This window comes from Nyctereutes procyonoides, unplaced genomic scaffold (assembly GCF_905146905.1).
Source record: "Nyctereutes procyonoides isolate TBG_1078 unplaced genomic scaffold, NYPRO_anot_genome, whole genome shotgun sequence".
Lineage (NCBI taxonomy): Eukaryota > Metazoa > Chordata > Mammalia > Carnivora > Canidae > Nyctereutes > Nyctereutes procyonoides.
The window spans coordinates 28,587,309-28,693,063 of record NW_026575046.1 but is presented as its reverse complement, the minus strand read 5'-3'; the positions used below and the strand labels follow the sequence as shown (position 1 = coordinate 28,693,063).

Below are 105,755 nucleotides of genomic sequence, written 5' to 3'. Positions count from 1 at the left end.
CCTCTACTACTCTAACTGTAGATGGCAATGATTTACCTACATAGGTGAAGAAGGACACATTCTCATTTAATAAAGTACACTGAAGTGCCTAACTTAAGCATTTAAATTAAGATTACTGTAGTAAACTCTAGGTTAATCTAAGTTTTAGAACACTGTTGAGCTGAATTCTTCTCCATCTCTAAGACCTTGTACACTTATTTTCATGGGAATACTTGAGCTCATGTGAAATATAGGAGATGTGAAAACATATGAGATTATTCTGTTTTTCCATTTGGTTAACTGCAGTCTTGATTTTGAGAGGTCTTTGATTTCATTTTCTCTTACAGGAAACTAGTCTTCCCCTCTCTTCAACTAAATCTAAATATCTGTAGAATACAATTGTTTCACTAAAGGCCAACAAATGTGTCTTGTTAGCTGTGTCCATAATAGGGTCATTTTCAATTGTATGAGCACATCCTTGTAAACCACAGACTTGCAAAATTCTTGAGATTTTGAAATGGGTGGGGAAAGGAATAGTAGAGCGGCAAAGAAAAGCTACCTTCTAACTAAATTTATTAGGTTTTACAACAGGTGGTCAGAAAAGAAAACCTAACAACCTCTTTTAAGGATAGAGTGAGAAAATTAAGATTTAAATTCATAAAGATAAATTTAAGAAATGAGAGGATAGTTCATGAATATGAGTTTGATCATCACAAACTGTACCAAAATGGAAGATTTTATGATACAAGGAGTTTTAAGAACTCACAGCATTTCTAGAAATATATCCTAATCAGTTAATTTTGGATGTGAGCATAGATTTAGCTACACAAATATTCATTGAGACATTGTTTATGCTATCAAAAGTTTGGAAATAACCAGAATACTCAATTGGGATTGGTTAAATGTTGTTCCATGAATATATACTTATAGGTGGACATTAAAAATGATTCTTTGGGGGAATCTGGGTGGCTCATTTGCTTAAGTGTTCAGATTCTATTTCAGCTCAGGTCATGATCCCAGGGTTGTGAGTTCAAGCCCTGCGTTGGGACTCCACCCTGGGTGTGGAGCCTACTTAAAAAATAATAATAATAGTAAATAAAAATAAAAATGATTTTTTAAGTTACATGTGTTAAAAAACAAAATTCAACCCAGTAAATTTGAACATCTAATTGGCTTTATTAAATGATTCATGATTCTGTACATTGCATCTCACCTGGCAAGTAGAGGGCAGCTCCAAGCAGTTGTACAAAATGGAAGGCTTGTATAGGAATGAGGGTGGGGCAAGAAAATTATACACAAAAGAAAAGAAAGGATTGTTTCCACCAGGATCACCTCCCCTGAGGGGGAAGGGCAAGGGGTCTCATTATACAGATTACCTCACCTTCCTTTGGGGAGATGGAGGAGGCCTAAGAGACAGTTTATCTCATTGGTGGTTATCACAAATTCTTGACTGACCGGTTAAGGCTTACATTTCTGAGGGAGGTTGAAACTACAATTAGATTAGGCCGGGTCTACTGTCTTGGGGCCTTTACTCAGGAGAGGCTATCTTGGGCCTGTGGTTTTCCTTTTAACCTATGGAAACATGTGTCCAACAAATTATTAACCGAGGAAAAAAACAGATCTCAAAACTGAATGTGCATTATGAGAACTTGTAAATTTTAATAAATAAATATATGTATACACATATTTGATAGATATACTCACACCTAACATACACACACACACACAACATGCATATAAAAAGACTGGGTATTTATACACAGAAAAATGTTAACACTTGGTGATTATCTCTTAAGAGATTTTTATTTTCTTTTTTTTTCTGATTTATCTAAATTTTTCAAACGAATATTTGTCACTTATTAAAGTATTTATCTATTTGTTCATTCATTCATTTAGAGAGTGCATGTAAAAGGAGGGGCATAGGGTGAGGGAGAAAATGAGAATTCAAAGCAGGCTCCAAGCTCAGCACAGAGCCTGATGTGGCCAGATCTCATGAACCTGAGATCATGACTGGAGCGAAATCAAGAGCCAGAGGCTTAATCAACTGAGCCATCCAGGCACCTCAAATATTTGTTATTTATAAGAAAAAGAACAGTACATGTTTTATATCTATATATGATTATTAAAAAGTCATTGGGTAGCATACAATGGAACTTATCAATCTTCAGAATCTTGAAGCCATATGAGTCAAAAGCATAAATAAGTTCAGAGAATGAAATTAAATACATTAATGGATAATGATTCCATTGAAAGTTAAGAAATGTTCACAGAATGTCTCATGTATTTGAAGTAGCTATCATAGATGCAGCAATCCACTTTTACAAAACCTCATGAACAATGATGAGGAGGAAAAGAGGAACTGAGACAAGAGAGGGATGCAGAAATTGCAGTCACCGTAAAAGACTGTTAAACAGACTAAATGGATCATCACTTTGATCCAACAGGACATTTCTGATGGACTTGTTTTCAGTGACTTCACTAACTTACTTATCCAATGCTGTTTGTGCACAAAGCAGTCTAACAGTTGAACTGCACTAAGACAATGTTTGACATCTTCTAAGACATTCCATTTTTTCAGAGATCCCTGGGTGGCTCAGCGGTTTATCGCTGCCTTTGGCCCAGGGCCTGATCCTGAAGACCAGGAATCGAGTCCCACATCAGGCTCCCTACATGGAGCCTGTTTCTCCCTCTGCCTGTCTCTGCCTCTCTGTGTGTGTGTGTGTCTCTCATGAATAAATAAATAAAATCTTAAAAAAAAAGACATTCCATTTTTTCTATTTATTTGTACAAAACAACTCTGAGATTGGCAGACCACTCTTGTTTTCATTTTCTTCCTTACAGCATCCATCTATAATTATTGTGCTTGTTTTTATCATTTTACTCAAAAATGCACTCTGGTTACTGTGAGCTTTCCTTGGGTAAGTACTGTGGCTTTACAAAGTTTTCAATTCATTTTGACCTCTTTATGAACATAGAAGTAATCACTAGGGGATGATTGTCCTAAATTTCATTCTACTCCTTTTTCTAATTCCTTTGGTTAGAGGTTGGGGTTCTAGACCTTTCTTTGTCACTAAGATCTATGTGATCTTGGAAAAGCCTCTTGTGTCCTAGCAGACACAATGTGTGTGAAGCCACTGTGTACATTGCAAAGCTTTTAAAAATGTGATTATTGAAGTAGATGATCTCTAAATTTCCCTCAAGGTCTAAAATCTTTAGTCTATATTTTTGGTTGTATTTTTAGTGAATTCATGTGATCCAAGAATTGCATTTTGGCACATTTTAGAAGACTCCTTCCATTACACCAAAGCTGCTGCTGATTCGATATGTAAAGAATGATTTGTAACTTTAATAGTAGCACCAAAAACAGGTAATTCTTCAATTGCTGAGGTTGAAAATTACCAGAAATGATACATGATTTTAAGGAAAAGGCTGAGTCATAGTCAATGCCTAAAAACTTTATTTTCTACATTTCCCCCTCCAACATTTGCCCTTAAACCTGACAAATTTCTTTCTTTCTTTCTTTCTTTTTTTTTTTTTTTTTTTGGACAAATCTAAATCTTAAGATGGGAGTAATTGAAATCAGCATTTTGGAGCATTTTGCTGGATATTGTCAATGCTGGAATAGTGACTACAATAGGCAGGAAACAAATGAGGCAGCTCACCAAATATACACATTAAAGCAAATCTCAAAGTTGGAAGGGCTTCTATAGGTCATTTAGATGGGTGGGTTCCAGTGTGTTTGTTTTCAAAAGTTTATAAAAGTTCAAAATAAACAGCAACAACCAAAAAGGAAGGCAAACATACAGGATCCCTGGGTGGCTCAGGGTTTAGCACATGCCTTTGGCTCAGGTCATGGTCCTGGAGTCCAGGGATCAAATCCCATATCGCCCTCCCTGCATGGAGCCTGCTTCTGTGTCTGCCTCTCTGTGTTTCTCATGAATAAATAAAGAAAACCTTAAAAAAAAAAAAAAAGAGGGCAAACATAAAAATGTCAGTTTTTAACTTTGACAAATACGGATACAAACAAAAGAACAAAACAATCATCTACCATTGGCACCCTTTTACAAAAAAAAAGGGCACTGTAGGGGCACCTGGGTGGTTCAGCCGGTTAAGCGTCTGCCTTTAGCTCAGGTCATGCTTACAGGACGCTGGGATCACGCTGGGATCTAGCTCCATGTCCGACTCTCTGCTCATTGGGGAGCCTGCTTCTCCCTCTCCCTATGATGCTCCCCCTGCTTATGCTTCCTCTCTGTCAAATAAATAAATAAGATCTTTTTTTAAGAGGGAGGACACTTTAATGACGTGTGTAGGAAGATAAAACTCAGATAAAATCTCAGAATAAAGTACAAATTGAAATTAAATAAAGGAAGAAAATATGCACTATACTGCTCTTATTTTTCTAATATCTTTATGGAAAACTGCTAGACTTGCCCCTGTCCCTACACAAAGCTTTGGGAATCCTTAATCTACTCCCTTCCATGCACACCCCAACCCCCTTCCCCCATTCCATCTCCTACACTGGAGCAATTCTATCCTCACCACATCAAAAAGTCGCCTTAAATGTATATCCCACCCAGTGTGGGGAACTCCTCAAGCTGTGGAATCCGTTAAATTTTGGAGTCTGTGGTAGAAAATCAGCAGAATAGTAGATATCTCTGGGAACTTCAAGATGCTTATGCTTGGCTTTTTTTTTTTTTTTTTAAGACTAGAATCCAACAGCAGAGAATTTTAAGTACGCCAACCGTGCTTTAGAGTCGCTAAATGAAAACTGAGTCACTAAATAGTGCTGGTTTGGGAGTCAGGCAACCTTGAGTTTTGGTAGACCACAACTTCATTCTAGGACACCTGGGTGGCTCAGCGGTTGAGCATCGGCCTTCAGCTCAGGTGGTGATCCTGGGGTCCTGGGGTCGCGTCCCACATCCGGCTCCCTGTCGGGGGCACCTGCTTCTCCCTCTGCCTGTGTCTCTCTCTGCGTTTCTCCGTGTCTCTCATGAATAAATAAATAAAATCTTAAAAAAAAAAAAAACCCGCTTCATTCTAAAGCTTAGGGGATCTGTTTTCACATTCAACACATTTGGATTAGAGCTTTATGAATACAAGGATTTAAATCGGAATTAGAGTAAAATGCAAGAATTTTAGCGAAGGTAACTTTCAGGATGAAAGTCGTCCCTAATTATTATTGGATCAGCTTTCCAGGCTGCGGTTGTCTCTATTTTTCTCCCATTTCCGTTTGAATGAACTCATTTTGAGAGACTCCGGTTGCATTTTTACAGCTGAGGTTTGATTCATTCATCAGGGGTCCATTCCTATTACAGATGAACGCTTCTACCAGGCCGTTTTCTCAGGTCAAATTTCGTAAACCAAAATGTGGTCAAGATTTGATTTTTTAATCAATCTTCTGTTAAAAAGGAAAATTAATGTATGAAGGTTAACAATAACATGAACATTTACTGTCTTAACCGTTATCAATCATATTTTGCAATACTTATTTCCACCTTACTCCACTTTTTTTTTGGGATCGGTACCGCAGTTTTCGGTATGACCAAGGTGTGACTACGGAGCTTTCGAGGTGAGGGGGGAGGGAATAACTTCTTTGTGCGGTTTCTTTTTCTTTTTTTTTTTTTTTTTTCCAGAGTTGTAAATTTTATCCTCTGTTGACTCATCTGCCTCTAAAATCGTGAACCAGGTGTTAGTTCTTTCCCCACCGGGGACCAAGTGTATCAGTGGAACGACAACACAAAGAGGCAAGGGAATTCCTGCTTTCCCGCTTCCCCTCCCGGTGCAACGAAATTCCCCGGCACTCCATACAGCGCGTAGTCCTAATTCCTAAGGAGGCTAACCCGCTAGAGACTCTGCTAAATGCGGGAGCCCTGCCCAAAGCCAGGCCGGGAAGGGGAAGGAAGGGCTGCTGCTCTCTCCCTGGCCACCAGAGGCGAGAGCCTCTCGCAAAACAGAGAAGTGGGCTGGACCAGGCCGGCCTGAGGGCGTGGCCCGAGGAAAGATCAAAGGTTAAAAGAAAGGATCAAACCCAACTCCCAAGGAAGGCAGGAGTTCCCGTCTTCCACGAAAAATGAAGGCGACTCCTCCCTAACACGTTCTCGAGGCCCAGGGCCGCGCGCGGACTCTCGGAGACCGGGAGGGCCCCGGCGCGACTAACAGGTAGCAGGACCGGAAGTGGAAGGGAGCCCCGGGCGGGGGGCGGGGGGCGGGGGGCGGGGGGCGGTGCGGCGAAGCCACCGCACGCCTGCGCAATCAGCAGGGATGCAGGACGCACGCGTGGCTGGGCGGTGACGGGGTGACGCTCGGAGCGTGGGCCGCGACTCTCACGGATCCGGTTCCGCCCTCCCTCTCGCTGTCGACCCTCCGGGGCTAGCGCCCGAGATCCCTTTCCCAGCGTGCTCTGCGCCGTGAAGAAGCGGCTCCCGGGGACTGGGGGCATTTTGTGTTGGCTGGAGCCGGAGCAACAAGATGGCGGCGTCGGCGGAGTGACAGGGGTCCCTCCGGGCGGGAGCCGGCGGCGCTGGTGGCAGCGGTATCGCCGCCCTACACCACCGCGCCCCTTTTCCAGCCCGCGACGTCGCCGTGAGAGCGAGCCAGCGGCGGCCGCCCAGAAACAAGTGGCCCAGTCTGGTAACCGCGAGGACCCCCTTAACCAGCCGCGGGCCCTGACTGAGCGGCGGCGATCAGGTTCCCCTCGGCCGATTCCGGGCCCCGTAACGCCTTGAGAGAGCCCACGTTGTCCGCTTCCTGCCGCCCTCCGCCGCAGCCTTGTTCCGCGGACGAGCCCCAGAGGCCTCCGTGCTCCCCTCAGAGGTGTCGGGGCTCGGCCCCAGGCTCCATCTTCGTCTCTCAGGATGGCGAGCAGCAGCGGCTCCAAGGCCGAATTCATTGTCGGAGGGAAATACAAACTGGTACGGAAGATCGGGTCTGGCTCCTTCGGGGACATTTACCTGGCGATCAACATTACCAACGGCGAGGTAATCACCCGGGGTGGGGTTCACGGCCACGCCGCGCCAGGCCTCCGCCGCGCCAGGCCTCCGCCGCGCCAGGCCTCCGCCGCGCCAGGCCTCCCCCGCGCCAGGCCTCCCCCGCGCCGGCCCCCGTAGCGCCCGGGCCTTTGCCCACCACACGCGCACCTCCTGGGGAGGGGAGCCCGGGAGAGGGAGCAGCCTTCCTGGCTTGGGAGCCTCCCCCGCTCCCTCTCCCTAAAAGGCAAGGAACCCGGTAGGAAGCGCGGGGAGAACCTATGAAGTTTCCCGGCTTGTTAAAAACGTTCTTTAATCGAACTTTTTAAAGCCGTCGTGTAAAGCGAAAACGGCGACATGGTATTTCTCTGATGCCCATGTCCCGTCCCCCCCCCCTCCCCCCAATGGATTCATTATATCGGGGGTTCTTGCTTTCCGTCGTCGGTTTCCTTCCAAACCTCTCCTTACGTTTTCTGGATGAATCATTTTCTGCACCTTCGAGGACGTGCCGATTTCGTCACGACCCCCTGAAGAGGCCTTTGAGGCCGGCCGGTTGCCTCGTTTTATAATCACAAAGGGAGCTTTCTCTTGTGAGGCTCTCGCTTCACCTTCTAGTCTCGAGTGGGAGCTTGGCTCGAGGTCTCCCCCTCCTCTCCCAAGTGACATTGAATCCTCAGGGATGTTGATGCCATCCTCCCCTCTCTCCCCTGCAGGAAGTGGCAGTGAAGCTAGAATCTCAGAAGGCCAGGCATCCCCAGTTGCTGTACGAGAGCAAACTCTATAAGATTCTTCAAGGTGGGGTGGGCATCCCCCACATACGGTAAGAACCCGTCAGCAAACGGGCGGTCGCACCGAGGGAAGGACGGCCAGGGGGAAACGGGCAGAGGCGAGCAGTAGCACCAGCGGCATCCGGGCCTTCCTCTCCGAGTTACCTGGGTTTACTGCCGAGAACCGTAAGACGCCACAGTCACCGAGATTCTTTAGTTTGCCGACTTCCTTTAGAATTTGTTTGTTACACTCTGCTCCATTTAGCTGCCGTCATTCCTCTCGAGGCTTTCACTTGCAGTTAAGTATGCGGGTCATCTTTGATCCCTACGCTGCAGGGTTGTCTGCTGCTTTCGGTACGTCGGCACCTCTGATGTTATTGGGTTTATCCAGTGGCGTGGATTTGAAGGTGCCAAGTGACCGGGTTCGGCCAGTTCGGGTTGCTATTGGAGCTGGCTTGGGAAATGGCTGCTCTTTTGTTGTGTTTTTGTTCCAACATGTCTTCCTCCTCCGCTTAGAAAATGGCGGAACGACGTGACTCAACCGCATATTCCTGCCCTTTGCTATGCTTGAGTTCATAAGTTATTCTTCCCTGGTTCCCCGGTTAGCAGCCCCGAGTGGATTAAACCTTTGAAAAGCCAAGAATAAAGGTGCGGGCGGCCATGGGGTTCAAGGAAGGAGATGGCATAATGACAGTCTGTGATCTCTGCACGAGATGGGATGTGAAATGGTTAAATTGTACTATGCAAAATTCCTCATAGCCCCTTTAAAGGTGTTGATTATTCTTTCATGAAGGGTAGCGTTTGCTACATTTCAGCTTGTGTACTAAATTTTCATGAGTAATGGCAAAGGCAGTTAGAGCATTGCTGTGTTGAAATTGACTCAAATCAGTTGCATTAAAAATAAAGATTAATCACGGAACCACAGTGTGGTGAGTAACTTTAACCTGTTGAGTTACTTGGCCAGTAACTCCTCACTACAGGGAAATTGTGGCCTTTTGGAGGGATGGGATATTGGTGAAGGCAAACAGTAATAGGATAAAAGATGACCAGATACAGACATTGGGGTTTTTTGAATGGTTCACTTTAAAGGTTATTTTGACTTTGAGATTAAGGAGCATCTTCCTCGAATACAGGCTAAAGCGTAGTTTAAAGCCAAGCCATTTTTCAACAGTCAAAAATAACATTTGTAAAAAAAGAACCAGAGACAGTTAAGTGGAGTGATAGTTACTCTAATCTCTTTGTATTCCAGTTTATATTTCTTAAAACCTTGAATTTAAGAACTGGATTGCATACATTAATTCAGATGTGGAAACAGCCAATGTAGTACTATCCTTAAATCTCCAGGGGTGATAGGCATTTTTATTTTTAATGGAGAAATTGAATGACAAGATGTTGTATTGGTTGTTAGTGATAAATTTTTTAGAAAAAAGATTCAGGTTTATTTTGTAATGTAGATGAATGTGAAATCCAGGATAATGGGAGATTTTAAATGATTCCGGTTCTTCACCTCCCCCTCCCTCCCAAAACCTGTTGTATGGGAAAATAAATGTTATTCTGGAAGAATGGAAGAAAACTTTTTAAAGAATGAAAATATTTATTAAAATATCTAGCTTTTTAGTCCCTCAAAATAAAGTCAGTTGCGTTAGCCAAAAAATTAAAACTCCCTTCCTTTTGCCTTTAAACATATCTCTCCACCCCTGACCCCTACTGATTTGCTTTCCATCACTTTGGTTTTCCCTAGAATTACACATAAATGCAATCATAGAGTATGAGGTCATTTGTGTCTGACTTCTCTCAGCATAATGCTCTTGAGATTCATCCATGTTGAGAGAGTTTAGACATTTCACAAATCGGGTTGAATTTAATGTACAAAATAATTTTCAGAAAGCAGTAAGCATCTGGCATTTTCAGTGCTAAACCCTTTTATCTGATAGCTTTTATTTAAAGGCAGTGCTGATACAGACCAATAAGAACCATAGTTAATATACTAAATAAGCACATGAATAAATGAAATTAACTTGTGAGCAAAAAATAGTAGGCATCTGTTAACAAGATGCTGAGTACAGAGAGTTGTAGTTATAAACTGTGGGTGGAGCTAGAGAGATTAACCTGGCTTTCACATTAGCGCTTCCTGGGAGAGGAGATGGGATTTCAGGCTTTGGCTCTAAGGAAGAAAGCTTGGTTGAACTGGTGGGGGAGGGCATCCAAGAATACAATGTGGCTTCTGGGAGTAGTCTCTAATGCAGAAGGTAGTATAATTGGATGAGGGTGGGGAAAGAGTAAATTTGTTTTCGAAGTGGTAGTCTGGTACATTAGAAACAATAGTGGTTCATTGGTTGTAAAGTGTGAGAGAACTTTTTCTGCTGCATTGAAAAGGATAAGAAAGATTTACATCAAGTGTTCTTTATTTGATGGGAGTGTCTGTCATCCCATCCCTTCTGTTCCCCACTATTTCCACATCTATATATAGCATGTACATATTTATTTGGTAAGTACTGAATTAAATTGACTTTATCAAGATTAAATGAAGCAGTCTATGTATTAACCATTGTTTTAGCTGGATATAAATATAAAATTTTAGATTTGTGGTCCCTGGCAGGCTCTATCAATAGAGCATATATGACTCTTGATCTCAGGGTTGTGAGTTCAAGCCCCATGTGGGGTATAGAGCTTACTTTTAAAAAGCAATTTGGATTTTGCTACAGTTCCACTTAACTCATCTTCCCTGCACCCCATAACTGCTTGAATTTATAGTAAGATACTTTGGGATATCCTAAAACAAGAGCTGAAAATGATCTAGCCCACATAGCCAACCTGACTAATCTTTACTTGGTAAGATTATGCAAAAACATATAGTATTCAGTGTAAAGAGCGGAATGAGGGTGGTGTTCAGTCTCCGTTTAAGAAACTAAGGTCATTCTTCAGTTAAGGAACTGAAATCATTAACTCCTGGAAGTTCATTAAAACGTACTGTATTTCTGTTCTGTTACAACCTTCTTTTTCTTTGAAGGTACTCAATTTGAATTGAATTAACATGATCTCTAAAGAAGCATTTATGATACCAAGCTTTAGATCTGTCCTTACCAATGTGATCTTGGGTCAGTCAGTCATTTGATCTCTTTGGGCCTATCAGTTTTCTCATCTAGGAAATAAAGAGGATTTTACCAAGTTAGTAATTTTCTAATTCTTTTGGAATAGCAAAGAATACAGAAGAGAAAAGTTTAGGGTTTCCTACTCTTCTGGAACAAGTTTCGTTATACTGAGCTTTTGGGTAGAGTTTCATTTGCATAGAGTTCCCTACTTGAATAAGTCACTGGCCTAGTTGATCTCAATCTAGCTCTGAAGTTTTAAGACTTTTTGGATGATGGTAGCTAGAAAGCATTTCATCACAGCTTCATGTTAGGTCTGAATCCTACCTTTGGGTCTTATTTTAGTACAGAGACCCCGCTAAGGACTCTTAAAAATGCCATCTGCATCAGATGACCTGTCAATTATCATTTAGAAGGAAGTAAGTTAGTGAAATATATATTATTCATGAGAGATACACAGAGAGGCAGAGACATAAGGCAGAGGGAGGAGAAGCAGGCTCCATGCAGGGAGCCTGATGGGGGACTCGATCCCTGGACTCTGGGATCATGCCCTGAGCCACCCAGACATCCCTGGAATACATTTTAATAGGAATAAAATAAAGGTGATGGCGGGGGCATGGGAGAATTGGTTCCTTGTCTTCAACCACTTTTTTTTGCCCTCTCTGAATGTCAAGTATTAAAGAAGATGTTATAAGGTACAAGTTAATCCTTACTCTTCAATGTTAAAAACAGCTTAAATTGTAATCTTAGCTTTTTGGCACTGAGCATATACCTTGCAAATAAGTTCTAATGCTGTTATCAGAGAACAAAGATGACATCTACACCAGATATGTCTTTATTTGTTATAGATCACTGGGTGCATGAGCAGTGTGATTTTTTTTTTTTTTGACTCACTAACTGAATCCACAATATACTAAAGGTGTTTTGTATTGGCTTATAATGGATTTCTAGTTATGAAATAATGTAATGATGCTTAAATAGCATTTGTGAACTAAATGAAACCTGAGAGGTACAGCCTAATATCTCATAAATTAGACTGCAGTCTCTGAAGGGTTACCAGACTTATACTATGCCTCCTTCACTTAATGGAATTTGACCTCATTCAGAGAAAGGGAAAAAGTCTTCTATAAATGTAAGCAACTTATTGTTTGTATTATTTAACTAGATTCATGTGGTTTTTTAATTATTGTTTTTTAAGATTTATCCATTAATTGTAGAGAGAGCGCGAGCATATAAGCATGCAGGCACATGAGCCGGGGAGGGGCAGAGAGAGAGGGAGAGAATCCCAAACTGACTCCCCACTGAGCCAGAAGCCCAATGCCAATGTGAGGCTCAATCTTACAACCCCAAAACCTTGACGCAAGCTGAAAGTAAGACTCACACACCTAATCCACTGAGCCACCCAGGCACACACACTCCCCTTAATAGTTGTCAGAATTTAGGTGAATACCTAGTTAAAATGATAGGTTTTGTTACTGTTTTTGTTTCCAAAACCATTTCAATTGGCTCTTGAAATTTAAATGACCAGTAGTCACAGAACAGGACTAATGAAATTTTTTTTTTTTTTAAAGCTTTTATTTATTGGGCAGCCTGGGTGGCTCAGTGGTTTAGTGCTGCCTTCAGCCCAGGGTGTGATCCTGGAGATTGAGTCCCACATGGGGCTCCTTGCAGGGAGCCTGCTTCTCCCTCTGCCTGTGTCTCTACGCCTCTCTCTCTCTCTCTCTCTGTCTCTCTCTCTCTCTCTGTGTGTGTGTGTGTCTTCCATGAGTAAATAAATAAAATCTTTTAAAAATTTATTTATTTATTCATGAGAAGCAGAGACATTGAGGGAGAAGCAGGCTCCACAGGAAGCCTGATACAGGACTAGAACCCAGGATCTGGGATCACAACCTGAGGCAAAGGCAGACGCTCAACCACTGAGGCACCTAGGTGTCCCAACTAATACATATTATAGTGTTTTTTTAATTTTTATTTATTTAAAGAGTTTATTTATTTATTAACAATAGACACGGGGTGGGGGGGTGGCGCAGAGGCAGAAGGAGAAGCAGGCTCCATGCAGGGAACCTGACACAGGACTTGCTCCCAGGACTCCAGGATCATGCCCTGGACCAAGGCAGGCGCTAAACCACTGGGCCATCCAGGGATTCACCCTTATTTTTATTTTTTAAAAGATTTTATTTATTTCTTTGACATGGAGAAAGAATACAAGCAGAGGGAGCAGCAGGCAGTGGGAGAGGGAGAAACATGGGCTCCATCCCAGGACCCTAGAATCATGACTTGAACTGAAAGCAGATGCTCAACACACTGAGCCACCCAGGCACCTCTATGATTTTGGATTGTTTTTTGTGTTTTGTTTTTTGAATGAGATGAATATATGTAGTGAAATGTATAGCATTTCATGTGCCATCAAATGAGTTTTGACAAATGCATACATTGGTATAGCCCACACTCCCTGCTGAGATAAAGAATATTTTATTTTTGGAATACTGTTAATCCTTGCTAAGCTGCATTTTGTGGCAAGATAGCTTTTTTTTTTAATGTTGGTCTTCTGGATCATATTTACATATTTTTTTCTGGATATGATGATTTGTCCATGCACAAAACTATAGGTTAATAATGTTTTTATCACCATGCAATAGACTATACAAGTTGCCTAATAATCAAGGTAGGGTGCTGAATTCTGAATGGCAATTGAGACCTTTGCCTTATTCTCCTTTGAAGAACTAGAATACTGCTTTTTCCTTTTCTGAAAGTCCTCAGTGGGATAGGTTTTAATGGGGACTTTGGAAGTATTGTACAAAAAGATTTAGCTGGAGAGTGCATTCTGATCCTCCATATAAAAGGAAATGGAAAGAGCATTATATGAGAGCCAGGAGTTAGAGATCCATGTGCGATGTCATGTAGATTTCAACCTAGAATGAATTCTGCAATTTGTAATACCAGCTTTCATTTATAAAAGGGAATTTGTATAAATGAGGTCCTAGGAGGTTTTTTTTTTTTTTTATAATGCATTATATAAATTGATGAGATCAAGGGTGCTTGGGTGGTTCAGTCTGTTAAGCATCTGCCTTAAGCTCACATCATGATCTCAGGGTCCTGGGATTCAGCCATGCACGGGGCTCTGCTTAGTGAGTCAGCTTCTCTTTCTCGCTTTGTGCTCTCTCTCGCCCTCTCCCTCTCTTAAATAAGGTCTTTAAAAAATAATAATAAATTGATGAGATTGAGCACATGCCTTTGCCTTGGGTCATGGCCCTGGGGTCATGGGATTGGTTGACTATAGTGTGGCCAAACAGTCCTTTTTCCATCTATGTGCAAGAAGAAAAAGTAGACTCGACCATTATTCAGACATTGCACAAGGTCTTATTTAACCGTCAATCCTGTAAGTTGGGGTTTTATATAATGTGTGAGAGTCAGAGTGGTTAATTTGCCTAAACTCACATAGCTAATGTGTTGTTTATTTACATGAGAGAGAGCTTGGAGTGGTAGGTGAGGGAGAGAGGGAAGAGCAGCAGAGGGAGAAGCAAGCTCCCTGCTGAGCAGAGAGCCTGACCTGGTGTTCTATCTGAGGACCCTTGGCATCATGGACCTGTGCGGAAGGCAGATGCTTAACTGACTGAGCCACCACCCCAGGCACCCCTAATGTGTTGTTTAAATAGATCTTACTGCTTTTTCATACTATTCCAGTGGTTCCTAAACTTTGCTGCACATTGGAATAACACGGAGAAGTTTTAAAAACTTGACACTTGAGAGACACCTGGGTGGCTCAGAGGTAGGGCACCTACCTTTGGCCCAGGGTGTGATCCTGGAGTCCCAGGATCAAGTCCCGCATCGTGGAGCCTGCTTCTCTTTCTTTTTTTTTTTTTTTTTTTTTTTTTAAATTTATTTATTTATTTATGATAGTCACACACAGAGAGAGAGAGAGAGAGAGGCAGAGACACAGGCAGAGGGAGAAGCAGGCTCCATGCACCGGGAGCCCGACGTGGGATTCGATCCCGGGTCTCCAGGATCGCGCCCTGGGCCAAAGGCAGGCGCCAAACCGCTGCGCCACCCAGGGATCCCCCTGCTTCTCTTTCTGCCTGTGTCTCTGCCCCCACCCCCTGTGTCTCTCATGAATAAATAAATAAAATCTTAAAAAAAAAACAAACCTTGACACTTGGCTCCTAACCTTATGTATTTTGATTTACTTGGTTTGGAGGATGCCTTAGGCACCAAGGGTTAATAAAAGCTCCCTACGTGATTCTGTTGTGCAGCAGAGTTTAGGAATCATTTTACTGTGCCATATTTCAAGGTTATTATTATTCTTTGCTGCCCACACCCACCAACTCCCATCTTTTCCTACTATAATTTGATAAGCCTGGTTTCTTAACTTACTTCTTCCTGTGAATTGGGAGGTTAATTCAGGAAATCCTATACCAGGAAACATGGCCCTGGAAAGTACACTGTAATCCCATACAATCAAATGCTTTGATTTCTGAAAAGTATCTGACACCAATATTTGAAACCATTTTCATACTCACATATCCCAGATGCATTCCTATAAGAAAGCATTCTAGAAATTCCTTGGGGGAAAGAACCATGTCTTACTGATGTATTTCTCAGCATAGTGTCAGCTAAAAAGCCACTAATGTTTCATAATAGGGAAATTCTACTTTAATTTATGTGCATTTATTTATTTATTTATTTAAATATTTCTTTTTCTGATTTTAGAGAGCCAGCAACCAGGGGAGGGGCAGAGAGGAGAGAGGATCTCAGGCCGACTCTGCTTAGCTCTGACTCTGTGCTTAGCTCGGAGAGCAGCATGGGGCTCCAGCTTATGACCTGAGGGGAAGCAAAGAGTTGGGTGCTTAACTGACTGTGCCATCCAGGTGCCCCATCTGTGTGCATTTACTTCTTTAATGGAACCCTGTAGAGAGTTTGGCTTCTGCACGTTTATAGAACTTTGGGAGTACCTGATGCATGCATGGTTCCTAATGAGAATATTTATCATCTCTGTAGTACTTAGTATTTATTCAGCTGAACTCACTAGCTAGCAACCAATTTACAAATGACAATGTGATTGTGCTAGTTCCTTTAGCTTTAAATGCTGGTGTAAAAATACTACCTTATCATTAAATGCTAATGTCCATTTCACAGTGAAGGCTTGCTATTGTGGACTTTTACCAGCTTAATTATCTATTAGCATCTGTTAGTATCTATTGGTGTTGGCCTTTGGAATTTCGTTTGATTCTAGTTCAGCAACATCAGGAAGTTGAGACTTTTGTACTGGCGGGTTTTTTTTTTTTTTTTTTTTTTTAAGGGAGACAAGATGATGACAGCAGCTATGCATATACCATATTCATCATCCATATGTTTCATTTGTGCCATCATTAAGTGTATAATGGAGAAGTATACACATTAACCTGAAATTGAAGTTATCCTGTGTTTCAGCTCATCTGGAAGCTGCTCTAAGTAGTTACCTGTTAAATTTGCCTACACTGTCAAACTGTTCTGTCCTTGAGATGACTTTTACGGAAAGGGAAGTATGAGATCCACTAATGAACTGCATTGTTAGGAAATAATAGAATGAAATATTTGTGAGTTTTAAGTTTCAAATTTTCCAAGTCTTAGTTACATTAGAAGTGTGCAGGGATCCCTGGGTGGAGCAGCGGTTTGGCGCCTGCCTTTGGCCCTGGGCGCGATCCTGGAGACCCCGGATCGAATCCCACGTCGGGCTCCCGGTGCATGGAGCCTGCTTCTCCCTCTGCCTGTGTCTCTGTCTCTCTCTCCCTGTGTGACTATCATAAATTTAAAAAAAAAAAAAAAGTGTGCAATATAATACATTATTCTTGGTAACAGCTAAAATAATGAAATTCTTCTAAGGAGACTAGAATTTATATTTTTACATAAATACCATTCTTTTCCATTCCTTTACTGTGCTATTCATTATGTATTTGGGTTAGATTTTCTTTTTGGCTGTTGTCACTTGGTTAAATTTTTTTTTTTTTTTAATTTATTTGAGGGGGTCCTTTTGGGGAGAGGCAGAAAGAGAATCTCAAGCAGGACTATGCAGAGCCTGATGCAGGGCTCAAGCCCATGACCCTGAGATCACTACGTGAGCCAAAAGCAAGAGTCAGCCACCCAAGCACCCCTTGATTAAAATTATTCTTATCACCTACTGAAATCCTTGTGTTCCCACTTTTGAACCTCCATAATATTAATACTTTGTATCCCTCTTAACAGAGTAAAAAAACAAAACAAAGAGAACAATAATGTTAGCTTCTGCTCTCAAATGAAAGCTCAAGACTTTCAAAAGTGTCTTAGGAACTAATATACTTCACAGCACCTCCTACAGTACTTTCTTGAGAATAAGCAACTTTTTTTTTCATTCAGTCAACAAACCTATATGAGCCCCTATTATGTGCCAGGCATAGTTAAAGTACTGGGCACATTTCAGTGAACAGGAAAAAAATTCCTGAGACTTCCAATTCTTTTTGAGCATATGCCATGCACCTGGCATATAGTGTGAATTTATCTCTCTTGCTAAAAATTAGGAAACATGTATAGATCTCAGACAGTGTGAGGACATGTTTCCTTATCAAAGGGATGGGGTGATATCTTGAGTATGAGCCCCAAACAGTACCCTGAATCATGTAGAAACTACCTTGATTGATCAGGTGAGCAGGACCCCATTATGGTTCCCTGTGAATCATACTTAGCATTTCTCAGACATAAAAACCATGCATGATTATTACTTACAGAGCTTGTTAAAGGTTCCCATAGCGCTTAATCTGCAGTTTCAGGCACACAGTAGGTTCAATAAGTATTGAATCAGATTGGAGAAACAGATTTCAGGAAAGTATTTTTTTTAATATTTAATTTTAGTAATCTTTGTGCCAACATGGGGTTTGAACTCAAAACCTTGAGATTAAGAGTCTGACACTCTCCTGACTGAGCCAGCCAGATAACATCTAGAAAAAGCTTTTTTTTACAGCTTTAAGGAGATAATGACATACATAAATCATCACCTAATTAAAATGTACAATTTAGGATACCTGGTGGCTCAGTTGGCTAAGCATCTGCCTTGGACTCAGTCATAATCCCAGGGTCCTGGGATTGAGTCCTACATCGGGCCCCCTGCTCAGAGGCACCTGGGAGTCTGCTTCTCCCTCTTCCTCTCTGCCTCTCCCCCCCTAATGAGTGTGCTCACTCTCTCAAATAAATAAATACAGTCTTTTTTTTTTAAGATTTTCATTTATATATTTATTTATTTGAGACAAAGAGATGAAGAGAGAGAGGCAGAGACACAGGCAGAGGGAGAAGCAGGCTCCATGCAGGAGCCTGATGTGGGACTCGATCCGGGGTCTCCAGGATCAGGCCCTGGGCTGAAGGCGGCGCTAAACCGTTGAGCCACCCAGGCTGCCCATAAATACAGTCTTTAAAAAAAAAAGATAAAATGTACCATTCATTGGTTTTTAACGTAGGTGCAGAGTTCTGTGCCTGTCACCATAATCTGATAATAGAATATTTTTATCATCCCAGAAACTGGAACATTAACAACCACTATCCATAACCTGCCAACTCTAAAACAGCCACTAATCAACTTTGTTGGTATTTAGAAAAGATTGAAGCCTTTATAATTGGTATTATGAAAGCTATAGATTATATTGTCTGTTTCTCTACCTGCTGCCTTCAGTAACACCACTACCAAATGTTAGAGCAGTGACAAAAATTGACAAAAATCAGATTATTTGTGATCTTTGAAATATAATTATGGGTAGTATGACAAGAATGATAACCATTTTACTGGGAATCAAGAAAAAAATTAGAGTAAGATATTAGAAGCTAGGTTTTCAACAAGTTAACTGGTAAACAAGTAAATAAGGAGATGTTGTTTCACTGTGTCCCAACCATGCTGCTTCATCAGAAAAGCTTTCCTTCGTGACTCTCTAAAAGATAAATTAGGTTGCCATAATTTGGACCCCCTCAGCACTGGTCTCTCCTTTATCACTTGTACTTGTTTTTAAGTAGGCTTCATGCCCATTGTTGGAGCCCAGTGCAGCACTTGAATTTGGGACCCTGGGATCTGGAGCTGAGATCAGGAGTTGGCCGCTTAACCAGCTGAGCCACCTTAGGCGCCCCAATCACGTATTATTTGCAGGCACATGCACTGCTCTAAGCTATGAAAGCAGGAATTATTTAGTTTTTTGTTAGGTACCATAAATATTGAATAGGTCAATCAATGATAGGTTTAGTACTGGATAGTGATATGCCCATATATAAAGTACATTTTTTTTTGGTTTTGTGGTTTTATAATTTTTTATAAATGTTAGGGAACATTTATGCATCTTTGCATAAATGCAAAGGCAAAGGGCAAGGAACAGGGCAAGTTATAGTGTTCAGTATTTCATGTAATTAATTCCAAACTTAAACATTACAGCCTTAATTCAAGGGTATATTGTGACCAAAGGATTAGTAGTAGCAGTTTTGGAGGATTAGGATGAAGAAGGAAAACAAATTATCTTAGTTGATAGTGATATTGCTAAATAAAACATGTTTGATGTTCAGTTGGGCTGTGGTCTCTTTACCTTAAAAATTAGTTTTTGAGGAAAAAAACTAGTTTTTGGGGGTGGGTGGGTAAAATAAGTGAGGGGAAGTAAAGAGTACACTTAGTATGATGAGCATTGAGCAATATATAAAATAGTTTTGAATCACTATATTGTACACCTGAACCTAATACAACAGTGTATGTTAACTAACTGGAATTAAAATGAAAAACTTAATAAATTTTTAAAAATGGCTTCAAAGCCGGGATTCTTAACCTGGTAGGCCCGTGTCCCACTTTACCCTCCCAAGAGGGAGGGGATAAGGAAAAATTTAATTTTTTTAAGGGTTTATTTATTTATTTGACAGCATAAGCAGGGTTGCTGCAGGAGCTACAGGCAGAGGTAGAGGGAGAAGCAGGCTGCCCACCGAGTAGAGAGCCTGAGGGTGGGACTAGATCCCAAGGTCCTGGGATCATGACCTGATGGAAGGTGTAAGGTTAACAAACCAAGCCACCCAGGCGCCCCTACATCTTTTACTTTCATGAACTTCTAACTGAATATCTAGTAAGATGGTCCGGATTTAGAATGGTTCGACTTAACGGTTTTTAGGCTTACGATGCTGTGAAAGTGGCATGCATTCAGTAGAAACCATACTTTGAATTTTGATCTTTTCCCAGGCTAGCAATATGTGGTATTACACTTGTGATGTTGCTGGGCAGCAGCAGGGAGGCAGCTTCCAGTCAGGTCATCACGAGGTTTCACAACTGGTACATTTACAGCCATTTTACACCATATAACTGTTCTCTTTTTCCCTTTCAGTACTGTACTTAATAAATTACATGAAATATTGAACACTATATTATAAAATAGGCTTTGTGTTAGATGATTTTGCCCATCTGTAGTCTAATTTAATTGTTTTAAGTACATTTAAAGTAGGCTGGGCTAAGTAATCGTGTTCAGTACATTGCGTATATTTAAATGGATTTTTGACTTAGGATATTTTCAACTTAGGGTGGGTTTAGCAGCATATAACCCCCATGGTAAATTGAGGAAAATTTGTATTTCTATTACAAATGTAGGCACAAAATCTCCCACTAGTTTTAGCAGTACCTATGGCTTTGTCACCAATAGAAGTCACAGATACTTCCATAACACTATTGTTGCAGGTATCTCAGAATATTGTTTACACTCATCATTACTTCATAATTATAGTACTAATTAGATCTACTGTTACGCCTCATTAATAAAGATCACGTACTTTACTGTATCAAAATTAAGTAGTCTTAGTGTGGCTGAATTTCCTTGTAATTGTTTTCCTAATAATGGTATGTATTTTATTTTCTGCATTTAAAATATTCTGAGAAGGAATCTATAGGCTTTATCAGACTACCAAAGATGGGAGATCTGTGGCACCAAAACGATTTAGAAATGTCGGTGTAGGAGTTATTCCACCGCCAATCCCCAGCTTGTTGAGACAAGTTGTTGCCTTTGTGGCTAAATACATTTGATGCAAAGTTGGTCACTCATTTAGTAGGTATCCAATATTTATTTTCTTTTCCCTTCCTATCATTATTTAAGTCTCAGTTACTTCCATAATTGCTAATGCCCTCTTCAGGCATATGACATTGTAAAGGTGGGAAAATCAGCCAGTTAAAAAAGGTTGAACAGTTCAAAGAAAGAATTAAAAGTGAATTAAAAGTTTGAATTAATATATTTAAAAGTTTTTAGTATCATCACATTATCAGAATTATTACTTTGATTGCTATCCCTACAGGTAAAACTGTGGTTCTTTTCTTAGTTACTTCATGTCTAAAGCAGTTGTCAGTGTGAAGAAATCAGTCTAATAAGTGTTTATGGTTATAGTTCTAGGTATTCCATAGTGTGTCTGTTTATTAAACCTGATCCTCCACTTCCTTACAGTAGCCAGATAGCATTGAAGGTCTTTTCTTTAGTGAAAATGCCCTGAACCTCAAACCATTTTGGAAGTACTTCTGTAAGTTAAAAATCCAAAGGATTGTGGATAAAAAATTGTGTGTTACCTTTTAAAATCTGAATATTTTATTTTGCTTAAAAAAATTTTTTTTTTAAGTAGACTCCATGCCCAGCACAGATCCCAGTGAGGGCTTGAACTCATGACCCTGAGATCAAGACCTGAGCTGAGATCAAGAGTTGAATGCGTAACCGATTGAGCCACCCTTGTGGCCCTGAATTGTATTTTAAATGTGAAGTTGTAAGAGAAGGAAATAGATTGATGTTCTTAAATTTTCATGGCAGGAGAAACCAAACTTGGGTCGTTAAATTCTCGGTGTCCTGTAAAACAGAGGGCACAAATCTAAGGAGCAATTATGAGCAAGGAAGCTTACGGAGCTTGAGAATTAACACAGCAATCTTATTTATCAAGAATTAATAGAAAATTAAGAAGTAACCCACACTTAGTCCTGTGTGTAGTTCTCTTTCAAAAGGGCTGTAATGAGTGCCATTAATAAGATGGAGCTTAGCAAGTACTGACAGTTTTAGGTTAGAAGTTACAGTGTCAAAGACTAAGTTCTTAAGATGGCTGTAGATTCTAGAAGTAATCAAATGAATGCAGGTACCAGAAGGACTTGAGACTCAAGCATTTAAATTGAGAATAGAGGGGTTCTGTTGTGGTTAAGAGTGTCCTGTTAGGATGGCTCAGCGGTTGAGCGTCTGCCTTTGGTTCAGGGCCGGGATTGAGTCTCACATTGGGCTTCCTACATGGAGCCTGCTTCTCCCTCTGCCTATTTCTCTCTCTCTCTCTCTCTCTCTCTCTCTCTCTCTCTCTCTCTCTCTCGTCTCTCATGAATAATTTTTTTTTTAAGAGTGTCCTGTTAAAGTCTGGTAATTTAGGAGTTGGGTGGGAGAGTGTTGATCAGCTAGATTATACTAGATCAGAACTAGATCAGATCTTATTTTCTACCCTTATAAAAAGGAACATCAAGATTGGATGATGATCGGTTAGAAAAAAACCAAGTTTGACAGACTGTGTCTTAAGAATGGAGATGCTATTATAGCACTGATTCAGCGCTCCTGCTTTTTAGTTATTCAGTGAAGGCTTTGACATTAATGACTTAAAGATGGGAAGATAAGTGGCATAGGAAGAGACATGTACCTGTTAAGAAAATCACTTGTAAACTTTTATAATTACTTGGCTAATTTGAATCAAAGATGAGTAAATGCTTCCTGATATTTTTATACTTGCAGTACAGAGTGTTTTTGTATTCCTTGTTTTGTTTTCCTCATGTGCCTAATCAAGCACTCACTAGCCTGTTAGAGCCTCTACTCTGGCTTTTCATTCTTTAATTTAGCAAATGTTACTGAGCATTTCCCATGGGTAAGGCATTGTGCCCGAGGCTGGGAATATAGAGTTGTAAACAAGACAAATACTGTGGCCACCTATGCTGTGTTAGTCAGGATTCTTCAGAGAAACAGAACCAATGGATTATATATAGATAAACAGAAGGAGATTTATTATGAGGCATTGGCTTAACACCTATGGAAGCAAAGAAGTACCACAATTTGAGGTGTGTAAGCTGGAGGCTTAGACAAACCAGTGGTGTAGCTTTGGTCCCAAGCCTGAAGGCCTGAGAACCATAAGCATGGATGACTGAAGAAAGAAGATGGATGTCCCAGCTCTAGCAGAGTCAATTTTCCCTTCCTCTGCTTTTTAGTTTTCTATTCAAGCCCTCCACTTTGGGGAAACTGCTCTCCTTCACCTAGTCTATCATTCACATGCTAATCTTGATTCAAATGCTAATCTCTGGAGACCTCTTCACGGGCACCTCAAAATAGCTTTACCAGCTATCCCAGTATACCTTAACCCAGTCAGTGTGATGCATAAGATTAACCATCACACCTATCAAACTGACAGTCTGAAGGGAAGGCCTACTTTAAACAAGTCTTCTCTTATTGTCCTAGTCATAGAGATGGAACATATTAGAGTGCTTTAATCTGAATTGCATACTTATTATTTGAGAGAGAGTGAGTAACAGCACAAGCTGAGGGAGATCCCCAGGACCCTGAGATCTTGATCTGAGCCCAAGGCAGATGCTTAACTGACTGAGCCACCCAGGTGCCCTAAACTGCATACTTAGGATAATTACACTAGTTTAGTTTTGGGGAGTCCTTAGGTCTCATAAGCAGTATTTAAGATACTTCAGTCATTTTACTTGTTTTCTAAAATTTTTTTTATTTTCATAAACAGATTTCTGAAAGAAACCTCTAGCTTTAAATCTCCAACTATAACACTTTTTAAATAAGATTTATTTATTTATTTACAGATTTTATTTATTCATGAGAGACCCAGAGAGGCAAAGACACACACAGGCAGAGGGAGAAGCAGGCTCCATGCAGGGAGCCTCACGGTGGGACTCGACCCCAGGTTTCCAGGATCAGGCCCTGGACTGAAGGCGGCACTAAACCACTGAGCCACCCGGGCTGCCCAAGATTTATTTATTTATTTATTGGGGGGGGGGTAATCTCAAGTGGACTGCACTGAGCATGGAGCCCTAAGTAGGGCTCTGAGATCACGACCTGAGCCAAAACCAAGAGTCGGCCACTCAAGTGACTGTGCCATTTAGGCACCCCTCCAGCTCTAACCTTCTAATTGATCACCGTGTCATTGTCTTTCCTCCCACTTCCAGATTTCTACATTGCATATTGATGTCAAGGCTAATCTTAAAATGTTGATTTAATTATGTGATTTTGTGGTCCAATTATTTATAGAATTTAAAGCTCTTTAGCATAGCTTTCAAGAGTCTATAATAGAGCCCTGAATTATAAGTCACCTTAAATTTACTCTTAGAGGAGCCTGGGGTTTATTTTTGTCCCTGCCTAGTATGCCTTTACTATCTCCCTATCAAAATAGGGAGGTTTGTTTGTCCCTTTGTCAACATCTGACTGGTAACAGACCATTTTCACAAGACTTCTTTGACAAATGTAAATACCGTTGATCTTTTGGTTTCTTGAATTCTTTTAGCACTTTTTGTCGGCCTAATGACTCGTGCATGTGTTGTCTAACATTTCTGTTTTTTATGTGTCTTAATTTTTTAACAAGGTTTAGTTTGGAATATGGGTTTAGAGGAAGGGAAATGAGAACAAAGAGGTGAACCTTGCCTTCTCTTAGCATCTTCTTCAGACCTTAAGATAGCTTTCTTATGCTTTAGATAATGATGGTTACATAAATTCAAACTCATTCTTCAATCTACTACTTCCTTGATAGGTCAGGCAACACTAGGTCTGAAAGCATTGATTTAAAACAAGTAAATGAAAAATGAGATGCACTTTTTTTTAAAGTTTCATCTGTTAAGTTACTTGATTTTTCTGCATGGTTTGAAACTTAGTAAGAATAAGGTCCAGGATGCCTGGGTGGCTCAGCGGTTGGGCTCCTGCTTTCGGCTCAGATCGTGATATCAGGATCTGGGATGGAGGCCCGCATCGGGCTCCCTGCAAGGAGCCTGCTTCTCCCTCTGCCTGTGCCTCTGCCTCTCTCTGTCTGTGTCTCTCATGAGTAAATAAATACATCTTAAAAAAAAAATTACGATCCAAACCAGAGTTCTTTCTTTAATCTCATAGATATTTGAGTAACTACATTGTGCAGTCACTTTATCATGGTATACTTACTAGCAACGAATACCATACTCAACATAAAAAAAGGTCTAAAGATAATATTGGAGTTTTTGTTGGTTGGTTTCAGATTGTCTACAAACTTAAATGATCGCAGAGAATCAGATTAGTGCTTGCTCATTAGCCAGATTCTGTGAAGACAATTTCAGACAAACAGTAAGGTCTATCCTACTAGGTATAAAGACAGGAACACCACAGAGTGACAGAGCCCTGGATATTGTCAAGGGATTTGATAGTGGATTCAAGCAGTAGTCAGTGGCTATGGGAATTCTGTGAAGTGGGGGACCAGTGTGGAACAGGCTACTTAAGATTTATTTGGTGTCTGGGTATTAAGACTTTGAGGTTGAAAGCAGAGTTAGAAGCTCGTTTAGAATAGAAGTGGAGGGATCCCTGGGTGGTGCAGCCATTTAGCGCCTGCCTTTGGCCCAGGGCGCCATCCTGGAGACCCGGGATCGAATTCCACGTCGGGCTCCTGGTGCATGGAGCCTGCTTCTCCCTCTGCCTATGTCTCTGCCCCCCCCCCCCCATGTGTGACTATCATAAATAAATAAAAATTTTAAAAAAACTTAAAAAAAAAGAATAGAAGTGGAAAACATGGAGGTGAGGGTAGAAACTGGATAAGTAGTAGACTGTTCCTGGCTCCTAATCTGTGTGTACTAATGTCTGGATGAGTTAGAGAGGTAGAAAGCACAGATGGGGAGAGTGAAGTGTTAACTTTAGAGAAATAAGCTATATATTCCTTGAGACCAAAAGGAAGTAGGAAAGATAGAAACACCTGTCGCTTAGATTTAAGGAGTTTTGGTGTCAGTCTCTATACAGCAGGAAGACCTAATTTAGAAATGCATGGTTTTTCTGTGGAGAAAAGTGCTTTTGCAACATTTCCATTCTATCTATCTATCTATCTATCTATTTACTTATTTTTAAAGAAGATTTTATTTATTTATTCATGAGAGACAGAGAGAGAGAGGCCAAAACACAGGCAGGGGGAGAAGAAGCAGGCTCTATGCAGGGAGCCTGACCTGGGAATCGGATCCTGGGTCTCCAGGATCAGGCCCTGGGCTGAAGCGGTGCTAAATCGCTGAGCCATCCGGGCTGCCCAACATTTCTTTTTCTTTTTTTTTTTTTGAAAGAAATTCTTTATTTTATTTTTATTTTATTTTTATTTTTTTATGATAGTCAGAGAGAGAGAGAGAGAGAGAGAGAGGCAGAGACACAGGCAGAGGGAGAAGCGGGCTCCATGCACCGGGAGCCCAACATGGGATTCGATCCCGGGTCTCCAGGATCGCGCCCTGGGCCAAAGGCAGGCGCCAAACCGCTGCGCCACCCAGGGATCCCCAACATTTCTATCTTAGCTGCCTTTTATGGACTATTTAATCTTTTTGACATTGAGAATAGCAGATATGTCTTAACACACTTACACAAAGTGTATTGGGAGGAGGATGTCCAATAACTTGATTGTTTTATTTAGCGTGTTTCTGAAATTAATTTAATTCCTTCCAGTTTCTAATTATTATGGGAGTATTGTGTTAAAGGCCTACTTTGCAGGTGACTTCTCAGAAAATGCTTCATGAAATCCTGTTTAATTGCATGAAGATAGGAAATACAAATTTGTGCCTTGTACATTTCAGGTTTGTATTTGGGTTAGATAGATGGTTGTAAAATTGGCTCAAATGTTGTAGTTTTCTTAGTGAGACATCCAATGGAAATTTGTCCATGTAGAGATGACGTATGGCCTGAGGAGAATTGGTTTTTGCTTTCCCTTTTCACCTTTGACTTTGTGCCGCCTTCTCACTTCTTTAGCTCTTTCTGGATTTGGTGTTCTTGTATAGAACATTTCTTTTTCCTTAAAACCTAGATAAATAAGATGTATGTTAAAAATCTATAACTTTTAGTATTGATATAAACTTTTAGTATTGGTATTTATAATGGCAAAGACTGATTTTGAAGTTTTGACAGCTGGTAGCACAGATTTGCCTCTGCAGTTAAGAGGAAAAATAAACAGGAAAAAGGAAAGAATTTCTATTACCTATTCACTTGGTTCATCATTTGCCTTTTAATATTATTATTTATTGATGTATTTATCCATCCCTTCTGTGCCTCCAGCCCCAGAAACCCACCACTGTGAGTCTTTCTTTCAAGTAAATGTTTGAATGAATGTGAAGGGTGTTGAATTCCTATATGGAAAACAAAGGCTGGAAGAGGGAAAATAACAGCTTTGTATACAGTTTAGGTACAGTAAGTTCTAGACTAACTCTGCCATTGGCATTTCTGTTGCTTAGGGTAGTGGGCAAGATCTCTGAAAGATTAAGTAGAAACTTAAAAAAAAACTTTTCCCATCAGGCTACTTTTTTCTGCAAAATTTGGGTGTGAAAATTGATTCCTTTTTGTGTGTTTGGTAGCAATTATTTATCATGTTTGCAAAGTAATTCTCAAGAACAGTTGGAACCAGAAGTATAGGAAGGAGTGTGAATTTTTTTAGATTTATTTATTAACTTTAGAGAGACAGAATGATCACCAGTGAGAGGGCGCAAAGGGAGAAGGAGGGAGAATCTGAAGCACACTCCACACTGAATGTGGAGCCTGAAGCAGGGTTTCTAACACTGAGACCAGGACCTGAGCTGAAACCAAGAGTCTGATGCTTAACTGTGCCACCCAGATATGCTGTATGTGAACTTTTTATACTAGTTCCTTTTTGATCTTTTATCTCATAACATGATTCTAGGGAGCGTATTCCTTGTGTCTGAATATGGAACCCACCTATGTGGTAGTTAAGTTTGCATTTCCTGGAAAAATGCCAGTTTTTAACTCCACATACTCTAATTTTTTTAAAGATTTTATTTATTTGAGGGAAAAGGAAAGTAGACTCCTGCTGTGTAGGGAGCCAAATGCAGGACTCTGTCCCAGGACCCCAAGATCATGATCTGAGCCAAAGTCTCAGCCGCTTAACCAACTGCTCACCCAGGCACCCCACATACATTTAATTTTAATCTTGATTTTTTTTTAAGTAACTGGCTTATCAGCGATACAACATATTAAAGCAAATTTTTAAAAATAGCAATAAACAGTTTCCCATTAGACTAATGATTTGTTAATGATATTGCCACAGATTTTTGTATAGCCATTTTCCCTCTTGTGAACATTTTTAAAACAAACTTGTCAAACAGTGGTAAATCTTGGTATCAGTTTTTATTGAAGTTAACAAAGAAATTACTCCAGTCTGGTTTTTAAAGTAACTTTTTCTTTATAAAAGTTTTTTTGTTGTTGGCCAATTTTCTTTTCAAGTAGAATCTAGATAAGCTTGAAATTCATTTTATTCATTTTATTTATTTATTTGTTTGTTTGTTTGTTTATTATTTATTTACTTATTTATTTAGATTTTTTTTTTTTTATTCATGAGAGATAGAGGCAGAGACCTTGGCAGGCTCCATGCAGGGAGCCTGATGTGGGACTCAATTCAGGACTCCAGGATCACCATCTGAGCCAAAGGCACATGCTCAACCTCTGAGCCACCCAAGTTTGAAATTTAAACGTAGTGCTGGGCAGCCCCGGTGGCGCAGCGGTTTAGCGCTGCCTGCCGCCCAGGGTGTGATCCTGGAGACCTGGGATCGAGTCCCACGTCAGGCTTCTTGCATGGAGCCTGCTTCTGCTCTGCCTGTGTCTCTGCCTCTCTTTCTCTCTCTCTCTCTCTCTCTCTCTCTCTCTCTCTCTCTCTCTCTCTCTCTATGTCTCTCATGAATAAATAAATAAAATCTTTAAAATAAATAAACAAACAAACAGTAGTGCTTATATTTAGTAGGAAAATGCCCTTACCAGAGTTACAGGTATATAGAAACTTAAAATCATTATAGTAATTCCCAGTCCTTGGAATCTCTAAAATGTAGCTATTTCTTGAGTTTGGGGAGGACAGTCTATTTACCCATAGTAATAAAGCATTGGATAATTAAAACAGGGCTCCAGTTAAAAGCACATGTATGGGCAGCCTTCGGTGGCGCAGCAGTTTAGCGCCGCCTGCAGCCCAGGGTGTGATCCTGGAGACCCTGGATGTGAGTCCCACGTCGGGCTCTCTGCATGGAGCCTGCTTCTCTCTCTGTCTCTCTCTTCATCTCTATGAATAAATAAATAAAAATCTTAAAAAAAATAAGCATGTTATCTTTGTGGTAATACTTGTTGTTTTCTGTAATCAATCTAAGCAAAAATGTGACTCCTTTTTTAAAAAAAAGAGTAATTATTGATTAATACAACTTGTGATGGGACAGGAGTTAAAATAAAAGGGATCTTCGTTTTGTAAGGCTGGTATAGTGTCCATTTCTTCAGTTAGGAAGTAGCATCAGGTAACATTAAGGAACTTGCCAAAGATCATGGGAATCAGTGACAGATGGATATAGAATTCACATGCTCTGGTAAGAGGAGCATTAAGGTTACTGTGCAAGTTCTGTCTTAATACAGTGGGGCCACTTGACAGAAGAAACTCTACTTACCCTTATTTTGGGTTGAGCAGTATAGTCAGTGGACTCACCATCTGAATAGAGGAAAACTTAACCTTAAATGAAACCTAACTGGGGACTCTGGCTGGTCATTCAGTGGAGCATGCCCCTTTTGATCTCGGGATTGTGAGTTCCATTCCCACATTGGGTGTAGAGATTACTTAAAATGTAGGTTAAAAAATATATATATATGGTACCTTTATTTATTTACTTATTTTTAAAGATTTTATTTTCTCAGTAATCTGTATACCCAGTGTGGGGCTAGAACTCAAAACCTTGAGATCAAGAGTGGCATGCTCCACTGAATTACGTCAGCCAGGGGCCCCTGGGGTAACTTTGAGAAAAACTAGATAAGGAAAACTATCTTATTATTAAATCTTAAGAATTTAAAAATTTTAGTGATATTAAGTGATAATCACCTTTTCATAAAGCTCTCCTTTTCCCCCTTTATTTTGCTAGGTGGTATGGTCAGGAAAAAGACTACAATGTACTAGTCATGGATCTTCTTGGACCCAGTCTCGAAGACCTCTTCAATTTCTGTTCAAGAAGGTTCACAATGAAAACTGTACTTATGTTAGCTGACCAGGTATGTGAAATTTTGATGAAAATAAAATTTGAGAATACTAATATTAACTGTAATGTAAATTTTTATAAACCAGAGTATGTGTCATCTTGTAATATGTAACCTTATGTTCAGCCAAAAAAAAAATCGTAGATCTCATCAAGTGTTATACTACTCTAATACAACTTAATAGAGGTTTTCCTGTGGCAAAGGACAGAAAGGGATTATATTGATTTGTTACTCACCTGTAGACTAGTAGTTTTCAAGTTGTTCATCAGATGGAGTCTGTTTTAGTGAAGAACACAGGTTTCTTTATAAGATTTTTTGAAGAAAGGGCTCAAAATATAGAAATGCTGTAGCGAGTAACTTTTATTCAAAAAAAAATTTTTTTTAAAGATTTTATATATTTACTCATGAGAGACACACACACAGAGAGAGGCAGAGACAGACACACAGGCAGAGGGAGAAGCAGGCTCCATGCAGGTATCCCGACGACGTGGGACTTGATCCCGGGTCTCCAGGATCACGCCCTGGACCAAAGGCGGCGCTAAACCACTGAGCCACCCAGGCTGCCCTAGAGTGACTTTTAAAATTTAGATTGGATGTCAAATTAAATGAGATGATAAACTGGCATTTGAGGTAGAATTCCTTTTTTTTTTTTTTTGAGGTAGAATTCTTAAAAGTACAAATTCAAAGAATTAGAAAATAGTGTTCATTCTCTGTAATCAGCACCCGATTTTCCAGTATGATTAACATAAAAAACTTCAAGTGGCTCAAGCAAGTATTAGCAAATTACATTGTATTTGTGGTACATTAAGAACTCAAATGTTGAAAGGTTAAGAACTCCAATGTTGAAAGGTTAAGATCCTCCTAATATGTGTTAACTAACAAGTGAGTGAATCCAGTCAAAAGAGTATATTCTGTAGGTTCTGTAACACGTAGGTATTCATAAGTGAACGTTTATTGAGGGCCTTTCTGCATTACTTAGCACTGGAAGGTGCAAAGAAGAATAAACACTCTGGTCCCCTTTTCATCTATGAGTGTACAGAAAGATGTAGAGAAAAATGAAAAAAATATGTACATGGTTTTGTGATAGAAGGCTGTATATTGGGTACCCTGGTAACGGGAAAAATGTACTTCAAGGAAGGAGGGGGGTTGCAATAAAGCAGTGACTTGAGGTAGCTGCTGAGTCTGGGCTCTGTAGATGCTAGATAACTACTTGAGGGTAAGTAGTTTGTGCCATTTATTATCTTCTGGCACACCTTTTCCCAATGAATCCATGATCCAGTATCACTTAGCCTTGGACAAAAAGCACATCAGGTGAGACAAATGTTTTGGTTTTCTTCCTTTAATGAAGTACAAGTTGCTGCTTATAACTAAAGGTGTTATTTGGACATTCTATACATCTACTTTCTTGAAAACATAAATAGTTTAAGCTAGAGATTACAGATTTGGCTTCAAGAGATACTTGTCAAAGTTCAAAATCTGTATGGTAGTAAAGGCTCTAGGGAAAATGGGGACAAATGAAAAATAGAATCCTGACACATCCTACTGAGAAGAGCAAGAACATATGGGTAGAAAGGTAATGCCTGTCTTTGGATATTGAAAACATTTTCAAATACTTAACTTACAGAAAAGATAGATATATTTGATAATTTGACAAAACTATTTTAGAAATGATAAAAAGTGATGCCATAGTTAAAAAGACAGCTTTAAAATTTAAAGTTATTTACGTAACAAGGATAAACATTTTGTGTGTTTTTTTAAGATTTAATTTATTTATTCATGAGAGGCACACAGAGAGGCAGAGACATAGGCAGAGGGAGAAGCAGGCTCCATGCAGGGAGCCTGATGTGGGCCTTGATCCCATGACCACAGGACCACACCCTGAGCCGAAGGCAGATGCTCAACCACTGAGCCACCCAGGTGCCCCAATAAAAATACTGTTATATGCAAAGAATTCTTAAAGTTAACAAGAAAAGGACAAGCCAAAAGAATAATGGGCAGAGTATGGATTGATAGTTACAAAACAGTAAATGACCAGACTTCTAAACTACGTGTTAGCAAAGAAGTGAGGTCAATACCTATCATATTGGCAAAATTTAGAAAGAACTAAAATAGGTTGGTTAGTGGGAAAAAGAATACTCTCAAGTGCTGCTGGAAAATGAAAGAGCCTATTTTAAAGATAGTCTGGTGCTACCTATCAAAATGATAGCTGCTTCAACCCAGCCACTCTCTACAATTGTATGGGGTTTATAGCCCATAGAAATAAAGCACTACTAAGGTAAGGAAGCATTTGATTTACACGTTAATAGCTGGCTGCCTGGGTGGCTCAGTGCTTGAGTGTCTGCCTTAGGCTCAGGGTGTGATCCTGGAGACCCGAGATGGAGTCCCCGAGTCCTGTGTGGGGCTCCCTACCTGCATGGAGCCTGCTTCTCCCTCTGCCTGGGTCTCTCATAAATAAATAAATTAATTAATTAATTAATTAATTAATTAATTTTTAAAATATGTTAATAGCATTATTGTTTACAGTGGTAAGACAGTGGGAATAATAATGGTTGGGGAAAACTTATTTATACCATAGAATATTTGTGGCCATTAAAAAGAATGCTAAGACCTGTACCATTTGACTTGGTAGAATTTCAAGAAATTAAGAAAAGGTTGTTAGAATGATAGGCCTACTATTCAGTTTTTGAATATGATTGCTTTGTGTGGAGAAAAAACATGGGAGAGTGCAAAAAGCATCTAAGGAATGAAACCCAGCATTTGTATGTCCCATGTTTTATGTTTATGTTATATGCTACTAACTTCCAGGAATGTTTAGTTAAAAACAAGCAAACAAGAAGAAAATGAGTAGGATGCTTCTATTCTAGTTTAAAACAATAACACCTTATATCTTTCAATTGGTCAACATCCTCATTCTCAAAACGACATGTGTGTCTTGACTTCATGAATGTGTGTGAATAAGAGCATGGAAATGGATAATGCCAGGCTGTTCTAACATGGGTAACCCGGGGGTGGGGGTGGGGGGCAGAGAGCTGGTTGTGGAAAGTTAATGATTTAGCTCTTACTAACTGAAAATTCTAAATTGATTACTTTGTAACTTAAAAATTGCAAACACCGATTCATCCTACCAGGTTAGATGTTGTGTTTATTATAATCATTAATACTAGAACATGCCAAAGAATAAGGCAGGTTTATGTTTAAGTATCCATCAATCTAGAGATAAATGGAGAGCCTGGTTGCCGTTTACATTTAATTTTGTCTGGCACTATCTTTGTGAACTCTAAATGAAGTTGTTAAAATATACCTGTGATCTTGAAGAACTGAGATACTGAAATAATTGAGACATAATGTGTTGCTTTCTTGTATTACAATTCAAATCACATTATCTTTCACCCCTCTTTTTTTCCAGATGATCAGTAGAATTGAATATGTGCATACAAAGAATTTTATACACAGAGACATTAAACCAGATAACTTCCTAATGGGTATTGGGCGTCACTGTAATAAGGTTAGTCAAATGTTCTTTGCATGAAAGAACAAAAGAGTAAAAACTCCAAGCATTGCTTTGGTAAACTTTCAGTCTTTAAAAGTCATAGAAAATTGTATTTGCTGTTGATGATTGTTTTAAAAGCTTGTGCTAGAAGGATGATCAGCTAACTCTATTAACTTAGTAACTTGAAATAAATTTTCTCCCAACTTAACCCAACCAAGGTTAATTATTTATATGGGAAAAAAAATTCCCAAGGGCTTTATAATGAAATGTAATCATATGTTACTTAATTATTCAACAGTTGTATCTATTTTTCACTCATTCAAAAAATAAAAAACCCCATATACTTTTTTTCCTGAATGCTAAAATCAGATTTTAACCTTTGTCTCTGAAGTGTGGGTTTTTGTAATATATGTGCTTGTGCCAGCGTGGGAACCACTGACCCATCTGTCACCATGGCGTTAACATTTGCTGACTGAGCATGATCATAATGAGAATTCTTCAGTCCTTGGATTTGTGTATTCAAAAGGATAACTTTTGGGCCTGCTTCAAAAGTAGTTGACAGTTTCTTACTTGGGTGCATCATTGGGTGGATTCTCTACCCTTCCTCCCCCTTTCAAAGGAAAATTATAGTCAAGTGAAATGAATGTTCATACAACAAAATTAGTATGCTTTGGGGTCTCAGAATGGTTGAACATACGGGGTGATTGGGTTTTAGCTAGTGGCGCATGATTGTAGTTAGAAACTAATTGTGTTGAAATTTTTTCTGCAATGATTAGTTTTATTGAGTGAATTGCTTTATTTATCGATTCAATGTTGAGCTCGGGCAGACAGGCAGCATTGGCAATGCACTAAGCATGTTACGATCTGATGATCTGATAGAAATTCTCAACTTCAGGACAACTTGGGGCTTTTTGGTTTTTGTTTTTTTGTTTTGTTTTTGGAAGGAAGATTCCCATTTGTTTTATTAAATCTTTAGGAAATGTTTGGTGTTTTTAGGTCTGGCTATACATGTTTACCTTTGTTTGCCTGTATGAATGCCAACTTGTAGCCATTACCATTAGAACTGGTGTTATTTGTTAATGCGTGAGACATAACTGTTGGTCTGACCAAGTTTTAGGGAATTAAATTTTTTGTTGAAAGTTAAACGTTAAATAACAAAAGGTGTGTATATCTATATATAACTTATCTTGCCATTCCCAAATTGCATCCTTTTTTTTTTTTTAAATATTATAAAGCTTCCCTCTCTGAAGCATCCAGGTTCTTAATTGTTACTGCAAAACCTGGTAATTTAATTAAGATAAAAGAAATTACTGGTCTTAATTTTTTGGGCAGTTTTGTCAGTTTGACCCTGATCTTTTGCCATTTCTCAGCCCTCCTTCCCTATTTTCTTCCTGCTAAATACCCATTATCCTCCTGTGATCTGTGTTCTGCATGTCAACATTGCAGTACATGGTTTTTGGCTTAAAATCAAATGATGACCTAGATAATACCTCTTTGCTTCCCCCCCTTTAAAAATAGCTTGTTAATTACATAGTTGTATTAAGGTGTCCATTTTGCCCCGTGATGATAACCTTTTTAGGATATGTTGTATCCTCTTTAGAGATATTAAAAAATATATATCATGGAGCAGATTGCTGTTAATACAGATTCAGAGAGACCCTAGGGTAGAAGTGCAGTGTTTCACTTAACTTTTAAGATTCCAATTCTAAATGTTGTTCTTGAACATTTTAGATTAGTGTTTTGTTTATGTAGTTGGTTTTTAGTGTTTTCTTTCTGTATTGTAGTTTGGAAAAATGCCAGTTTTATGAGACTGGATTCTTTGGTTAGCTTGTTCTAGCAGTTTTCTATTCATGGGGAGAAAAGAGTGGGGGGCTTTTGAGGGTTTTTTTTTTTTTCCAAGTCAAATTTCTTATTTGGAAAATTGTTCTGAATTTGATATTTAGGAGTGACCACTCCAATCTTAGCGAATTTGTTCATCTCTTCCAGTAATTAGCCCTGCATGCTTATGAAATACAATTTTGAGGTGACTAAATGCCTTCTACCTCTTCCTTACTGAAGATTTTTTTCCCCTGTACAATCTTTTTTGGGGGAAGGGCAGATTGTGATACCAAATATTACAGAGCCAAATTCCCCATTCTTTTTATTTAAAAATTAAAGAGCCAAATGTCACCATTGCTATCCCTGATTCAGGCAGTGACACAATATAGTGGCATTAAAAACTTGAGTATTTTCCAGAATTCAAATGTTCTTGAGCATGTGATTCTTATTTGGAAAACTGAGAAGCTACAGTGCTTGGTGGAAGAAGGATGGCATTTGGCTACCCTGTTCTTTCTCTAATGCCTCGGTGTTGCCTGTCTGCGCCGGCCATTGTTGCAATGTAAGCAATACTGTTTGATGCACTGCCACCCTCTATTGTCTGTTTAGTGTTTAGAATCTCCAGTGGGGAAGAGGAAAAGAAGCATGACTGTTAGTACTTCTCAGGACCCATCTTTCTCAGGATTAAACCAGGTCTGAAACTGTCTCCTATTCCAACCTCAATCCCAAATTCATGTGCTTTTCTTTTTTATTGTTTTATTTTGATTATTTTTGTTTTGTTTTAATTCTGGAGAATGTAGATCTTGCTCAAGCATCTCTTACGTTGGCATTATTCAGACATACTTGGCAAACATATAACATTACTAAGATTTTTTTTTTTTTGTGGCTTTTGCTTAAAGCTTGTAAAGTTTAGAGAAAACCTAAATGAAAACAGGATTATGTTTAGATCTCTAACATCCACATGAGGAAATGATATGTTGGTCTAGTATTGAAATTCTTTGTCTAATGGTAAACTTGAGATAAGACTTTAGTTTTTAAAGATGTATTTGGAGTTGCAGAACTTTAATGCATGAAACATATCTAAATTCTGTTGCATTAGTGCTGTATGATGAATATATTCTGCCTCAACTCTCTTCCCCTTTCCTAGTGAACTTCAGGTAAGTGTAGTTTAGATATGAGATCTAGTGTTTCTAGAATTGATTTTCTAGAGTTATGAATTCTCCAACTTCAACCAAATTGCTTTTAATATGCTGAAAGCATTATATACTCTTGAACTAGGAAACGTTGCAGTCTAACAATATAACAATAACATCATTGAAGCACTTACAATTACCATTAATAATATGTGAGTTCAATTAAAGGAATGATAATCTGATGATTTAGGGTTTGGCAGGCTAAGTAAACACCCCAATAATTTTTTTTTTAAGATTTATTTATTCAGAGAGAGAGAGAGAGAGAGAGAGGCAGAGACACAGGCAGAGGAAGAAGCAGGCTCCGTGCAGGAAGCCCGACATGGGACTCGATCCCAGGTCTCCAGGACCGTAACACAGGCTGCAGGCAGCGCTAAACCGCTGCACTACTGGGGCTGCCCCACACCCCAATAATTTTCTTAAAAAATCTTTTTATGTAGGTGGAACTCCACATTTTCTTTTAACTTTCATAGAAGCTAGTGAGCTTTGTTACGCTCTTGAGAAAATAAATGAATCTTGATCAGTCAATTTAGTACATACTGAGAAGCAAGTATTGACATGACTAATCAAAAAGAGAAAAGTTGTATTTGGTGTATGAGCATACTTTGTAGTTTAAAAGTATGTTCCGTACCTTATACCACATGCATCATCTGGGTGATTGTTTAATCCTTTTCCATACTGTCCACCGTTCTTCTAGGGACTATCTTCTTTTGCTATTAAATAGATTTCTGAAATTCAAACTTCTATTTATTCACAAAGAAATAACAGTTGTGACTAATTCTTAATTGGAAGGAGTGAGGTGGAGCGTTTGGGGGGGTAATTAGGCACATTACAAAGCACCTAGTGCCCCATTTTTGCTTATCCATTCATTCACACATTTATATTTTATAGCATAATCATTTAGTAATTTCCATAAAATTATATTGAATTGTTTATTTTCTCTACATACAGGTTAGTTCAATTGCGAGGAAAAGTGATTTTGTGAATTTTTTGGAAGGGCAGGGAAATGTGACCCTGTTTAAGAGAAAAATTGCTAGATATACTAAAAGCTAAAATTAGTGGTAGTGTTTCTGAGGAAAGGGCACCTCTGCTGGATGGAATTACCCTGGTATGTCCAACATTAACTCATTCCCACATGTGTTTGAAGAATAGGCTGCATTCTATAACACAGGCATAAATTTTACTTGGAACACAAAATACAAATCCACAGAAAAGCAGCTTGACCCACCAAAGACATTAGACTTTTTGCATATGCAAATCTATAAAAAATACATTATCTTAGGGCTTACTGAATATTGACTTTTCCTGGTTTGGTTCTTCCTTTACATATATGCGGCTCTTTGGTTGTATCCTTGGTATTCTGTGGTGTCATATAAACACTTCCATTATGTTTATATTCATTTTTAAATTCCAAGCAGAGAGGGCTACTATAAAGCAGCTTGATATGTACCGGAAGATGATGAAATCACCAAGAGATTGAGATTTTTTTAAATTTTGCGTAGTTTTCCTTTTCAGTTGGTTGCTCTTAAAAGAAGACACTTCATTTAGCAGTGAAATTATTTTTCCTGACTCATTCTCAGTTTTTATAGGAAAAGAAAATTTAGTTGATTTGCTTTGTAATTTTTTTGTTTTGAGATTAAAGTTTGAGATCGTGTTTGAGAAGATAGTGTTTGTATATATATTTTTTTGTTTTCTTAATAAACTACATTTCATCCATTAGAGTTGTGGAAGGAAAGAATCTAGTAAACACTGAAGTTTTATAAAGTAATCTTTTAAAAAGTTGTGAGAAAATGTCTGGTTATAGTTGCAAATGCAGCTCTACTGAATGTAGACCTAAAATAGGAATGAAACTTGTCAGGTATATTCTTGTCAGTTCCTGTCTTCTCCATTTGGAAGTATTAAAAGAAGCAATCCCAGAAAATATCCTTTAGAGGAGAGTCATGTCCTAATCACCTTTTATTTAAAACCCACAGAATTCTTAATGGTATTTTTAAAAATATTTAAAATTAAAGTTGGATATCCTTTTGTGATTGTTTTTGCCTTGTTTTAAGTGTGAATCTGCAGAACTTAAGTCATAATTTTTGGTTTGCTTAACAGAAATGTAGTTTGCTCATTTTAATATTTGTATACTGAGTCCATTTTCATAGCAAGAGAAACTTGAGTGTGAGCTTTATTTCTCTTTGTGTTTTATAAGACTGACTTTCTCATAGTCGTTTAATAATGTGATTGCTGAGGAAGTGAATTTAATTTTACTAGAGAGCTGTCATCCAGTTAAATTTTACTAAAAATTTAATATTCATTCTTTAGTGGTAGACTAGGTCAAAATAAGTATCTCATTGTTACCTTGGTGACACAGATTCAAATCTTAGTGTCTGATCCCAGAGTCCAGTTAAGGCTAGGGTACAGTCTGCCTGATATGTGTTTTTCTTTTTCTTTCTCTTTTTTTAGATTTATTTATTTATTTAGGTAATCTCTGTCCCCAACATGACACTTGTACTCACAATCCTGACATCAAGAGCCTCATGCTCTACCAACTGAGCCAGCCAGATGCCCCTCTATGAAAGTTTTTTATCCTCCTAAGAGAGGAGCTTGATCAGATTTTTTTCACCTAAATCAGTCACTTTATTTATTCTTAAACAGACCCTAATAAGCTAGGTAATGTGTTTCCCAGGATGTCACAGATTATAAAGAGAGCAGAAGGGATCCAAAATCTGCTTTTTGAAAAGAACTACAAAATTTAGGCATAACTAGGGAAAAAAAAAAAAAAGATCTAGGGCACATAGTATGTACTGTGGGGGCACAAAGACCTGCCTTGTTGGATAATCTTTGTAAACATAAATAAATGAGTTTATGATCAAGACTAAAATTTGAAGTAAAGATTATTTTGCTTTAGTAGGTAGGTAAATATGAATATATTTTGGATTTTTTTTTTTTTTTTTTTGGCTAGAAATAGGTATGTTCCTTCTTTTAAAGTGTTAATCATGGAGAATAAACCCCAATTACTTATTAAAATTAGCTACATTATAAAAGGATTTTTATTCTCTGTACCATATAAATAAGACCACACTAAACATTATTTTGTTCTAAAATACTAGTCTGGTTTTTAACTCCTTTAAACTGCTAGTTGTGTTATCATGATGTAAATAAACACTAAGTTTTTTTTTTAAGATTTTTGATCAACTTGTATTTCCCAGTAGTTTAACCTGATATGTGGATAAATGTCAGTGGGAAGTAATAGACTGTAATGCATGCTTTTTTTAAAAAATCCTTATTTTTTCATAAAAATCTTGGTTTTGTTGTCAATATCAAACTTTCAGAGTTGTCTTATTTTAGATAATGAACATTCTGTTGGCATACTGATGAAGAATGGCCTTTGTAAAATGGAAGAATTCCAGATAGTTTAGTTTTTGAAACCTCATGCTTGTTTACCAACAATAACAGGATGTCAGATTTCATCATGGCACACAGCACACTTCACTTGTCAACTCTACTATCAAGCATGTATATATTTCTTCACTGCTTTACTAAAGACAGGCTCCTTAGTATATAGTAAACTGGGCCTGTGAAATTGGTTCAGCTAACAAGGATCAACCACTTAACTGTATTTTTTTTAACTTGATTTATTGATGAGGACTAGTAGCTTATTGGAATGTTAAGTTTGTTCATTATCTTTTCTGCTTATGATACTTTTATTTTAATATAATTGAACAAGATGGTATAGATGCTGTGTAATGAATAGGAAGCAATTCAAATGAGCGAGGTTGGAAACCTAATATCTTCTTTATTTTCTTTTAAAGTTATTCCTTATTGATTTTGGTTTGGCCAAAAAGTACAGAGACAACAGGACAAGGCAACACATACCATACAGAGAAGATAAAAATCTCACCGGCACTGCCCGATATGCTAGCATCAATGCACATCTTGGTATTGAACAGAGGTAAGTTTGAAAAATGAATGTATTTATCAGAGCCATAGCAAAAGTCACTAAAGGGTTTTTGAAATGTTTTAGCTAATTTCTTATGATACCTAACTATGTCTCTTGGCTGAGGATGTGAAGGACGCTTGTTAATCCTTTTACCTGTTGGCTTTAGTCAGAGCTCAGAAGCCAATTAAATGAGAGACCTTTTGTTTTCTTTGTTTTAAGGTTGCCTCTCAGGGAGAAAATACTGCATGGTGGAAAGGTTAGCATAAATGCAGTTTTATCTTGATGTTTATATTTTTTTGCAGCTGAATACAGTACTTTATTTCTTAAAGCTAATCTTGGACATTTTATATTTTAGCAATAGAAGTTAAGTTTTGGAGGAGAATGTATTACTTATAAGGAAAATGTTGTCTGAGTCCTGATGGACCAAAAGGGGGGTTGGTAGGCCATCTCATGTTCTCTTTTACTCCTACACAAATTAATAGGATCTGGTTTAAAGTAAACATTGTCCTGATCTCTGCTTTTTCTAGGTCTTCCCCCCCCCCCCCCGGCTTTTTGTCTTCCCTTCATCTTTTGTCAATCAGTTTTTGCTCCTTAAAAGAAGCATAGAAATAAATGATGTTTCCAGGTTAGGGAACTTCAAGAGAAGAATTTTGAGCTTTAGAAATGTTCAGTGTATGTATGTGAATATATTCATATAGAAGTTTAATTAGCTTTAAAATAATTGATTTATTTCATCATCCCTCAAGTTATTTTTTATAACCTCCTATTTTGTTCTTTCATTTTCATTAACCTCATTTGGAAAGTTGTTTAGCTAAATCCTTTTTGCTTTTTAAAATTTAAATTGCACGACTGTGTTGTAGATTTTTTTATAATTTTATATTCTGTGAATAAATTTTATTTACATGCAACTCATTATGAACTTTTATTTTAAGCACCTTTCTCACAAACCACCAAATTGGCTCTTTCTCCTCACTTAGGAAAACTTGTGTGCTTACCTTTTCTTCACGTTTTCCATAATTCCAGCTCATAAATAACATTTTCTTTTCTAGTCGCCGAGATGACATGGAATCATTAGGATATGTTTTGATGTATTTTAATAGAACCAGCCTGCCATGGCAAGGACTAAAGGTAAATGAGACTTCTGTTAACAGTTTTCTTTTTCATTTTAAGAATAAAAATACATAGGGACGCCTGGGTGGCTCAGCGGTTGAGCATATGCTTTCAGCCCAGGGCGTGGTCCTGGAGTCCTAGCATCAAGTCCCACAACGGGATCCTCTTCTCTGCTTCTCTCTCTGCCTATGTCTCTGCCTCTCTGTCTTGTGAATAAATAAACAAAATCTTTTATAATAAAAAAAGAATAAAAATACATGTTGGAGATAAGATTCCCTTTCAAAAATGAGGCTTATTTTTACCTTTTATTGGAAAAATAAAATCTGATCATTTTAGCAAGAATTAAGTTAATGGAATCCCATAGTTAGGCCTGAAGAACAATTTCCTCTGGGACAGTAAGCAGGTACCCACCGGTAACCAGTAACTTTAATCTGAATGGAAATTGACATGGGCCAATTAAAGCTGGAGACTTTCTAATTTTGATGTGTTGCCAGTATGTTGAAAATGTATACTTTTTTTGTGTAGTAAAACTGGCTGATCTAGTATAATTATCCTAACATTTGTTTCTATTAATTAGGAGTATCACCTTGACTTTTCTTTGAGTGTCTTAATTATAACTCACTGTGTCCTGGAATTCTAATGGTTTATTTTGCCACTTTATTGGTACTTTTAAGGAAAATGATCCTTGTATTTATTGAGCATTTATGAACTAGACCATTTGGTCAGTGCTTATGTGGATAGCTCTATCCAATATGACTTTTACATTGGAAAAACATTTTGACTTCACTTACTAACGTTATTAAATGATGGACCCTTATTTTGGTATTGCTCTGTTTATATTTTTGCCCTTGTGTTAAATATGAAAACTTTTCAGATTTGACTTCACTCATTTTTCTTAAATCATATTCCTGTTAAGACTTACCTTTTCCTAACAGCTAAAAACTCCTCTAAAAAGCTAATTGTTTAGGGGAGAGAATTTTTGGCGTATTATACTTTGGTGTCTTTTTTATTCTAGGATTATTTCTCTTGAATTGCAAGTTTACATTTCTGTCTGGTGGGTTAAACTAGTAAGGTTCTTCTCAGTAGTACTGATTATGTCATCTGGTTTGATTCTTATTTTTCCCAGGCTGCAACAAAAAAACAAAAATATGAAAAGATTAGTGAAAAGAAGATGTCCACTCCTGTTGAAGTTTTATGTAAGGTAAGTGTGCATGATGGCTTTTCTTTTTTTTTTTTTTAATACAATAATAATCCAAGAACTCTGAAACTTAAACATCTCATTAGGTAGTTAGCTATTTATCATTTTAAATGTTCATTTTGATATTTCTAAGTATTTTTGAGAGTGGCTTGAACATCTGGGTCATTTTATTTTAAGATTTTATTTATCTAAGAAAGAGTACACGCATATGAGGGGATGGGCAGAGGGAAAAGAAGAAGCAGACTCCTTTCTGAGCAAGGAACCAGATGCAGGACTCATCTGGGAGGATGACCTTGTGCAGAAGGCAGATGCTTAACTGAGCTAGATAGGTGCCCCCATACGAGTCATTTTAAATAAACGTTTTATGTTTCTGGTTTGTTTGGGCCCTATAATTAATCAGTTAAAAATTTAAGAAAGAAGAAGAGGGCAGGTAAAGTTTTCTAGAGGAACCTCATCAATTTGTGACAAAATTAGGAAATAATTCTCTTTATCCCTAAACTGGTGCCAGTAAAGAAAGGATATCAACCGTTGGCAGGGACATCAAGGAGTAGAAAAACAAAGGCAGATCATAGCAATCCAAAATAGCCAGTGTTTAACAATATAGATGACAATTTGAGTCAGGCTTATTCCCCTAAAATCTCAAACTTTGTTGAGAAGCCTAAAAGTTGAGAATGGAAAAATAGGTCTGTCATGATGGATAACCATGATCTCTTTATAGGAAGAACATGGTCATCTTGAGGCAATCTGATAACTTAGATTATTAGTAGACAGTATATAATTTATATAGTTGGGTGTTAGAAGGAGAAAGTCAACGTGGAGTTGAAATAGTACTTTGTGGAAGGGGGAGAGGTAATGTTTTTATGTCTCCCTGTCCACAGTTTTGCTTTTCCTTTCTCTAGATCTATAGTAAAGGAAGGGTTGGGGTCAGTGGTGAGATACTATATTCTTTTCTGAGACTCTTTGGGATTTATTCTAAATTATAAAATACATTTTAGGTCAGTGAATAAAATGTTAATGTATTATAGTACACCCAAATAACTCCAAAATCTGTATACTTCAGGAAGCAAAACATTTTCTATACACTACTTTATCTGTGCAACATGATGATGCATTTGGCTTACTGGAAAAGTCAGCCATTTTTACAAGAAAAGAAAGGGTTACATTGTCTGCTCCTGGGCTGTCTCTAATTTTGATCTAGAAATAACTAGGTTGTTCTGGATTGGCCACACATAATTGACCAAGGGTACAGTGAACACAGAATGTTAGTATTGCTGTAAAGTAGTGAGATTGTTTTCAGTCTTGTGGTCCACTGGTAACTACTTAATTCATATCTAACACGATATTGGTAGTTTTCTTTTAAGATTTTACCTGTTTTCATAAAGTAGCAATGCATGAAGAAAACTGTTGGACTTGTAGTTGTGGTGGTTTAGCATCATTTGTAAATACATGTAAAAAGCAAGTTTATTTGGTATATGGTGCTTACCATTAACACAGACATGAATGTATATTAAAAATTTTAAAGTCATGTTGAGTTTCAATAAACAATGTACAATATATCTATTACTTAAAAGGTTTCAGCTGTCCACTCCTAAACAGTGAAGTAACATAAGAATGAAATCTGTTCATATCAATACAGTCAGTAAAATTAAATGTTGCAAGTATGTCCATTCTATCTCACCTTAACCTCCTGCTGGGGAGAATTTTCTCAAAATTGGAAGGTTGTGGAAAGAGATGGTCTCTTTTAACTTAGAAACCTTTCACATTCACATATACTCAAGGCAGGGGTGTAGGGATTTTTGTTTTAATTTGCATTTCTACATTCCTGGTGGCAAAATCTTTTTGGTGATAAATATCTATAGGCTTAAAGATTTTTTTTTTTAAAGATACTATTTATTCATGAGAGAGATACGAAGAGAGAGGCAGAGACACACAGGCAGAGGGAGAAGCAGGCTTCATGCAGGAAGCCCAATGTGGGACTCAATCTTGGGACTCTGGGATCACGCCCTGAGCCAAAGGCAGATGTTCAACTGCTGAACCACCCAGGCGTCCCTTAAAGATGTTTTCTATACATTTTTGAGAATCTTTCCTAAGAAACTGAGCATGGAAAAAGTTTATGGCCACAGGTGTACTTATTAGTATTATTTATGAAAATTTTAATACCTAAATGTCTAGTTATAGGGAACAAGTTAATTGTGTATTCACTGGTGTGGATATTACGCAGCCATTCAGAAGCTTATGAACAGGTTGGAAATAACAGAATGATAATTGCAATAAAATGTTAGTGGAAAAACAGTATGTTATGTATGTTATATCATCACAGTTATGGAAAAAAGAAAAGGTAAACCCAGTCTGTTCCTAGGATAAAGCATTGGATTGATTTGTATCACAACAGTGGTTGCTTTGTATGTTTGTACTCTTAGTGATTTTACTTTTCTGTTTATATAGGTATACAGTTATCCAAAAAGAGGTAATTTGAGAGTCAGGGAGAAAGTGCCAGTTCACTGTCCTATTGTGGCAGAGGAGGGTATTGGCCTCCATTCTTCCATTTGTTCAGTGTTGCCATTGATTATTAGACACTGAAAAATAATAAGTGGGATATCCAAATTATTTAAGAACATTATACTGTAGGGAAAGGATCCATGTTTACTTTGCCAGTATTACAAGATGTACATGATGAGGTGGTCAGAATGATGAAATTGTGTTAAATTTATGGGGATACCAAGTCATATTGTAGTAAGTTTAGTTCTTGATCTTATGGCCAAGTAGTGAAACACTCCTCAAAAACAAATTTTACTTGTATTTAGATACGTTTTTTTTGTCTTAAATTTTGTTCTTTGTGTTTTAACTCTTGAACTTGTAGGGGTTTCCTGCAGAATTTGCCATGTACTTAAACTATTGTCGTGGGCTACGCTTTGAGGAAGCCCCGGATTACATGTATCTGAGGCAGCTATTCCGCATTCTTTTCAGGTTAGTTTTTAAGGTGTTTTTAAGACTATAGATTCCAGCGAGGGAAATGAGTTAAATGCATCCAACACATCTGTTCTGACAAGTGGAAAATTAACATGAGTTTAACAACCCTATGAATAAAATTTTAAGAAACTGAGGTGCTTTTTTTTTTTTTTTTTACATCTTTCCATTTGTGGTGCAGATGTACCTGAAATTATTTTAGTTTCGAATAAGAAACAGTTGACTCAAACTCAAAGTAGAATCTAACTTTTCCGTGATAATTGCAATTCATATTAGATACAGAAGTGATTATTGGGGGCCCTTGAAATTTTCCAACTTTGCTACAGAACCCTACTTAATATCAAAACTAACAGCAATTAAAATAGAGTTACGGGGTCTATGATTGTGTGGAGGCAGGCCTCAGACTCTAGGGTTCACTAGGTGCAACCTAGAATTGGTCTTGAGTGGAGGGGGGAAATAAAGTACATGTGGCTGGAAATTTTAGTTGGAAAAGAATAAGAGTTGAGGGTAATCCTCTAACCCCAGAAAAATCTTCTTTCCAAGCTACCAACATACACATATCTCCCACAAGCTTACATTCTTATACTTATTCTGATTTGTTCTTAGAAGGTACCTCTTACTCAGATGGTTCTCTAGATAATTGACAGCTTGACTCCATGTTTTTGTTGTTCAATCTGCCTTTTATTCCCACCCCGCTGCCTCTTTGAAGAAAGTAATAAAGGCGGCTTCTTTTTGTTAAAAAATGCCTTTACTGACTTGAAAGCTCTTTAGAGTGTTTAGCGAGACTCTGTTATTAAAGGATTAACATATATCATTTTATATTTTCCAGGACCCTGAACCACCAATATGACTACACATTTGATTGGACAATGTTAAAGCAGAAAGCAGCACAGCAGGCAGCCTCTTCAAGTGGGCAGGGTCAGCAGGCCCAAACCCCCACAGGCAAGCAAACTGACAAAACCAAGAGTAACATGAAAGGTTAGTAGCCAAGAACCAAGTGACGTTACAGGGAACAAATTGAGCACAAATTTGGGTAATTCATTCATTGCTAACAGTGTTAGATCAAGGAGGTGGTTTTAAAATACATAAAAATTTGGCTCTGTGTTTTTAAAAAAAGACGTCCTTGGAAAATTTGACTACTAACTTTAAACCCAAATGTCCTTGTTCATATATATATGTATATGTATTTGTATATACATATATGTGTGTATATATATATATTATATCATTTCTCTTGGGATTTTGGGTCATTTTTAACAACTGCATCTTTTTTACTCATTCATTAACCCTTTCCAAAACACATTTGGTGTTGGGAATATACTATAATCAATCAATCCAAAATCCTAGACCTAACACTTGTTGATTTTTAATAATGAATCTGGTTGGCCATGGTATTTTGACTTTCTTCCAGACTAACAGTGTTAAGAATTTTTTTCTGCATGTTAATGCTTTAGCATTTAAAATGGAAAATTGTGAACATGATCTGATTTTCAGAGGTGAGTCTGGCATTGCCCCAAAGTGTCTATCTTCTCAGTTGCAGAGCATCTCATTTGCGCTCTTAAAAGCTCAAATAACTGAAAAGCTCGACACGTCTTTCCTAGTCAAAAAACCAGGTCTTTCTTAGTTGCTGTTTACATAAGGTTCTTAATTTCAAAACAATTTTTTTTGTTTTGGGCTTTATTTTATAACATCTTGCAAATATTCAGGGTCTGGGAGTTCATTGTGGAATTGAATTCTGCAGTTAGGCTTCGCGAATTGAAAAAACTGGGGCAAATGCCATTGAACTGGTAGTCTTTCTTTTCTGTCTCTGGCACTCCTAGTGCTACTAAGGAGTAGAACTGTTAGGGCACAGTTCCATTCTTGTCACTGTTGCCATACAGTTCGACTCCTGTGTTTCATGGTTTTGTTTGTTTTTCTTTCCCCCCTTTCTGGGGCTTATTACCTCCTGATACTTGCCTAGTTTCTGGAAGTGGTGGGCAGGTAAGGTTTGGTCTTTGGCTTCTAATTATTTAATTTCTGAACAACTGCTTTAGTCTTAACTTAGTCTTCTTTGGTCTATTTTTTTGGAATTGTATTTAAACAATTTTGTGATTTAAAAATAGACTCTAATCTGAGGATACTTTTCAAGAAATAGAATTCACTGATGTCATCCTCATCCCAGCAGCTCATCTATTAGGAATGAAGTTGAGATTGTTCTCTTCCATGTTTCTGTATTTGGGAAGGATTCACAGTTGAAGACTTAATGTAATGGGGGTTCTTAGATGATGAAATTTCAGCTCAGGATAGCAAACACTAATGGTTGCCTTTGCATCTCAGTTGGGACTTAATTGTCCCTTTGAGTGTTTTAATCATTGTATGACTAATCGCAGTGTCAACCTCTTAATGAAGTAGGTTTACTAGCTAGTGTCGCTGAGAAATGATCCTACCAGTGTAATGTTTTAGACTTAGGACTTGTTATACCTGGTATCTATAGGGTATTTACTTTTTTTCATAAAATGAAACCAATTTTTGCCTAAAGCTAGCTGGGATAATAGGATCATCACGAGTTGCATTTTCTAGAACTAAAATTAGATTGAAATCTCATCTGACCTAGAACATTTCACTTCAGGCATTCAGCAGCTTTCAGAAAGAATTCCCTTATTTTGAATTAGTTCCATTGTTAGTTTACTGTTTGTCTCTTTCTCAATAAACAAGCAGAATTTTTGTCCTGCCTTATTTAGGTCTTAAAGATGAGAAGTTGGATCCACGGAGTTAGTGTGTTTCCTTGGAAAGAAATTGTAAATTAAGTTTAATCCTTAATTTTGTATTGTAACTATTTTTCATAAAAGCAACTTTAAAATCTTATAAAATTTTTATGGTGCTTGGCTGGCTCAATTAGTATAGCATATGACTCTTGATCTCAAGGTCATGAGTTGGAGCTCTACATTGGAGGTAGAATATATTTTAGAACAAGAAAGTCTCATAGAATTTTCATAGCAGTGTTAGACAAGGCTTATACAAATTATCACATAAACACCAACTTGTAAAATTTTGAAAAATTGGACTTTCCATAAAATGTTATCACTTACCTTTGTGATAACCTTCAGAGAAACATTTTAAGGTGGTATATTTTGATTCCAAGTGAAATGTTGCTTGCTACTAAAATGTTCCATATTGTAGAATACGAACAACAAAATTGTATTTGATCTTTGACTTCTTGAAAACATTAATTTTGGGTATAGAGCCCCAAACAGATCTCACATGATATCCCTTATGTATAAAGCTATGGAAGTATATCAAGTTTGAGGGTGGCATGAAAATAAATAGTTTGAGCCTATTTTCCTGACCCAAACCCCATTATCCAGACTATCAAGAAATTTTGAAGTCTGGAGTTGAAGTCTGGAATGAAGATAGTCACTTTAGGTTACTTATTTCCTGATTTCAATCTCTGAGTATTAAGAGTGTTTTAAAAAGCATACCATCTTAGGGTCCATTACAATAGTTTTTTATTCAAGGAAGAGTCCATGCAACTCAACTGTTTGCTGATTCCAAGAAATCCTTTCAGTGATGATAACATCATAGTAATAAAATTTTAGAAGATGCTTTTTAAATACAGCATCTCAGTTTTCATTCACAGAGTTACACTCTTCAGAGGTTTTCCACAGCAGAGAATACAGTTTCTTAAATGAGTCTTCAGCAAGTAAAGCTGTATATTGCAGGAATATGTTCCTGGAAAAATCCCTCAAATGGTGCTCTTGACTAATAACACATTTTGCATTATTATTTTTATTTTTGAAAAATCTATATCAAATGTTTCTGTGGAAAAGTATAAATTGTTTCAGCAGTTGGTTAAGAATTTTCGTTAAGAGATTCTAAAGTCTGCCTTACTCTTATTTCAAAACAGTGAGCTGACTTAGTTAAGATGGGCTTCTTCTATGTATTAGACTTCTAATTAATTTTCTAAAGAAAAGATCTTTTGAAATACTTCATTCCAAAACCCATCAAAAGAGTATGAAACAAGGCATTTCTCATAAAGCCCACCACAGTGGCTAATTTTCAGTGTTCATGTGCCACAAGATTATAATTACTGTTTTGTACATGTTAAGGAGAAAAATAAAAGATTCATATCTGAGGCACTTTCAAATTCATTTCACTTCCTTTTCTTCAACTATATGTGATTATCATAAAAATACTCAAGACATTTAAGAAGGACTAAAGGAAAAGGAAATATTTTTAGGACATTCAGAATCCAGTTAAGTTCACCATTTCTTTAGTTGAGGTCAGAGAAGGGGAGAATTCCGGAAGGTAGTGAAGCCAAAGTTGGATCCTTACATAATTCTTTTCTCATTATCTTTATCCATCTGTTCACTACTCCTGCCAGTGATACTAAACATAGTTTTATCATCGTGTATGTGGATGTCAAATTGTTGACAAAAGATAGATTTTTCCATCACATTCTCCTACAATGTCCATGGTCTTCCTTGAGTTACCTTCCAGTATTTACTGGGATTCATCTACCATTTATGTTTAGCTTAACTTTTTCTGACTTCACCAACTGCTGCTAGGAACGTGGCTGGTCACTCAGCAACGTAACCCAAATCACAGGGGAAGACCTTGAAAAATCTGGAGACTGATCTTCTGAATACACTCAATCTAAAGAAGTGCCAGGGAGCTACATCTGCTTGCTGAAATTTTTGTCAGCTTTTTTCACTATGGACAGTACAGCTGGAGAGAAGAGCTCAGTAACCCAACAAGAAATGAAGAGGAGTGTGCAAGAGTTGATTTGTGGTGATCTGAAGCCTACATCTCCAAGGCTTGCTGGACCGATCAAACTTCAACTTGTCAGATTGGATGGATAGGATACCACAGCAGTTAGAAGACAGAAGAGTAGAGTGTTGCTGTGACTCAGTATATGCAGACCATCTACCAATTGGGGAAGGAATCCATTGTAACAGGTATTTTAAAGTTCAACAATCTCAGAATTCTCTATTAGGGAAGACAAAAGAAATCAGATCATTAGTCTTTTTTTTTTTTTTTAAACAGTTTAGGGGTAATGTGTACTTTGTATACTTAAGATGTCATTTATTTGTAGTGATAAAAGTAAAATTATTTTCTTTCCCAATTTCTAATACTTTTTTTAGTTTTTTAGTTAGGAAAAGTTATTATAGTTGTTTTTGTTTTTCTTCTTTAACTTTTATAGTGTCGGTCTGATTCAAAATTGTCCAAGCTTGATCTGATTTTTTGTGCAACCAAAAATTCCACACAAGCATGTTATAGAAAAGTTGACTAATATAAATGACATTGCATTGTGAAGATGAATATTGTCTTCAAACTATTTTTTAAAAGTTCTGTCTTCTGTGAAAGGATCCAAAAATTTCAAAAGCCCATCAAGCCATACTATTATATAAATAGCCCTTTCAACTAATTTGTGGTTCTGTTTAAAAAAGAAAGTCAAGGACATATGAAGTGAATTCAGAAGTAAGAGCTGATATATACTATTCAGATTTTGGAGTAAGGGGTAGAACCTCATTAGTTAAATACACATAAACATTTTTTTCCTTTTGCAGATTTGAAAAGAAACTTAAATGTAGCTATTATAATTCAGTGGTCCCAATGATTGTCCAACCCTGTTTTAACTTTGTTTTTTCCTTTTTTTTTTTTTTTTAGGAACAAAGGGATCCATTCCTTATTTTAACTGTTGTTGCAGTGAAGATGGGTTTGGGGACTTTTAGAAGACAGAAGCCAGGAGAAGACTACCCAAACTACAAGATAAAAACCAAGGACTCATGGACGCTGGGGAAAAAGAATGCTTAGCATTCGAAGATTGAATGCTGAATTACCTGCTAAATGCTCCCATTGAGATTTTTCTTTTAACTTCAGTAACATCTTAGAACAATCCACTGGAGAAGCATGGATCCCTGGATGCACACATATCCTACCACTGGCCAACCTGAAGAGTTATATCTGGATGTGACTGCTCTATTCTACCAGGAATAATTTTAGGCTAGCCTTTGTCTGATCCCTAAGCAATTGTAATCATTAATTGACCCAGTAATTTCTCAAATACCAGATTAAAAGATGAACAGATAAATTCTTATTTAGATATAATTTTTATCCCTATTAAAGGCCCCAAATTTTCTAATATTTTGGTTGACATAACTTACGTTTTCTTTTTAGTTAGTGACAGTGGTTTCTATTTTAAGGCTGTTTTGTATATTCAACATAGTGATTAAATTACTCCATATATTGTAACTGCATAGCAAGCTATGATAAACCGTTTTAGTAGTTGTGTAAATGTTTTTCTTTATCATATTTAAGTATAATTGCAGGACTTCAAATGCTCATCAGGGTAAGGGTCATTGCTGTTTAGCTAATTCATAGTGTTAATCTGCTTTATGATACTCTGTATTTTAACATTGGAATTAGGTTACAGAATATGGTCTTATTTTAAAATTTAATTCATTGCTTTGAAGGCCGTTTCTTTTTATACTTACCTTGGTATTTCTGTTTAGTAATACACACCAAATACTCCTGTGGTGAAGTACATTTTCAGAAAGTTTCGTTGTTTTTCATTTTTGGCATTTGCTTTATGAATTTTAATACTTGGGCAGGCAACAAAGGTCTATTGTGTGCCTACTCTGTTAGTAATGTAGAGAGAGAAAGAAGTATATGACACTTACTTGTTTGTCCTCAGGTCTCAAGCACAATATATTTTTAAATGGATGAAGATGACTTTCTGTTCTCAAATGGAAAAGCTCCTAGTTAACAGGTTGAGACAGTATTAACCAACAAATGATCTATAAATATTTGGCATTATTCTGGGGGAAGAAAGGGCATATACGTGTGCTAAGTAAATTATAGAAGCATATTATTTGTCCCACAAAGCCCATTGGAGATGACCCAACAAATGTTTGAGAAGCACAAAAAAGGGAGAAGTTTATGACTAACAAAAATGTGATTTCAGTGCTAAAGAAGTGAGAGATCAGAGTGGTCTAGAAAGAGTTATAATGAGTCTGCAGGGGGTGGTGAACCAAGGGACATGGGCACCTCAAAGAATGGCTGTTGGTGAGAAGAGGGTACTAATGGGATTCTCATGTTATTGTTGAAAAGTAGGCATATTTCCTTTCTGCCTCTAGCCATATATAAAGCTTGTAGGTAATAGAGATCAGCATTTCCTTTAGTGGTCTTTAACCACAGATGGAACATGCAGCTATTACTACCTAAAGCTGTTTTCTATTCAAACCTGCCTGGATGTGGAAGTCTTAAAAGTCTAATTGTGGGGGAGGAGGGTAGTGTGTGTAGGGTGGGAAGGCTTATTTAAGTAAATAAAGCCAAAGTAAAGGTTTCAGTTGTTTATATTTTCAAATCTGGAGCAAAACCTTTTTAATGTAATTGATGAAAGTAAAAAATTTTGAAAGGTATATGGTTTCTGTATAAAAATCATATACATAGCAGTTTTGTGTTCTATGGAATAATTTAATTATCTTTTGAATACATTCATTGTTAAAGCTTACTGTTACTTATATGCATCAGAACTAATGTGCAGAGAGGTTCCTGCACACAGTATGGTTAAAATGTATATACTTTGTAGTTTTTAAGGCAAAGCAATCTGTTTTTCATTCAATAAATATTAGAGCACATAGTATGCTGTAGGTATTAGAGAAATAGAAGTAAACAAAACAGGCTCATTGGAACCACCAGTAATTCTCTAGCTTGAGAATTGTGTGCTGACTGGGAAGAATGATACAACTCCTACCTAAAAGCATCCAGAAAAAGGTTTTTTGTTCTAAAAATCGAGCTAGCCATTTTCAAATAGATGAAAATAACACGAATCACCATTCTCAAGTAATTATTAGCTCAATTTCATCCAATTTCCCAAATTTGAGTATAGGGTTTGTTTTTTTTTAATCTTTTTTAACTTGGAATTTTAATTATTTTTTCTGTTCTGATTTTTTTTTAACAGGTTTCTAAGCATGAATCGAGGAACAGAAGAAGCAGAGCAGATGATCGGAGCAGCATTTGTTTCTCCCCAATTCTAGGAATTTTAGTTCATATGTACACTAGCCAGTGGTTGTGAACAACCATTTACTTGGTGTAAAGAACTTAATTTCAGTATAAACTGGCTCTGGGCAGCATTGGTGATGCCGTGTCCTGAGTTGTAGCCGCTGTAATTGTGAATATTAACTGAGATAGTGAAACATGGTGTCCAGTTTTCTATTGCATTTTTTCAAGTGGAAAAGTTAACTAAATGGTTGACACACACAAATTGGTGGAGAAATTGTGCATATGCCAATTTTTTGTTAAAATCTTTTATTTTGAACTATACTGCTTTGAGATCTCATTTCAGAAGAACGGCATGAACAGTCTTCAGCCACAGTTGTGATGGTGTAAATGCTCACAATTGTGCATTCTTAGGGTTTATCCATCCCTGGGGTTTGCAAGTTGTTCACTTAAAACATTCTTAAAATGGTTGGCTTCTTGTTTGCAAGCCAGCTGATATGGTAGCAACCAAAGATTCCAGTGTTTGAGCATACGAAAGACTCTGCCTGCTTACCTGTGCTAGAAATAACAGCATCTAAAGTGAAGACTTAAGAAAAACTTAGTGACTACTAGATTATCCTTAGGACTCTGCATTAACTCTATAATGTTCTTGGTATTAAAAAAAAAGCATATTTGTCACAGAAGTTTAGTTAACATCTTACAACTGAACATGTATGTATGTTGCTTAGATAAATGTAATCACTGTAAACATCTATATGATCTGGGATTTTGTTTTTATTTTGAAATGGGAGCTTTTTGTTTACAAGTTCATTAAAAACTAAAAACTGTTTCTGTAAGGAAATGAGATTTTTTTTAACAACAACAAAAATGCCTTGCTGACTCACTATGAAATCAAAATCTCCCCAATTTTTTAATAGACTACTTCAAGCCATTTGTTACATACTATTCCTTTGCAAATCATTTTAGATTTAGTGTTATAACTTTTCCTCAGATTTTTTTATTTAAAAAAATTATTCTTTCGTCTGAAGGGGAAAGGCATTCTTTTATTTTTCCTTTTTTAATGACTTGCAGGCACAATACCTAGTAGCTGCAGCTGCCAGGACTTGGTGTTGTAATTCCTGCAGCCTCAGACTACACAGCTGGACTGATTTTGAATAAGAATGAAAGCGTTAAAGGGTTTAACTACCATTTGTAGTTTTTCTTTAAATTCCTTGTTAATTGGAGTTGAGCAGATTGATTCTTAACCTTGGAGAGCATCCCACCAGGTGAGGTTCATATGATTGCTGACCCTCCCTTTGCCCCTATTTTCCCTCAGTTATCTGTGCTTCCTCTCAATCTTAAATGCACTCATTTCTTGCCTCTTTCTGACCCAAGAGAAAGAAAAGCTTGACAGTAATTCTTTAAATAGTGTAATTTATTCATTTGTAGATTAAAAGAACCTTTGTCTGAAAATGCTGACAGGACCTGTTGTGTAAATGTAGGTATTTTGTAAAAATAACCTTGAAACTGTACATTGACACATATTTGGTCGGATTGTGTCAGGCTTAATTTGTTTTATTTCTTTTTTCTTTCTTAAAACTACTTTAGCAATAACCCCATGAGTACCACATTCTGCTATTAAAGATCTGTTAGCACCATCACATGCAGAAATCTTAATGAGTGCAAACTTTTGAGGTAGGCAGCTTACTTGTTTCTTTTCTGTCCACCATGTCAGTTAAGGTATTTGTTTCTTGACTAATAAACCCTTTGATACTTTTAGCCAGAAATCAGTCTCATAAAGCTATTTTTGAGTATAGTTTGTGTAAAATAAAAATGTTTAGCTTTGGTAATAACTTTTCCAAGCTGAACTCCCTCTAGCAAGATATTTTTCAGTGCTTTTATTTACTATGCACTTAGACTATGCACTTTTTCTGAAATATTTTTGTAACACTTAACTTTTTTGTATTTTTGCCATTTGAAAAGGTTGTGGTGTAGTTGGTCTGTAATTAAGTTGCAGATTTAAAACTGCTGTTAGCTTTGTAAATCAAAATATAGGTGTTTTTGTCCTGGTATATCTTCATTCCATCTGCAGCTGGAGCTGGAATCCCATTGATCTTCTAGCTACCATTCATTTTCTTCACAGTTCACAAAAGAAGAATGTGAAATTCAGTGAATGCTGTTACTAATCCTGTCGGGAGATGAATCTCATTTCACCAAAATTAAATTATGTTTTTCCACTAAAATGATGATACAAGTTGAAGACACATCACTCTGAAATTGGAAGACCTCACCACTTAAGGCTCCGCAGTGGCTTACCCAGCTGAACTCTAGGTTACTACTCTACTTTGTTCACCCATTGGGGGTGCAGTTTTTTTTAAATGTTGGGAGATGGCCATTCTAACTACTGTTGAATGTCTCTGTTTTGGGAAGGTATAACAAGAAAATAAAAAAGAATATATATGAAGGGAGAGACTGGTTATCTCCTCCCATATGGTTGTGCTCCTGCTCCTATGGCCTACAAGTGACATTTTGGAGGTTTGCGTTTACTACTATTTTCCATCAACAACTAGCAAGAGATTTTCCTATTTCCTCTAGTCCTTGCAACACTATTAAAATGTTTCAAGCAGAGAATACTGTAATGATTATAAACTTAATTCCATTGTAATAAAAATACCAAACAAGATTTTAGAACCCAAGTCAATAAGTTAGTGTTCCCTAACATTTGCTGAAATACAGAGAATGGGTTCTTTTAACTTGAGTAGAATGAACTGTGGGACTTCTAAGAAGGGTGCCCCAGACTCCCAGCTCCAGAAAATTCAGTCCCTTTAGAGACTCTTCCTGAGAGAAATGGATATGTATCAATATTTTAGGTTTTTTCTGTTTTTAATATGAATAACCATGTAATAAAAATGTAAGTAAGTCTTTATGAGGTGTAGCAGTCTCAAAAACAATTCATCTCAGATATGCTGTCCCCTTTAAATGGCCAAAGATGGTGATGAATCAAGAGTAAGTCGATCTAACCAGGTTGTGCATTTCATTGTTGCAATGAAATGACTTATTTTCTGAAATGACTTGTTAGATCAGTTTTGAGAACATAGGCAAAAGGCAAAAGTAATGAAAATGTTGAGCAATAGGGGAACTATTAGACTAGCTGTCCAAGGCATGTTTTAGGTTGTGGTCAAATGACATTGTGGACCCACCATAACTAGAAAACTCTGCAAGTTGGAGAGACCTGGGAATTCACACTTCATTCTGTTGTTTGGTCCCTGTTCTTTTTCAGCCTGGCAGGGTGAATTGGTTCATTTGACCTTTTGCCTTTACCATACCAGATCCCTCAAAGACGTTGTTTTTGTTTTTGAGGAATGGCTCCTATTGGCTACTCTGAAGACATGTTTGTGATGGTGATGGTTTAAGTACTGGGAACTGCTCTCTGGTGTCAGTACTACCCTAGACCTGAGCCAGAACACCTGACTCCCTAAATGACTTCTGAATGGGTAGAAGAGTAAGGTAGAGATGGATAGAGTGTTTAAATGATCAGTAGGTTAGATCCACATCCTTCATACCGAGGAAGCCAACCAGAGTATGTATGAGTTCTGGTTAGTCGTCTGATACTCAAATTGAGGATTTCTTACATCACATGGCGATTTTATCACTCCAGTCATGTTTTGTTTTTATAGGTGCATATTTGGTTGCAGAAGGATTTGAAGAAATGAACTGCATTATTTTGGCATCACAGTGCACATTCCAAATTGATTTTAGACTGTCAGCTGTGCAGCTACCGGGAGTTCAGAAGTGACCAAAAACCCTTTCAACAGCTCAATGTAACCATTGCTGTAAGAATAAGCTTTTAGGTGCTATGAGAGCACCCAGCAGGGACAAACGGTCCTAGAGTTTAAGGTTTTAAAAATGGAAGTGTAGACAAATGTGGGAGCAGATCAATAGTGAGCAATAAATGAAAACTCTGAAAGAACTAAGTATGGAAGGTAGAGAAAAGGTGTAGGACCATAAAGGGAAGTTAAAAATCAAGTGCTCTTTGGAAGGATCACAAAGTACTTGAGGGATCTAATGGAGGTGGGCAACACATGTGAGCTGTAGGGAGACCAGGGCCATTCCATGAAAGCAAAAGGGTGTGGAAAACCAGTGAGTAGGAAACCAGTATTTTCAGTTACTATCCCCAAAACTACCTTCACCTATAGCAAAATTTAGGTGTTTATATATACATTTCTTTGATGCCATTAAAGGTTTATTTCAGAGTGAGAAGTAGGGGTAGAGGGAGAGAGTCTCAAGCAGACTCCCGCTGAGTAAGGAACATGATGTGGGCCTTGATAGGATTCAAATCAGGACCAGAACTGAAACCAAGAGTCAGACACTTAAACCCTTGCACACCCAGGCACCTCTTTGATACCAGTAAAGAGGTTATAGGGACACCTGGCTGGCTCAGAGCATGCCACTTTTGATCTCCAGGTTGTGAGGTTCAGCCCCATCTTGGGTGTAAATCTTTAAGAAAGCTGTGAAGTACAGATTGTTTTAGCTTTATTTTTGAGTTAAAATTTTTGTGCCTTTTCATTGATTTAAAATCATGAGTTGTACATTTATCTACTAAGTATCATGGTTCAAACCTTAACAAGACCAGAGCTAGGTCATCTCTGTGAACTGAGTCAATATCTTCAGAAATTGTCTGCATTTTATATAGGCCTTTAGTTTACAAGGTGCTTATTAAGCTTTTAATTTTTGTTACTTTGGTATAAGACTAGTAAAATGAGTTCCACTGCTCAACAGATTGAACAGTTTACATTTTGCCCCTTTATTGTTTTGCACATCTCTCTAAAGCATGCATTGAACATTTTAATTTTTATTTATCTTTTTTATTAGAGCATGAGAGGGGTTCAGAGAAGAGGGAGGGAGAGTGAGAATAGAATCATAAGTAGGCTTCACAGCCAGTGCAGAGCCCTATAAGGGACTTGATCTCACAACCCTGAGATCATGGTCTGAGCCTAAATCAAAAGTCAGATGCTTAACCAACTGAGGCACTCAGGTATATTTTAATGTAGATTTCTTTAAGAACAAAGACCTGCCCATATTGTACAGTTACCAAAATCAGAACTTTTTAAGATTGACCCAATTTTCTAGTTCAGCCTGTTTCATCAGTTATCCCAAGTGTCTTTCGTAACACTTTGAGTTGTTCAGGATCCAACCCAGGGCCATTTATTGTACTTAGTTGTGTCTGTGTAGTGTTTTTTAATTTGGAACAATTCCTCACCCTTTGTCATTCATGACTTTAATATTCTGTGTGTGTGTGCGTGTTTTATTTTCCAGCTGTGTTCACTGAGGGTCTGGAACCTGTGCTATTAACAGTAGCAGTGAGCACACCTGAGCACCCACATCTTAATTTCTAAATACTGAAAGGAACCATGGGTTCTTGGAGAAATGTCCAGCTTCCGGGCTGGGGTAGAGAAAATAGAAGATGAACCTGGAACATTCTGTTGTGCCAGAATGAAAGGAAATCTCAAAAAATGATGAGTGCATGTCAGAACCCTGGAGTCACACCCCAAATGTTCCTATTAGCCAAATGTGATTATGAAAGTATTGATTACAATATAACACTAAATATCCATGATTTCTTTATTCGTATAAAAAATGGGGAGAAGGGAAAGCTTATTTTAAAAGAGTACCAGCCAAGAAAAGTAATGCTGTGTTTGAAAAGTCACAATTTTACTAAAGGGAGAAGGTACAGTTTTGATGAGCAGGGATGTTTATGTCATCCTAAAACTAGTACTTGCCATGTAAAAATACACCTTGCCAAGAGATATTCTAAGACATAACTAGTCTGGACACTCAGTTGGAAAGGTGGTGTGATTGTCCCCATTTTAAAGATTGAAATACTAAGTTTCATAGAATGTCTTGTAGAATTAAGGAATTTGAATCCATATAGAACTTGACAGTTGTCAAAATTTTGTGCTTCATCTGACTTCATTATAACAATCCTGAAACAACTAATATTCTTTCCATTAGAAAATAATTGAGAAAAGTAGGATTACCCAAGATACAACCTTTGTCAAGTTTTACAGAGCCAGGATCGAAACCTGATTTCCTTTAGTTTTTATATGGTTAGACCTGGTACCCATCCCTATATAAATTTTGTCACCATTTGAAAGCCAAAGGTTGGAAATGCCTGGGTGGCTCAGGGGTTGTCTGCCTTTGACTCAGGGTGTGATCCCCAAGTCTTGGGATCAAGTCCCACATTGGGCTCCCTGCATGGAGCCTGCTTCTCCCTCTGCCTGTGTCTCTGCCTCTCTCTGTGTGTCTCTCATGAATAAATAAAATCTTTTAAAAAAGAGGTTGATAATATTAACCATGATTTGTTGAATGGTATATGCCAGGCACCTTTCCAAGTGTGTTACATGTATTCGTCTAATTGTCACAGCCTCCCATGAGGTAAGTCGTGTCTCCCTTTTAATTTTGAGGATCCTGAACCACAGGGCTGCAGTAGGTACTTCCATGCTCTTGACATCTCTAACAATTTACCCCTTTAAAATAATTTGTTGTCTGTATATCTTTAAATGCATATCAAATGGGATGGCAGCCTAGGAGTTAAAAGTCCAAAACCATGCCCTAAAAGGTTTTCAGAAATAAGCTTGGGATGTTAGAGTCTGCATTTAGGACCAAATACTACATTGTTTTCTTCAGTCTGTTGAAAATCAGTTGATGGAAGTGAAGCCCAAAAAGATTCGTGTACTGAAATTAACCACAACCAAGACTAGAACCCAGGCCAAAAAGAATTCCCCAACCCCCCCCCCCCCCGCACTTGCCATCAAGCCAGAGCAATTCGTTTATATGTTGCATTTATCAGCCAACTTTTACCTAGTTACGCCAAGTACCTCATCTGCGTGCTAGTGATGGCAAGAAAATGTTAGCCTGTTTTGCTACTCACTGGTCTTAGTAAAAATCGAAAAAAAATTTTTTTTGAAGTCACCTGAAAGGAATTAAAATGTAAAATTAAGTATCACCCCCGCCCAGGTACCTAGCGCGCCCGGCGCAGAGGTTTAAAAGACCTTTGGGGGTCGCCCTTCCGCCTGGGGTCAGGGCGGTCAGGCCCGTGGGGACAGTCCCTTCTCCCCCAGACTCTGCCGCGGGGCGGGGTCGCCGCGCCACCCACGGTCCTGGCGGCGGCCGGCACGGGGCTGCCCGGTGGCTGTGGCGCCGTGCACGTGCGCCCGCAAGTCCCCCGCGTGGGGCTGGGCAGGTGGGAACCCCCTGGGCGCCTGTGGGGTTAAAAAAATTGTCAGTGTTGGGTTGTGTAAGATACGCTATGATCAAGAGTGGAATGCATTGAAATTGCATTCTACTAGGTACACAAATTTGGTCAAGTTATTTTTCTTTGTGGTTATATTTCCTGTACATTTTTGGAGCATTTTCACACAATCAGGTCTGTGTAGGTTATTCTAATACATTAGTCCATTCACTGAAAGGATATTCCTTCAGTACTGTAGTACTTTTATAGCCTGGTAATGACATTTATGGACTATAGTGTCTTAGGTAGAAAAAATGTAGCCCTCTCTCAACATTACCATATTGTCTGCAATGTTACTGTACAGAGAAGTAAATAGTTTGAATAACCATTGGAAACAATTTCTTGTTTGATGTCAGGCAGCCATACATTGGTTCTCTGCCAATGGACAGTGGCACAAATCTTGGTGGTGATAAAGTGCATTAGATATTTAGGATTGGAAGAAAGGGGGGAGGTGGGTATTTTTAGAAACTGCTCTCAACAGTTGCTAAGTAAATATTTTTTATTAATTGCAAAACTGGTTTGAACTATAGTAACATGCAACTCCATTAAGAGTGTAATGATTTAGTCTAGATTTAGAAGCACAGTAAAACATGCTAAGTTAGCTTCTAGATGGTATGTATGGGTGCAAGTGCACGTGTGAGAATAAAGACCAAAAAATATGACAATATTCTTGAGTATTTTTAATATTTTGACCACCCTGCCCCTTGCAAAATGGTGAAGAAAGTGTAAGTTACTGCTTCTCTATTTTGAATATTATATAACAAAGCATGTATAGTTTTTTTTCAAGCCTGTGTACAGAAGTGCGAGTTGTGCACAAACAGTAATAGGGATTAATTTTATGCACAAATAGATTAACAGATAAAGAGCATTTACTGAGTCTCTTAAGTGCCAGGCACTGTGCCACTCCCTGGGAATTCAGGAGTGACAATTCATATGAGACTACGCAATATGGGATGTTACCAAAATAAGCGCAATACTAGTGAAGCAGATGGAAGTCAGAGGAGACAATCAGATTTGCATCTTGAAGGATGAGTAAGATTCCATTAGGCAAAGGAGACTCCTCACTTTTGAGGCTATTCCTGGAGGAATGGTACCAGAACACACCCACAGGAGTAATTTAATCTGGCCCGATACTCTATTGTGGAGCCAGCTGAGTGGCTCAGGCAGTGGATGGTAGGGGTTCCACATCTCTTATAATGAGATTACCTGAGTCATATGTAAGCTGTACATGGGTTTGTACAAAAAGTTTAAATAACTCAGAAGTAAAGACCGTTTAGCCCAAATACAAGCCCTTGCACTGCAGTCAAGGAGGAAATCACCATGGAAATAATGAGAGAAAATGACCTTAAGTGGTAGGGGGCAGAGGATGACAAGGTGTGGGAAAATCCAAGCTGCAAGCATAAACTGGACTTATGAGAGGTGATGGGCGGTGGGTGGGGGTGGAGATGAGGTGGTTTCCCCAGCAGACGGCAGAATATCATCCCTTTACATCAATCCCACGTCTGTCTACAATGTCATGCTCATGATACTAACAGTTGGCTCAATAACCTTCTAAATTAGTGATGATGGTTAGGAGTCCTTGGGTGCTGTTACATACTGAAGGAAATCTTTTTGTTGGACTTTAAGGCTAATAATCTGCCCTAGTAGAATAAATATTCAATGTCTTTAATTTAAAAAATATATATTTATGTGTTTGGCAGCACAAGTAGGGAGAGCAAGAGAGAGAGGCTCCCCACTGAGCAGGGAGCTCGATGTGGGGCTCGTTCCCAGGATGGGATCACGGCCTGAGCTGAAAGCAGATGCTTAACCAACTGAGCCACCCAGGCGCCTTCAATGTCTTTATAAATGCCATTTGTCTATCTTTAATTTCTACCTTTAGAGGAAAATGTGCTGTGTTTATAACAGCATCAGAAAAGACAATATCGTACATTAATTTTAGTGTGTATTGTCACCCAGGAGAATATTAAGCTTGATGGGGGACTTTGCTGCTTGCAAAATCTGGAGATACCCAATGCTCTGCTTTTGTGTCTCCAAATGCTATATATGGAATAGTAACCAGCTAAGATGGATAAACAAAATAACAATACATTGGAAAGTCAATACGATCATTGAAGCTTGAAGCTTGTGATCTTCCTTTGGAATAATACCCTGTCCAAGGTCACAGAGCTGGTTAGCTGCAGGTCTAGGAAAACATCCAGGGATCCCTGGGTGGCGCAGCGGTTTGGCGCCTGCCTGTGGCTCAGGGCGCGATCCTGGAGACCCGGGATCAAATCCCATATCAGGCTCCCGGTGCATGGAGCCTGCTTCTCCCTCTGCCTGTGTCTCTGCCTCTCTCTCTCTCTCTCTGTGACTATCATAAATAAATAAAATTAAAAAAAAAAAAAAACGTCAGAAGTTTGTTTAAAAAAAAAAAGAAAAAGAAAACATCCAGCTAGAGCCCTTTTGAGCTGCTAAACTGCTACCCGAGACACAGGGCAGTGACTGTCATCAATATAGTTCTGGGAACCAATAGCAGTATGTGGGAATTTGTTAGAAATACAAATTCTCATGCCCAACTCCAGACCTACTGAATAGAGCTTAGAATAGAGCCCAGCAATCTGTTTATTAAGAAGAACCTTCAAGCGATTCTCATGCTCACTAAAATTGAGCAACACTGGCACAGGGGAATGAGACCAAATGAGAAATGAGGGGAACCTGGAAAGATAACCTGCACAGAAGACCAATTTGTTTCAGTTTGCTCACCTACAAAAGGAAATAACCTCCGGATTGTGCCCCTGCTGGTGGCTGTGAGTACAGAATGAAGTCAGAAACCCCATTTGGGAAAAAGATTTGCCCCAGACAAGGGGAGATTGAAGCATTCTCCTCTTCACAAAAACTGTGCATCTCTTCCCAGCTCCACATTTGGTGGCATGTTGGTAACTAGAAATGAGCTGTGGAGAGAAGTTGGAAAAACCTTTCATTCCAGGGTGTTCCTGTTGATCAGTACATAACAGGTTTCAGATTACAAAACTCATCATTTCTTTGTCCTAATTTGTAACCCTCAGAACGTGGGTTAAAATTACTTTGTAAATGCTTGACAAAAAAATCCCTTTAAGTTGCAAACTTTTAAGAAATGTTAATTTAGGGAGGAAACCTAATGCATACATCTTAACAGGGTTATGTTATCTATTAAAACCAGTTATCCATGAACCCTGTGAAGCCCCACATTTTGCATGACTTTAAGGCATAAGGTCAGAAGTACCCCAAGTCAGAGATGTAGATTTGGAAGTTGTCACCAGAGGGGTGATAATTGAGATCCCAAGACTAGGTGAGTTTTTCCAGATTCCATTTTGACCTGGATGTGTAGAGGGTTGAACATAGTACCCCAGGGCATACAAAGGTAAAGGATAGGGCAGCCCAGGTGGCTCAGTGGTTTAGCGCCGCCTCTGGCCCAGGGTGTGATCCTGGAGACCCAGGATAGAGTCCTGAGTTGGGCTCCCTGTGTGGAGCCTGCTTCTGTCTCTGCCTCTCTCTCTCTCTCTCTCTCTGTGTGTGTATGTCTGTCTCTCATGAATAAATAAAATCTTTAAAAAAAAAAAAAGGTAAAGGATAATGAACCACTGAAGAATGAGAGTCGTCACAGTGAAGGACATCCAGTAAGTCAACAGTGCCATATGGGGAGGTCAAGAAGGAAGCTTCACAGTTTATTAGTCAAGACAAACTTCATGCTAATTGCTGCAATGGCCAAACTTGAGAATAACGGCTTTATGCAAGATGTATTTCTCCTTAATGTGAGAAATACATCTTGGCCTTCCAGGCTAATGCAGCAGAGAAAGACACTGGGGAGAGGTCAACAGTGAACTGCCTCGGGGAGTGATGTGTATCACTTTTTTTTTTCTGTAAACCATTGGCCAGAACCAGTCAGGCCCACTCTTATTTGCAAAGGAGGCTTACAAATGTAAGGGAGAGGATAGGTGTTCAGGTAGTTCCAATTTTCTTGGTCACAGATTGTTTGCAAGAAGTGTTGTAGAGAAAGTTAGATGTGTCAGAAAACTGCCTCTGGCTGTTTATACCCTCAGGTATCCAGGCTAGGTTTTCCAGGAAGGCAGAGCCTAGAGCCAGGAAACTCCCATGGCTCTCTGGCACAGATTTTCTTGCCACTGTCAGGGCTTGTCACATAGGAAAACAAGCCATGCAGTTCCCGTTGCTAAGAAATATATAAACACAGTGAGAAATAATCTGCCTCTCTGCTGAGGGTTTAGTGTTGCAACTCTCCCATAAATGACCAACAGTTGTTTGACCTTTGGGGGGGCCGTATCTCTGTTGGCATAGCAATAAGGAAGAAAAAAGTGTGTGTCTCCCCTGCAGGAAGAGGAGTTTCTTTTAGGGTAGAAGTCATAATTTCATTTTTTACTTTGTACTCAAACTAGCACAAGAAGGTAACCAGTAAGACTGCTGTAGAATATTCATGCAGACAAGGGTAGTATTACCTTTCTTTCAGCACAACTATGCTGTTGATTCATTGCATTTGTGGTCAATTAAAATCCTGAATTATATCTTTTTTAAGATCTGTTGCCAGGCCACATCTATCTAGAACCTATGCAAATAACAATAAATAATTTATTTGTCTATGTGCTGATTTTAATATATTTTTTCTAAATAAGCTCTATGCCCGACATGGGGCTTGAACCCACAACCCTGAGATCAAGAGTCCCATGCTCCACCGACTGAGCCAGGCAGGTGCCCCTATCTATATGCCGATTTCAGATTCAAAGCTTTTAAATGGCTCCCCATCAGTCAGTACTACCCCCAAAAGGGATCAGCAAAAGCTCCCCAGCTTCAGCTCCTTGAAAGTAGAATTCTCTCCCTAATTCCCTCTCTAGCTGCAAAAGGGATTTTATCAACCTTTGCTCCAGGGGCTGTGTGTGTGTTGCATTGTGTTTAAATATGTTTTCAAAAGGTCTGTTGCAGGCCTACCTAAGTCTCACGCAACTTCAATTCTTTTTCTTCCTCCAAACTGTGCTGACCCCTCAAGAAGACTGATCCATTAGAAAGCACTTTCTTAGGCTTGCCCATCGCATCAGAACCTGCCATCTCTTCTGCTCCCCCAAAATCCACCAAGGTGGACTTGCACTTACTTGAATCTGGTTACTAACCGGCCCTGGAGCCCATACTTGAGGTGGCTCGTTACTTTGCTTAAGCCGTGTGCCCTGCGATTTGCCACACGCAGTGTGTGATAATCTCTCACCTCCAGCTGTTGTGCCACTTGAGCACCGAGTACCGTGCCTCACAATGGCTAAGTATCCCTCGTCTCCACATGAATCTTCTCTTTTGCCTGCTGATCCTCTAATTAATTCTCTCGAGGAATGGCAACTTCCCAGCAGAACACCTGAGAACGATCCTTGACTCTCTTTTTTTCTTTTTTTTCTTGACTCTCTATCAAAGTCCAACTCCTCACTGTCCTTACTGGTTCTGCCTTCACTGGGCCTTTTTCATCCCTTATCCTGACCGCCCCAGTAGCCTCTGATCTAGTCTCCTTGCCTTGGGTCTAACCTCCCCAGTCATTCTGCACATCATTCTTCCTGAGTGTGCCCCCACTCCCCAGCTTTCAGCATAATGAGCAGACTCCATGATCTGGCTCCTGCTTACCAACCTATCCCAGCTAATCTCTTGACTTATATCCCTAGCACCAATCTCCAACACTCTGCCCTCCAGATACACTCGAAGTTCCCAGAACTCCCTGTGTCATCATGTCTTCATCTACTTCTCTGTGCTAGTAACGCCTTCCACTTTCTCCTCCAACCTGCCCACTAGTTCAATCCAAAGATTTCTAGAAAGTTTCACCCATCCCACCAGAAGGGTTGACCACTCTCTCCCTCTGTGCCTCACCGCAGCACCTTCCTGTGTTTGCAGTTATACTTCTGTGATTACTCAGCTGCATGTTCCTCCCTCACCAGATTGAGAGCTCCTCAAGGGCCAGGACTCCCTTTCCGTCTGTAGTGTTCATGTGTGAAGAAAGGCACGTGAGGAGCAGAAGCTTAGTGAATGGTTCTTTACTGACGGACTCATGGACAACACTAGCTCAGAGCTGAAATAAGACTGCCTTGGGGGGAGGGGACAAGGGACTTCAAACCAGATAGGAACTCAGAAATCTATAGGACACAGGGTCTCAAAACAGGCATATGTTTCACCCAGAGATGTGTTTGTCCCTCTCTAGGAACATAGTGGGGAGACGGGGAGAGAACACAAGGTTTAAATACTAAAAAATAGCAAAGAGTCTAAAGATATTATTACACTTTTTTTTTAAGTGAAGGGACATTCATGATCATAAATCTTTAGGACAAGATTGTCCCTTTTAAGTGTATGTTTAAAAATATGATCCAGGCAGCCCCGGTGGCGCAGCGGTTTGGCGCTGCCTACAGCCTGGGGTGTGATCCTGGAGACCAGTATCGAGTCCCACGTCGGGCTCCCTGCATGGAGTCTGCTCTTCTCCCTTTGCCTGTGTCTCTGCCCCTCTCTCTCTGTATCTATGAATAAATAAATAAAATCTTAAAAAATAAAAAATAAAAAATAAAAATATGATCCAGGGGAACCTAGGTGGCTCAGTTGGTTAAATGTCTTAACTCTTGGTTTCAGCTCAGGTCATAATCTCAGGGTCCTGAGATCGAGCCCCATATCAGGCTCCGTGCTCGGCTGGGAGCCTGCTTGTCTCTGCTCCCTCTCCCACTCGTCTCTAAAAAAAGAAAAAAAAAGAAAAAAGAAATCCAGCACTCTTTGCAAGAGGAACTGAGGACCAGAAAGGAGGGACTGGGACACCTGGCTGGCTCCATCAGTGGAGCTTGTGATTCTTGATCTCAGGGTCATGAATTCAAGTCCCATGTTGGGTGTAGAGATCACTTTGAAAAAAGAAAAACAGGGACGCCTGGTGATCAGTTGGTTAAGCATCTGCCTTCGACTCAGGTCATGATCCTGGGGTCCTGGGATCGAGCCTCATATCCGGCTCCCTGCTCAGCAGGTAGTCTGCTTCTCTCTTCTCTCCCCCTCTGTCCCCTCCCCTCCACCATACTCTCTCTCTCTCTCAAACAAATAAAATCTTAAAAAAAAGAAAAAGGAAACTGAGCACACTGAGACCACAAAGCAAATGGCATAGTGGTTTCTTCCCTCCTAATCCTGTTTTCTGGTCACACTATACCATACTTCTTGTGGGAATTGATTTAGACCAGAAAAGAGGGAGAGCAAATGATCTTCACACTCCTCCCAAAATAAGGAACTGCAAGTTAGGTAAGAGCTTCTCTTTCTCTTCTTTCCTCTCCTCTCCTCTTTTTTTTTTTAATTTTTATTTATTTATGATAGTCACAGAGAGAGAGAGAGAAGCAGAGACACAGGCAGAGGGAGAAGCAGGCTCCACGCAGGGAGCCCGATATGGGACTCGATCCTGGGTCTCCAGGATCACTCTCTGGGCCGAAGGCAGGTGCTAAACCACTGAGCCACCCAGGCTGCCCTGCAATTCATTTTCATGCCCTACTGTCTTTTTTTCTTTTTTTTAAGATTTTATTTATTCATGAGAGACACAGAGAGAGAGGCAGAGACATAGGCAGAGGGAGAAGCAGGCTCCGTGCAGGAAGCCTGATATGGGACTCCATCCTGGGACTCCAGGATCATGCCCTGGGCTGAAGCCAGACACTCAACCCCTGAGCCACCCGGGTGTCCCTATGCCCTACTGTCTTTTAATGATTGCCATTTTGTACCTTTTTGAAACAAAAATACTTAAATTCCAATTTTTTTTTTTTTTAAGTAAACTCTACAGCCAGTGTGCAGCTCAAGCTCACCACTCTGAGATCAAGAGCCTCATGCTCTACTGACTGAGCCAGCCAGGCATTCCTCCAATTATAATTTTATTTTCTTGTGGCTATAAACCTTGAAGTGTCATTTCTTCTGGCTAGAGATGCCATTGCAGTTCTTATACCTAATTGACCAAAAGCCATACAAGTACATTACAAATTTTGATAGTGATTTGCATATGGAGGGTTAAATTGTATTTACTGAGAGGGGTTTTTTAAATGCACATTCACATATACATTCATCAATGCTATTTATGTCTAGGCTGAGACAGGAATCACCATCAGTACTACCCCTAGTACATTTTAATCCATGTATGAATTTTGAAGCCTTGCTTGCATAATCATATGGAGCTGGAGAGGGCTTAGTTATCGCAGTGCCACTCAGTTCTTTGAATTCTTTCCAAGATACACGCCAAAAATTACTTAGAGATCTTTTATAAAAAATTAATGAACAATTCCATTAGATCTTCCCTCAATGCTGTGCCATGGCAACCTCTTTTCTCTAAGTCTGTTTCCCTGAAGGAGCTTCCAGAACAAGGTAGAACAGTTGCCAATATGCCCACTGACTGGAGGCCCATGAGAGTAGAGGCTGCTTGGGCAGAGCTGCCCGCAGGTCTCAGCGTCCTAAGCCCACAAGAAGCCCCTGATAGTTCTCCTCCAGCTCTGGCTTACCCCTTTTCCCTCTCCAGGTCCAAATCTCTGGATCTGGTGCCTGAAATTCCCTGGAGCTGAAAATCAGGATTGTTTTCCGCCTCCCACTCTCTCCCTAAGCTGACTACCTCCGCGGGACAAAGACTCACACTGTGTAATTTGCCAATCAATCCGGTAATCTAAAATGATGGTGCTCCTCTTAAAAACAGCCTCAGCAAAGAGATGGCCTCTGCAAGCTGGCCTGCCACATTCACCTCCTGGGTTCAAAATGATGTGCTTTTTAAAAGGCAAGTTTGCTGAAAGCTTTCGGTGTCAGCTTTTTGAGCCATTTACAATCAGCTCTCATACAATGTAGGCCACTAGCAGGCTCTACCCGATTCACTAAACCACTCTAGAAAATTGTGTGGCGCTGGCCCCAACTCGCCTCTGTTAGCATTTTAGTTCAGAGCATTCACTTTGCTTTTGTATCTGGGCCTACTTGGATTCTTGCCTCATTCTGACCGCATTAATGATCTCAGGTTTCACCAGGACCCTCTCCTTGGCTTGCTCCCGTTTCTAATAAAGTCACAACATCAGAGCTGTGTACATCCGTAACTTCTTGCATTATTGACCTTTGCTCTGAAACAGAAACAGAATCCTCTTTGCTCCTGGAAGGCTGCTTGATGCCTTGGAAATAGCCCGGAAGCTGGTGGAGGCAGATGCCAGGGTAACTGGTCTGCACCGTGACAGTGACAGTGAGCCAGGCTGGCTCTCTCCTCTACCAGTGACAGTCAGTCCTACACCCACACAACTGGATACAGATGTTTGCTCTGTCTTATCCTCCCACCCAGGATCTCGGGAAGTTCAAAAGCTTTGGTGTGTTTAGATAGCGCCAAGCGTGCAGTTAGTTGGCGAATGTTGGCGGCCATTGTTAGAATCCAAGAGGACCATATTCCTCAGAATCGGAGGCCTGTTTCACGAGGAAATATTTCTCATGATTTCAGGGAACATGGTGGATTTGGTAGATTTCGATGGATGAAGAACAGAGCTCTGACTGGTAAGCAGACCGCTTAAGAGGTTTGAAGCATTATCTCCTTAGGCCCACCGTCCCCAGGGGGAGGAGCAGGGACCACAGGGCTGGGGCCTGGGCTGCCAGGGAAAGTGGGTGGAAGGGCTGCTTTGTCAGCTCGGACAGGGCTGGTTTCCACAGCTCTTCTCAAGGCCAGCGGGGTGGAGCCCAGGCTGCGGGTGAGTCATGGTGGCTGCGTGTGTGGGCAGCAGTCGGCCCCACCTGCCTAGTGGAGGGAGCGCTGGGGCACCTGGGAGAGCCAGTCCTGCCCTGGGTGGTGGCCCCACAAGAGCCCCCTTTCCCAGCCCTGAGCCGGGGACACTAGGAAATGCTCCCCCTGAAGCCAGGGAAAGAGCATGTGCTCATGACCAGGGCCCAAGGCCCCCATCCTGCCCCCATCCGGGAGGTGGAGGAGGCCCAGGCCCTGCCCTCAGACAGCTGTGGTCCCCCCGGAACATAGAGGCCCACCCGGAGGGGCGCGGGGAAGCCGAGTAAGTGACCAAGGCTGCAGCCTGGAGTCGCAGATCTGGGTGTCGTTTGTGGCTGCTGCTTACTAACAACATGAGTCTAGGCAGATCACTCACTTTGGCTCCAAAGAAGGGGATGATGCCGGCCCCACAGGGGTTTTTTTCTGAAAATTCAGTAATGTTTCATAAAACATAAGTCAATATAAAGGTCTCTGCAAATGGCTAGCTGACAGACTTGACGGTTTTCTAGGCAGAGCCCAGTCAAGCGTCTAGGGCTAGAAAGTGAGGTGTTTTTTTTTTTTTGAAAGATTTTATTTCTTTATTCAGGAGACACACACACACACACACACAGAGAGAGAGAGAGAGAGAGAGAGAGAGAGAGAGAGGCAGAGACACAGGCAGAGGGAGAAGCAGGCTCCATGCAGGGAGCCTGATGTAAGACTTGATCCTGGGGCCCTGGGATCATGACCTGAACCAAGGGCAGATGCTCAATCACTGAGCCACCCAGGTGTCCCAGTGATGTCCTTCTGAGGTCTGAGGAGGCTGCCGTGTAGTCCCAATGGCTGACAGGAGGGTACCTTGACTATGGGGGTCATGAAGACCAGACTCTAGAGGTAGGCATTTGCTCCTTTAAGTCATGCAGAATCTGTCTGCAGCAGGAAGGGTGACTTCAGGTCTCTAGAAGGTGGGGCTATACTGTGTCTTCCAACATAGGGCTTGGGGGGATTTGGTCGGTAAAACAAGAACACAAAAACAAAAAAATATAAGGCGTGGCATGTTTCCTTGGTGAGGTGACATGAGCAGTGAGAACAAGGCAAAATGTCCACCCCCCTGGGAAACACCCGCACTTCACCCTTGGCAAGTTAAGAAGCCAGTGAGTGACCTGAGGCTCAGCTGAGAGACCCCCTCTCCTGAGCTCCTCAAGGCCCAGACCTTAGTGTAGAGACCAGGCTTGCAGAAATCTCTGGCTACTGCAGTAGAATGAAAGAAAAATCAGGAGGGCTTCCTGGCTGGCTCAGTTGGCAGAGCATGTGACTCTTGATCTCGGGGTTGTGAGTTTGAGCCCCCCCTTGGGTGTAGAGATTACTTAAAAATAAAATCTTGGGGATGCCTGGGTGGCTCAGTCAGTTAAGCGTCTGTCTCTGTGATCTCAGCTCAGGTCTTGATCTCAGGGCCATGAGTTCAAGCTCTGTGTTGGGCTCCACGCTGAGCTTAGAGCTTACTTAAGAAGAGAAAAAAAAGTCTTGAAAAAAAAAAAATCAGGAGCCTCTGAGCCAGTCCCTTATTTTACAGGAGGAAGAACAGCCCAGAGTGGGAGCTTGACGTGTGTAAGTCACACAGCAGGCAGTGAGAGCCAGCCTCCCATCCCTCCCCCTTCAAAAAGGCCTTGTGGCAGGGAGGGTCGACCTTAGTCACCCAGCAGCCTCCCCCCCCACACACACACACCTCTTCCAAGCCAAGCGGTGGCCTCCCAGCTCAGGGAGTGGCGGTGAGGTCAGCACTTCTCAGAGGAGGGGAGAGGAGGTGCCGCCCTGCCCCTGGGATGGTCAGGTCTCCACCTCACCTCTCCCTCTCTGGCTCTGGGCAGGAGCTTCTAGTGAACCTGGCTGGGCAGCCTTTGCCTCCTTGGAAAGGCTCCAGGGGCATTACAAGGAAAGGGCTCTTGTCTGCAGTCTGCATTCTCCAAGGGCCCTGGCACGCCCTGTCCAGGGGGGCTCGGGGCTGCTCCTCACCCCCTCCCTTCCCCTTCTTTCCATTTCAGGGGTGCTGGGGGGCGGGGAAGAGCAGAGGCACAGCGCACTGAGTCACTTGCAGAAACAGCCCGGGCCGCGTCTTCCTTTACACACGCACAGCCAGCCTATGGCAGCCCTCCGTCCAAAACCCCTCCTCGGTTCCTCGGTCCAGTAAAGCCCGAGTCTGAACAAACCCTGCTTTTCGCGCCTTTGTCACCTCCCGGACTGCAGTTCTGTGTCTCTCCCTCAATCACCCCATCACCCCTCCAGCCTGACCCCTCTCTGCTTCCCTCTCTCCAGACACGGCAGCCCGGCAGCCTCAGGACATTTGCACTTGCTGCCATCCCCCCAGAGCCCTCCTGATCTTTGCTGCGATGGCACCTTCTGGGCTTCTTGGATCACCGTGTTTGAAGACGACACCTGCCCTTCACCCCTCACCTCTTCCTTGGTTTTATTTTTCTCCAACTAACATACTATGTACTTCACCGTTACTTTAACATAACAGCCATCTCGGCCCCGCCAGGATGACAGCAACGTGACAGCAGATGTTTTTGTCACTCTGTACATTCACTGCTTGATCCTTGGGATGTTGCATAGCGCCTGGCACGTAGCGGGCCCCCCACAAGCCCCTGGTGAACACCAAGTGGATAAATGAGGGAATGATTAAACAAATTAAGGGAGCAGCAGAAGCTATTTGGCCCCTCCTGGGCAGAGGACGTCCCTGCCCTCTGTTCTGGAACTCCTGAAAAGTGCCAGACTATGGACTTTGTAAGAGAGAACGGACAAAACCGGGGTCCGGATCTTGGCTGTTTACCAACCCCCCCTCCCCCGGCCCCGAGGCAGTCACCACCTCTCCCCTGCTCCTCCAAGCCCATCTTTCATTTTTTAGACAGCTTAGTCAGCCCCTTTTAGCCCAAGCAAAACCGTCTGGTTTCTTCACATCTGTCTTATTTGCTGGAGGTACACATTAGACATAATAAAAAGCACAGACCTGAAGCGTGCAGCGTGATGACTTTTTATATCTATGGCCTCCTGGGCCACCACCACCCAGTCCAAGACGCGAGCCATTTCTACCACCCTGGGAGGCTTCCCAAGGTTAGAGACCCTCCTGACTTTATCACCCTAGGATTGGCCGCGTCTAGACCTTCCCCTAAATGAGTCGCAGAGTAGGTGGGCTTTTGTGTCTGGCTTTTCCTGCCCAGAGCTGTGTCTGTGAAGCTTCTCCATGTGGCCTCCTATTGCAGGGTTTGGCTTTTTTACTGCTGTACAGATTCCTCTTCACATCTTTCTGAGTCGGGATTACGTGATTGGGGCCAGGTTCTTCGTCAGGCCTCACCCTCAGCTCTCGAGTCTCTGGCTTTTCGTGGACACACAGGCTGGAGGGGGACTCAGTTGCTCTGCTCCACACTTGGTGAGGCAGACGGGCCCTTGGAAGGCAGACCAGCATCCCGGGCGAGGGCTGGGCCCTAGAATCAGGCTGGCCTCAAACTGCTCATCTGCCACTTGGGGAGGTGATTTTGGCCAAAGCACTAAGCCTTTATTTCTTTGACCTTAAAATGAGATAAAATCATACTACTATGTGGCACGGCTGTGAAGATGAAAGAAAATGGCCCATGAGTCTGGTACTCGGGGCTGGGGGATGCTGGATGCGTGCTAGCTACCTCCGCCAGGCCTTAGACCACCAGATGCTCGTCCGTAATTGTCTTTATTGGGATCTTTCCCAAGAACCCAATCCACAGCTCTTTCCTGGCCATCTCCCGTCACCCCCCACGATGCTGCTTGCTCAGGCCTCAGTTTCCTCAACTTGCATAACATTTTATAAATGGGCGAGGAAGAAATACAAGGAGACGCACCTACATAGGGACCATTTACAAGCACCATAATGAAAGCTTTGTATCCTCATTAAACAGGATTCATTAAGAGACCTTCGTTCAGGACTTTGAACTTGACCTTCATAAAGAGCTGAGTGAAGAAGTAGTTTTAAGTGCAGAACGCAGGCACCAATTTGAGATTCAATCTGCTTTCCCAGATGGAGAAGCCTGAGCCACCCACACCCACTCATCATGGTCTGTTGCCTCCCAGCTGGAAAGCCGCCACCTCCACGACGAGGCCACACATGAGACGCAGCCCCACTGAGGGGGCCTGGGCGCCTTATGGGAACACCAATGTCACCCCATGACTCAGCCCCTCAGGACTACCAGCCTGGCTGCAGTGGCGAGGCACATGCAGTGACTGTATCAAGGGCACGACTAGGGAGCACTTAGTGACCCAGTGACGACCATCACCTCCACTTCGAACTGTCACAAATGATTAATATCAGCAGTAATAGTATCTGATACGGGCGGGCAGTCGACAGTGTGCCGGTCACCCATGAAGTGGGACTCTGAGCCTCTGGGGAGTCACTGCTGCCTTTGTTGATGGGTGAGGTGAGGTCTCAGGACCGGCAGCGAGTGCCAGCCCCCACCCCCACAGCCTCTCCTGACACTGGCCACAGGCCAGGGATGCACTGTCCCTGCGGCAGTCCCCCCACAGGGCGGGCTGCAGCACTGGGGGGGGGGGCACCTTGCTGGGAGACCTTTGTTGAGGGATTACCCTGCAGCGGGCCCTTCATGCCCTAGCTCATCTAATCCAATTCAACAAGTCTGTGGGGTGGGTGCCACGGGTTGAATTGTGTGTCTCCCCAAAAGAAGCTGAAGTTCTAACCCCAGGACCTGTGAATGTGACCTTCCTTGGAAGTAGAGTCTCTGCAGAGGATCGAGTTCAGATGAGGTCATTAGGGTGGGCCCGGATCCAGCAGGACCGGTGTCTCCTGACGCAGAGGGGAAGTCTGGACGCTGCACCACGCACAAGGGAAGCGGGGATGATGGAGTAGCTGAGGTGAGCCTACGAGGGTTCCCGAGAGGCTGCTTGCTCCCTGACAGGTGGGCACGTGCCCGCCCCTGCTGTCTGCACCGTCCTCTGCTGTGCTGTCCACACCCGCTCACACCCACTGCAGCCTGGAAGCCTCCCCTGGAGAGGGAAGTGCTGAGTCAGTGGCTGGGGGAAGGAGATGCCAACACAGGCCCAGGGCTGGGGCGGGGAGGGTGGGGAGGGTGCTGCGTGTGGAGTGGGGGTGGGTGCTGTAGCTTGAAGACCGAGGAGCCACCAGAAAGCCTGTGCTGGAAGTGCCCAGAAGCGGTGCCCACCTTCCCTCTTCAAGGTCCTGCACTACCCCTGGCACAGGTGGGGACCCTGCCACGGCCCCCAGGGTCACGAGTGGAGCACGGGGCCAGCCAGGAAACGAAGGGGTTGCCGAGGGCAGAGGGTTTGGAGATGGGGTAAAGAGAGGGTGAGGGCGCTGGCATCAGGTGCGCCTGGGCTCCCGTTCTGTTTTCTTCACTCACTGGCCGGGTGAATTTGAACTGACCTCCCTTGGCCTCAGTCTCCCCATCTGTAAATTGGAAATATTACCTTATAAAGTAGTGGCAATTTTAAAACTCCCTCAGTGGGATGTCTGGGTGGCTGAATCACTTAAGCATGTGCCTTCAGCTCAGGTCATGATTCCAGGGTCCTGTGATCGAGCCGCACATCGGGGTCTCTGTTCCACCAGGAGTCTGCTTCTCCCTCTCTCTGATGCTTCCCACCCCCGGCCCTGTGTGTACTCTCTCTCCATCAAATAAATAAATGAAATCTTAAAAAATAATAAAAATAAAAATCCCTCACTTAGCATAGTCCCTGATGTACAGTAAGGACTCCATAAATGTTAGTGGTTGTTGTCTTCATTGTTATGGGAGTGGCCCTGGACCATCCTGAAAATAAACACGGTGTAGAGGGAACAAGGTGTGGTGGGTCCTGTACAGAGAGGTGCATCATGAAGCAGCCAGGTGCCAGGCCAGGGTCTCTGCCCGGCTCGGCACGTGTTCCTTGGGTGACCTTGGATGAGCACCGGGGAGCCAGTGTGTGGCTCTTGCAGCCTCTGTAGAGCAGCAGGCTGGGAGAAGAACAGGGCCGCACTGGGAAGATGGCTTTGACCAAGTGGAGGGATCCATTCAGTGGCTCTTTTCTTCACTTTTTCTTTTCCTTTCCTTTTTTCTTTTTCTTTCCTTTTTTTCTTAAAGATTTTATTTATTCATGAGAGACACACAGAGAGAGGCAGACATAGGCAGAGGGAGAAACAAGCTCCCTGTGAGGAGCCCGATGATGGGCTTGATCACAGGACCCCAGGATCACACCCTGAGCCAAAGGCAGACGCTCAACCACTGAGTCACCCAGGTGCCCCTCTTTTTTTTTTTTTTTTTTTTTTTTTTTTAACAGCAGCAAAACTCTAAAAGAAATCTAAGGCAGAAAGCCAACAGACACAGATGGAGGCAGCACACCAAGTGGCACAGCCTAGGGTTCCAGTGTCCCACTCTGTTAGGCCCTTCCCCCCCACGCCAACTCGACAGCACCCCAGGACTTCTCAGTGACCCATGGACTGAGTGACCCCCAGCCCTAATGCCCCAAGTCTTCAAGCTAGAAGTTCATTCGTCTTCTTCCTGGTCCCTTCCAACCCAGAAAAGTTGCGACGTGCTGCCTGTACCCCTGTGTGCATGCTGTGTGCATAGCAGGCTGTGCCCAGAAGTCAGGGCACCCCTGGAGTGGATGTGAAGGAGAGGCGACATCTTCCCCTCCTTCACTTGAAAACGAACTGGAGGTGACCTGCTGGGAAGGAGTTAACAAGTTATAGATGTGGTCCTCCGGCGGCTTAGTAACTGGGCCAGCCTTGGCTTATTGACTTCCAAGAGCTGATGGGTGATGTTCCAGGAAGGATGTGGCCAGGGAGGGGATCCCCTTGCTTGATCCAAACCCAGCAAACGCTATGGGGACCAGTGTCTTCAATTCTGGGGCCACCGGAAACATGGGGTGTTGCGCTTGCCTCACTTCTGCGGGCAAGGTCATGCTTTGATTTTTCCCCTCACACTCTGATAGGAATTGCAGGACTCAGAGAGAGATGGCCCCTGCAAGAACCTCACTTTTCCTTTATCCCCATGGTTTGCAGGGCCAAGAGCACCTTTGTGCCTGCAGATGGGATTCACCGACGGTGAGCCTGAGGCTCGGAGGCTGGGGTGCAAGTCGGGGTCCCCAGGCCCTGAGCTCAGGATCCTGGAGACCACATGCTGCAGATCTCTCTTTCTCATGGGTTTTTGTGGGAATTGTAGGTATAACTTCTTTGTCATTTTTTGTCTATTAACTTTCTTCAAGATCTTTCTCACTGAACTTATTTATTTATTTATTTATTTATTTATTTATTTATTTATTTTTAAAGATTTTATTTATTTATTCATGAGAGACTCAGAGAGAGAGGGAGAAGCAGGCTCCCTGCGTGGAGCCCGATGCAGGACTTGATCTCAGGACCCTGGGATCATGACCTGAGCCGAAGGCAGATGCTCAGCCACTGAGCCACCCAGGCGATCCCTGAGCTCGCCTCTCTAATTTGTACATAATCATGGGCAGCCCCGGTGGTGGTGCAGCGGTTCGGTGCCACCTGCAGCCCAGGGTGTGATCCTGGAGACCCAGGATCGAGTCCCACATCAGGCTCCCTGCATGGAGCCTGCTTCTCCCTCTGCCTGTGTCTCTGCCTCTCTCTCTCTCACTCTGTGTCTCTCATGAATAAATAAAAAATTTTAAAAAATCTAAAAAAAAATTTTGTACATAATCAAATACATCAACATATTTTTCCTTATGAACCTTGTTGAGCTTCCTTTAAGGAGTCGTTTCCCGCCTCTGGGTCACAAGATGTTCTCCGTCTAGCTGCGCATCTCCGCCTGTCCTGGGGAGAGTTAACTCTGGCTCACCCTGGACTCGCCTGGGCACCCTTTTCCTCTCCAGGCCTCTGTCTCCTCACATGTAAACTAACAGGCTGTCCTCACTGTCCAGTGATGAAATTCTGGACTATCTTTCCTACCTTGAATGACAATAGGCACTTAATGATTTCTGGGTGTCTGGAGGCAAAGCCCTCCTCACACTCTACAGCCCTAGGAAGTACCTGCCAACATTGTCCCCACTCTACAGATGAGGAAGTTGGGGCTCTGAGAGGCAAGTGGCTTCCCTGAGGTCACATGGCCGGTAACTGGCAGGGATGGAACTCAAGCATCTGTAGTTTTCTTTAAGATCTTGCTCCCAGGATCTCTGGGTGGCGCAGCGGTTTGGCGCCTGCCTTTGGCCCAGGGCGCGATCCTGGAGACCCGGGATCGAATCCCACGTCGGGCTCCCGGTGCATGGAACCTGCTTCTCCCTCTGCCTATGTCTCTGCGCCTCTCTCTCTCTCTCTCTGTGACTATCATAAATAAATAAAAATTTAAAAAAAAATAAGATCTGGGACGCCTGGGTGGCTCAGCTGGTTGAGGTTGAGCCGCCCAGGGCATGATCCAGGGGTCCTGGGATCAGTCCCACATCGGGCTCCCTGCAGGGAACCTGCTTCTCTCTTTGTCTCTCTCTCTCTGTGTCTCTCATGAATAAATAAACAAAATCTTTAAAAACAAATAAAAAGAACTTGCCCTGGCCCTCCTCCCTCCCTCATGCTGCACACTACCTCAGCAGGTAGCAGGAAGTCACTCTCCTGAGCACATTCTCCAGAAGTGCTTCCTCTTCAACTGATTTTTGAAGATGGAGCGAAGAACAAGATGAAGTTGTGCCAAAGCCAGACTGAGTCATGGAAGAAGGTGGTGAAGGGGGTGGCACCACTGGAACATGTGTGCTGCCTTCCTGATGGTGTGGGTCCTGCTCCCTCCCCCTTCCTCAGCCTCACCCAACTGGGAGGATCTGGCACCAGCGGGAACAGATGCATCTCCGGCTGTGATTTGGGGCCCTCCCATGACCACGGTCAGCCTAGGGCTGGCTCCATTTTCCCAGGACCAGGCATCACCAGGAATGAGGCCCAGCTGGGTCCCAGACTCCTGTGTGCCACCTTTGCTGCCCGAGGCCCGGTGCATGCCTGCCACCAGGCTCTCCTGGAATTCTCTGATGCCATCAGGTGTGGGCTTTCTGGAAGGGCCTGCCTGGTTCAGAGGTGGGTCTGCTGTCTGGCCTGGCACTAACTGGTCAGTCTGTCTAAGGCAAGTGTCCCACAGTGGGCCCAGAGCTAGTCCCATAGTCCACGTCTAGAGGCACCCTTGTCAGCCTGCTCCTGGGTGCTTGGATCCCATTTTGACTTATCAAAAATGCTATGAAATATTTTAACTGACCAGTACTCTCTGTACCGGCCACATGGCACCCTCTTCCCACGCCACTTCTTGGAGCCACTGACACAAAGGAATGCATGGGCATTCTGGTCGGTCCCTCAGGACTCTGAAAAGATGGGGAAGAGGTGAGACACCTTGGGCTGAGCAGGAAACCCCTGGTTTCTGTGATAACGAAGCAGGTGGTATTGGTGACCGGGAGCACCTGGCAGGGCACGGCTCTGCGCAAACCTCTCCAGCCCTCGCGTGCAAAGTGAATGCAGCAGCAGCCCAGGTGCCCTGCACAGCTCAGAGGTCTGGGCAGCAGGTTTGAGACTCGGCCATCGTCCGGCAGTTTGGTTTCACAGAGCTGACATCTTCAGTCCTGGTCATGAAGGAAGTTCATGGAAAACACTAGAAGCAAAAGCCGGGGGTTCTTCCTCCAACGATATTAAATGTGTACAAATCAAATGCCTCAAGTGAAGTGAATGCTCTGAATTAGCTGCCACAATTTAACAGGAAAAGTATTTCCCATAAAGGTCTGGATTTTGGGGGACACCTGGGTGGCTCAGTGGTTGAGCATCTGCCTTTGGTTTGGGTCATGATCTCAGGGTCCTGGGATCGAGTCCTGCATCGGGTTCCCAGCAGGGAGCCTGCTTCTCCCTCTGCCTATGTCTCTGCCTCTCTCATGAATAAATAAATACAATCTTTAAAAAAAAAATCTAGATTTTTGTTTTCGGTCGAAAAATTGGAAAACCTGGCAGGACTGGGTTCTGTGTTCTTGCGTGGAAAAATTTGACAGGAGCTGAGAGTCCTAGTCCTGAGTTAGCCCTGATGCCCTCCGGAACCTTTTCACTGTGGCCCGTGTTCCTTATGCCCAGCCACCTCTCCTCATTTCTGTCTCTTTCCATAGGTGGATAAATTTATTTTTGTTGTTTTTTTTTGGGGGGGGGAGGGGTTGGTCTTATATTCTTTTATTATATATATGTAAATCTGTTTTGTGTACAAGGATTGGTTCTATCAGATAAAGTTTTTTTACTCCCATATAGTCCATCTGTCAAAATAAGTCCCATAGTTGGAGAAAGCCGGCACACTTGTCCTGCTCTCGTTGATTCACAGACCGCATGAACCACGTGGAGACCATCTAAAGGCTCTGAGAGGTCCAGAGATTTCCCAAGCATAATGGTCCCATGTGACATAGTGGGTGACTTGCCAAGCAGACTCTGGGCCCTGGGGGTGGGCCCCAGGCTTGATGCTTGGGTATCCTATCAAAGCACCGGGCAGGCCTCACTGAGCTGGCAGATGGACACCTCTCTGATGTGGGGGAAGCTGTTTGACTCACAGGAGGGACACAGACAGAAGAAGATCAGATGATGGATTTCAAACCAGGGCCAGTGAGTCAGCGTCCGGCCCCCAGCCTTGCCCTCGGCCTGGGTGTCCCCTCATAAGCCCGGCCAACGCTGCTGTCCTAAGGGTTAAAGTGACTAGAACCTCTACCCCAGGACACTGACCGTGGGGCCCAGCCCCTCCCAGGCGAGGTGCCCCGCTCAGGCAGGGGTGCTGACTCAGTTGGCCATGCCAGTGCCTGAAGCAGCTCCGGAGGTCACCCAACCTGTCGAGTTCTTTCATGTCAGCGGGAGCTGCCTGGTGACGCTCCCTGGAGCACACTGCTGCTTCTGAGCCTGTCTGATTCGCTGCTGGGCAAACCAAAGGGTGGAGGACTGCAGTCAGCCGGGGATGCCCGCCGTGGTTGGCAAGGAAGGGACAGTGGTTGGCCACGACATGGCATCCTGCCTCTAGTGGGAGGGCCAGATCAGAGGCCCTTCCTGGGGTTGAGGGGAGCCCATGAGAAGGGACTGGGCTCTGCAGTTTGGAGGGGAAGCTGAGGCATGAACCAACTAGATGATACAACCTCTTGATGGTGCTCTGTCCCAGCCAGCCCCAGCATGCCTGCCACTCCCATAGAGTCCTCAGAAGTAGCCATGGTGGTGTCACATGACACCCTTCCTCCACCCCCCACCCCTCCCCACCTGCCCTGTACTGTGGGTGGGGACCCAATTCTCAGGCTGATTCATCAGCCTTTGACGTGGCCAGGTGGGAATATTAACTGAACCAAGTAGATCCTCTTGGGGAAGGTGAATGGAAGACAAAGAGTAGAACAGTTGGCTGAGTAAAAACAGAGGTAAGATCAACAGACAAGTGGAGAGAGAAAGAGGACAGGAGCTGAGTGGAGTTAATGATGCGACAACCTGGGACGCCTTGGGTGGCTCAGCGGTTAAGTGTCTGCCTGCAGCTCAGGGTGTGATCCTGGAGTCCCAGGATCGAGTCTCGCGTCAAGTCTCGCATCAGGCTCCCTGCATGGAGACTGCTTCTCCCTCTGCCTGTGTCTCTGCCTTTCTCTCTCTGTGTCTCTCATGAATAAATAAATAAAATCTTAAAAAAAAAAAATGCAGGCAGCCCAGGTGGCTCAGTGGTTTAGCGCCACCTTCAGCCCAGGGCCTGATCCTGGAGACCCGGGATCGAGTCCCATGTCGGGCTCCCTGCATGGAGCCTGCTTCTCCCTCTGCCTGTGTCTCTGCTGTGCTCTCTGTCTCTCATTAATAAATAAAAAAAATGTTTTAAAAAATGCGACAATCCCCCATTCCTGTGGCAGACACACCAGCAGAGGTGTGGGAGTGCAAAAGCATGCTTGCTCATTAATCACTGATCAATGCCCATAATCCTTTGAATCTGTTTGGGCCAAAAGGATTTTTCCTGTGCTGAGGGTTTGGGCTTTTTAGGCCAGCCGGGGTCCTAGCCGCCAGCTGAGGATGTCAGTGTGGGGTCCTGGGGGCACATTGGCCAGATCATGGTGTGGCCTTGATTAAAATGATAGCCATCTCCAACCAGAACTTGTGCTTTACTCACTCCTGGGCCACTTTGGGTAGGGCATGGCATCCCGCCTGGGGATTGGGCCTTCAGAATATATGTGAATTCATCATGAGCTGCAGCCTGGCTTTGGCTTTTTTTTTTTTTTTTTAAGATTTTATTTATTTATTTGAGAGAGAGAAAGAAAGTGTGAGCAAGCACCAGCAGGCAGGGGGTGTGGGTAGAGGGAGAGGGACAAGCAGACTCCCCACTGAGTGCAGAGCTCTATAGAGGGTTCGATCCCAGGACCCCCAGATCATGACCTGAGTCAAAGGCAGGTCACACATGACTGACTAAGTCACTCAGGCATCTCTAGCCTTTTGTTAATTCAATAAATATTGATGAGGTGAAGATAAAAGCCTGGGCTCGCCAGCCATACCACCTGGGCTTGAGTCATGGCTCTGCCATTTACCAACAGGGTGACTTTGGGCAAGTCCTGTAGGATCCCTGTGCCTTAGTTTCCTCAGATGGAGAATGGAGGTAATGATGGAATGTCACAGGGTTGTGGGGAGGGGTATATATCAGCCCTCAGAACGAGGCCTGGCTTATAGTGAGTGCTACTAAATGTCAGGCCTCATGCCAGGTGCTGCCTGACAAAGTGTACTTGCCCCTGCCCCAGCCAACTCTAGAATTCGGGGGCCACTGAGGGCCCCTGCCCACCCTTGTCTTCCAGCTGTAGGAAAACCAGTCTTTTCTGGGCCTGAGCTCAGCCAATCTTGGTGAGATGGACATCTGCCTCCACACACCTCCACCTGCCTCAACCCCTTGGCCCAGCAGGGCTGATGTACTAGCCAGGTGGAGGGGGCAGGGATGTGCTCTGTGCAGGGATGGAGGAGGGAGCCTCAGTCCTGGGATGCCCCTCCTGAGGGGCCCCCTTGTGGCCCACATTTCCTAGGGCTGCTGCGACAAATCACACAAACCAAGTGGGTCGAAACACCAGAAATGTATTCTCTCATGGCTCCGGAGGCCAAAGTCCAAAATCAAGGCGTCTGCTGGACCACACTGCTTCCAAAGCCAGGGAGAATCGGTCCTTGCTTCTTTCAGCTCCTAGTAGCTTCCAGCGTTCCTTGGCTGGTGATAGTATCTCTCCGATCTCGGCCTCTGTCTTCATGTGGCTTCTCTCTGTGGGTATCTCTGTCTTGTCTCTGTGGCCAAATCTCCCATGAGGACCCCCAGGCATATTGGATTTGGGGCCCACCCTGACCCAGCAAGACTCATCCTAACTTTTTTTTTTTTTTAAGACTCATCATAACTTGATGACACCTGCTGAGGCCCTATTTCCAAAGAAGGTCACATGCACAAGCTCCAGGTGGATGTGAATTTGGCAAGGGGGTTGCAGTAGTCAACCCAGTAATATGTCCTAGCCATCACCTATCAGAATGAGTTCAGTGCTCTTTCTCCCATTTTACAGATGAGAAACTCCAAAGGGCCTCTCTGATGTCCTGAGGGCCTCTGAGGGCCCAGACACTGTGGCGCTGGGGGAGGGCCAGGAGCCGCACACACGAGGGACAAGGGAGCAACAACAGGAAATTCCCTCTCTGGGGCAATGTCCAAGGCCGCTTATCAGCCCCTCAGGGACTGGACTTGAGCCTCCCAACCCTCCGCCTCTCTTTCTCCAGCCCCACCACCCTCAGCCCCTCCCAGCAGCAGGCAGGAAGCAGCTTAGCCAATTCTTGCAGAGTCCTGTTCTCTGCTGACCTGGCCAGATTCAGCCAGAAAGGATGTTTATCTGGGGCCAGCAGAGGGGAACGGGCTGGAGCCCATAGCCAGAGGCCCACTCTCCTGAGAAGGACCCTTATCTCCTCTGAGATGCTGGGCTCTCTCCTGTGTGTGGTGACCAGAGGCTTGCGGGGAGTGGGGGGCTATTGGGGGTACCCAGCCCTGTTGCCTGTCCTGGGGCCCTGATGATTCAGATCACAGGGGTATGTTCACCGGGACAGGGAGGGGCCTCAGAGACACAGAGCCTAAGGGTATCAAATAAGTGGCAGGTCTACCAGCAGACTCCCTCCCTCTGAATCTTCCTTAACCAATACCCCACACAGCTACTATTCATCCGCTGTTGCTGGCACAAGAGTTTAAAAACTGCCCTGTGCTTCTAGCTGTAGACCTAGGACTTTGTGCCTCGATGAACCTTGATGACATCTCCCTGAGGGGAGTAAGAATGCCCCCCAGGTCCCACAGCCCGGAGAGGGGCAGAGCAGGACCAACTCTCCCAGTCCAGATCCTAGGTACTGTTCACGAGGCACTCAGACTTTTGCACACACGGGTGGCGCCCACATTGTCCTGTCTTCCCACTCCCTGTGAATTGGTCCTGCCTGCTGCCAAGAACCAGGTTTCCCGGCTGCTGTGACTGTAGGCCTGGCACTGCCACCCAGGATAGCTGCTGCTGCTGCTGCTGTTGCAGGGCCTGCCCTGCCCCCAGGCGGGCGGTCTGTGTGATGGGAAAGCTCAGAATAGTTTTGAAGTACAGGTAGGAGTTGGCCTGGTCAAGAAAGTTCAAGGAGAGAATTCTGGGCAGAACAATCAGCATGTACAGAGGGCCAGACAGGGCTGAAGGGAGAGGGCGGTGGGGTAAGGGCCAAAGAGGAGGGGAGGTGGCAGGGACACACGAAGCCACTGTCCACAAGACCTGTGTCCTGGTCTTCGCATAGTCACTCTCCTGCCGTGCAGCTAGGGCAAGTCCCTGCCCTCTGGGGCTTGCTTTCCTTCTCTGTACGGTAGGGAGGCAGGGCCAGGTGCTCCCTACAGGCCATTCCTGCCTCGTCAGGGGTCCCCGGGTCCTTCCTCCTCCCAGTCCTTGCCAGTGGAGGAGACCAGATGTTGATCCTTAGAGAGACTGTCCTGACCCGGAGCTCACCCAGCTGTCCCTGGGCCTCTGAGCAGCCCAATCCAGGATCGGGGAGGGGAGAGATACACTATGTCCTTTTTACCTCCACACTCTGGGGCAGGAGGCAGCCCAGCAAAGGTTATTAGCCCCTGCATACCGCTCCGACCCTGGGTGAGTCATGTACCCTCCTGGGGCCCTCCCTTCTATAAGGCATCAGGCCACTTGCTGGGGCCCTGGGGCTCTGGCAGCTGGTGGGGTGGCGCAGGCCGGCCAATGCCAGCACAGCCTAGGAATGTGTTTACTTCCCCCTGCGCTGGGAGGAAACCGAGCAAAGCCCCCGCTGGATTCCTTCCCAGCCAGGCCAGCAGGCCTCTCCACCTCCTTCCTGGGCTGGCCACATTGTTTCAGGCAGCCCCTCCTACCGGCCACATCTGGGGGGCATTCCACCTTACTTCATCCCTCTGCAGATATAAACCTGACCCAGTAGGGGCTGCCCACTGGTGTCAGGCCCTCAGCCTGGTTACCAGGACCTAGGCACTGCTCTGTGTCTAGCCACTGAGAGGCCCTTGCCTTTCCTGGCCTCAGTTTCCCCTTTCTAGGATGCAAGGATGGGATGAGGCGAGCTCTGAGGGACCCTTCAGTCCCAGGAATCACAGCCTCTGTGAGGCCTCCCAGGAAGGCAGGGCCACAAGCACCGGCTGTCATTCATTCACTGAGATTTCAGCGCCGGAATGTGCCAGGCTCTGTTCTATGTGCCGCTGAGCCAGCAGCAAACAAGACAGATGCAGGCCCTGGCCTCACGGCGGGGGGAGATGAGCGTTGAACAAATATCTAATTATAAACCGTGGTGTGTGCAGAGAAGACTTATTATGAATGAACCATCTGAGAGGGAAGAGATCAGGGTTGGGGGAGGCCTCACCCAGGAGGTGACATTTTAGCTGTGATGTGGAGAAGGTGCCAGTGTCACTGCGAAAGGGGCAGGGACGGGTGTTCCGAGCTGCGGTGCCAGCCTGCCTAAAGGGATGAGGAGGAAAGACTACAGGGTAGGGGCATGGGGATCAAGGATCCTGCTCGACTGTGAGCGCCCAGGATACCTTAGAAAGGGCTGTTAACCTCCCGAGGTTCATTGTCATCATCTGCGTCATTGCTATTAATTAGCAATGATAATATTCAACTGGCGAGAGACTTGTGAGAATTTAATCACATAGCGCCCCCTGTTTATTTCAGGACCTTGTGAAGAATAAGCACTCAATAAGTGGGCAGCCAAGTAGCTAGTTGTGCTCTGTGCACATATGATCGATATCTCGTGGTCTGATTATATTTTATGACCAGGTCCTCTTTGTGTTTCTGCTCCTCCTTTTTTTTTTTTTTTTCTTAAGGTTTACTTTTTAGGTCATCTCTATGCCCAACATGGGGCTTAAACTCACAACCCTGAGCTGGAGAGTCACATGATCCACTCATTGAGCCTGCCAGGGGCCCCATCCTGCTCCTATTTTTATTTTGCACTTTCATGTTACAATTTATGTATTCCTTTAGATTTTTCTGTGGAGGGGATGTTATTATTACTATCACTATCATTACTATTACTATCAAGTGTGTAAGCAGCCAGGCAAATGTGAGGAATGCTTATCACATAGTCCAAGTATCTCTGGCTGCACTAATATATAATATTCTGCATCACAGAATCAACAGCTCTTTGCAAACCCAAAGCCTCACTGATGTGCCAGGGCACTGTGGACATGGGCGTCTTTTCCCATGGGGCTCTAGGAGATGGCATGAGGAGTGCACTGAAATTGGGCAGGCCCTGTGAGGGAAAGAACCAGGAGGGACACCTGGGTGGCTCAGCGGTTGAGCGCCTGCCTTTGGCTCAGGACGTGATCCTAGACTCCCGGGTTCAAGTCTGTCATCGGGCTGCTTGCATGGAGCCTGCTTCTCCCTCTGCCTGTGTCTCTGCCTCTCTCTCTCTGTGTCTCTTATGAATGAATAAATAAAATCTTAAAAAAAAAAAGAACCAGGGAAGAAAAAGTCCTGGGAGCCTGGGAGCATCATCAGCAGGACTCTGGCTGGCCCTTCTGAGCAAGAGAACTTGGTTGTGCACGGATGGTATAAATGAAGATGAGTAAGAATTTTCCAACACACCTCAACAATTCTATTCCAAAGATGAAATGACCTTCAGAGGTAGTAGTTGTGTGAGCTGTACAATTACCCTTTAAGCAATGATTTGGAAAGAACTCTGTATATTTGGGCGATGGTAGTAAAGGACATGAGAAAGGAAAGAGGAAAGGAAGAGGTAATGTAAATAACCAGGATTAGGTTTGACTAAGTGAAACGTAAGTACAAACCAGTAATGGCTTACACAACATGGATGTTTGTTTATCCCTCCAAAAAAAGTACAAAGATGGGTGGTCTGGGACTGGTGCAGTGGCTCTGCTCTAAATCCTTCTGGTTCACATCCACCTTCCCTGTAGTGTAGCCCTATTCCTCATGGTACAAAAGTGTGGCCATCCTACCCACAATCCAGAAAGATGGTAGATAGGACAGAATCTAAAAGATGAAAGGAAGGAACACTTGGTTGGCTCAGTTGGTGGAGCATGAGACTCTTGGTGTTGGGTTGTGAGTTTGAGCCCCACATTGGGTGTAGAGATTATTCAAAAGGAAATTAATTTAAAAAAAATGAAAGAAAGAAAGAAAAGAAAGGTGAAGGGACAAAGATGAAAAGGGCAAAAGAAGATCCTCAGAGGCTTCCAAGTGATGTGTATGCTTGCATCTCATTGGCCAGAACTAAGTCACATGGCCATGCCTAGTGGCAAAGGAGGATGGGAAATGTAGTCTTTATGCTGGGTAGCTCTCATTCAAGCTAAAAAGTCCATGTTTGTGGAAGAGGAGAATGGAACCATCAGCATGATATTTCTGATCTCTTTCACCTCTAAAAGTTCAGTAGTTTGTGATTTTTGATCCTCTATCACTATAGCCAAGGTCTGAACCCTTGTTCTTGATCCAAAGTGGGTATCCGAGTGTTGTAGGACAACTGAGACTGCTGAGGGAAGGCTTGCAGAAATGCCCGACATAAGAGGGGACAACCTCTCTGTTCTTCAGGCTGACTGAATGCCACCCTGATATTTGGAAGCTTCTCACTGGGAACTTGTGACCTTAGCAACCTACAAAATTGCCTTTCCTTGGGGCAATGAAATGTTCTGTCCTTGATTTTCACAGATTGGGAATTTATGCAAAGGGGAAGGATATTTCCATATCTGTGCAAAAATGGAGGCAAAGCTGTTGTCTACTATGTTGAGCAATGTCCTGGATTCAGCTTCTGCAAAGACACCCATTTTGGAATTCAGGATCAGGAAAATGACTATCCCCAGCTGAGCTCACATGATTTTCCTTCTCTGTTAACAAAGTACACGATGCAGTGGCACTCTGCTGTGCTGGTCCTCTTAGCATTATGAGTCCTCCTCCTCCTCCTATGGTAACACCATCTACTTTTCTTTGGCTTTCAATCCATGAGGTTCTTCTGGGGTGGCTAATTCCATCCCTTCTTCTACTTCAGGGGGAGGGCACAGTACCGAGGCCTGCTGCATGGAGTCACGATGATTGGTTCCAGGATTGAATTATGATGAAATCTGGGTCTTTAGATGACACCCTTGGGGCTCTTGCTGAAATAGTTGAGGGCTGGGGGATGTCATTTTTTTCCTGTGGGAGGTATGAAACTGACAAGATGCAAATCTGAAGTTGATGATGACCATTTTTATTTATTTATTTATTTATTTATTTATTTATTTATTTATTTATTTAATTTGTCAGTGAGCTCTCTGCCCAACATGGGGCTTGAACTCACAACCCTGAGATCAAGAGCTGTATGTTCCCCTGACTGAGCCCACCAGGCATCACCACCACCCCCATCTTTTTTTAATTTTTATTTATTTTATTTTATTTTTTTAAAGATTTTTATTTATTTATTCATGAGAGACACACAGAGAGAGAAAGAGAGAGAGAGAGAGAGAGAGGCAGAGACACAGGCAGAGGGAGAAGCAGGCTCCATGCAGGGAGCCCGACGTGGGACATGATCCAGGGTCCCCAGGATCACACCCCAGGCTTCAGGTGGCGCTAAAACGCTGCGCCATCGGGGCTGCCCCCCATTTTTTTTTAAAAAAAGATTTTATTTATTTATTCATGAGAGACAGAGAGAGAGAGAGAGAGGCAGGGACACAGGCAGAGGGAGAAGCAGGCTCCACACAGGGAGCCCAACTCGGGACTCGATCCCCGGCCTCCAGGATCACACCCTCGGCCAAAGGCGACGCTAAAGCACTAAGCCACCTGGGCTGCCCCATCACCCCCTTTTTAAAAAATATTCTTTTTTTTTTTTTTTTTAAACTGGGGCCCATCTTTGCACCTTGTAGAATGAGCTTGCTGGAGAATAAGGGGGGAAAGGCCAACACAGAGGAGCCTGGAGCAAGAAAGGAAAGTGTGCTCCATGCCTGATGATATTATCTGAGCTTCTGGATCCAGGCATGTCCATCCCTGAATTTCCCAGTATGTGAATCAATACATTATCTTTTTGGCTCAAGATAGTTGGGGCTGGGTTCCCATCACTTGCAAATGGAATAGTCCCCCATAGTACACTAACCAAAATGTAATTCTCCCTGGAAATGGAGATAGGAATTTTGTGATGAGGAGTGCAAAGTCATCCCAGGTGCCTGATACACCTAATGTTCAGTTTCTTTCATAGGAAACGTGTTGGGAGCTTAATGAGCACACCCATCGTGATGGAGTGCCTGCAAAAGTGGTTGCCAATGACTCTTTGCATCTCTGTGCATGTGTGCCACTCCTCCCACTGTGTGGTGAAGTCCCTTTTTCTTCCCCTTAAGTCATGAATCTTGGCTTGCTTTATGACTTGCTTTGACCCATAGAATGTGGCTTCAATGACACTGGGCTAGTTCCAAGCTTAGGTCTTAAGAGGTTTGCAGCTTTTGCTTTTGTTCTCTTAGACCATGAGCTGCCATGTAAAGAAGTCTGGCTACCCTCCCAGAGAGACCGTATGAAAGAGGAGGCCTGGGCAGCCTCTAAATATTCCAGACGCCACACAGAAAGCACCAAACATGGGAGGGAAGCCATCTTGGGCATCCTGGTCCCAGCCAAGCAGAGCACAGAATGGAAAGTGTGACACATTCCTGATGACATTGCTTGGGCCTGTGGGTCCAGCCATGCCTGAAGCCAGTCCAGCTGGATGCAGCTGAATGCAACTGCCTGAGGGCCAACACTATGTGGAGCAGAAAAACTGCCCAGATGAGCCCAGCCAAACCACAGAATCATGAGAAATAATAAATTGCTGTTTCAGGCCACTCAGTTGTTTTCTGTTTTTTAAAGATTTATTTATTTATTTATTTATTTATTTATTTATTTATTTATTTATTTATTTATTTGAGAGAGAGTGTGTGCATGTGCTCGCAGGAGTGAGGGGAGGGGCAGAGGGAGAGACTCTCCAAGCAGACTCCCTGCTGGGCACAGAGCTGGTCTCAGGGCTCAATCCCAGGAGATCATGATCTGAGCTGAAAGCCAGAGTCAGCTGCCTCACTGACTGAGCCACCGAGGCGCCCCTTAAGCCACTAAGTTTTGAGTTGGTTTGTTACACACTAAGAGCTGAATGGAGTATCCACTTGAGCAAGTCTGGAATATCAGGGATGTGTCATTGGGTAGCTTATTTGAATTCCAGGAACTTATCCCCTCATTGAGCAATGGTGGTGGGTTGCGTAGGGACCGAGGGTCAGACGAGTACAGCATGAGGACTGAGAATCTAGAACAATGAAAGGAGGCACTCTGCTTCAGCACTGGGGGGTCAGGGCGACAGGGAGCTCACCTTGAGGAAGAGCTCAAAGACCCCATCTCAGCCCAGGAACCTACACGGTGATGGATGACAAACAGCTTTTGGGAGGAAGTTGTTCAAAGGTCCTCCAGTTCAGCAGCCTTCAGGGATTGGGGGGTGGGGTGGGGAAAGCTGAGCCTGGTCTGGTGGCCCTGGCAGCCCAGACCTTGCTCACACGCTGGCACAGGGTAGGTACAAGTGTGGGGGGCCAGAGAGCAGTGGTTTGGTCAGACGGAGGCAGGGCTGGGCGTGGGGCATTACAGACCACGTGGTCCTTACAGGGTTAGAAGGCCCTGGGCCTGGAGAAGCAAGAGTAATGATGTTAATGCTCCTAGCCTCCTGTTTGGGGGCAGGATTTAACCTTCTAAACCACCTCCAATCCTTCCAGCAGGTGGGCGGGGCGAGGCAGCGGGTCCTAGAGGCCTAGAGCCAGGAGGAGCTCTGGAACCCCAGCCGGCCCCAGAGCTGACAGACAGACCCCCTGGGCTCCAGCTGCTCATCTCGGGCAGGCCCTCACGGGTGTGAACGTGTGTGTGACTGAATACATGTGAGTTGTGTACGGGAGCACTTGTCAGAGTTGTGCGAACATGGGTGTGTGTTTGCATGTGCGGATGTGTGAGCTGAGCGTGTACACCAGTGTGAGTACGAGCGTGCTGGTGAGTGTGCATTCACCTGTGTGGGTGTGTTCGTGTGTACTCGCTGCAGTAAATGTGATCATGAAATGTGTGTTAGTGTGTTCCTGGGTGCGTTCGTGGGCGCGCATCCGAGTGTGTGAGAACGTGTGTCAGTGTGAGCGTGTCTGAGTGTGCGGACGTGGCATGACAACGTGAGTGCGTGCCTGTGGAGTCTGTCCTCTCAGAGCACCCCATGATCTTTGGAGAACTAGGCCAAGACCCTGCAGGGTGCCCTCGCCCCTTGCACGCCCGCTCCCGGGTGTGGTCCAGCTGGGCAGGCTGCCTCCCCGGGCCCCCCCCCCCCCGCCCCAAAGGCCGCCCTGGGAGGGGCTGCTCCCGGACTGCACAGTGTGGGGGTGTCGGCGGCCTCGGGGCCGGAACCCAGAGAATGCTGCGGTGCCAGAGGCGCTTGTGAAACTTTTTCCTGACAGCAGTGAGGCTGAAAATCCCCAGGCCTCCGCCTTCCCGGACTGCCAAGGTCACGGGCTCCCGGCCGCTCGGGTCCCGCTCTCTGCCGCCCCCTTCTGGGCGTCTGTCGCGGCGGGCGCAGAGGGAAGCGCGGCCCGGACCTCACCCGAAGCGGTGTCCCCAGCACCCCGGGCCCCGCAGAGGGGGTAGGCAGGCTGGACACTCCCCAGGGCCTGGGATCCGGGTTCACTGCCTTCTGGACGCCACTTGCAGGTCTGACACTCAGTAGGTGCTCCGAGGTGGAGGGGGTCCCGAAAAATGAATGCGTGGATGGGCTCAGTCCTCCGAGGGCAAAGCGAGGCCTAGAAGGGGGAGCACAGCAAGCTGGCTCAGACGGAACCTGCCAAGTGGGGGTGGGGGGAGCAGGGCTTCACCCTCCACGGCTTCATGGTGGAGCGAGCCTTGGCCTTTCCCTGCTAAGCATGAGCCAGTCTTTCCCATCTGACTGGGCTGCCCCGGGAGAAATAGACTGTCCCCAAACTGGGGCACCAGGGCCAATTGGAGGCTGAGGGCGGCAGGTAGCCTGGGGCTGGAGCCCGGCCTGCCTCTGCTGGGCACCCTGCCAGGTACCCTGCAGGAGCTGGCCCATGCCTGGATGGAAGATGACTGGCACACAGACGTACCTGGAGCCAGAGGGCTGGGGGTGGGGGGCAGGCAAGACACCTCCACTCCACCCACTGCCTCTGCCATGGTGTCATTGTCCCCTGCGACAGATAAGGACTCTGAGCTTCAGAGAGGCCAGGGCTGCCCAAGGCCACAGCTCTTTCCCTGGCCCCTGGAGCTCAGAGTCCTGCTTGCTCTCTCCAGCCACCCAGGAGCTGCTCCCCTGCCCTTGGGGAAAACAGGCCACCTGATTCCCACCCAGGGGCTCCCAGACAGTGACAGCTTGTCCCCTCTCTTCTGGTTACTCAATGTAGAAAAGGGGAAACAGAAAAGCAGAAAAACAATGACATCACCTGACATATAATCACTCTAGCCATCAGCCCCACTCCCCGGTAGCTCTGCCTTTGCTTGAATCTGGATGGATCCCTCCCCTGCTACTCTCACCAGGACTGAACCCCTCCCTGAGCTCTCCGTGTGACCCCACCCGGTCCACCTGCAACCCTCACTGCAGCCAGGACCCTCCTGCCTGCCTCCCCCTCTTCCCTCACTGTTCCTGCCTCAGCAGCTCAGGAGCCCAGTGGGCTGCAGGCACCAAGACTCTATTCTAAGTGAGGTGACTGGGTCAGCCGCTCCCCTGCTCTAAGACCTTTCGTGGCTCCCAGGCAGACAAGAGAAGGCCCAGATGGTTTAGTCTGGCGTTCGAGGCCCCACGCCATCTAACCGCCCCCCCTCATTATTCCTCCACACTGTAAGCCCACAGGAATAGTGTAGTGGGCTTCCTTCTGGGCCAGCCTCCCCTGATGCCTCATGAGGTCAGTGAGAGCAGGAGCTGCGTCCACCTTATCTCTGTATTCCCAGGGTCTGGCTCAGAGCAAGCTCTCAGTAAATGTCCCCCAAAAGGAACCAGACAGGTTTGAGAAAACCAGTTCCCTCACTAACAGCAAGAAGCATTTTTTAAACACATATTATGTCCGGGCATCATGCTGAAAATGCATCACACGGACTCCTCACTCCATCCTCAGAGTCATGCTCGAAGGCGGTGCTCCTATAATGCCCATTTTCCAGATGAGAGAACCGAGGCCCAGAGGTACTAAGTGATTTGATCAAAGTCCTGTGCAGGCTCCTGCCCCAGCCCACGCCCCCTCCTCCCTCTCCCCCGCTCCCCCGCCCACTCTCCTGGTGTCTCCGCATGTCTTAGAGGCATGCGGGCTGTGTCTACTCCTCTTTTCCCATCCTTCTCCATCTGGGCCCAACAACCTTCCATTCTGCTGTCACTTCAGGCTCAGCCCCAGGCCTGGGCAGTGCCAGGCAAGGCTCCGGCTGGTCTCAGGGGCCTGGCTGTGGCTGAGCCTGAAGTGAGCGTTTTTTTTGTTTGTTTGTTTTGTTTTTTTTCTGAGAACAGGAGCACACCTGCTCTTTCATAGTCTAGGCGAGATTCAACAGGTCTATTTTAGGTCCTGATCCGCAAGTTCCTGACCTGAGGTTGCTCGGATGCAGCGCTGGTGAGGCTGGCCTGGGAATTTGGGCCCAGGGACAATCACAGACTCCCGCTCTGTGGCTGTGGGCAAGGAGCTTAGTTTTGCTGAGCCTCAGCTTCTGCATCTGTGCAATGGGGATGAGCATGTGCACCTCCAGGCGTCCCTGGAAGGATTAAATGTGAGCTGGAACGGGAAAGGATGCCCTAGCAGCTCTCTGATGGAGGGTGAGGGGGACATTGTTGCCCTGTGGGCCAGGGATGAGCACTGCCTGGTTTAGAGGCCGTGAGGCCGGGAGGCAGGACACCTGCTGCCGGGGAGGGGGGGCGGGCATAGGCTCTCTGGTAAGGATGTGTGCGGTGGGGAAGGAGGGGGACAGGAGGAATATGGGCTTGTGAAGTCAGGCGGGGGCCCCTGCTGAAGCTGCTGGGGATCCCAGAAGAGCTGCTGAGTCATTTCTTTCTCTTTAGGCTCCTTCTTTTTTTGTTGAGTCTTAATTGCTCTTTCTGCCTACGAAAGCAGTCTCTGCTCACGGCAGGAAGTTTCAAACACCACCAAACCGGAGAGTGTAGAAGGTAGAGAGTTTCCCATATTTGTGTGCCCCAGATGTCACCACCGTTGACATTTCCATGTATGTTCTTCTTGATGACTAGATGCATATTTTGTAATTCGAGAAGCATGTTCCTTGAAGAGGATCCAAAGCAATGCAGACTATAGAATATGTGCTCCCTCCCACACCCTCCTCAGAACCGGCCGCTATGAACAGCTCTGTAGGTATCTCCTTGCGCTTCTAAGATGCCCTTCTGTCCACGAGTGGGCATAGGTGGGGGGCAATGATTACAGACACCAATGAAGCAAAGCAGTGCTCCGCCTCATAATATGTCAGCAGGGGTTCACAATCATTATAGAGACACATAAGGAGAGTTGCTTCTCCCTCCCACCAAAATGGGATCGTACCATGCGTACTGCCCAGTCTGGTTTGGGAAGCAGGATTATGTGGAAAGATGAGTCACAGGGATCCTGAAATTTGCATCAGAGATGGGAAGTCTTGCATTTAGATGAAAAGAACTGGTTGCGTCAGTGTAGGACGGGAGAAACCTACATTCCCAGGCTGAGTCACAGCTGGCTCTGTGATGTGGCTGCAGCCCAGGCTTGCATGAGTAGATGCTGAGCTTTCAAAACGAGGGAGGTGACAGGGTTCCTGTAGCCTGAGCTTGTCCTCGGTCCACCTGAGGCTTCCATTCCCTTAAAGACTTTTGTAGTCCTCACCGCATGTACACACAGCTACCTATATGGTCCCTTCTCCCGTGAAGTGTCTGAAACCTCTCCCTCCCATGTGTCATTTCCCACTTCCCTGGAGCCCCCTTGTCCTACAGTTTTCTCAGCTTCAGGGAAGGCATCAAAGTCTACCCATTTGCTCAAGGCAGCCCCAGGAGGGACAGGGGGTGGGGGATGCTGCTTTCAGACCTTTTCTCCCTCCCACCTCAGATCCCTCTGGAGTCCTATGGGCCTTTGCTCCCACACATACCCACCTCTCCCCAACTCCCTCTTCTCCTGCTGTCTCCACCCTGACACCCTACAGTCCACTTGCAACCCCAGAGCCAAAACAGATTTTTTAAGTTGACTTTGATGTTTTGGAATAGATATTGTGATGAAAAAAAAAAAAGATATTGTGATGAGTAGAAAGGTGGTACCCCGAAAGGTATGTTCAGACCCGTTCTTAGAATCTGTGAACATGATCTTGTTCAGAAAAAGGGTTTTTTGCAGATGTGATTAAGTTAAGGATCTTAAGATGAAGAGCTCATCCTGGGTTTTCCCTGATTCGGTGCCAAGTACCCTTACAAGAGACACACAGGGGAGATTTGACAGAGAAAAGAGGAGGAGGCAATTCAGGGCAGAGATTGGAGTGATGTGGCCTCAAGCCAAGGAAACCATCAGAAGATAGAAGAAGCAAGGAACAGGAGCTTCCCTAGAGTCTTCAGAGGGACCATAGCTCTGCCAGCACCTTGATTTTGGGTTTCTGGCCTCTGGAACTACGGGAGAATACATTTCTGTTGTTGTGGGTCCACCGGGTTTGTGATCATTTGTTATGGTGGCCACAGGATGCTAATGCAGGTGATATACACATGTCATTTCAATAACATAAAATGTAAATGCTGGGAGGTCTTGCTTTTCCAGGTAACCACTCTTACTAGTTTCTTTTTTATTTTCCTAGGATTTTTTTTGAAAGATCTTATTTATTTATCCATGAGAGACACACAGAGAAAGAGAGAGAGAGGCAAAGGGAGAAGCAGGCCCCCTGCAGGGAGCCCGATGCAGAACTCATCTCAGGACCCTGGGGGATCACGCCCGCAGCCAAGGGCAGACGCTCAACCACTGAGTCACCTAGGTGCCCCTCCTAGGATTTCTTCATAGAGACAAGAATATGTGAAAGGGGAGGGGCGCCTGGCTGGCTCAGTCTGTAGAGCATGTGACTTTTATTCTAGACCTTAAAAAAAAGAAGAAAAGAAAAAGAAAACGTGAAAGGGGAATGCATTTCTAGCCCTCAGCCCCATTTAAGAGTGACCTTTTAAAATGTATCTGGCTGTGTCACTTAGATCACTTAGGTACAGCAGCCCCCAGGCCCCTCCTGCCTGGGCCCTGGGCCCCTCAGTCCCATCTCACGCCCCCTGCATTGCAGGCTGCATCCTCCCTGGTCTCCTGTGTGAAGATCCCTTGCTCCATCTGCCTCAGGGTCTTGACACCCATCCTTGCACCTGCCTGGCCCTCAAGCCCTTCTGTCCCCACTGTCATCTGACCTCTATGCAAATATCACCCCCCCCAAGCCCTCTCTGACCTTCCAACTTAAAATAGCATTCCCCATTCTAGCACTAGTTATTATACTACTCCATTTCATTTTCTTCCTTGAATTTGTCACAATATAAAATTGACTCAACTATGCGTTGGCTTCCTTCTTGGTGTCTATCTCCTGCTCTAGACTGTGAATTCCTGGAGGTGGGATTTGGTTTGTTCACACTTCCATTCTGGGCACCTGAAACAGTGCCTGCCTGGCATGTAGTAGGCTCTCCAAAAACATTTGTCAAATACGTAAATTAACCCTGAAGGCCAACCATTTTCTAGAAACTATGACATTAAGCAAAGTGTTCTTAGAGTCCATGGAACTCCTAAAATAATACATAACATTTTGTGTGGATATGCATTATTTTCCATGGAGATAGTTGACAGCTTTTATTAGAGTCTTGGAGGGGTCTTGATCCCAAAGACATGAAGGAGTCTTAATACCAGGGCTTGATTGTGTAAGAAGAAAAACAAAGTTAAATTCAGTCTCCAAGGCCCACTGGGGGCTCTGAGCGTGTTTAGTCTATAGGACAAAAGCCCAAGGAAGCCAGCTCCATTGTTTATAAATCTCTGTAGGCAGTGGAGAAACTTGGAGAAATAAGCATTTCTCCCCAACAGGGAAAGGCCCTCCTGACAACCAGGCTGACTAAGGACATAGGGCTGACTGGTGAGGTTCTTGTCGCTGGAGGTATGCAAGCAGATGTGCATACCCCTTTGCCAGAAATTGTTCTTGGATGAGCAGGCCAAGAAACACATAGTTTTGGGATGTAGGAGTGGTCAATTGCTTGGGTCAGAGAGGAGAGTCTCTAAATTAATGTCACTGTGGTTCCTTCCAGCCTCCCACATGTTGGAGGCCAATTGCCCCTATGTGTCCCAGGGTGAGCCACTTGAGTGCCACCCCCATATTCCACAAGTTCGTGTCCTCTGTGACTTCTCCCATGAGAGAGGCTGACTGGATCTGAAACGCGGGAACAGGCCTGGGTCCCCTCTTCACAGCAATGACCTTGGTCTGTAGGGGTTGCCAGTGAGGATCGCAGGACTGCTGGGGTGTGTGATCCCCTGCAGACCCAATTGTCCTCCTCTGGGCTCCCTCAGGCTTCCTCAGGGTCAGCAGCTTTCTTTCAAGCCCTTTTGTTAGGGACCAGAGCATTCCATTTCACTTCCTTTGTCTTGATCATCAGATCACATCCTGCAGCAATTTCCAGGTGACTCTTTGCTGTCCCCATTTGAGAGAAGCAGCTCTCAGGGACTGGGGGAACCTTTCTCCTTGAAGCAGGTTGTAAAATCTCTCAGCTGAGCCAAGGGTGTGAGTTTCCTCAGGGCACACCAGAAGGCAGAAGAGGGTGCCTCGAGAGGGACTCTTGGCTTCAAGGCCAACAGCATGCTCTTGGAGCCAATGGCATGTTGGGGTCTGTAGCAGGGTCAATCCTGATGGGTGAAGTCTCCCAGGACCTTCTTCCCACCTGAGGCAGCTGGGGAATCTTCTGGGAGCTGGAAGACCTCATTGGATACCCCTCTCTCCAAGTTTATGTAAGAAATGGTTGGCCTGGCTGGAGCAGGTGCTAGATCATCCCAGGTAGATTTTCCCAGGTTTGCTTCCTGACCAAGCTGTTTACCAGTTATGGGACCCATGTCTAGTGCCTGGAACGCATTCTCTATCTGTACCACCACAAGGACCACCACAAATCTCACAAATGAGATAATGTGTATAAAACAAATTCACAGGGCCAGGCACAGAGTAAAGGCTCAATAAATCAGATGTTATTATTGTTAGTAATAGTAGTAGTAGTAGTGCTATTTTAATGAGTATTGCTTAAACTCTTTGGGCCTCTGTAAAAGTAAGATGACAATCTGCACTTCATAGCAAGGAGCAAATGAGGTCATGTGATGGAAAGTGCATTTTGAAATGCAAAACTCTACATAAATGTGTCTGCTAATGGTCATTGATAAAAGTAATAACGGGAAGTCCTTCGAAGCAAGCAGGGCTGTCTTCCCAGGGTGGACCACAAGAGGGCACCCTCTTCCTCTTGCCCCAGTCGTGCCCCCTCAGCCACTCCTCAGGGAGGCACCGGGGCCAGGCTTCCCCTGCAGTCAGAGGAGGTGTAGACTCTCCTACCGGAAGAGCCTGGGCCTCTAGTCCTTGAGATATGTCCCCGAACTTGTCACCAGGGGCGCCACTTCGGCCTCTCCACAGGACGGAGGCCTGTGGCATTTAGGGATGTGTTGAAAACTGCTGCTACCTTAGGGCTGTGTTCAGAAATGGTCTCAGCGCTGAACTTCTGCAAGGGAAGCGCCCAAGCTCACGTTTATGTGTGTGTGATGAGTCTGTCCTCACACCGTGGGGTCCTCTGGTTGCCTTGTGGCTGCTGCAGCCCCAGCCCCCGGTGCCCGTCCGGCCCAGTGAAGGCGGGAGAGTTGCACAGTGGTGAATAAAGCGGGTCCTCCTTCGGTTACATATTTGCTGTTACTCCCGTCCACCCCCAATCCACAATGTGGAATCCTGTCAGGAAGGCCCAGCTTAGCTGGCGATGATAAGTTCCCTGGGGTGTGCACTGGGAGTTCTAGAAGGAACCACAGCAAGGACAAGGCCAACGAGCTTCTGACTGGGTCCAGTTTCAAAACCGAACAGACTGGGGGTGGGAGTGTATCATAGGGACGGGAGGAGTGTCTCACACAGCGCACACAGCCACAGGTCTTGCCCTCGGCCTGCCTCCTCCACCCCCTCCCCGTGGCTCCTCAGGAGGGGGGTGCAGGCTGGCAGGCGTTCCTCCCGGCCTGCCCTGGGCTGCAAAGGAGAGACGCGGGGAGGCCTTGTGCATCTGGGAATTGTCAGATGTAAGTGGCTGTTTGTCAGGTTGTTGGATTTTTTTTCCCCTCAAAATGTAGCAGAGCTTGGAGGATCATGGTAAAGGGGAAGTGATTGTATTTAAAATGACCCCAAGCGTTGGCCAATGGTGCCTACGGTACAGTTAAAGTCCAGAGTTGCTCTGAACCCTAACACCTATGTGAGGTGTGATTTCCTGTTTGATCTGGTCAGTCACACCTTTGGGACTGAAGGGGAGAGGTCGCCATGTGGCTAGGCCCCTCGGCTTGTGCCTCGGTCCCACCCCAGTGGATCTTACCCCGTGGGACTCTTTCCTTCTCTAACCTGCCAGAGCCGGGTGTTCCTAGACATAGCACGGAAGCTTCCTGGGGCTTCTGACTGCCCCGATGTGGGTCCTGACTGGTGTCTATCGGTGGCCTCTGGAAATGGCTGGCAAAGTGAAAGACTTGGGGATTTTCTCAGCTGGGCTTGTATTCTGGGCTGACTTGTGTCCACCGCCACCCAATTCATGTGGAAATCCTAACCGCTTCCCACCAGTAACTCAGAATGTGGTTGTACTAGAGAGAGAGTCTTTACAGAGGTAATCAAGGTTACCCGAGGTCATTGGGTGGTCCCTAACCCAATAGGACTGGCTGGCTCAGAAGACAGAATTAGGACACCCGGAGAACACAGCCGTCTACAAGCCAGAGAGGCCTTGGAAGAAACCAACCTTTCAGACACCTTGATTTTAGACTTTTGGCCTCCAGAACTGGGAGAAAATAAAACTCTCTTGTTGAAGCCCCTCCCCCCGCCGTGGTTCTTTGCTAGGACAGCCCGAACTAAAACAGGCTGTCAGGTTCTTCCCCTGCCTTCTCCTCCTCCCCTTTCCCCGTGTTCCCAGGAAGAAACAGGACACAAGGCAAAGGTCTAGTGCTTTATTAGAACCACAGGCACAGGTCGGACCACTTGGGTCTCACTGAAGGATTGATTAACCCTCTCCCCCCCAGCCCCGGAGCCCCAGGGAGACTGCCCTGCCAGATAGGCCAGGCCAACGGGACAGAGGGAGCAAGGGCAGGTGAAAAGCATAAACACAGACTTGATGTGATCCCAGCTTGTTATTAGGTGGGTGACCTTAGGCAAGTCTCTTAACCTCTCTGAGCCTTGGCTTCCTCATCTGTGAAATGGAGTAAACGATGGAACCTACCTCACTGGGTTGTAGTGGGGACTGAATGGGACAATGCCTGAGAATTGTCTAGCACAGTGTCTTGCTAGTTGTAAACAGTCAATGAATGGATGCTATTATTATTATCATTTTCACTGACGCTATTATTATTATCATTTATTAGGAGCAAGTCAGCTCTCTCTACCGTCAGGCCGACTCCAGTCTGTGGAGGAGGGGGAAGGGCTCGCATACTGCATAAATGTCTTCAAGATGGTCCGCTAGGAAGACAGCCAGAGCCACATGTGAGAGCCATCTGGTCCCTGGGAGTAAGGGGACCAGACACTCTGGTGAGGATTCTAGGGCCACGGCACCTACTCTCTCTACAGACTCCTTGGAAAGCACTAGAAGGAGTTTGCAAAAAGTTCTAGTGCAGCCCCAGGACCACCTCGGGTCTGTGGCATCGGGTCATTAGCATTTCCTTTGTCTCTTTAGACAGAGTCATCTTTTTCTTTTTTCTTTTTGTAGCTTTTGCTTGTGGCTAAGGAATTGCCACAGGCCACTGAACTTGGAATCAATCCCAGCTCTGCGTTTGGCTGCCTGGGTGACCTTGGGCTGGTCACTTCACCTCTCAGCCTCACCCAGCACGGAGAGCTTCGAGGCCGAAGCCAGGCTGTAGGAGTAGGACTAGTCTCTAAGTGACGGAGGATCATAGGTAATGAGATGATGGGCAGGCTGATGTGCTCACTGGTGCAATGTGACTGGGGCAAAAGGAATGTCGGGGCATGTGTCCGGTGTGTGTGTGTGTGTCAGAGCACCCCGTGCTTCTGGAGGTAAATAGAGGCAGGTGTCACCACAAGAGGGCGCGCTGAGCTTTTTTTGTCTTCTGGATGAAAAAAAGTTCATTTTTCTGTGGTTGCATTGCAAGTCGAGCTAAGACTTAAGGTGCTTGGTTTTCCTAAGTGATTTAATAAACTTAAAAACTCATGTGCGTTTATCCATAACGTGGACACCCCATCGCGGCCCCCACTGCAGGGCGTGCTGGGAAGTGGGGCAGAGGCTCAGACTTTATGGTGACCTGGTTCCATCAGTCCTCACCGGGCAGATTTCCCAAGACTACAGCCGCGGTGAGGTGGCCTCGAGGAACGCTGCGGAATGGACGAAGCGGAGAGGAAGCACCTCACCGTCCGGTGCGCGAGCCCCCTTACCTCCAGCGCCCGGCCTCCTGCTGGGCCTCCTCCGAGGGTGCGCTGAGGTCCCGGGGGGCCAGGTCTGGGTGGGGCGGGGAGGTGAGTCCGGCTGCTAAACCATGACCTCAAGAACAGTATTTCCAGGAATCCCCATCTTAGCATCTAAGGGATTCCTGGGAAAACTGGACCGTGAGGACACGGCGCTGCCACGTCCCCGGGAACGCGAGAGTCCTCTTCGGCCTCCAGCGCCCTCCGCAGAGGTCAGCGCGGTGCCACGGTGACCGCTCCAGCGGGGCAGGGGGGGCAACCTCAAGCGCCCTGGAAAGTACCTTGCCTGGAGTCAGAGGCCGCGTGGTTGACCAGAAACCCGGTGGCGTCCAGCCCTCCCCCTCCTCCCCGCTCCCTCCATGACCGCCGGGGCCAGAGGGGGGGTTTGAGTCTACACCCTGGGCCCGCAGGGTTGGCAGTGTCCAGCTTCCTCCCGGGGATCTCCTGCAAGCCTCTCGGCCTCGGCTTTCCTCAGCTGTAAAATGGGAGAGGAGAGGGCCTCCCGGATGAGGTGTGACAGATGCAGTTGGGGAGAGGAGGAGGAAGGCAGCCCAGAGGCTTAGTGGAAACCCTCTAGGTCTGTCTTTGTGAAAAGTGACCCAAGGTGAAAGGAGAAGACTGGATTTATTTATTAGGGTCTCCACCTGCGCCCCCACCCCTGGGGTGTGTGTGTGTGTGTGTGTGTGTGTGTGTGTGTGTGTTCAAATCACACGCACTGCATCGGCTAAGAACACAAACTCAAAAGCAGACAGATTAGAGCTACAACCCCGGGGTGACTGAGCCTCAGTCTTCTCGTCTTAGAATGGGTCAATGACACCGGCCACCTTCCAAGCACGTCAGGAGGTTAAATAGCATTATGGTGAGTCCGGTGAGTCCCTGCTATTCCTTGCTTGTCCCAAGCCTCTGAGACGGGCTGGACCTTCATGCAATGCCTGGATTGGTTCAGGCAATAGCCTGGAGCCAAGGTTAGGCCCTCAAAGAATGAGGAGCTTGACTCAAAGCTTGACTGACTTTTGTCTTTAGGGATGCAAAGGTTTGTAGGATTTGTCCAATCCACAAGTGGTGAATGGGTTTCAGCTCTGGATTATGAACCATAGCTATCCAGCACTTGGTGTGGAGAAGGATTCTGAAGGTGCCTCTGATCTCTTCAAGAAAGGATGCCCTGACTGATGAGCGGTGTCCACCATGGGCTCAGAAAGAGAAAGCAGAGGCAGGATGTCGGGGACCGGCGACCACCCAACGCCCCAACACTTCAGCTGCAGATGGTCCAACTGGGGTGCGCAGAGGAGTCAGGATTTGGCCACAGTCATGAAGCAGATGGTGGCATGGGTAGCACTTGTGTCCAGAAACTTCCCCAGCACTGCTGGGGAAGCAGCAGGCAGCAGGGTGACTGGACACTCTCCCATCCTGCCTGGTGTCCCCAAGCACTGCCACCACTTACCAAGTCCAGGCTGACGGCTGCAGAACAACTTCTCCCTTCCCGAGCTACAGTGCTTCATCTCAGACTCCCAACTGACCAGAGATGCAGCACTGCACCTCAGGCTGGGAGACAGGGCGCACTGCTCGGTGCCAGGAGCTGCTGTCGGGGGCTCCACCCTAGGCAGGGGAGGGGGGTGTCAGGGGGGCCACGGCCCTACCGCACAGCACCCCCCAACCCCCCCCCCCCCGGTGTCTCCCTCCCAGCCTCAGGGCCTCAGCCTGGCTTCCCAGCCCTCTGGGACCAACCCTCCACCTCCCTTTACTCCTCTTTTGTTAAAAACCAGCTTTATTGAGATGTAATCCCACATATACACTTAAAGTGTACAATGAAATGGCTTCGGATACTTTCACCCAGTTGTGCAACCACTGCCACAGCCAATTTTAGGACACTTCATCACCCCAACAGGAGACCTCTTATCATTCAGCCCCTCCCATCTGCCATCAGCCCCGGCTCTGGGCAGCCGGCTTTCTGTCTCGAGAGCCGCTGATTCTAGACATTCCAATAAATGGACTCATCCGATATGGGACCCCAGGCCCCACCTTTATGCTCTGTACCTTCGAGCCAAACAGCACGGTCGTGGTACTTGATATTTTATACCATCAAACATTTGCCCTGGCCTCCTACCTGGTCTCCCTGCTTCCACTCCCCACCCGCCCCGACGTCCACCCCGCATCCTTCCCAGACATCCTTCCAAAGTGACTTTTCAGGTGTAAATATGGTCATGTCTCTTCCATGATTTAGGGTCCTGAAAGTGCTCCCTCTCCTCCCACCTAATTTCTAAAGTCCTCCCCAAAGACCACGAGGCCTCTCCCACTTCCCCCGTGGTGCCCACCATCTCTGGGCTCGCAGGTGCTGTGCTGTTCCCCTCACACCCCCTGCCTGCCTCCTCTTCCTGCGCCTAGTATCAAAAGGCCGTTTTTTTCTGGGAAGCCCTTGTTGACTTCCTCAGACATCAGGACACCCCGGTCCACATCCTCACACCCTGTGTGCCCTACTTCTAATCCTGCACCACACTTGTGGGCTGCGTCACCCACCCGTGAGCCGTCTGGGCTCACCACTGAAAGTGGGTTCCGGCAGTGTAGACCTCAGTAAGCATTGGTTGAATGACTGAATTACTTTCATCAACCTCATCTCCAGTGTCAGAGCTATTTGCATCCGGGTCTGACTGGGCTAGTATCCAGTTCCCTGGGGGCAGTGCCGACATTTGTTAATTTGGGGGGTGTCCTTGGGCCTTGCTGAGGTCTTTGTACATGGTGATAGGCCCCAGGCAATACCATTTGGTGGGTGACTGAATGGCTAATATAGATAATTCATTTTCTTCTTGAGACCTGGCTTGGGTGGGAACCTCTGCGAGCAAGCAGGCAGGGCCACCTGTGTTCCTCCTGGGCACCCCCAGAGGACTTTCCTGCTTTGCTGGGTGTCTACGGTGGTGGCCTTGATACCAGATGACAGATACTTTCAGAGTTATATGAAGGCCTAAGGGGGTGGGTAGCCTTTCTTAGGGCTGGAAGAAAGCAAAACAAAACAAAACAAAACCTCCTCCTTGAAAAAAAAGTGTCTC

The 105,755-nt window shown here is 43.5% G+C and overlaps 1 protein-coding gene and 2 long non-coding RNA genes across 6 annotated transcripts in view; 2 read left to right on the top strand and 1 right to left on the bottom strand.

The window, feature by feature from the left end:
* The first annotated feature begins 6,824 nt into the window (after positions 1-6,824).
* CSNK1A1 (casein kinase 1 alpha 1) lies at positions 6,825-56,138 on the top strand. Of its 4 annotated transcripts, none has more exons than XM_055325182.1 (11): positions 6,825-6,956; positions 7,658-7,764; positions 29,909-30,035; positions 33,427-33,525; positions 35,935-36,018; positions 40,313-40,452; positions 41,490-41,568; positions 42,677-42,751; positions 45,609-45,715; positions 46,545-46,657; positions 53,658-56,138. In XM_055325182.1, the coding sequence occupies exons 1-11, from the start codon at positions 6,834-6,836 to the stop codon at positions 53,663-53,665; spliced, it is 1,062 nt and encodes a 353-aa protein (XP_055181157.1). In that variant the 5' UTR covers positions 6,825-6,833; the 3' UTR covers positions 53,666-56,138. The 4 variants fall into 4 exon arrangements, with proteins under 4 accessions (XP_055181157.1, XP_055181155.1, XP_055181158.1 ...); XM_055325180.1 differs by having other exon boundaries at positions 46,545-46,693; XM_055325183.1 differs by lacking the exon at positions 35,935-36,018 and having other exon boundaries at positions 46,545-46,693.
* A 13,679-nt stretch (positions 56,139-69,817) lies between these two features.
* On the top strand, positions 69,818-73,680 carry LOC129509747 (uncharacterized). The gene is made up of 2 exons (XR_008664390.1): positions 69,818-70,472; positions 72,985-73,680. It is a non-coding gene; the product is annotated as an uncharacterized LOC129509747 (long non-coding RNA).
* Positions 73,681-101,238: 27,558 nt separating this feature from the next.
* LOC129509771 (uncharacterized) overlaps positions 101,239-105,755 on the bottom strand; it is a 22,161-nt gene continuing 17,644 nt past the window's right edge. The window contains exon 2 of the long non-coding RNA XR_008664394.1: positions 101,239-105,755. This exon is cut by the window's right edge and continues 2,204 nt beyond it. This is a non-coding gene — a long non-coding RNA (uncharacterized LOC129509771).

Coding starts and splice junctions, on each gene's coding strand:
- CSNK1A1 (XM_055325180.1), top strand. CDS start 6,834: ATGGCGAGCAGCAGCGGCTCCAAGGCCGAATTCATTGTCGGAGGGAAA. Junction 36,019..40,312: donor CTTTCTCAGGATTAAACCAG/GTCTGAAACTGT, acceptor TTTCTTTTAAAG/TTATTCCTTATTGATTTTGG. Junction 40,453..41,489: donor CATCTTGGTATTGAACAGAG/GTAAGTTTGAAA, acceptor TTTCTTTTCTAG/TCGCCGAGATGACATGGAAT.